The sequence below is a fragment of the Perognathus longimembris genome, chromosome 2 (assembly GCF_023159225.1).
Source record: "Perognathus longimembris pacificus isolate PPM17 chromosome 2, ASM2315922v1, whole genome shotgun sequence".
Lineage (NCBI taxonomy): Eukaryota > Metazoa > Chordata > Mammalia > Rodentia > Heteromyidae > Perognathus > Perognathus longimembris.
The window spans coordinates 68,446,988-68,591,166 of record NC_063162.1 but is presented as its reverse complement, the minus strand read 5'-3'; the positions used below and the strand labels follow the sequence as shown (position 1 = coordinate 68,591,166).

Sequence of the window (144,179 nt, the reverse complement as noted above, 5' to 3'; positions counted from 1 at the left end):
ACTTAACATGATTTGCTCTAGGTCCATCCATGCAGATGACGTAATGCTATTCTTCCTAAAGACTGTAAACTTCCATTGTGTATAGGTACCATATTTTTTGGATACACTTGTCTATTGTAGGGCATCTGGTCTGTTTCCACAACTTCTTCTAAGCCTTCTTTAGCATGTTTTACTAGTTCCTGCTGGTGAGCGGAGAGGAATTTCATGGGTTATTTTATTTTTGTTGGTTTTAGATGATTCTATTTTGTTGATACTCCAAAATTTTTTCAACTTCTCTCTGGAACAGTTCATTCTGTTTCTGAGATTTTTTCTTTATGTGCACATCTACAGTCAATATTGTTATGTTATATTGTTTTCTGTATTTATGCTTATATTTGCACAGAAGAGATGTACAGGAGTCAAAGGTGATATATATTTTTACTTTTAATGGGAGTTGTGAAATTGCTCTCCCCAACGATCTGACATACTTTCCAGCTGCAATGGGTGAAAATTCTCTTTTCTCCAACATTCCTGCTGGTCATAGCTACTATAACTTACTATTTTTTGCAGGTACAATGGTTTTAAGTGCTATCTGGTGATCCCTTTTATCTATGATTTCATTGGCTGTGTGAGAGAGCTATACCCGTGTTCATTTGCTTATTGCATTGGATAACTGGGTTTGTTTCTTCATGTGGATATACTCTTCTGTGACATTTCTATTCATATATATTTGTGTGTGTGTGTGTGTGTGTGTGTGTGTGTGTGTGTGTTGCTGAAGCAAGTATCACTCACTGAGCTATATTGCCCTGTCCTACCTATGTTTAATTTAGGTTTTGTAGTTCTCTTCATTCATTATCCTTTGGAAAACAGAGATTAACCTTTAGCGTGTCAATCACATCACAAATAACAACTGCACACTAATTTTCAGACTTCATGGACCATTTCTATCAACTTTTGCTTTTATTAGAAACATGACATGTGTACATACACATATATTTATATTTAATATTTACTTATTTTCTCCATTGGAATTTATTTTGTGTACAAGGTACAGGTGAGAAGTTCCACCATATTTTTATGAAGCAATGTTCTTTCTTAAAATATCATTCATTAATTCAGTTATTGTGTCAGTACCATTCACCCTTGCTCAGCTTTTTTTTCTCATAGTTGGTACTCTACCACTTAAGCCCCACCAACAGTATGGCATTTTGCTGGTTAACTGGAGATGGAGTATTGCATACTTTTCTGCCCAGGCTAGTTTCGAATGTGAATTCTTCAGTTCTCAGCCTCCTAGATAGTTAAGATTACAGGTATGAGTCAGCAGTGCCCAGAAGTACCATTTATTGATTCATCCTTTCTGTTTTCATTGGTTTATACTATCACTTTATTAGGTGCATTAGCTGTATTTTTATAATACTTGTGTGTGTGCTGGAACTGGGGTTTGCCCCAGGCATTCTGTCTCTCTTGGCCTTCTTGTCTATGGCTGGATCTCTACACCTCCACTTCTGGCTTTTTGCTCGTTAATAGGAGATATGAGCTTCTTGAATTTGTCTGCCCAGGCTGGCTTTGAACCTCAATCCTTAGATCTCATCACCCTGAGTAGTTAGGATTACAGGCATGAACAACAAGCACTCAGCACAAAATTTTTTTTTTTTTTTTTTTGGCCAGTCCTGGGCCTTGGACTCAGGGCCTGAGCACTGTCACTGGCTTCTTCCCGCTCAAGGCTAGCACTCTGGCACTTGAGCCACAGCGCCGCTTCTGGCCGTTTTCTGTATATGTGGTGCTGGGGAATCGAACCTAGGGCCTCGTGTATCCGAGGCAGGCACTCTTGCCACTAGGCTATATCCCCAGCCCCCAGCACAAATTTTGAATATTCAGATTTGACAAGACAATCAGTTCTTCTTATCTTCTCTAGTGTCATGTTTTAAGAAAAGATAGGGGAAATTTTCGCATGCATTTTTTTTTTTTGGCCAGTCCTGGGCCTGCAACTCCGGGCCTGAGCACTGTCCTTGGCTTCTTTTTGCTCAAGACTAGCACTCTACCACCTGAGCCACAGTGCCACTTCTGGCTGTTTTCTATATATGTGATGCTGAGGAATTGAACCCAGGCCTTTATGTATATGAGGCAAGCATTCTACCACTAGGGCATATTCCCAACCCTTAGCATGCAAATTTAAATAATTTTAGAATAACATTTTCAAATTCCACACTTCACTAGGGTTTTGGTCAGATTAACTATGCATAGCACAGTCACTAATTTGGACACCACCCTCATCTTTAGCCTTTAGTTCCACCTGTATTCAGATCTCAGTTATTCTTTTCCTTTTATTTCTTAACATAGGCACTCATATATTTGGTGGTATTTGTTGTCATTGTTAATCAGTCTCTTCACCGTGTAAAGTTTCCTGAGATACACTTTAAACTTCAGAATAATTTGAAAGGATTTCATGCTGTGAAGCTCGTGAAACTCCGGGAGGAAGGCTTTGGGAAAAACCTTTTTTTTTTTTTTTAAATGAAGATCTTTAGAAATCCTCATAAACGATTCCAGTGAGACATCCTTTGGAGCAGGGCGGCTGGCTAGCAGCCTCCTGTGACTGTGCCCTGGATCTCCCTAAAATATCTATGAAGACCCAGGAAAGGTTGACAGCACCCAGTGCAACTGCAGGCAAAGACAGGCAGCTGACCTCATGTTAGATTCAGAGAGGGGCTGACAGTAATTAGATGTCAGATGACATGGAGCTGGTGCAAAGCAACTGGGGCTTACCTTATGGAGCAGCTTGGCTTTTCTTAATAAGCAGAAGCCACCGGAGCAAAGAGAGAAGATATTGTGCCTCTCCCCCACTTTGGATATCAGAAAACAAGGGAAAAAAACCAAAATAATAAAAAATAAAATGACAAAAGAAATAGAATGATGAGTAGAAACAAAATGATAAAGTCAAATAATAAAAAAAAATCAAATCAAATGATTGTTTCTAAAAAAACCTCTAATGTGCTTGTGATGGGTGAACCTGTTATCAACCACTATAAAATAAAAAAATGACAAAAAAAACCTCAAAACCAAAAAACCCCCACTACAACAACCCAGCTGTTTCCAGGTGTTAGATAGCATTTAATACAGGGCTGTCGTCCTTAAAGAATGAGTGGCACAGGAAGTGAGCTCAGTCTTTATCGGGCTCTCCCAGACCATGCTTTCCAAACCCTAGCATAGGAAGTGGGAGCCCAAGCTCCAAGTGTGAAACTCACAGATGGGAAAGCAGAGATGGGAGCTTGGGGGTGCTCAAGTGGCTGAGATTTCAAGAGCAGAAGATGAAGCTGGAGTTGAAGGAAGATAAAAATGTCATGCTGTGCCTGTCCAAGCTTTAGAAGGCTGCCCTCAGCCTTGTTGCTTGGAAGGGCCTTGTTGAATACCTCAGAGATCTCACAAGACCCCTCCAGACCCCTGAGAATAAATCAAGCTGTGGAGATGAGGGTGAGGTGAGCAAGGAGCACTGGGGACAAATTCACATGACCTTAAAAGTGTGAGCCTTCTATACTAGCCTGCTCTGGGAGCCTTGCTCGTTCTATTCTCCTGTTGATCCTGCAGACAGGGGTGTCTGTGAGTTTTATGCTAAAGAAGATCTAGGGGCTGGGAATATGGCCTAATGGTAGAGTGCTTGCCTTGCATGCATGAAGCCCTGGGTTTGATTCCTCAGCACCACATATATAGAAAAGGCCAGAAGTGACGCTGTGGCTCAAGTGGCATAGTGCTAGCCTTGAGCAAAAAGAAACCAGGGACAGTGCTCAGGCCCTGAGTCTAAGCCCCAGGACTGGCCAAAAAAAAAAAAGATCTAAGAAGATGTAGGTCAAATGGTCGGGTAGGAGTAAAGGGAATGACAATTCCAAATGAAAACTGACATTTGAGGACTGAAATGTCTGATTAACCAAAGCGGGGAGAGGAAAGAAGAATAAGAAGTAAGAACAGAATGGAGAGACAGAGCAGAGGCGAGAATGAGTAAATTCAAAGACAGGTTGAGAGAAAATATCCAAATAGTAGCATAGAGAGGAAAACAAGACACTAAACCCCACACAAGGGGGTGGAGAGTCTCTGGTGCAGAAAAAATGTGTAACACAATTCTAAGTGAGGCAAACGAAGGGAAAATTCAAAATGCAGCAAAACTGAGCAACAAACACACACACACAAAGTCCCCCAAAACCTGTGATAGAAATCTCTAGGCCTTTTGTCACTCAAGAAAATTTTAGCTGGCTGGCTGCTAAAGGAAGCTGAGATCTGAGGATAGAGGTTCAGAGGCAGTTCCATCAGACAAATCTTACTAACCAGCAAAATGTCCTAAGTGGAGACATGGCTCAAATGCTAGAGCATTCGCCTTGTGAAAAAAAGCCCCGAGAGAGTAAAAGGCCATGAGCTCAAGTACTAGTACTGGCAAATAAAACAAAACAAAAACATTACGCCATATACTTAATGATTTTTCTAGTTCAAATAGTTTATCAAAAATAGAAAATAAGGGCTGGGGATATGGCCTAGTGGCAAGAGTGCTTACTTTATATACATGAAGCCCTGGGTTCAATTCCCCAGCACCACATACACAGAAAATGGCCAGAGGTGACGCTGTGGCTCAAGTGGCAGAGTGCTAGCCTTGAGCAAAAAGAAGCCAGGGACAGTGCTCAGGCCCTGAGTCTAAGGCCCAGCCAGGACTGGCCAAAACAACAACAACAACAACAACAACAACAACAACAACAAAACAACCAAAACAAAAGAAAACCAAAAGAACTTTAAAATAAAAAATACTTAGATTTTTCTAATTTTTACTGTAAAGCAATTCATGTTTAACAGTGTTCAACCTAAGTGTGATTTGTTTAAGAAAATATGTTGAACTCCATAGAAATACCTACAGAGGAAAAGATTTGGTCTTAGCCCCTGATTTCGCCTAAGATCTACATTCATAAATTTTGAGTAAAGAATTCATCAGTGACATTAGAAAAGGATTTCCCCCTGTTCCTAATTCATCAATATATTTTCTTACAATATCATCCAGGAAGATTTTTGGTTCTTCTTAGTTTAAGTCTTGTTGCATTCAAAATAATGGGTTACTCTGTGACTTTTTTGCACCTGCACACTATGTCCTTTGATCAGCTTTTCCTTGTTGCACCTTTCTTTCCCCTCTAGCCTACTGCTGCTCTACCCTGACTCCATTGCCCCCTTGTGCTTTCCTGCTTTGTTTTTTTTTTTTTTTTTTGCCAGTTCTGTGACTTGAACTCAGGGCCTGGGCACTGTCCCTAAGCTGTTTTTGCTCAAGGCTAGCACTCTACCTCTTGAGCCACAGCACCATTTCTGGCCTTTTCTGTTTATGTGGTGCTGAGGAATCGAACCCAGGGCGTCATGTGTGGTAGGCAAGCACTGTACCCCTAAGCCACATTCCCAGACCCCTGCTTTGTTTTAAAAAATACAGATTTCCCCATATAACATTTTACTTCTCTCTTTCATCTTAAGGTTTTTACTTTTATTTAACTAGAGGCTTCATGTACATGTTATTTTGGTTTAAAGTTCAATTTTATTTTCTTTGCATAACTGTCATTTTCTTTTTATCTTTCTGAATTTTCTTCATCTAGCCCACTAATTCCCATGGGTATATGGATTTGTCTATGATTTCCAATCATTTTGTTTTTGTGTGTTTTGTACCAGTTCTGGGGCTTGAACTCACAGCCTGGGTACTCTCCCTTAGCTTTTTTTTACTCAAGGCTAGTGGTCTACCACTTGCACCACAGGTCTACTTTGGACTTTTTGGTGATTAATTGGAGGTAAGAGTCTCATAGACTTCCTTGACCAGCAGGCTTCAAACTGAAATCCTCAAATCTCAGCCTCTTGAGTAGCTAGTATTACAGGATGGAGCCACCAGCTCCCCGCTCCCAACTGCTTTTATTTGTTGTCACTTCAGCCCTGTATGGAGGTGCTTTGTGGTTCTGTGTGTGTCTTCATTCCCCCAGGGAGAACAATTTCTCAACTTTAGAGTAATCTAGTTCAAAGTTAAATTAGTTCGTTGTAGATCTTTATGATCCAGTATGCATTTAAGACAGATCTACCAATTTCTTCATGTAATATCTAGCTTGGTTTTCAAGGGGAAATGCCATGGATAATGTTTATGATTTCAATTCCTGAATTATTTCATATTTTATATTTAATTTGGTTCCTTTTATGACTTCTTCCTGCTTCCTATTAGTGATATGCCTCCTTATGCCTTAGAGGTACTATTATGCTTGTTTTAAATTCATTGCTCAGTGATCTAATAATTCTCCTTTTTTTTTTTTTTCCTTTTTGCCAGTCCTGGAACTCAGGGCCTGGGCATGGTCCCTGGCTGCTTCTTCTCCTTCTTCTTCTCCTTCTTTTCCCTCAAAGCTAGCACTCTACCATTTGAGCCAGAGTTCCACTTCCAGCTTTTTCTATATATGTGGTGCTGAGGAATTGAACCCAGGGCTTCATATATACTTGGCAAGCGCTCTACCACTAGAGCACATTCTCATCCCCTAATTCTCCTTTTTGCAAATGTACTTTTGGTGTTTATTTTTTAAGTAATTACATTCTCCTTTGGCCTCCCACCTCTTTGCAGTTATGACATTAAGTTTCCCAGGGAGCATCAGCGACCTTATCTTGTCATGTGCATTGAGGGAGCCCCAAAATTCAGATGATGCTGGGCAGTGTAGGGGATCTTGAGTGGTGAACACTCAAGACCACAGTGATTGCCGTGACTCGGCTGACCCTGAGCACATTCAGGCCAGGAAGTGTCTACAAGCTCTCCACTGAAACCACACCCCATGGGCTTGGGAGTTGGGATGGGGAAGGTGGAGAATGGCAGATGCTGGGTCAAGGCTGTATCCACCCTAAGCTTCTTGGCTCTATAGGGCTTTTCTGCAGCCCTGATGTTTTTCTGAGAATATGGGCCATCTTATAGCAATAGAACTTGTGGCAGTCACCCATCAGAATCCAACAAGTGCCCACAGAATCCCAAGACCCCTTCATGTTGCCTGGTTTGTGAGAGGTGCACTTCATCTGGCTGCCAGGCTCTGTGCAGAAGCATATGGAAGTTACTCCTCATAACCATTATTACCTTATTTCATTATTGAAAGTCTATTAGGATAAGTTGTTAACCTAAATCAGCACTATAAATATTAGAAAGAAGTATTAAAAAATAGAGCTGAGTGCCAGTGGCTCATACCTGTAATCTTAGCCACTCAGGAGGCTGAGATCTGAGGACTGCGGTTCAAAGCCAGCCCGAGAAGAAAAGTCCATGAAATTCTTACTTCCAATTAATTGCCAAGAAGCCAGAAGTGGCACTGTGGCTCAAGTGGTAGAGCACTAGCCTCGAGCAAAGCTCAGGGACAGCACTCAGGCCCTGAGTTCAAGTGCCAGGACCAGTATACAAAAAATAAATTAGCAAAGATGTTATGTACTTGTTAGGTTATGACTTCCTGTGTATTGCCTGTAAACTCATTGGAAATAAATAGAAATCCTGACAGATTAGTGTGGTTGCCAGTTAATCAATAAACCCACAGTGATCAGTAACTGGGGTCAGAGTTCAAATGCTTCCCACAGTCTCACATAATGAAAATGGATGAAGGGCAAAGAAACCATTACAGAAGGTAATGCAAAATTTTCACTTTGTTCAATTTTTGGTTTAAACAAGTGATTCTGAAGGCAGTGATTTAAACTTAATGCAGAAAGTTACAAATTGATAAATCAGATTATTTCTACTTGACTATTTTTGTCACTAAGAGAGGCTGGTTGACACAATTTATATCACAATATCAATGTCAGATTTTTATCTTTCCATTATAATGTGAAGTACAGGTTTGAGTCTTGAACTCTTTGGGAGAGTATTTGATATTTTCTAGATTCCTATTTCATAATTGAAAACAGCAGCTCATGGATTTAGGAAATTCTAATTCTTAACCTGAGAGACTCTTTGGACAAGGTTTTTTTTTTTTTTTTCTCTTCATTGCAATCACACTCAGGATTTTTTTTTTGTAGAATTTCTGAATCATGATGGATTGATAAAGGCCTTCACTCCAGTATTGTGGTGAGCTCAGCTCACTAGTAGCTCACCACTCAGCCTTTTCTGATAAACATAAAGCTTGCACTGTTGGTTGTTTGTCTCAAAAAATGTTCACAACTGTAGGTCATATAGATTGTGGTTTGGAAAGGAAGAGAATTGATTGTGTGGACAGCCTGCCTTGCTTCTACCCTGGTTATGACCTTGGGACAAATGCTCATTAGCTTTGTGCCTGGGCTAGCCTCCAACTGGGGTCCTCCTGACCTCTGCCTTTTACACAGCTGGAATTACAGACATGAGTCACCACATTTGCCCTTCTCAGCCACGTGTGTGTATATGTGTGTGTGTGTGAGAGAGAGAGAGATAGAGAGAGAGATACAGAGAGACAGAGAAATAGAGAAACAGGAAGATACAGAGTCCTAAAGTTTAGACTCAAGGCCTCGGGTGCTGTTTCAGCTTCTTTGGTCAAGGCTAATCCACTTGAGCCATAACTCTACTACTGGCTTTTTGGTGGTTCCTTGGAGATAAGAGTCTCATAGACTTTCCTGCCCTGGCTGGCTTTGAAGTGCAGTCCTCAGATCTTAGCCTCTTGAGTAGCTAGGATTACAAGTATGAGCCACTGGTGCCTGGCTATGTCAGCATGTCAGCTGCGTGCGCGTGTGTGCGCGCGCGCACACACACGCACAAACATATTGAGAGTATTCAAGTAAAAATTAAGCATCTATAATAATGAGACCTTAATCTTTCATGCACTCATGTGGAAGCCTAAATCCTATCAAGTTTTTATACAAGACTTAACTTACCCACATGTTTAGGGCAGTATTCTGGGAATCTGATTATGGGAATAGAAATTGCTGAGGTACTAAGCCAGCTTTTTCTAGTGAATGATACAGGATTATTGCTCGTTCCTTCAGTTCATATTCTTTGCCTCCACACATCACATGGGTGTCAAGTTGACTGTCAGGGCTCATCTCTAAAACATAAAGATGTATAACAACACATACAAACTCATGTACCTATATGCACAGATGAATTAACTAAGGCATGGTGTATGAAGGGGAGAATTCCTTTGGTGTAACTGTTTTGAGCAGATAACTTAGTCTAACCAAACGAATACCAGGAAGCCGGAATGTGAGGTGTGTGTGGTGAGGTCAAGGGGAAAGGGGAGACAAATGAAGACTGTGAATGCAGCCATAATATTCAATATCTTTAAATGAAAACAGAACCAGGAAAATTAAGGGGCTGGGCGGGGTTGGGAGAGATGGGAAGAACCCTGGAGGGAGTCACATGGACCAAGATACACCGTACTCATAAACCAGTAGGTTGAATCAAAACCCCATTGTACAACTACTTAAAGGTAATAAAAACAATGTTAAAAAAGGAAGTGTGACACAAACAGCTTCTATTTAGTTTTCTTCCTCTAAGAGTTTACCTTATGTTGAACTCAGGAGGAATTTTGATGTTATCAATGATTATAAATTGTATAGCAAAATAAACACTGAAACTCATGCTAGCTCAGGAAAACTTGGTGAAATAGTTATAATAGCCAATGGTTTGTATCTCAAGATGGGAAAAGTTCTACTTCAATAGAGTAATAATAACCAACACCCTAGATTATGTCATTTAATAGTCATTCTGCAATAGGTACCAAAGTGAGGGCCATCACACAAATCATGAAGGGTAGTTTCTTCAATTTGTAGCTTTTCATCTAAAACTCCAGTCTATTTTGCTTGTTCAGACTCAGGGTGATTTACAGTAGTCAAAACTACATTTGGCAGCCAGTTCTGTGGAAGATGAGATAGGTAGGAAATATTTTCCTGATTAGATAATGGTTGGTTGAGATTTCTTCCAGCTCTTGTGAAACACAAGTTAGCAACTGAAAGCACATCACCCGGCACATCAATTTTCCACAAACAGGAGCTGGTGCAACCTACTTTATTGAAAAACCTTTATGCAGAGCTAGATTTAATCTCTCAATTTGAGAAGCAGTGCCATGAAATAAGATGTTTGCATGCAAAATCTGCAGATTTCCAATGGAAATATAAAACAAAGGAGTGCTTAGTCCCCTTGGGGAAAGGACCCTATCTTGGATTCATTTTTGCTCTGACGTTCTTGCATGGTTTTATCTGTGGCTTCAGGCTTGAGAACAAAGGCTTGGAGGATTTGAGAGAGAGAGAGAGATGGAGAGAGAGAGAGAGAGAGAGAGAGAGAGAGAGAGAGAGAGAGAGAGAGAGAGAGGATGTTAAAAGTACTTTCCCTACCAGTCCTTCTGTTTGTGAGGGATTTACTAAGGAGTAATCATTGTTTCAAATAATTAATTTCTTAAATAATTTTGATATTTAATTTGGCAGCTGAATATGACCTGAGTTTATACTTGGTCTTCTGCTTTCTTTTCTTTTTATTTCTCTCCTGCATCTCCCAAATATTTCATAAAGTAGGCAAACTGTAACTATGTAGAATTGGAAGAAAGTATGAATTTAAAATGTATAAAAGAATGGAATTGAAAGATAAAATGTATAAGGATTAAAAAAGAAAACAAACTATATATTTTTCATAAGCATAATAACTAGTTATGTGGCAAGAGAAAAATGGATTTTTAAAATGTATGTGACTATCTTGTGGCTTGAATTCAGGGCCATTTGCTTTTGCTTGCAGTTTGACATTTTACTAGTCAATTGGAGATGGAGTCTCTTAGACTGCTTGGGCTGCTTTTAACCCTCTGTCCTCTGGGTCTCATCCTCCTGAGTAACTAGGAGTACAGGCATGAGCCACCAGTGCCCAGCTTTAAATAAAATGTTGCTTATTAGTGTCTTTACATGTAGTGGGTAGTAACATTCTCAGCATGTGCTATGTGGTTGGTGAATGAATGACAAGCAATACTTGATCCTACGTCAAAGATCTAGCTACACATACCCAAATATGTGTGCTGGAGGGGTATACATCAAGAAGGCTGTACATCATGGAGAGGTATACGTTGTGGACAGGGCATACAAGGTTACAACATAGCCCTCCCTGCTCCCACGTGGTGGCTGAGATGGTCATTGTGATTGCTTCTTTAGTGGCTCTAAGAGGATAGTAATTTCACAGTCTGTTTTCGGTTGCCAAATACTAAAAAGGGTTACCTTTGAAAGTCAGACCGATACAGAAGCCAAGACTCAGGTTTATTTTCACCAAGCCATTTCTTTCCACACATATATTTGTGTTTCAACATTCAATCTTGGGTAAGGTCAACATATTTTCCTCAAGCAATATTTTGTTTTCAGTCTAATCAAGCAATTCATTAATTTAAAATTAAAAGAAATCTTTATAGAATGAATTATATTTAAGTAGTTGCAGAAAAGAGTATCAATTCAACATATCAATGTATGAATATAATGCTACTTGATTGATGTCACCCCTTCCATCATTCTTCCTCCTGTCTCCCCCAGCCCCATCCATCTGCTCAAGTGACCTGGTTCCATTTTCACATAGGCACATTGCGACTGATTTTTATGAAACTATAGTTCTGATCTGCTTGGTGGCTTTCACCAAACCTTATTTCCTCTATAATTGCTCAGTATTGGAGAAGCCACCTTCTCCAGGCCTGACTTCAGCGTTTAGGATGCCCCTCTAGAAATGGACCATCTTGCGATGAAGTCAAAAGGAGAGTCGGAAGGCAAAGAGACTCTCCTAGCTGCACATTGGATGATTTCAACATTTGAAATAATGGACTATAATGACTTGAAATATCCCAAGTATGTTAAAAGTATATGTGAGTTAAAATGGCATTAACAAACTTGATCCCTTTTGGAATTTTCTAGGGCATTAGGTCAGTATTTTGAACAGACTGGTAAATAGAAGTATAGAGAAGCAATCATTAATCCTCCGGGGAAGGTTTCATAATTTATTCTGGAATGACATTTGTAGATTTGCAGCTAATAATGCAGAAGGAATGAGAAAATTAGCTAATCATTTTCCAACAGTTTTCCCCATGAGAAACTGGATTTAGGTGACAATAAAAGATGCCTGCTAAACTCATCAAGTACAGGTCCTCTGGGACCAAGCCCAGCAAAGCATAATCTACTGACTCAGGCTAGCTGCCATGTCAAGCATCATACAAAATAGAATGCTAGCTCGATGGTTCTATGTGCTTGGTGAAGAATTAAGTCACCAAATTCTTCATCTGACTTTCAATGGCATGAAAGAACATGCGTGTAGAGGAGCCCGATCAAGACTAGGAGAGTCTTGGAATCATCAGACAAATCATTATATAACAAATGGAACTTACTTAGGTTTTAAAGTTCAGAAACTAGCTACATAATGTTTTTGAGAAAATCATGAGAATGAAAAAAAACCCCATATTAGGTAGCAGATAATATTAAGGAATTGTTTATTTTTCTAAGTGAAAGTGCTGGGTATATTAAGAACAGTACTTGTAGCTGGGTGCTGGGTACTGGGTGCTCAAGCCTGTGTTTCTAGCTACTCAGAAGGCTGAGGTATGGAGGACTGTGGTTTAAAGACAGCCCAGTCAGAAAAGTTTGAGAGACTCCATCTTCAAAATAACCAGTAAGGGGCTGGGGATATGGCCTAGTGGCAGGAGTGCTTGCCTCGTATACATGAGGCCCTGGGTTCAATTCCCCAGCACCACATATACAGAAAATGGCCAGAAGTGGCGCTGTGGCTCAAGTGGCAGAGTGCTAGCCTTGAGCAAAAAGAAGCCAGGGACAGTGCTCAGGCCCTGAGTCCAAGCCCCAGGACTGGCCAAAAACAAAAACAAAAACAAAACCAGTAAGAAGGCAGTGTTGAAGGAGTGACTCTAGTGATAGAGTGCCAGCAAGCAAGCAGAAGGCCCTGAGTTCAAATCCTAATACCACTGAAAAAAAGTTTAAAAATGATTCATACTTCCTTGCCAGGAATTCAGCTCAGTGATGGCGAGTTTGTCTAGGTTGCATAAGACCCCTTGGGTTCCATTCCTAGCAAACATAAATAATAACAATACTAATAATTTCACTGGAGAATAAGTCAAAGCATTTTGGGCAAAATAGTATAAAATATGGGTCTGTTTAAAGTATATCCTTTTCCTAATGAAGCATCTACATGGCAAGATGGTCTGGATCTGTGAAATTTATAACAATCAGAATCACCTCTGTACACTATTAGTGACAGCCAATTATTGTGTTAAAATGGTTATATTAAAATGAGTGAAAGACTGTTCTCACTAGGTACAGTGTCTCAAGCCTTTAACCCCAGCTACTCAGGAGGCCAGAGATCAGAGGACTGTGGTTTGAGACCAATCTGGGCAGAAACGCTCTCAAGACTACATCTCAACCAACAGCTGGGTGCAGTGGCTCACACCTGTTATTCATAGTGACATGGGGAGGCATAAATAGGAGGATGGTAGTCAAGGCTACCCTGGATATAAAGCAGGACCCAACCTGGAAAACAACCAAGCCAACAACACCTGCCTTATAAGTACAAGGTTCTGAATGCAATCCACCCTCTCCCCAACAGCAAAAACAAAGATTACCCTTTCTCTACACTCGATTGGATTTGATATGGTAGAACACAGAACTTTTTACTAACAGGGTTGAAGGAAACTTACAGGGAGCATGGCTTTAATTTCATCCTCAATTGTAAAAAGCGATGTGTGTGTGTGTGTGTGTGTGTGTATAAACGCACATGCTGATATTGGGGCTTGAACTTGGAGCCTCATGCTCCTACTTTCTCATTCAAGACTGATACTCTACCACTTGAAACACACCTCCAAGATCTCCTGGACTTTCCTGCCTGGGCTGGCTTTGAATCTTGATTCTCAGATCTCTGCCTTCTGAGTACCTAGGATTACAGGCGTGAGGTGCTTGACTTCTGGCTGGAGCAAAGGAATTTAATCTTCCAGCTTCACTGTTTTCATTGTAAACTGGGAAGTTTGGGTCAGATAGCTTCTAGTAGTGCATGCAGGTCTTTGATGCCCCTAGCTCCATATTTCTACAACCTAGACAAGGCTGTGTGGTCGTAAAGATGACTTGGAATTCCAAGGCTGTACTTCTATGATCTCCCTGAAACTGGCAGCTTGGGTTTCTTCTTATTTTCAACTCATTTTCTCTCTTGTCAGTCAGCTCTGGAAATGGGTTTAGATTAGCTTCACTTTCTTGTGGCCAAGTTGTGATATCATTCCTTCAAAGACTGCAATTAGTTGATTGAAGAAACCACCAAATAAAAGCATTGACTAATTACTGAGTGGAAAACTTGATTTCTGCAGTTCTGTCCACCAATGAGTTAATAATAGATGTAATAAGGCTTTCCAGTTAACCCATCATCCCAGCTAATTTAGGCATCTTCTAAGTAATGTTTTCAGAGGTTGCCAATTTTTCTTTTACTTCCAAGGTAAAGGCATAATGAGAAGATGGGAGTGAGCGAATGGAAAGAATCTTCTTTCTGAGCCAGAGAAACAGCCATTCAAGGAAGCAAAGTGCAGGCATTAGCGGAGGGCAGGGAAGGCCTCGTGGTTGTGGGGGGGTGTGGAAGTGGGAGTAAAAATCAAGGCTGTGGTCATCTCTGTACTGTTTACATCTCTTTAGCTCACCCATAGCACTTGCGAAGGCATGGCTAGGATGCATATGCAGTGAATGTATATGCTCTGTATTTGTACACTGTGGATGTATAAGTTATAAATGCTTATGCTATAGATTTTAATACCCCCAAAGGCCCATTTGTTAAAGGTCCAGGGTGGTTGGGCATTAGCAGAATGTTGGGAGGTGGGGCCTGGTGGGAGGTCTTTAGGTTATTGGGAGGGTGGCCTTCAAAAGCTAGAATCTTCCCCTTAGCTTCCTGACTTGGGAGGTAGGCGGTTTTGTTCTGTCACCTGCTCTGTCTTGATGGGCTTCTTTTGAATCTTTGGACTCAAAACTTCAAACCTTACCAAAAAAGCACATATTCTCTTTCTAATTCATGACCTCAAGTTTGTTTTTTTTTAAAAAAAATTTGTAACAATGCAAAGCTCAAATGCAGTATCCAATGTGTCTTTGTAATAATCCATTGCTCTGGAATTCACTTTCAATCTCCAAGATTATTTGGAGAGAGAGATGTGGCCATAGTAACAGAATGGGACACCCCATTCTTTTATTCCTTTTCATGAACTGCATTCACATCTATGTGTAAGACACCCTCATTCTGATGTCTCCCTCAAAGGAGGTGAAAATTGATGCATCATTTGTGAATGACATTTTCCCCTTATTTTTTTAGAAGTACAAAATAATGAAATCAGTAGAGTTTCAAGACACATATCTGAGGCTTCATGGTGCCACATGTGGATGAAGACTGTTGGGGTGGAGGTCTCAGCAGTCGCAGGACAGGAATAGGACCTCACCTATAGAGGGGGAGTCAAGTCCCTGTGGTGGCTGGAGAAAGAGATCAACCCTTGGGGAGAGCCAGAAAGTGTGGCCTGTGAACACAGCCCGGCCTTGCTGGATCCCCACACTTTGTGAGAATTACCTGAACACCCGCAGGAGAATGTCTAGACACCGTAAACAAAAGCCCATCCTTAGACATTCCCTGTGGGATTGTGATTCTTGCTTTCAGTGCTGGAAAGAATCAACTATTGAAAAGAGAAGATGGCTATGTAGTATTTTCATCCAAAAAGGTGCCCAGAAACATAACTCATTCTTCCCAAAGCTGCATACACATGGGGAGTCCGGGAGAGAAAGGACTAACCTTGAAGAAAGAACTCTTTTCAATGGGTTATTAAAGAATCTTATTTGGTTTACTTTTTATTTTTTTGGTGCCTGGACAAGCTTGTTTGCTCAAGGCGAGGGCTCTACCACTTTGAGCCACATCACCACTTCCAGTATTCTGGTGGTTAATTGGAGCTAAGAGCCTCACAGACTTTCCTGCTCAGTCTGACTTTGAACCATGATTCTCAGGTCTCAGTTTTCTGAGTAGCTAGGATTACAGGTGTGAGCCACTGGCACCTGGCTTGGTTTACTTTCTGATGCTTCCTCTAGCCAGCCAGAACTCAGAGCTTTCTCTTCTATTTGGAGGATCATTTTGCATCAAACCTCTTAAAACTCATCTGAAGTTCCAGAGCAGTTGAGACTCACATGTCTCAGAAAGCTTTAGGAGGCTGTCTCCCGTTTCCGTACTCCCTTCTTCCTCCTCCCTTCTATGAAGGACTTATCCCAATCTGGCTAAACCATGGGTTGATGTGACAGGAACATGTGTGCGTGGCAGCCATGTGTGGGCAAATCCATGTGCACAGATCTGTGTTTGCTGGATACTTCTGCATGTAATTGTAACAGAGATCAACTCTCAGGGCTGGTCAATTTCAGAAGTAGAATGTAGAATGCAGACACGTTAGGAAATTAGATCTGCAAAGAAGTAATGTGTTGCCAGGCACTGGTGGCTCACGCCTGTAATTCTAGTTACTCAGGAGGCTGAAGTCTGAGGATTGTGGTTCAAACTAGTCTGGCAAGCAAAGCTCCTTGAGACTCTTACCTCCAATTACTCACCAAAAAAATCCAGAGGTAGAACTGTGTCTCAAGTGGTAGAGCACCAGCCTTGAGTGAAAAAGCGCAGGGACAGCACCCAAGGCTCTGAATCCAACCCTAGGATTGGCGCACGCGTGCGCGCGTGCGGGCACACACACACACACACCACACACACAAATGCGTGTGTGCTCTTCTTGTGCCTTAAATTCCTTTTTAAGTTTAAAATCAATTACAAAATAAGAAGGTTGAGATGATGACTGACAGCTATAAAAAACATCCAACAATCATTAAAAACAGCAGGAGGAGGGGTTAGAAAGCGATTCGAAAAGCAAAGAGGTTTTGCAGAGAAATGTGTTTTGTTATGGTGTTTTTGATTTATAGTAGTACTACACTCTTACTTCCTAGGGCAAAACAAAACAACAGAAATTACTAATAGCAATATCAACCCCACATAGACTCACCCAACCCAACCCAATGCAACTAAAAACTAAAATATATGTGTCTCTATATGTGTGTATACATGTATGAGACATCCCTTTGTACATATGTGTGTATATACATACATATATGTATATATACACAGATATATGTACACATATATGTATATATGAATGTTAAATAAGATCTTTCCTGTTGGCAGGAACTGCTGGCAAGTCCTCAGAGTATGGCCAAGTAGAACTGCATTCCTGAGGTTGTAAGTTCAAAGCTGGAAGCGTCGCCTACAGTCAGGCCAGTCATCTGTGGAGAAGGCTTGCAGGATGAGGCGGGAAGGAAGCCTCTGCCTCTCTCCTGGCCTGTTCAGGGACAGCTTGGAGAACGTGGCTTGGCGGGTGATGCCCAGTTTGTGAAGAGAGACAGTCTTCTCCTCTCCACCTGGAGCTGGGAGCATGGCTTGGGGAGGGATAAGGGTAAGAACTACTCATCAAGAGGGTTCCTGAAAGACAGGGAGACAAGATGAGGCACAGGGCCTCAGAGAAATGAAGGGGAAATGAATGTCATTTTGATGGATTTCCAGGTGCAGAAGAGGCCAGAACTAGCCGAGTCCTGGGGATCCCAGGAAGTTGGGTCATATTGAAACAATACTAGAAGGTAAAGTGGGGACCCAGTGGATCCAGGGGATCCATCCCAGGTGTGTGCATCTTGCAGTAGCTCAGTCCAGGTGCCAAGGTGACCAGCGCACAGAAATGGTTTCTGTGTCATGGGAGACTGTGGGGGCCCTGGAGGACAAGTAGGGGAGGTGTCCTCCTCCTCTCCTTCCTCAGGCTGAGGAAGAGCCTGGTCCTCACCACCGCTGCACCTTCACCAGTAAGGAGCCCAGAATGTGGTCATTCAAGATCTGAGCATGGTTCCATTGGTTGAAAACAACTGGGGAAAATAAAGGAGTTGTTCAAAGGGTTGGAAAAATGGGAATTTGGTGGTGAGTCCTAAATAGCTCATTCAGTCTTGAAAAGGATGAAGGTGATCACAGGTTTGATTCCTCAGGGTACTTGTGAGAGCGAGATCGTCATCAAAGCTAAACTCTCAGAGCATATGAAAGCGACCCCTGTCCCAGCACAGCTCTGTGGTAATGAGGCTGAGCTTGAAGGCAGTTAACACGTGGCACGGCGTTCCACGCCTACTGGAGTTGAGGCTTGACAAGATGAAAAACCCCAAATAACGTATTTCCTTCTTTGGTTTTTATAGATATTTGAGGGTCACATCCAGGGGACAGTTCACGGGAAATAATGATGGAATTTACTTGTCATCAAAGTGTAGATATCCCCTTTGAGTTTGGACGTTTTTGTGTGTGGCTTTTAATAACTAAGTGCAATTAGTAATGTGTGTCATTTAAAATTCAGCATCCATTCAGCTCAGCTGGATCCTGTGGAAAATAAATGATTCTGCTAGTTTCACCTCTTTATTTACAATAATTAGAATAAAGATTGCTGTTTGAGGAGGTACACATAGTCTTCCAAATTAAAAACAATCATAAACAAAATTGAGGAACAATTTATCCCAGAAACAAACTGTTTGCAATTAGTCTGTATTAAAAACGTGCCAATTAGAAGTGATGCTTATTGTTTTAATTCAATATGTCTGAATAAACATTTACATAGAAATCAAAAAGTGTAGGATCAGTCATAATGGGCCTTGCTGTTAGAATACCGTGGTCGGCACCTGTCCAGGACTAAGGCATGGCACTTAGGATACCGGGGTGATGAGAGCTACCCTGCCCAGGTTCATTCCTCCTTCCTGTCTTCTTCCAGATCACAGTCCCCTCTATTTAGAGGTAATGGGTCCTTCTACTCAGGCCACTCTGCAGGGCCGTCCAGCTCAGGGGAATCCATGGGACAAACAGTGGCCTTGTTCCCAACATATCTCATTTCAACGTTTCCCTCTAATTCAGAGATTTAGCAACATACACCCCACTGGCTAGATCTGACTTGTGCATTTTTGCAAGGCTAGCGAGGCAAGAAGGATTTTTTTTTTGTTTTTCCATTTTAAAATGCTTACAAATAAATAAAAAGGTGATGATATTTTTGTGACACCCAAAAGTGGGATTTTAGTAATGCTTTCTTCCACTTAGCCAAGTAGGTGTTTGCCTGTGTTCTTGGGGCTGGTTTTCTGCTACCACAGGGCCTTTGGGTGGTTGTCATGGAAACCATCATAACCACAAAGCCAAGGCACTTACACAGGCACTTTAGGGACAAAGTTTGCTCATCCTTGTTTTGAGTCAGTGTGTTCCAAGTATGGTCTATAATTATTAAGATTTTTTTTAAAGATAGGATACTATATTATATAATCTTGGGCTCATTTACCACAAAGAATATGGAGTGATGATTTCCTGGCGTCTTTCAAAGACATAGAATTTGCTTAATAACAATGAAACAAAGCAATCCCTACTGTGCAATCACTACTATATAACTGCAGCATGTTTTAGAGTCCTGATCTTTCCCTGAAGGTAACACATGTTGACTTTTTCCCCCGGGCCTCCCAAGTCCTCATGCCAGGACTTGTTGAGTCTTGACAAGATGACAGCCTTAAAGAACTTATCTCTTTCTCCTTTAGTCTTCTATAGAGAATGGAGCATGATTTGTGGGTTATTTCCAGTGACTACACATGGGGAATGATGGGATATGTTATCAAATGGAAGTCATCCTGTGGAATCAGTTATAATAGGCATTATTGTTGGAATATCACCAGTCTGTACCCCACAGCTTAAGGACCAAGGCATGAAAATTCCAGTTGCAAATGAGGTGCAAACCTGCCTGGAGCATGTGCAGTGTGCACCTCACCTGGCTGGGTGATGTGAGCATGCCATTACTCCCTCAGCACCTGCAGTCCACCAAGGGCCATCACAAGGACAGCCAGGCTGGCAGCAATGCAGCCCAGAACTTTGCTCTTGGCGCTTTGACAAAGTGGAATCATTAAGCAGATGGGATTGAGCCTGAAGGTGCCATGGGCCCTTATTGATGAGGGTGTGAGAAGAGAGGGAAAAACATGGACCCCTGTGGGGGTCCTTCCAGCTCCCTTCTTGGGTATAATTGGCCGCACTTAGCTTTTGGCACTGTTGACTGGCAGCTCTTCCCAGAGGGGAGACTGCCTCCTCTCCCTAGTATTAATTGATCCCCACCATATTCTTCACAGCCAAGAACATGGAGGCTCAGGAGAGCCGACCTGCTGGTCCTGACGAATCAGGTGTGAATCCTCATGCTGAGATCTCTGTCCTGTTCTTTCTTATAGATGACCATTCAATGGTATAAATCAGCTGAGGACATGATCTGGGTAATTCACAACACACCCCAAAGGCAAAATGTCTTCATATAGCTGACCATTCATCTTGGTTTTCAGTGCAAACACAAAAACTATTTTAAGAAAAATCTTCAGGAGATTTCAACGATATCGGAGAACACAAAGGAAAGGACAATGTGAAGATTCAATACTCAGTGAGTTACAAAGATAGGGAACTAATCTTCTTTGAAGGTTCCCAGTCTCACAGCCTAAGTTAGAAAGTTCCTGGCTTCTGGAAGTTGTGTTTTGCGTCCCCATGTTTGAAAAGTCCAAGCAGCTGCCCCTGGCCTCCGGGTCCTTTCCAATTACAAATCTACTCAGGTTAGGGACTTAGTTGTTTGTCACAATTAAAGTGATGGCACTGATTTTCCCAGTGATCTAAAGAATGCATGCTGATGATTGTAAAACAAGGGACAGAATTGCAATTTGAAGAAGGAAGTAAACATGCTCAACATCTCTACCCTCCAATGGAAACAATATTTGGATGATATTTTTCAGACCCCAGAGCCCCTCGCTCCCTATTTGTACTGAGGAAAGAGCATCAGTCCATGGCACAAGCTATTCCAGGTGCAGCTATGAGCTTCAGCCCATCTCAGCACCCAGCTGTGTGCCTCTCTTCCCTTTTCCGTGTTCTCTTACAGATAAATCATGTCTCTACCACTTCATGTGTGTGTGTGCCTGCAGGCATGCTTTCTATTTCCAGCTAAGATGATAGAGGCCTTTGAGATATAAGGATCCCACCCCCACCCCCGATGTTTTGTTATTGTTGTTTTAATAAAACTCATGATAGTCCTGTGCTTCCCATGTCTTTTGAAATGTGGATCCCCTTTAGACATGAAAATGTCTCGCTGGTCTTCACCTGGTGCAAATATCCTTATCAGTAAACAGTGATTGAGGAAGTATTGTAAGTGCACTAATGAACTGTATAATTATTTTAAGAATCAATCAAAAGTCTCTCTATGTCTATTAGAATAGACAGGACTACGTGGAAGGATATGATTTATTCAGTCCTTAAAATATACAACTGCTCATTCATACAAATGCAGCTACTCAATAAAATATATGGTGTATTCCATGCAAAGCCCATTATCCATACTGCATATTTTACTGGATTTAAGTAAGAATGAAAATGATCATGTTTGTGTGATACAAATAGGAGAATTCTCTTCATTAATTCACAGATTCCTTAATGGCCCAAAGCCCCCATTTTGGGAAGAACTATTTTGAAGGCATTTATTTCTTGGTTTTAAAAAAAACCACAAAACTTCACTCCTTCCTTTCAACGTTAGTTCAGTTTCAGACTGGAGGGGAGAGTTTATACAAATGCGGCTTAAAAATGAAGTCATCAGGGGCTGGGAATATGGCCTAGTGGCAAGAGTGTTTGCCTCATATATATGAAGTCCTGGGTTTGATTCCCCAGCACCACATATATAGAAAATGGCCAGAAGTGGCACTGTGGCTCAAGTGGCAGAGTGCTAGCCTTGAGCAAAAAGAAGCCAGGGACAGTGCTCAGGCCCTGAGTTCAAGTGCCAGGACTGGCAAAAAAATAAATGAAGTCATCAACATGACATAAGTTTAGAATTTTAAAATTTCTAGAAAGTTCTCTAGACCCTACATGCTCTTTGTCTGAGGAGGGAATTATTATTTTTTTCTTTCTCAATTAAACTTATGATAAGGTACACCAATGCTTCTTGGAGTAGCCTATGTATGTTTTGACTATGAATTTAGAATAAAAAAGTGGTGGAATATAAACCAGATAGATGTGTTATGAAAACTTGTTCCCCCAGGGACCCAGGCCACCTTTTGTAAATTTTCCATCACTATCTTTGAGGTCAAGGCCAGGTTGCCCAAATTCAGGACCCCAGCTTCCCAATTTCTTGCTCCTAAATCAACTCATTGTATGAATGTTATAAAGCAGTTTATACTCAAGTTGTAATAATTTTAATGAATAGCTTAAAATTTAGTGGGATATAAATATTATGAAATGGCTCATTGTATTTGAACCAGGGCCTTCAACCACAAGCCTATGTAAACAGTTTTTTTTTCACTCTCTTAAGTGTAGGCCTTGGGCAAATCCAATGGAGTCTGGATCAATGTAAAGATCAATATAAACTTTTATAGGCACTCAGCTTTCAGCTTGGAGTCCTTTCTTTTTAGGGATATATTCTGAATTGTTTATAGTTCTCCATCTTCTGCTCTGTGGTCCTATTCTGCTCCTTCCTCCTGGGAAACCCAGACTTTCCTGATCAAGGAAGGCAAGCATGAGAATGGGTCCATCCCACTGCTCCTACAAGGCCTTCCTGGGGCCATCTTTTTTCTGTTTCCTTTCTGATGGAAGAGAAGGGAAGTTCACAGTACACAAAGACACATGGTCCTCCTTTATTCTGTCCTACTCAAATGGTAATGTTAGGGAGTGAACTTACCTTCACACCAGTATTCTGAAGTGGTAGCTACCTTAGGGTATGAATGTAAGTCCTAGGGCTGAATCAAAAGAACTGACTCCATTGCATCCCAAGGATATGAAAGACACACAGAGACCCTGAGGGACTCTGCCTTGTGATTCCAATTTGGGACTCTGGATTCTGTGGCCTGAAATTGTGTTTACTGAGTACCAAATATGCATCTATGAACTTCAGATTCCATTTCTGTGAAAGGCAGTAGTACCTTTCTCCTGAGGTTGCCATGGAGATTAATTGAGTTAATATATTTAAGAGCCTTGGAAACTGTGGTGCACCTATGGAAATGGGAATATAAATACCTCTTCGGGCCCTGGGAACATAAGGTATTATTATCACAGAGATGGTTTTGCTTAGCTAAATCAAGAGGAGATTTGAAAGTTAGTAAGATGTGTAATTTATAGGCTGTCTTTTGTGTAATTTATAGGCTGTCTTCATCCAACCATTTTATACCGTTCCTAGCTTCGACAGCATTTCTGTGGAGGAGAAATCTACTCACAGAAGGTAAGAGGCTTTGGGAAGAGGGCTGGCAAAATGGTGTTCTGTGATTTCCTTCCTATGTCAGGCTTCCTTTACTGCACAGGGAGCGTGAGCTGGCTCCTTGCTGGTGATCCTCTGAGAGCAGACTTCTCTCGGGGAGTGACAGGAAGTGGAATTCTCTCTGGAGCTTGCCCGTGACACTCCTTTAGCTGTGACAGGAACTCACACCTTTGTTTCCCTGTTTAGCATCACCTGGCACCGGCACGTCAGATGCTGTACAGTCCCTCCACATTTAATTAATCCGGGAGCTGTGATCTGGCCCACAGGCAGACTTACCATCACTAACACTGTCCCATTGCCCCTGACCCTGTCACTCCTAGTGGACATCTATTTCTGCTGAGAACATTATCATGACTCAGATCAAGAGATGCTTAGCCACCAACTTGTGAGAAGACAGACTGTAAATTATGCCAGCGCTTAATGAATTACAATGGTTGCCTACACAACAAGTAGATTTACTAGGTACGATACAAGATATCTAGATAAATAGAGATTTCAGATGAATGTGAATTCGTAGTCTATTTACACAAAAAAGGATTTGTTTTTCTGCAACTCAGACTTAACTGGGTGTGTTGGGTTGTTAGTGACTAGCTGTGGGAGCCCTAGCCAGTTCCAAAGGGGCACAGAACAATGTAAGGGGTTTGTTACAGCAGGTCCCAAACTTGTCAGAGGATCATGGCTGACATAGGGGCTCTGGTGCAAAGAAGCTGAAGGGCATTTATCAGTTATCTTTTTCAAAGATGGAAGTGACCTTCATATACAGCTCAGGAAAGACTTTGGACATAGCTCATCGCTTGTCCATTAGGCATCTTAGGTTGACAGTTGACTTTTCCAGATTCCCTATTACTAACCAGGGTGATTTATTGATTGCACCATGGAAAGGCTTTATGGGAAGTTTCCATGTGGAGCTATGAGCTCAAAGCAGGTGTAGGACCATGTTCCAAGAAAGCCAGGACCAGTGACCACAAAGCCTCTGCACACAAAGGAGGCCTTGAGAAAGAAAGAAATGCAATGTAGACATTCCATCTTCTCCAGGCGAGGCCTGGAAAATAGGAATGTAAAAGCCTGGCAGCACTGGCTTCCCTACCAGAGTGCTGGTTGTTAGTGTACTCCCCTCGCAGGCAGGCAGGAGGCAGGAGGGCCAGAGGCAGGAGGGCCTGAAGTGCAGACCAGCCCAGCAGAGGTGTTTGAGGGGGAAGCCCTTCCTCTGAGGTCCACAGCCCCTCCCCATCCTGCTGTTTCCCCCTCCAGGGACTTGCTCCATCTCCTGTGGTTCTCCTCTGCATTTTATCTGTCTCTTGTTTCTTTGACTTTCCTTTCCCTATAGCTGGTAAACAGAAAATTGAAGTACTCTTTGTCATTGATTTTTTTTTTAAAGAACTATTCCAACAACAAAGCCTGGAAATGAACTTATTTGGTACATCAGCGAGGCCTCTACTTTTACCTGTGTCATATTCTTCCTCAATAAGTGGTCCTCAGTGTTGCTTTCTTCTCACGATCAAGAAAGTTTAATGCAACAGAGTTGAAATCACAAGGGATAAAAAGAAAGGTTTTCAGACTAAGCCACAAAACTTTATTATGTATATAATAATATCCATATACTGTATGCTATTGTGTTTTGTGCAATAATATTTAATAATACATTATACCATATAGTATATTACATGTAACATATATTATATATAACATATATAATACCTTGAATATGTAATATATATACTACATAATATAGTGCACAACATATTACATAATAATATCATATTGTACACTATATTATATGGTATATATAAAATGTTTTATATACACAATATACTACATATAAATATGTGTATAACCCATATACAAGAATATACATAATATGTACAATACACACAAAATATACAATATTATACAAATGTACAAGATACAACACTATGTATTATATGCAATATATAGTAAATGCACAATTATAGGTATATATGTGTATGTATGCACACACATATTATATAGCATACATTGCATATATAGTGCATATTGTCCATATATGTAATGTACATGTTGTGTGTATGCTGTTTGTGCCTGTCCCCTTAGAACAGCAGCAGTCAGTGCTGTCGGAGACTTCGCTCGAGTCGCCAGTCTTTCTGGCTGCTCCTGATATTCTCGTTTTCCTTAGCACATATGCACACAGGACGGCATTTTCATGGTGAAGTTAAACAAAGCCACATATTGCATAGCAGACATGTAAATCCATCCATAAAGAGGTGAGCAGAGATGTAAATCAGCACCAATTTCATTTTTATAGTTATTTTTCATACAAATTCTGTTGTTTACATGAACATAGAACACATTCATTAGTGCTGTTTGTGAATGAGTTAATACACATTTAGTTTGTTTCAAGTTTAGTAGAATGCATTGAATTATGAGCTCTGTGGGGTTCTCAACCACTTGATGTTGTCTTGAGATTAAAATATTTATACAAGCCTGATGCCAGTGGCTAACACCTGTAATCCTAGGTATTCAGGAGACTGAGACCGGGAGGATCATAACTCAAAGTCAGCTCAGGCAGAAAAGTCTGTATGATTCTATCTTTAATTAGCCAGTGAAATGCTGGACTGGAGGCATGGCTCAAGTTGTAGAGCACCAACTGATAGCAAGAAAAGAAGAGTATGAAACCTGAGTATAGGTGTGTGCACACATACAGACACACACACACGCACACACACATAATTTGTAGAGTGGCATTGTGACACATTGCAAATGCAGACAGTAAGTGGGTGGGTCTAACCCCTTCACCTTAGGGACCACTGGAAATGGAGATTCTTTTGGAGTGGCATCATCTCATCATGCCTGCCAGGGTAGGGGGCTCTTCTGGTGGGAAGGGCACTCTTCTGCTGGCACAGTGCATCTCAATGACAGTGTGTGTTTGTGCAAAGGATGAGCAGAGCAGGTGTCTTCCATTATTTTCCCTGCTCTGGAGACACTGAAAATTATATTTTAGAAGTTTTGATTCTTGCATTTACTTCTTGAAGCTAAGCAGAGGTTGCATGGAATTTTTCTACAGGTGAGTCAACAGGTATTAACACAACCCTGAGTTTATTTGACTGTGACAGTTCATGGCTATATTTAACTGGCAGTTGAAAATAACCGTCCTTCGTCCTTCAGTGTTAACCACATACTTATGAGATTTCCAGAGCTGACCCAAACTTGCTTCTGAGTAACAGTGTTAGGGGAGGATGGCTGTAGTCACTCATGTCTTTGTATTTATGATTCCCCACCATGGCCAGGCATTGGATCAGCTCGGGGATTAACAGATGAGCAGATGCCTGGGCTCCTAGCTGAGTTCTTCCTTGAGGATTCTATTGGGATTCTGATTTGTTAGATCAAGATGGTGGACTGAACATTTCTCCTGTTAAAGTCTCCCGGGATGTTTGGTGACAGTCTGAAATGGATCAGAAAATCAAAAGACTTTAGGAAGATGAGTGAGTGGCATAAATGATCTAAGTGGACCACAAAGACTGTGGAAAATCCACCATTCAATGAGACACAAATGGACCACGAAGACTGTGGAAAATTCACTATTCACCAAGACACACCTGTACCTAGTGCCAACTGAAAATGACCACATGAGTTCAAGGGTGCCAGAGGTTAAGTCATTTTTCTTTTTTCAGTACTTGGGTTTGGCCTTGTGCTTGGTCAGCTTCCTTGCTAGTGGTTGGTGTTCTGCCACTTGATTTGTATCTCCAGCTCAGCAGTTTCCCAGGCTGGCTTTGAATCTCTGTCCTCTAAGTCTCAGCCTCCTGAATAGGTAGGATTATAGGGTTGAGCCACCAACACCTCACTTGTCAAATCTAAATTCTTTAAAGAAGGCCAAAATATCTGAATTTGGTCTACAATTGCCCATATTTTTATGTTACTTCCAATTAAATTCACACTATTGTGTATTTTTTATGTCCTGTTTTTAAACTGAACAATCTTCTCTTAGTGGGAACCACATTCCTGATTGCATTCAGCTGGCTTTTCATGGAACAGCTTTCTAGAATCATGATATACTCTTGTATTAGAAGTTACACAATGGCCCCACCCAAGTGAGTCACTACTCACTGTGAGCCTGCTGTGGGACGTTCTTGCTGTTGATGCTCCCTGCCTTTTTCTGATCACTCTGAGCAAATTCCTTTCTAGTATTCAATGTGAGGTCAAGCTGCAGTTTCTCTGAATGATTGGTTCTGTTCTAGGGACACTGTAGTGTTTTTAGAATTCCTGGAGCCAAGTGATACAGGGCTGTAAAATGGCATGACATATATTGTCCCACAGTGTATGAATTCCTGTTTTCACTTTATTACTTAACCCAATTTTCCCCCATGTCAGCACTCGTACTTTTGTCTTACTTTACTGTGTTTCCAGTCCCTTGATTAAATCTTGAGAATTTTATTATGGGAGAGGATAGAGAGCAAATGAAAAATAATAAATACCAAAGAAAAGTCTGCCTTTGTTTTGCTTTAACAGAATGAACATAACATTTGTGGATTAAAGAGGAGCCCATCAGAGGCATTACCTCGCTGTCCAGCAGAACTTAAACCATTTGACATTAATCCCAGAGTGAAAACAAGGGACTTGTAATGCTTACTCTTGGTTACACTGTCTACGCTCATTGCAGCCAGGGGAATGAATATGGATTTATGATGGTATGTGGAACTGCAAAACCTATTTGGAATCTAATTTTTTTAAACCCCATTATAAGCTGGGCACAAGTAGCTCATGCCTGCAATCTTAACTACTCAGGAGGCTGAGATCTGAAGATCATGGTTCAAAGCCAGCCTGGGAAGGAAAGTCCGTGAGACTATTATTTCCAATTAATCACAGAAAAAGCCAGAAGTGAAGCTGTGGCTCAAGTGGTAGAGCACAAGTCTTGAGCAAAAGGAGCTTATGGACAGCACCCAGGCCCTGAGTTCAAGCACTGGTTCCATGTGCCCTGGTTTTCTCCAACACTGAACAGTTTTAATGTTTCAAACTATTTTCTCACAGTGATGGAGACAATTTGTAAATGAACTTAAAATCTTGCCATAAATTTGTTGAACATTTTTATTTCATGTTCTTGGCTTTTATCCAGATATGTTCCAATTAAAAATATTTGGCCTTCTCAGTTTTAGGGGGCTCTTTCGTAATATGAAAGAAAATATGCAACTGATAATATGTTCTAAGTACATCTGTTTCTTAGGTGCTTATATTTTAATTTTATAGAACCAAAGATTTCATAAAGTTTTACTGTTATGTTAAAATATCCAATAACACTTTGATTCTGAATATTTTACCCAAGGAAAGTATCCCTAATAAAATGATAGTACAATTAGGATACTCTGTATTTCAAATTTTACTTACGGATACAAAATTACACATTTATAGTTACTTTTTTTTTCTTTTTCTTTTGTCAGTCATGGGGCTTGAACTCAGGGCCTGGGTGTTGTCTCTGAGCTTTTTCACTCAAGGCAAGAATTCTGCAATTTTGAGCCACAGCTCCACGTCTAGTTTTCTGGTAATTAATTAGAGGTAAGTATCTCACAGACTTTCCTGCTGTGAAACACGATCCTCATATCTTAGCCACCTGAGTATTTAGGATTATAGGCATGAGCCACTTCTCCCAGCTGTGTTTTTTATTTTATTTTATTTTATTTCTGCCAGTCCTGGGGCTTGGGCTCAGGGCCTGAGAACTGTCCCTGGCTTCTTTTGCTCATGGCTAACACTCTGCCACTTGAGCCACAGCGCCACTTCTGGCTTTTTCTATATATGTGGTGCTGAGGAATTATACCCAGGCCTTCATGTATACGAGGGAAGCACTTTACCACTGTGTTTAGTTTTGAAGTACATTTGTAATTTATTTTTGGCATAGTTGTGAATTAGGAATTTGTTTTATAACTCTGTATCTGTGTGTACCGACACATGCAGTACTAGGGAATGAACTCATGGCCTGGGCACCGTTCCTGAGCTTTTCTGCTCAAGGTTAGCACTCTATACCACTTGAACTACAGCTCCATTTCCAGCTTTTTGGTGATAAAATGGAGATAAGAGTTCCCGACTTTCCTGCCCAGGCTGGCTTTGAACTGTGATCCTCAGATCTCAGCCTCCTGAGTAGTTAGGATTATGGGTGTGAGCCACTGACCCCCAGCCCACTAATTATATCTGAGGATGTACCTGTAATGTCTAGCTCCTCTGTGCTATCATCAAAAATTATTGTTGCATTTCTGTAATCTATAAACTGTCTCCATGGCTAATGTTTTCCTATTAGAAACTGTTCGGATATTTCATACTCTTAAACTCTAGGCGGCATGCATCTTTCAGTACATTTTTTCATGCTTAACACAGGAATAATTATACTTATTTTCCCAAGAACAGACATGATAATTATGTTTCCTATGAGTACTTGCAAGAGGGAGGGTGGTGCCAAGAGGAGAGGGGTAGACAAATGGATGGAGTGGGGGAGGGGGAAAATACAGTCAAAATTCATTGTACATATGACAAAAATTAAGAAAAGTAAGGGAAGGAGTGGATTGAATGGGGAGATATGAAAATGTTGAAGGGGTGATGCAGATTAAGATACATTGTGTTCAAAACTGCTTTGTTAAATGGCAAAAAAAATTCAACACATAACCTAAAAATTAAGAAAAGTATGGTAAGAAGTGGGTTGTGGGGGTAGGTGAGAGTGATGAAAAAGGTGAACAGATCATGACATGCTGTATACATAAACTGCTTTTTTTTGAATGGCAACTCTTTTTGTACATCTACTTAAAGATAATAACAGTTAAAAGAAAAGGAAAAAATTAAAACCCAACTACAATAGTTTAATCAAAATGGCATGCTGGAAAATTCTCAAGTTACATTTAAGTTCACAAGGGAGGAAGCGGAGAGAGAGTGTGTGTGTGGTTATGGGCTCTCCTCCTTTTCCTCTTCCTCACTCCAGCTCCTCAGCCTGTAGGGTGAGGCTTCCATCCTGATCGAGTTGTCCTCACTTAATCCTCTGTGGAGCCCTGCCCCTCACTAATCTCCTGGGCATGTCTCCATTCAATCAAGTTGACAATCAAGATTAACCATCATATATTCTCACTCCCATTATCTCTCAGGAGAGCTCTGACAAGAAAGCTTGTCCTTTGGAAATGAGGGGAGATATTATTTATCAATATAAAAAAGGTGTTTTTTTCCCCAGGGCTTTCTTTTTTTAAATTTTTTTTATTTTTTTAAATGTAATTTATTTATTAATTGAACACAATTTTTTTTGACAAGGTGTTGTGCAGAAAGGGTACAGTTACATAGTAGGGCAGTGTGTACATTTCTTGTGATATCTTACGCCCTGTTTTTCTTTCCCTTTTCTAGGTCAGGTAGATGTATATACAATATACAATGTATCAAGAACATATACAGTAGCCACGTGGCCTACGCCAAAGAAAATTCGCCTAGGGCTTTAAATGTAATGTAGATATTAGACAATATGTTGACAGTAGTCTTATATGAACGTACATACATAGCTTTTGAGCTATTGTATTCCACTGAGAGGTCGATTTTTTTTTTTTTTTTTTTTTTTTTTGCCAGTCCTGGTGCTTGGACTCAGGGCCTGAGCACTGTCCCTGGCTTCTTCTTGCTCAAGGCTAGCACTCTGCCACCTGAGCCACAGCGCCACTTCTGGCCATTTTCTGTATATGTGGTGCTGGGGAATCGAACCTAGGGCCTCATGTATCCGAGGCAAGCACTCTAGCCACTAGGCCATATCCCCAGCCCGAGAGGTCGATTTTTGACCTTTATATGTTGCGTAGTTGTTTGGTTTTAGTTACATACTGTTGGGTCGCTGCCCCAATCCTGTGGGAAATACCATTTGACAAGCAGTTTTTGGTTTCACAGACCTGGTCTCTACTGTCTCTCCGTCTCCCTTTCTTAACAGTCATATATCAGGGAGATCATGCCCCTTTGTTTTCTGTGTTCTAGGCTTGTCTCGCTCAACATTATTTGTTCGAGTTCTGACCATTTCCCTGCGAATAACAATATTTCACCATTCCTAATCGCTATGTAGTATTCCATTGTGTAAAGATACCATATGTTTTGGATCCATTCATTTGTGGAGGGGCTTCTGGGTTGTTTCCATATTTTGGCTATTGTGAATTGTGCCACGATAAACATGGAAGTACAAATGTCTTTTTGATATCTTGGGACTTGCTGTTTAGGATAGATGCCTAGGAGTGGTATGGCTGGGTCATAGGGTAGGTCTATATTGAGCTTTTTGAGAAACCTCCATACTGTTCTCCAAAGTGGTTGTACTAATTTGCACTCCCACCAACAATGGAGAAGGGTTCCTCTTTCCCCGCACCCCCTCCAGCATTTGTTGTTGCCTGAGTTCAGAGTATAGGCCATTCTAACTGGGGTGAGGTGGTATCTCAGGGTTGTTTTTATTTGCATTTCCTTTACTATTCTAGGGCTCTCTTGATCATCCCAGGTATTCTTGTTTGAAATGTGTCCATTTTCTGGAACAACTGGACGAACGCAATGGTTCAATTTTCTTCTAAGTACTTCTTAGGATTTCAACAGTCAAGCAGTCCTGGCTATCTAGGTTGTTCCTGATTGTGTTTAGTTTGGAACTGAACAATAATGTTCACGGTTGGAAATTTGGGAGACAGAAGTAGCTGAACAACTTGAAAACTTCCTCTGTCTAGTGGCAATCAGGCAAATGTGCCAATTAAATTGAGATAAACTGGATTTTTCATTTTGTTTTTTAAGTAGAACTTTCTTGAGATACTTAAGAAGAAAGTCTTACCAAATTCTATTATTTTATTTTTACTTTCCTTCCTTTAGCTCTGAAATCCCTTGCCTTCTCAATAGCAGGAAATAGTAATTTTCACTAGTCACAGAATTAAACATAATATGATAATGGCTGAGATTATGATTCACTGTCTTAATGAATGGTTATTATATTGCTCATTATTATGGCAGTTGCTATGATGATTATTTTGGGATTATAAATAATCCAGAAATAGCAAGTTCTTCCCTAAGATAATTATTATAAATAATGACAAGGATGCTAATAATAATCTTAACAATGAGTTCTGTGTTTGGGGGCAGATGTAACTAATGCACAGGTGAGTCTCCTTGGAAAGTTCTACTAATACACCATAAGCAGTAGAAGTTTATAAATGGTGAACGAGAGTGTGATGATACAATCCCAAATATTAAGCAAATGGGTAGAAAGTTTTTAAATAATAGCATTAGTTATCAGGTATCTATATATAAGCTTGTCCTTGTGTTAAGTATAACATATCAGAGGCACAAAATTTCATGTTCCAGCTGATATGGTGATATGCATAAAATGTAAAAAGTTCAAACCAAAACAACTACAATAGTACTAAAAAGTCAACAGCCTGCAAAGAGCATAGCTTTTGAGAAGGTGTATACAGTTCTGTCTCCCAAGAGGAAATACCAATTACACCCAGAAAATGAGTCTCTTTAATATAACACTTACCCTTCCCTATCTGCTGGAAAGTTGTGCCTTTTCCTTTTGTCTTGGTATGGACTAACACAGACATTTAATTTAGTGTGTGTGTGCCTGCATTGAGACTTGAATTCAGGGCCTGGATGTTGTTCCTTGGCTTTTTTTTCTCAAGGCTGGTACTCTACCACTTGAACCACACTCCCACTTCTGGTTTTTTGTTTTTTTTTGTTTTTTTTTTTGTTGGTGGTTAATTAGAGATAAGAGTCTCCAGCTAGTGTGAAACTATGATCCTTATATCTCAATCTCTTTAGTAGCTGGGGTTACAGGAGTGAGCCACTGGTACCTGGCCAAGGATGAGTATTTTGTGACTATTAAACAACACCAAAATGTAAATGGTTTCATTTGAGAATATTCCTTAAAACGAGCAAGAAGAGAAGGACTCACCATTGAAGCTAGAATTCACCAGTAAATCTAATTAGTGGAAAGGAATAAATTGCTTCCAACAATTATGATGAATTGATGGTGTACCACGTGTTCATTCTGGTATATTTACACTACAAAGGAAAACCATAATTGTGCAGCACTTACTGGATCCCCGAGAATGGGGAAGCTATTACGTGGGATGAATCAAACTACAAGGAACCTGTGTTCAGAGGGGCCTCATGAATGTGTACCAAACTGAAGTTTTGCTGCTACAACTTTCATAATTTCTCTGTAACCCAAAATTTAATATTCACGAGTCTTACAGCTTTTTAAAATTAAACCAAAGCTATTTAGTTTAACTTAAAAATTATTTGTAAATAATTTCCGAAATACATCTTAGATAGATCTAAAAGGGAAAACAATGCCCTAGAATGCATTTTATATGTGATTCTACCTACCCCAGGTGCACTTCAGAACAATGATTCTCTCATAAAAACACACTTTTAGCAGTAAAATTATTTTTACAAAAACATACTTTTGGAATTATTAACAAAGATCTTAAATCCAGGAAAGATGGAAAGAAGAGCCCAACCATTGGAAGGAATATGCCAGTAAGACAAACATTTTTTTTTTTTTTTTTTTTTTTTTTTTTTTTTTGCCAGTCCTGGGCCTTGGACTCAGGGCCTGAGCACTGTCCCTGGCTTCTTCCCGCTCAAGGCTAGCACTCTGCCACTTGAGCCACAGCGCCGCTTCTGGCCGTTTTCTGTATATGTGGTGCTGGGGAATCGAACCTAGGGCCTCGTGTATCCGAGGCAGGCACTCTTGCCGCTAGGCTATATCCCCAGCCCCAGACAAACATTTTTTACCTAATCGTTACTATTGGTAGGAAAAGTATGTGATATTCACACTAGATGTGACCAGAAGGCAAATGCTTCATTGTTCTTCCCTAGCTCTCATTAGAGTTCACATCTGTAGTCTTTCAATAAGTCAAATTGATTGTCTTTTAGGGCTCATATTTGGGGTGCTTCTGTAGGTCAAATTGGTGTTTTGTGTTTTTTTTTTTTAATTACTCAAGACGTCCCCCTGCAGCTTGGTTGGAACTTCATAATGGGTTTAGTGAGATTTTGGCATTCCAGAAACTTCTGTACTACTGCTCCTTGTCCTCAAGGGGTGGGTTGTGTTATAGGAATCTATACTACAGTGGGGTGGCTGCTCAGAATACCATGTAGCTTTTCTCCTGCACAATGCCTCATGTCTTATTTGTTTCTTGTTACCTGGAGAAGCCAGAGCAAACTCTTGCAATGAAGTTTTCAAGTATTTGATGAAAATTTGACAGATCTTCCTTTCTTTGCTGTCACTGTCCATGGCAGCAGAAGAAAGGTGGGGCTCGACAGGAGAAGAATCATGTGGTCTAATGGCTATGGGCCCCAATTAAAGTTAAACAATTCATTCTCTGTCCCACAAAAATAAAAACATTCTAGAGCCAGAGAAAGAATGATGATTGCCTCTCTGTGAATTTGTGCTTCTGCACAGTCATTAGAATTGCAGCACAGCATTGTAGTTACAGCATCCATGGCGCACAGCTGTCACCAAGCCCATTAGAAATTTCCATATCCTCATTATAGCACCCACAGTACCACTGCTCCACACACAGTGACCTTCATACGATGATCCATTTCCCATGCAACGAAGCCTTGATCACTACCAATAAATTAACTATCAGATCTCATTTTATTTATTTTTGAATTATCTGTAAGTAGTTGCACAAAAGAGTTTTGATTAAACATGACAATTTATGAGCACAGGGCATCTTGATCAGTGTCATCTCTTCCATCATTCTTCTCCATGTCTCCCAACTCCAACCATCCCCTCAAGTTACCTGGTTCCATTCTCACACTGAATATTATGATCTGTTTTAAATTTAGTGCAAGTGGGAGATTGGCGCTGTCATTCCAGAAATGTTTCTCTTGGTTTGGAGTTGTCCTTCAGAAAAGTGTAAAGAGTCCCTGGAGTTCTTGAGTTTTAGTCATCTGAGCCCTTCCTCATCTTACTGTGCTTTGATGTGTACAGAGGTGTTTAGGAATGTGGGCTACTTGGTGTGCTTGTATGGCAAAAGATCTTTGGAGAACCCTCCATTAGCCACCCAATATCCTGTGTTTAGGGGTTGTTCCAGCTCTATTGACACCCAGCCCTGAAGTCAGGGCTTGGTGAGCCGTGGTTTCAGGTGAGTTGATGGTCAACAAGGTCCATCAGCCCTCCACTGATGGCTGACAGGGGCTGTGGGACACCAAGTCTCTGTCACACCCTCATCCTTTCTCATATCTAGCGGTACACTGGAGTGGGTCACCTCGGTCCCCAGATGCCAGGCAGGCTTCTGCATGCTATTGTGGAAGAGGAAACCATTCCTTCATCTAGGCTAGAAATGTACCATTTGACATGGGACTCAGCTTTGATCTTCAAGAGTCACAAGCAAATAATTGACAGACACAATGCCTCTAGCTGTCCTCCATATTACTCAAGCAGTCATTTTAGGTTCTCTAGGTTGAACTGGAAACAGAGGAAACTTGGGATACATAGCACTGCTCTGTCTCTCCCTCCCTCTTTCCTTTCCTCCCTCCCCTCCCTCTCTAGTTTCCTAACAACTCCAGGATAGAGATGAGGCATATACTCCTTGCCTACGCAGAAAGATCTGTAGTAGATTCGGTGATGCTGATGTAGTTCACATTTGAAAACAACTTACCAAGGTCATTGCCTCCACCATCTTTAATCCATCATGGCCAGGTTCCCAGGGAAGCTAGGAGAGACTCCATTTCTTCCCTGTGAAGAGTAATTGATGTCAAGAGTTCTCCATGGTTAACTCTTAGCATGTGAGAAGGTGAGGAGAACAGCCTATATGAAGTGATCTCTGTTTTTTTGATAGTTAGAGCTAAATTTTTGAATTGCTCTTGTACCACTTCTTACTCTTTCTCCATCTTCCCTTCTTCCCGAAGCCACAGAGTACGGAAGTTGTTGAACTAGAAATGTTTATTACTTCTCTAGCTGTTTAGCTTTCACAAGTTGTGCCAACCAGTTAGCATCCAACAACTGACTTGAAGTCATGATATTGAGACCTACTGGGAAATAATGTGAACAGGTACCATGAAGGTAGATATTTCTCTCCAATGCAGCATCCTCTGACTTATTGGCCTGTCTTCAACCTGACACTCTATGCTGTAATGATTCATATCATTGGAATTGTTTCCCCATTGGCTATCAGCTTTTATTGCTAACTACAATGGATCCCAGTTGCTCTGAATCTGGAGACATGTAATTCACATCCTCACAGAGGGCAGAAGTTGGGCCTCCTGGCTGTGCATCTCTGCAGAATATCAGCGGTCTCAGCTATTCTCCTAGTTCCGGTGTCCCTAGATCTCTTTCTACTGCACTGACATGGATGGAAGGGGCTCTCTGTACCTGGCATCTGGGGCATAGAGTCCAGGTTTCTTAATCCTTCTATCCATTGATATATGTCTTTACATGGTAAGGGTGAGTGAAGCTTGCTGATAGAATTAAGATTGCTAATGAGCTGACTTGGAAAGTAAGGAGATTATCCTGGATTATTCAAGTGGATTAAGTATAATAAAAAGATACTTAATATAGAATGAGGAAGCCAAAGAGGAGGTTGGAGTGATGTAATGTGAGAAGAATTTGACTCAGGGTTGTTGACTTTGAAAATGATGTGACTTGGCCAGGAGCCAAAGATGGAGGCGGCCTCAGGAGCCTCTAAAGAACAAGGGAATGAGCGCTCTCCTCTAGAGCCTTCAAATCATATCCAGCCCTGTGGACCCTTTCATGTTCAGCCAGAGAGACCCCTTCAAGATTTCTGACCTTGAGAACTTTAAAGTAATGTTTGTGCTTTTCCTTTCTTGCTGTTCTGGAGTTTGAGCTCAGGAAAGAACTTATTCTTCCTAGGCTGGTACTGCACAACTTGAACCTTCAAGATATTTTCACCTGGGCCTAGAACCATGATTCTCCCAATCTTAGCTTTCAAGCAGCCTTTTTAAAAATCCATCAAGTTTTTTGTTTTTTGTTACAGCAGCAGTGGATTGCTGATATAATGAGGTGGAATGAGGCTGAAGCTGATGATCTGTAGAGTACACTTGCACATCTTCCCCTCCGAGGCTGCTCATGTTCCTTGTATTACTCCCAGTCATTGAGCAAAGATGGAGCCAGGATCTCACTTCTAATCAACATCGTAAAAGTCGTGAGAGGATTGGGTCATACAAGGCCTGTACTGCTAACAGATTTGCTCTTTTTTTCCCTGCTGCCTTTGAAGAAACAGATTCCCTATTCTGAGAGGGCGCCTGGAGAGAGGGTCATAGAGCATGAGTACTGGGAGAGCTCTAGAAGTTTAGAGCAGCTTCTGGATACTAAAAGACAGTAAGTCATGGCCAGCAGTCTTACAGCAATAAGATAATGGCATCTACCGACACTGGGGGCTTGGAAGGGGATTCATTCCCACTCCAGCCTCCATATAAGAGCAGACACCAGCTGACACTTTGATCTGAGCCTCGTGAAACCCTAAACAGTCGGACCAGTTAAGCAGTGTCTCCCCTTTCTAGCTCATGTGGACTGCATATGGCATTCTAACTGACTAAGTGATCATTTGTTACACTCTCTAGAAGGCTCATACAATCATGCTTTCCGATTACTGGAATAGACACTCATAATTCTTGTAGAGGGAAATGCCAGGGGCTCCCTATGTAGATCTTCTCAATGTTGATAGGGCTTGGTCTGGGTGCTGGGCTTTGAAGCAGTCAGAAAGACTTTTTTATTCATTGCCTACTTGAGACCTTGAAGGGGTAGAAGCCCATTGCATGCACAGAGAAATGGAGGCCCTAGAGTGGGGTAATATCCTGGTATGGCAGCATTAGTATGAAGCAAAGCCAGGACTGAGGTAGTTTTATCCTGATCCCTGGTTCCAGAGGCTTCCATGGCATGGGCCACAAGTTCTGGAGGACCGAGGTGTGGAGGTGGTCCTGTACTCCTCAGTCCAGTACTGACTCCAGTCCAGGGATTCTGGTGACATTGGTGTTCCAGGGACAAGTGTGGCCCTTCCAGTGCAGAGAGCAGCCCATGGAGTGGCAGTAGGAAACAGGAAACCATAACAGCCACACCCAGAATTTGAGTTCATCCAGCCTGCATTCTTTTCTTGGGTCTTGCTAACTTTAGAGGACCTCACCTCCTTGGAGTTGTCTAAAGCCTGCACCTGGGACAGGAGCCGAAGCGGAAACACCTATCTTCCAAGTTTTTGTGTGCAGGGAAAGGAATAAGGCTTGCCAAATCCAACAATAAAAAACACTTGTCCAAAAAAAAAAAAAGAGAGAGAGAGAAAGAAACAAACCAAACCACCCAACATTTAAAATCTGGGAAAGGGAATGTTTGACTAAGCCATTTGTCTATATAACATATTTCCTCTAATTCTGCTTGTAATAGATGATTCCTGTACACTCATTATAGCAGGGGTGGGGGGAAGCACGCACTGACTTTAAACAGACTCACACAGTTGGGATCCCATTCATAACTGTCTCATTTATGAATCTCAGCACACCCATTGAGTTAATGAAGTAGAAAAATTAGGGGCTTGGAAGGTCGCTGAGCTCTATAACTCTGTGCAAATACAATTAAGGAACATCTCAATAATGAGTGTCCAGGAAGGAGGTCCTACCTAATATCCGATTCAAGACAACCTACAGGACGCACCCAGGGCTTTGTCTGAAGAGACATCTGAAATACATCAGGGAAATAAATGAACTGTCAAAAACTTCATTTATTCTGCCAAGTATGAAATGCAGCTGGAGGACTCATCTGAAAGATGGCCATGGGAGACCAGAGGGAGTTGTGGATAACATGGATTGTAGAAAGATATAGACAGTTTGATAAGGAAGTTGGTGTGGGTGGACTAAGGCAGAACTGGCATGACTATGGAGCACAAAATGGGTGAGTGACTCGAACACAGCAAATGAAGGGCAAGTCATGGCCCAGGCCGAATTAGCCATGCAACCAATGTGGTGGTGATAAATTCCTCTTCTCAGTTTATGGAGGAAATAAGTCATAGCCGGCTCAGCTCTTCTGAGATTGTCTGCTCTCATCTCCCCATCTCCTTTCCACCAAGCTTATTATTTTGTGGGTAGTATCCCAGAGGAAGCTAGAGATGGAGCAAAGGTGCTAGGTTAATGTTTTTCAAATATAAGAACTTCAGATGGCACTAGCCCATGGGTAAAACCAAATAATCAGAAAATGGAATGAATCACATGTGAAGGAAGAAACTAGTGAAGATTGAGCTCTTTCATTTAAAAAAAGGTATTCATTTGGTGGGGCTGAGGTTCGAACTCAGGGCTTTGTGCTTACAAGCCAGGCACTGTACTACTTGAGCCACACACCTAGCCCTTTATTCTCTGTTTCATTTGAGACAGTCTCACTCTCTACCCACCCTCAGCCCAGTGCTTGTCACCCTCCTATTTGTGTTTTCTGGGGTACCAGGTACCACCACCATCACACATGAACTTTCCTGCCTAGGCTGATCTGGAATGAAGATCCTTTACTCTCAGCCTTTTGTATAGCTTGGACGACATGCTTACTCTAGTGGAGCCCAGCTATCAACTGAGATGGTATTATATGGACTTTGCTTTGGCTGGCCTCAAACTGAAATCCTCCTGATTTCCACCTTCTGAGTAGCCAGGATTGCTGAAGAAGGAATCCTTAAAAAAATGTCTATAGTTTACAGCAAGCACTTACTCCTTCTTCCTCCAAGAGAAAGGCATCTGACCTCTTGACAATATTACAACCTTTCTCCCTTTTTCCCAACATCTCGCATCATGGAGCATACACCAGGTGAGCAGCTAACATGGCCACCAGCCAGTTCAGTTGCCATCTTCCTTTCTAATCTACTTAGTGAGTCGATGAAGATGCTGCATCCCCACATTGCAGACAAGAAAGGGAGGCTGGACAGGCGTAAGTGGGGTGCTACCTGACTCTCTCTGGAGTGTAAGAAATAAGCAACTTGCAAATGGAAAAGCTTAATTTTGGTCTCCAATCTGGGAAGTTTCAGTCCAGATCAGTTTTTGGTGTCAAGGCAGCAGCTCATGGGGGTGGGAGAGGCACAGCAAGGGTGCTTGCCTCAGGCCAGGAAGCCAAGATGAGGAAGAGGAAGAAGGGTCACAGTTCTCCCTCTCATACCATTTATGGGACATTCCCAAAGATGTAAAGACCCTCTAATAGGCCTACCTCTTAAAGGTTCTACTACTTTCTAATTGTCTTTACCACATGGACCTTTTGTTTTTGTTTTGTGTGTGTGTGTGTGTGGGCGTGCGCGTGTGCATGCGCCAGTTCTCAGGTTTGAACTCAGGGCTTAGGTTCTGTCCTTGAGTTTCCTTTGTTCAATGCTAGTACTCTACCACTTTAGCCACATCCCCGCTTTTGGCTCTTTCTTTCTTTTTGTGCTTCATTAGAGATAAGAGTGTCATGAACTTTCTCAGGCTGGCTTTGAACAGTGATTCTTAGATCTCGGCCTCCTGAGTAGCTGGGATTACCAATGAAAGCTACCAGCACCTGGAAGACATTTTTCTTGAGTGGTGGGTGGTGAGGTTTATGATCTAAACTTTAAGCTTACCTAGGTTCACCAAATTGGTAATGGTAGATCTATAGTTAGAAAGGTTATTATAAAGGAATAAATAAATTAAATTCAGCTGTCTGAATTCAGGAGATGGTTCTGGTGTGTAAGTAATTGTGAGGATCAACATTTGTAGTGAGTCTGTGGAGGAAAATAACAAGCATACCGAGATTTCCAGAAAATATAACAGATGAGCCAATTGCATGCAAATATGTATATAGGGAAAAGGAATGTTGTCTTTTTACATATATGTGAAGGAAACAACAATATTTCCCAGTATTTTCAAAGAAGATAATGTTTTTCTAAACACTGACTAGAAGTAGAGAAAAGTGAGAGAAAGAGGTGAGAATCTGAGAGGCTGTGTGGTTTTCTTTCTTTGCAACCTTGCCTTCTGACTTGGAGGGCGCGGGTGGCGGGGGGTGGGGGGGCTGAAGACAGACATCCAATAGAACTCTTCTTGAGGTCGCTCTGGTTCGACTGCAAGTAGGAAGTGCCAGAAATCTTTGCAAAGAAGCTGACTCTCTTGCTATTTCCTGACCTTGAGAGGAGTTCAGTCAGCCCTCTCTCTCTGAGGAGGCTTCCAGAAACTTGAGGAGGCTCGTTCACAAGCTCCAGCCAGAGCCCGCCAGGCTGACAGCCGCTCTCACCAGCAACAGGATTTATGTGCCACATTTCAAAGGACATGCATTTTAAGGATTTCTTGCTGTGTGAGAACCCATCGGAGCAAAATGGAATGGAAGAAAAGTCCACCTGATTGTAATTAATGCTGACAGTAATCTCCAGCTTTCATTCTGAAAACAGCCAGATGGGAAAGTCAGAACTGTTAATAATTGTGAGCGTTGCCATCCTCCGTCCTACAAGCCATAACTCTTTCCACTGTTTGGATTCCAGATCTCCACAGACCGGCCCTAGCCAGATGCTGCTCTGACTGCTGCCGTGGGCTGTGGTGGGCCCCATTACAGGGAAAGGAGGCAGAGAGAGGAAAACCCTGCTCTCAGACCCCTGGCCCTGGAGAGATAGCTACATGACAAAGGCTGGAGCCAGGGGAAAGAGAGGAAGGCAAGGAAACATCAATAAGATGGAAGGTCAGCTGTGGCTTTGAGACATCTTAACCAATAACCTCACTATACAGGCCTTGGCAAGCAAGGAGCCTCCTTGGCCAGGAATTGTGTGGGGTCCAAGGCTGAAAGAGGTTTATGGTGTGTGTGTGTGTGTGTGTGTGTGTGTGTGTGTGTGTGTGTGTAGGTGTGTGTATGTGTGCATGTGCACACACGCCCATCATACAGCTTGAACTCAGGGCCAATGCCGGACTATGTGCAGGGAACCTCATATATGATGGAAATGTGTGCTGTGGGGAAGAGGCAGGAGGGTGCACTGCCTAAGGTGGGATGGGGACCCAGTGGGTGGGACCAATCCCTTCCAACTTAACCTAGAGCAGATGTCAGCAGCTTTGCTGGACCACAAGGAAATGGTTCATGGAGGAGATGCCAACAAAACTCCCCTCAACCCAAACACAAGTTCTAAATCCACCAGATAGCTAGACTAAAAGTCATCCTTCTATTTTCTGTTTTTAAAATTTCTTTGTTGTCAAAGTGATGAACAGAGGGGTTACAGTTTTATATGTAAGGCAGTGAGTACCTTTCTCATCCAGCTTGGTACCTCCTCCCTCATTTTTTCTCCTGCCTCCCCCCTCCCCACTTCCCTCCCTCCCATAAGTTGTACAGTTGGTTTATGGCATATAGTTTTGTAAGTATTGATGTTGCATTAGTTTGTGTTTTACCCTTTGTCTCTCCATTTTGATGTTCCCCTTCCCGTTCCAATAAATGTATATACAATACTCAGGGTACCAAAATCAGTTACAGTTACATCAGGGGTAAAACCATGGGGAAGAAAGACAAAGAAAAAGGTATAATTTCACATGGTACATTGAAAATAACAACAACAATGATAAACCACTTATTTCCATAACTTGGAGTTCATTTATTTAGCATCATCTTATGTGTTCGTATGTACATAGCTATGGAGCTATTGTAATCTTCTACTAGGATTATCCTAGACATGTACTAATTATTTCTGATGAGGAAAACCATAGACTTGATGTTACTTTGGGTCTGGCTCACTTCACTTAGTATAATTTTTTTTCCAAGTCCTTCCATTTCCTTGTGAATAGGGCAATGTCATTCTTCTTCTCTTTTCTTTCTATAAATACAGGTGAGCTGGGCACTAGTGGAATGGCTCAGGCTTGGAATTCTAACTACTCAAGAGGCTGAGATTTGAGGATAATGGTTCAAAGCTAGCCCAGCCCCCCCACCCCACCCCCCGCCAAAAAAAAAAAAAAAAAGAAAAATTCTGTGAGACTCTTGTCTCTCATAAATTACCAAAAAACATGGGAAGTGGAGCTGTGGTTCAAGTGGTAGGGCACTAGCCTTGAGCCAAAGCTCAGAGATAGTGCCAGGCCTTGAGTTCAAGCCCCAGGACTGGCGTGTGTGTGTGTGGGCGTGCGTGTGCACACACGCGTGCAGGTGGTTAAATAGAAGAGAAACCAAGGGAGTAAAAAGCTAGGTTTGTGGTGAATAACTTGGTAACAAGCTAGAATGGGGATAAAAATACATGGAAAAACAGTAAAATGATCTTCCGTTTGTTTTAACCTGATCGTTTTTATACAGAAGAAATTTCTCCTTCGTAAACTCTTACTGGAAACTCGATATCCGTGATAGTAGAGTGGAGTTAATTGAATTGGGACCAGATGGCCATGACCCCCAGTGGGGTTCTGTTGACCTATAGGGCTGCCCCCAAAGGGTCCCCTTGAGCCCCTGAGCCCGAGAGAACCATCCTGGGCTCAGTGGATTTGATCGCCTATTTTTTTTTGCATATGAGTATCAAGATTTTAATTTTTTAATATCTTTGTGTGTACATCAATATTTTCAGGCTATGAAATTCAAAGATAACATTTACTTAAATATAATTAACACCTAAAGTTTAGGCAACTTTAACAAGTTGTACAAAACAACATACTTACAATAGAATTTGAATATTTAAAGCAAACTTCCTAAAATAGAATTCTCTGGAGTGAAAGCCTTCCAAGCAGTCTACATTGTAAAATACATATTTCGAAAGAACTAAGATTAAGTTCCCAAATGCTTATCTTCTATTTCAAATTTCTCTAGCCCTAAAAAATTACAAAAAGCAAAAAATTGCCAAAAGAATAGTTGACAGAAATAAGTGCACAGCTACAGAAAAATTGGCAAAGAGATGTTTTAAATAAAAATGTACTAGAAAATAAATACATCGGATCTTATAAATTTAGTGATGGTTTTTCATACTATGATATACACAAGAAAAAAAGACCTACAAAGTTGTATTATTACAGAAATTCTTTTAATAGTTTTCCATTATTGCCTGCCTGTTTTTGTTGACAACATTTACTGTGATTCATCTGTATACTCTCCTGATCTAACCACTAATCAATTGTGGATGTGATCTACAAAACAATAAGTGGAACTGAATAAATGGTCCATGCATACATGTGCTCAGCGTGTGACATTTGCAAGAAAGAAGCAAGACGACTCCTGTTGTTTCCTTTGGTCAACAGCATATAGAGCAATAGGTTGGAATTTTGGATTTGATGATTATAAGGCTAGCATTTCCACCATGCTGTTCCAGTTTCTGTAATGCGCTAGTGATGGGCAACTTGAACTTCTTATCCATTAGTCTCTTGGTTCATCAGCAGGTGCTTCAGATGGTCATTAAAAGAAGGACCAACTATGACACTTAACTGTACCAGGGCACTCAACTCTCTCCCAAACACTTCATCATCTGAATGGACCAGTGCCGCCTTTAGCACAGGAATCAGTCTAGGCAGCAAAGGTACAGCCTTTTCAGGAGCACCTTTAACTAAAAGTAACTCTCTAAAGCCCTCCTTGGACACAAAGGTGTAAGGATGCTTTGTTTCTCTCAGACCCTCAGCTAAAGTAATAAGAAGAGGGTCAAATGGAAGAATTTCAGGAAAGCATTCCCACTGTAATCTGCGCTTTACTGAACCATGGACCAATCTGCAAGGAATACCTCCCTTAGAATAAAAAGCTGCAAATGCAGAAGGGGCTCGTGACTGTTCACCAAAAGGATTGTTTTAGGGTTAAGTTTATCGCTTGGTGGAGGATGAACTTTTCGAGTGCACTCTGGAGAGCTGGTGGAGGAGGAGGATTTGCTTCGCTGAACTGTAGTCTTGTGTTTTATTTGTGTACCCCTGGATGTCCTTTGATCAAAATTACCTGTTACTCTGTTTTTCAACTGTACACCTGCTGGGCAATCTGATTTCTGCCTTTCTTCCCTTTCACTCCTCTCCCGGCGCGATGTGTGCACCGCGGCTACCGCCCGGTTCTCACTCCACCAACAGCCACAACTAAGCCCGCCAACACCTAAGTTGCCGGGCTTTATGGGGCCATTGATCGCCTATTTAGAAAATTAAGGAGTCGAAGCAGGTTTGCTAAGGGCCAATGACAAAAGTTACGACAGAAAACAACTTCAACCTCTCATGAGTGGGAATTCCTTCCTCCCCTCCCAGGTCGCCCATTAGGGCCTCCAACCCCATTTCGGCAAGGCAGACATGACTTCCTCTGCATTGGCACTTGGGCCACAGGGGGGGCGGGGAACTGGCTTGAACTTGCCAAATGGGTTTGTAGATTCTTCTATTAAAGTCGATTTCCACATACTAAAGAGCTGGTTGAAGTCTGCCCCCATCCCGAAGGTGGCCCCCCAGCAGATCTGCCTGAGTGAGCACTGGGGGAGCAGTGTGAAACCCTGTGGGGGCCATGTGGCTTCCTGAGCCTTCCATGCAGTCTCCTGAGCCAGCACCCTATAACCCAGGTAATTACAGAGCCCAGGCCCACTCAGGGGAATTAGATGAAGCAACAAGCTATTACTTCCCTTGTTTGCTGAAATAATAATATGTAGCACCACAGTATCACCTTTTATGGGGAACTTCAAGGCACTTTCAAGGCATTGTTTGTCTGTAAGGCCTTTACCACCAGTTCACCATAAAGAGAATGAAGAAGCAAAGAGAAATTACTTGTCCATGAGCAAGGCTTTGCTGGGGGCAGCCTTGGGGAGACCATACCCAGAGGCTCCCCCTGGACAGCCAGGACAGACCCAGGGCAGTGGTGACACAGACAGTGGGTGAAAAATTAGAAGAGCAGCACTGGAAAATTGCTGGTAAGATTTAACGTCTCCACAGGCTCGCAGGTCAGCTGCGCCAGGCTCTGGGCATATAGCAAGGGGCTACAGGAAACAGGAGAAGCCCAGGGGACATTTAAGTAAGTTCACAGAGTTCAGCAGAGGCCCCCAAGGAGCTGGATGACTAAGACCAATAAAACTATGATTTTATAAAGGAGCTCCTGGGACAAAGTAGGAAGCTGTAGGCCCATCATTTGACATGAATTGTAGACCACTTTGAACTTCTTTTAGGAGTCAAAGAGGAGAACATTTGGAATGATCCAGATTGACAGAGGGCGGGAGGGTGAGAGGGGTGTGATGGGGTGATTCAGGAAGGACATTGTATTTCACTAAACTGGGGATTCTGGCTCATTCCGGCTGGCTTGGTTGATGGAGTTGGGGTGGGGAGGGGAGAGTGCAAGGTCTACTGCTTAGAAAACTCACCTTTCCAAACCAGGCAAGAGAAAGCCACAACATGATTGGGCTGGAAACTGAACCCAAGCATAACAAACAGATAGAATAGCTAAGGTGGCCTTGCCATGCACAGGTGGTTAACCTCAGCTGTCAATCAAATCAGAGGGCGGGGCTCCCTGGTCTTTCTAAGAATGTGATCTTGAGATTCTTGGTCAAGCATGGATGGGCCTTGAAAATGGTTCACTCTTGGAAACGCATCAGAGTGCTTCAATTTTTCTCTTGAAGATGCACACACAAATAAAGCACATGAACTTATTAAAGGCCCTGAAAAGTCTGGCAGGATGGAAAGATTTCTATCTTCCCCCTTGTGTTTAGCCACCTTGCGTTTAACCCTGTGCTCTTTGCACGTGCCTTTCCACATTTCACAGAAAGAGCAGCCCTCAGAACACGGCCTGGGAGGCTCTGCTTCTCAGCGGTGCTGGAGCCCATCTTGTCTGTCACAGGGGCAGGGGGGCTGCTGCTGAGGCGGAAGGCAAGCAAAGAGCAGCACTGAGCAGTCAGGAGCACATCCCTGTCCAAGGGCTGGGTGCAGCCAGGACACCAGGATAACCAGCAAGACAACCCTTTGAAGGTGGAGTAAATCCTGGAAATACTGTGTGTGGCAGGGTGAGGGCTGGCACACAGAACTCTGTGGAAAGTGAAGATGGCATCAGTAACCATTTGCTAGCAAGTGTAGGAGGACACTGTCATTCTTTGAAAAAGAGTGGTCAGCTGTGGATTGTTTACTGCTCTCTTGCTTATGCCCTCTTCAGCCCTTTTTCTGTGGGGTTCTCATCTAAGCCTATGGGAGGATTATGCTGAGATATTACTGGTGTGATCAGAGAAGGTATGGGGTTTGTTCACGGCTGCATAGCCAGGCAGTGTGCAATTCCCCAACCCAGGGGATATATATATATATATATATATATATATATATATTATTTATTTATTTATTTATTTTTTGGCCAGTCCTGGGCCTTGGACTCAGGGCCTGAGCACTGTCCCTGGCTTCTTTTTGCTCAAGGCTAGCACTCTGCCACTTGAGCCACAGTGCCCCCTCTGGCCGTTTTCCATATATGTGGTGCTGGGGAATCGAACTGAGAGCTTCATGTGTAGGAGGCAAGTACTCTTGCCACTAGGCCATATTCCTAGCCCCAGGGGAGTTATATTATCAACCCTCATTCCAGATACACCTAGGGCCTTCTTTAGAACTTTTCCTCTTCACCTCTGTGCCAGGAGTTGGCCAACAAGAGCCCTAGGTCAAATCCAGACCACTGTCTATTTTGGCGATTAATGTTTGATACATGACAGCTCTATTTGTGTATTTACTTATGGTCTAAATCTGCTTGCGTTTGTCCCTAGAGTGCAACAGAAGACTGTGACACAGACTGTGTGGACTACAAAGCCAAGGATATTTATTTGCTCTCTGGCCTTTTAAAGATAGTTCCTAGATCCCTGCTTTAGTACTTTAGTTGTGGGCTAGAAGCACATGGAGTGAAAATCAAGTCCCAAGAGAACAGAAAGGCTGTCAAAGTCTTCAGGCAGAAGTCCATGGTTTAGGAAAAGCATCTGTGATCAAGAACCACAGATAACCTGCCAGCCACTGGGCAGGGGGAAGCAGACACCCCATGCTACACATTGGACAGTCATCACGGGGAGGTGTCTTTGATCTGGAGTGTATCAGTCTTCATGTACTGAATGATTGTTTGTGGATTATTTACAACTTTCCTGATGCATCCACGCCAGCCCTTCCAGCCAGTGGATCCTGGGTACGTGCAGGAGAATGTATCCTGAACCACACCATTCTGTGTTGGCTGCAGATAATTTTGCTGATGCTCTCAGGTCTTGCTGAGAATTGAAATTGTTCTGGGCTTGTAATTATTTTCTTAACCGAAGCCGTGCAGTCTGCAGTTGGGGCCTTGCAGCAACTCTGGCCCCAGGAAGCTGGGGCAACAGGGCTGTGGAGTCTAGGAGGGGCTTGGCACCATCCCCAGCCAAGCGAAAGCCCCTAAGCTTGTGATCTGGGTGAGCTGGAGCTCTCAGCCCATGTGGGAACAGACTAATGATGCAGGGCTCATTAGCACAGCGGGTGAGGACTTGGGGGTTAGTGTGGAGGGGTAATGAGCCTGATGCTAAGCTAAGTGGTTGCTGCTTGGGGGCTACTTGGGCCTGTGTACTCTAGGCCTCAGGAAATTGGACTTTGAAATGGTAGCCCAGGCAAAAGAGAGGCCCCGTCAGGTTTGGGCTAATCTTCTATTCCATTTCTGGAGATAGGTGGGCTGAATGAGGCCTGAGGGTGGACACAGGAATTTACTTTTCTAACATGTGACATGTGACTTGCTTGTTCATGCTTGCATCTTCCTGAGCCCTGCTCTGAAGCTGCATGGGTGAGAAAGGCCCATCAGTGCTTGTGCTGTGACATGCAAGACCCCTAACATAGTACCTGACACCCTCTGTCAGCCATTTTCTGAGTATATATCCTTGTTTTTGTCCCCAGTGATGTGAAAACTCATTACACACCCTGTAAGGATGGTGAAATTCAGGTGAATTGGGGTCCACAATTTCCTGAGCCTTCTCTTAGGTCTCCTGCTTGCCAGTCAGTGGTGAAATCGGAGCCATCTAGCCCCTCACCTTGAGGAATGGAGTACACCACACTCAGATGAAGGGGCAGGCCCTCCACTCCCTGCAGAGAAGTGGGGTGGAGTCCTGAAGAGCTAGAATGGATTCTCGGGCAATGGCAAGCTGTGTGTGTATTGCGGGGGGCGGGGGGGGGGGCACAATGACATGGTCACCTGTCTTCTGACAGTAGGCAGCACATGTCATAGGGAATGGTTTGGCCCAGCAGGCCATGGGACCAGATTTGGGAGGGGCCAGTAGAACCTTGTTATCCTTCACAGACTGTCCATTGTTACAAGATCTTCTTCAAGATCTTGCAGAGTTGAGCTATTGGCCTTTCTTTTTTGAGCCATCAGCCACAGGTTCAAGTTCATTGTCATGGTTATTTGGGAGATGGGAGGTATGATACTGTATGCATCATTGCAAAGTTCACTTCTTTTCCTTTTTCTCCTCTCCTCCTCCTCCTCTTCCTGCTCCTCTCCCTCCTCCTCCTTCTCCTTTTTATGGTCCTGGTTCTGGGCCTTGAACTCAGGGCTTGAACACTGTTGCTGAACTTTTGTGCTTATAGCTAGTGCTCTGCCACTTGAGCCACACCTCCATTTCTGGCTTTTTGATGGCTAATTGGAGATAGGAGTCATACTGTCTTTCCTGCCTGGACTGGCTTCAAATCATGATCCTTAGATTTCAGCCTCCTGAGCAGCTAAGATTACAGGAATGAGCCACCATGCCCAGCATATGTTTTCTTTTTAAGTATATGATTTATCCTTTGGAGTGAATTAGGATCATACAATAATAAGATGTCCTTTGCTGGGTCACCTGGAGTGACCCAGAAATGTCCAAATTCACTGATTTTCCTATGACTGTCATGGCAGCTGCTCTTTGGGATGCAGTTGTAGGCTAACAGAAAAGGTGACATATTTGGAATATTTGACAATTTCAGTTCCCAGAAACAACTATGATATGGTCAAAAGACTGTAAGTTTTGGCCCATTGGAAGATCCTGTATGAAATCTCTTATCATCTTTAGTTCTTCTTGTACTTGGTATAAATCTTTAGGAGCAGCTGCCTCAATGCCTCCATTTTCTTCTATTCTAGTGCTGTTTTCTGAGGAAGGCATATCCTTTGCAACACCCCTCCCCCCTGCCCAGGGAGGGCCTCTTGCTGGGATCAGGACACTTGGCTCTGGCTCTAAGACTTTGGGAGTGAACAAGATCGAAAAATAGAGTACATGTTTAAATTTCTGACTAGCCTAGGTTCAAAGTACCGTGCAAACACAGGGTAGTGGAGAAAGACTGAGTTACTTACCTCTTTGAATTCTCAGTTTCTTCTTATCACAAGTGAAATTTCTGGTGAGAATTGAAATAGAAGTAATAGATATAAAATGTTTCACTTGGGCCCTGCAAGGGGGAAAATTGAGAGCATAAATTGCTAGTTGGCAAGGCATCTAGTATGTACCATGACAGCTCCAGCAGCACACAATACATTATTGTTTTGGACCTGACATTGACTGTATACTCAGATCTCATCACTACCTCCATTTCATCTCTCATCTACTCTACTCAGCCTAGGTCTGTCTTAACTACTGCACTCAATTAACAAGTACTTATTAACTATCTGTGTCATATCTACCTATATCCACCACAGACATTTGTGTATATGTACATATACATGTATGTATGTATGTACACACAGTGATTTCCAGGAAAATAGCCAACATTCCATCCTCAGATAAGGGCTAGACCAATAACTTCTAGCCTAAGTTTTCCTCTCTCCAAAGACTCAACATTTCTCCTCTTCCCAAGCCTGATTTCCTGTCCCTTCCTGGGGACAGCCTTCCTGTCCCAGCCTTGGCTCATCAGAGCCACAAGGACAGTTTCAAACTCACAGCTCCTGTCTCTGTTCTCCATGTTGGTCATGGGTATGTGCACTCGCTATGCTCTCTTCAGCATGTATATGATGTCTCTCTAAGGTCCATGGATGAGGAACATAGAAGCTGACACTTCTTTAAGGCCATCTCTAGAGGATGAGTACTATTGTGAATACTTTGCATGTATAATTACTTATTTTCTTCATTATTACTCTTTGCCCTTCATACTACCTTTAAAACAAGGAACCTGGAACATGATACCTTGGGTAAGAACTATTGCAAATTTACTGGCAGAGTCCAGATTTGAAAACAAGCAGTGTGAAGCCAGAGCCTGTGTTCTAAGCTCTGTCTTGCTATGTCACATGGTGGTCCTCATTCTGAGACAGACTCCCTCCCAGCAAACCCCAGGCTTTCTACCAGCAGCTTGGATTTGTTAGCCCAATTGTGCCTTTGCATAACTGTTTATTAACATGTGCCTTAACCGAGACATGACTGCATCCCCAGGCAATCATCAGTGCCTATGTAGATAATCAGTACAAATGGGCAGATATACAGAACCATTGTCTTCCTTTTACCTATTATGATTACTATTGTTAAATTTCAATTTTACTTAGGCTGATACAACTATCAAGAAACACAAAGGGGTGGACTTTTCTTCCAACATGGTGTCAGTCTCCCATTCCCTCTGTGGGCTTCCTGTGATAATTTCCAGATAAGTCAGCAACTAGTTTAGAAGCGTGTTATATGCACTCCCAAATTCTCAATGAAATAATGATGTAAATGGAGTGGGAGATGAAAGCTTATGCAGTACTGGAAATTAGAAATACAGCTTAATGATGTACTGGAAGCCAGGAGGCATTTCTGCCAACTTAATCTTCGTTGAGGCCTGAGGTAGATGAGTTGGATCAAGAAGAAAGACACAGAGAAATTTCCACCCCATTTACTGAGCTAGTATTCTAGAATTCTGGAGCCTTCCACAATTAAATGATGAAGCAACTGCTTTTTGATTTGTCTTTTACTGTCACTTGTGTTTTAATTTTCACTTAGGGAGTCCTGTTTGGGTAATAGGTTGCAGTACTCAGAATGCAAGTGACAGGCCCTGACAATAAGAAGTGAGCAAGAACTGGAAGCTAGGGAGGAGATCATGCTATAGGGATTGCCATGCCAGCTTGCTGAGGAAAGGAAAGGTATATAGACTATCAAACAATCGCCAAATAAATGGTACTTCTAAGTATAAGAGAATCAGGCTGCGGATGGGCCATCTTTAAAGATGACAAACTCAGATAGTGCTTGCAAATGAAGCAGTGTTTTGTTTAGCACATGGCAGGAAGAGTCCAGTACTATCCATGTGGTTAATGGCTGGGGCCAAATGCTATCCTGTATTGTAAAATCAGCAAACTTTGTACATGGAGAACCCACTGATGGCTCCAGTATGGATCTAAAGGAAAAATAATTCCCTGTAAGGCCAAGGGAAACCTAAAAGAACTGGTCACTAATATCCACATGTAGAAGATTTAATGTAAGAAAGGCTCATCAGTCAACTGCTGTAAACAAGTGAAAATGAAATACCCAGGAGTGGAAAATAGATAAGAAACAAAGTTTAATTGTTGTCCCTGTGATTATATATTGTGAGACAGATCAACAGTGCACAGAACAATGATAATTGTGAGAGTCACTATAAAAGTCAGAACCTAGCCCTGGCAAAGCAAAAGGAACAAAGAAGAACCTATTCATGGATGCCCCTTTCCCAATCTTAAGAAGAGGGCACAAGTTCCAAATATCCTGCCTCCTTTGGAGAGCAAAATGTACCCTTGAACCAACTCTGAGTGTATGTAACTGTAAGCCTAATATTTTCAAAATTATTAGCATGGAAAAAAGCTTCTACCTCTCAAAAGACCCAAAAGTCATGAAGAATAAAACTCATAGTGAATAAAGCAACACAATAGAAGAAAGCCTAGCATTACTAACTAGTACAATAAGTGTAAATGGATCACATTCAAGTATGGACACCTGTATTGGATACACAGAAAAGGAATGAATGTATGTGAAATTAACAGTGAAGAAGGGAAATGGGTAACTATTGTTAACTGGAAGCCCTATGGGGGCATCATATTTACAAAATGTCTATTTATTCCACTAGCATAACAGAATGAGCATTTTCTTTCCTCATTCAATTAATAAGATGTCTTTAAAAAATAAAAATGAATATAATTTTCTTTGGTATCTACCACATTTTGTATGCCACAAATGAATCATATGAAATTTCTTGTAGGTAGGATTTCTAGTCTTCTCTGTGTCTCATCAACCAAAACCCAACTTTTATTGCCCTGACCAACAGTGAAGTGGGTTCTAATGATCTAATTCATCATTTTATAAGTCTTCTTTTGGTTAATGGTCTGGTGAATTGTTCAAGATCAAACCTCAGTGTTGTGACTGAAACGAAGCTCACATTAGAGCAATTACATGGTTATTTGCAGCTATGACGTAATCATTGGAGACAGAAAGGCCTATGCAAATCAAATGTCAGTCATCATTAATGTTCTTGTGGTGTGAAGTGAATTATGTGGTTAATATTTCATGTCTAATACATTCTACTTCTTATTTCTATTTTAACCTAATCCTTTTAGGCTAAACAGAAACTTATATGATCTGAATCTCACAATAGTTGTTGTATGCATGTGTGAAAGTCTTTATTGCTTTGTTTATTTGAGTACAGTTATTGAGTTTAATCAGTTTTATTACTTTAAAAATGCTTATGAAGCCAGGTGCTAGTGGCTCATGCCTGTAAATCCTAGTTATTCAGGAGGCTGAAATCTGAGGATCATGGTTTGAAGCCAACCTAGGCAGGAAAGTCCACAAGATTCTTCAAGTAACCACCTAAAATTCAGAAGTGGAGCTGAAGCTCAAAGTGGGAGTGTGCTAGCCTTGAGCAAACATGATTAGGGGCATGTCCAGGCACTGAATTCAAACCTCATGACCCACCCCCCCAAAAAAAACCCCTGAAAACAATAACAACCCAAAACAAAACAAAACCCTTATCAGTTCCCTGAATGAAGTATCTCTATGCAGCCTCTGTCTCTGCCTCTCTCTCTCTCTCTCTCTCTCTCTCTCTCTCTCTCTCTCTCTTTCTCTCTCTCTCTCTCTCTCTCTATCTATCTATGGTCCTGGATTTGAACAAAAGCCTCGGTGCTATCCCTGAGCTTTTTTTACTCAAGGCTAGCTCTCTGTCACTTGACCCACACCTCTACTTCCAGAATGTGGTTTATTGCAGATAAGAGTCTCAGGGACATTCTTGCCTAGGTTGGCTTTGAAACGAGGTCCTTAGATCTCAGTCTTCTGAGTAGCTAGTATTACAGACATAAGCCACCCGTACCTGGCTCTGTAATTAAAAAATATATATATATACCTTCCCCAAATCACAATGATCTAGTTCTGATACTCTTGAGAAAGTGTGAGTAATTCCTGGGCTTCTATTCATGGTCTTGGTATCACATCCAGGATCTGTATTAATCACTCTAGTGGAAGTAATGCTGGCATTTTCTACATATTGGGGAAGTACGAATTGGGGTTTCTGTTCAATTTTATCAGCACATGTAAGTCATTAGGGACACAGAAGGTTTGGGTAAATGAAGCAGAAGACATTTATTTCTCAGTAAGGCATTGAGTACCTGCTACATATTAGGCACAATGATGTATATTGTCAAATCTTGCCTGGTATATTCTAGCTCCTTCGGCCTCCTGATTCGTGGGCCACCAAAACCTAACATCATCCCAATTCTTTATAATGAACTCTAAAGTTATAAGGAAGAGTGTGCATACAGGCAGATGGGAGCAAGTACCCCAAAGAGATTTAAACACGTGACTATAAGAGCTGAGAATGAGTTCAGGACACTAGGGATGAGTTCAGACTCCCTCCCACGCCCAGTCTAAATGGTATTGGGTCCCTGATGCATATCCAAGCTAAGGTTCTTTCAAGGATCAAGTGGGCTGAACCTACCCGTTGAAGACTTCCATACATGCCATGGGCTAAGACTGGAGTGTCAAGGATTGTTTCTTACAATTGACTATTCCATTCTCCTCTATCAGTTCAAAGTCTCACACACACTTAGTGAATGAGTACCCACTGAGCAGTAGGCAGACAATAATGAAGTAGACTTGAGATCTGAAGATTGTGGTTTGAAGCCAGCCCAGGCAGAATAGTCTGGGAGACTTTTTTTCCCCCAATAAACAGGTAGATTTATTTTAAATAAGTTTGGTACATGATACAGGTTGGTTTGCAGTTTTTTTTTTTTTTTTTTTTTTTTTTTTTTGGCCAGTCCTGGGCCTTGGACTCAGGGCCTGAGCACTGTCCCTGGCTTCTTCCCGCTCAAGGCTAGCACTCTGCCACTTGAGCCACAGCGCCGCTTCTGGCCGTTTTCTGTATATATGGTGCTGGGGAATCGAACCTAGGGCCTCGTGTATCCGAGGCAGGCACTCTTGCCACTAGGCTATATCCCCAGCCCAGTTTGCAGTTTTTAATGAACCAAAATAGAAATTCCTAAGTGCAGTAGTATCTGCCTGTGCAACAAGTATCTGTAAGATAAAATAAGGTATTTGATAGAACTACATTTGCATGAACAAATCAGATGAAAAATCTGAAAACATTTCTATATATCTTCTGGATTAAAAAAAATCTGGGAGACTTTTATCTACAACTGACCACCAAAATTTTGGAAGTGGAGCTTTGAATCAGGTGACAGAGCACTAGCCTTGAGTAAAAAAACCAAAAACTCAGAGATAGTGCCCAGGCCCTGAGTTCAAGCCTCAGGAACAGGACAAAAAATAAATAAAAGAATTGATGGTGATCACTTCAAGTATTGTAAGTTATAATGTAAGACAGAAACATGGCAACAAATACTTTGAATTTATTTGTTATGTTTATGAATGTATAATTATATACACATAATGATATATATATACATGTATAATGATATGATAGGCCATGTAGTATGTACTGAATATCTATATCTACATATCTATATCTATATACATTAAGTAGCTCATATATAAGATAGATAGATGGATAAACACATACACATACAGATATATAACACTCAGGAGGGATAATTATATCAACCTAGCCATGAGGTATAGCCTCTGACAGCTTTAACTCTTTAAACTTATAGACAAATGATGAAAACAACATAGGAAGATGAAGAAGTCAATGCAGGGTTATGCAGACAGGAGGCATTTTCTTTGCAAGCTTGTTTAGACGTTCTTAGGCATCTGAACAGCTTCCCTCTAGAGTCGAAATATGCTTTTTAATATGTATCTGAAGATGGCCTCAGATCTTGACAAGGTTCTTGCTTTTGGTCCTGCCCTCTAAAGAAAGCCCACAGCAGAGTGGGGCCTCTCCCACAGTGGCTAAAAACTTGCTGAGTTCTGGCAAAAAAATTATTCATATAGATAACAAATTTATCCCTCAACAATGGGATTTTTCATTCTTTAGAAGATGTTAAACTTGCCCGGCACTGGTGGCTCATGCTTGTAATCCTAGCTACTTAAGAGGCTGAGATCTGAGGATTGCAGGTCAAAGCCTGGGCAGGAAAGTCCATAAGACTCTTATAGTGCCAACTAATGAGCAAAAAGCCAGAAGTGGAGGTATGGCTCAAGTGGTGAAGGACTAGCCTTGGGTCAGAAAACTTAGGGAAAGCATTCAGCCCTGGAATTCAAACTCCAGGACACACACACACACACACACACACACACACACACACACACACACACACACGATGCTAACCCTCATAAAGAATATTTCGATCTATGACTTCTAGATTCTCTTTCTGCAGTTACACACAGGGGTGGAATGACTGGAATAATGAGGATGAGTACTATAATGCTTAATTATAGCTCAATAAAAATATAAATAAGGTTGTCAGTCATTTATAATTACCTCTTGATCTGATCCTTCCGGAAAGGAAGGAGTGAATTACACTCCCTTTGGAAGTGAATTAACCCTTTCTGGCTCTTTATTGCGACAAAGCTATAATTTTCCAAGTGTAATGCTTGCAGCAAAACAGTTCAATTATAATCCAAACACAGGCAATTTACATCCTGGTAGGATGGGTGCCCTTGGTTCCCATTTACGAGGAGGCAGACATCAAATGGAGGCTGTCTCTGTGGTAGCGCACTGTGGTCACATTACTGGAGCAGAGTTGAGACTTGTTTAGGATTCAGTATCACTTGTCTGTGAGGGCTGATCCAGTCAACAAAGCAGCTTGGATGGAGCAGCCCACAGCTTGCCTGCTGATGACCTGGATGCTAAGAGGAGTCCGTGGGCCTCCATAGGCCTCTGTGGGCCTCCGTAGTCACAGCTGGGCTGATGTCTTGGGAAGCTGTCCCGATGTGTCCAGAGAGACGGGAGCTGTGACTCTATGTGACTGGCTGGGAGCACAGATGAGATGGCTTGATCCAAATGCCTTCTGGTACAGTGAGATGGGCGGCCCGGGTCTCCCAGGTTACCCAGCCAGCGTCTCCCTCACCTGACCGGAACACAGACGCATGAGGTCGCTGTCACAGAACCTGAGACCGTCAGGGCAGGCCACACTGGACATGGCCGGGGACAGCAAGGCACAGTCATCAGTCATTTCCCTTTTCCTTTGCTTATCACTAAGCAGCTGGAAATCTGGGTCACAGAGAATGGTGACAAAGCTGTGCCATCATGGGGCTGCAGAGCAGGGGATGGTGGCCATCTTTGGCCCCATGTGGGATTGCATGAGAGAGAGAGAGAGAGAGAGAGAGAGAGAGAGAGAGAGAGAGAGAGAGAGAGAGAGAGAGAGAGAGAGAGCCTTTTCCAAGTCTCCACTGAAGTAGAAGGAAAGTGAGTTGAGGAAGCAGTGGCTGGGGGCTTGGTGAGCAGCCTGGAGTCCCCCTCTTCTGCTCCTCATGTGTGGGTAGCACTCAGATGTGGGAGCAGTAGGACTTGGCAAGAGGCTGCCTTGGTGCACTGCCCTCTGCAGGCACCCTGGTCCTCTTGCGTCTGACCTCCAGGCCTCTCTTTTTCTGTTACATCCTGGACCTTGATTTTGCCTGCTAGAAACCTAGGCATCCATGTTATGCATGCATCTCAATGTTGCAAGCAAGGACAATAAAGTTTCAAACAAACAAACAAACCCAAAGGGCATGGATGGTTCATGCCTGTAATCCTAGCTACGCAGGGAACAGAAATCAGCCCCCCACCCCCCAAAAAATAGTGGGAGAAAATGAAAGGAGAGTAACAATGTGTGACAGAAATTGTGCTCATTTCCTTACTTATGTAACTGTAACCCTCTGTATATCACCTTTAGAATTTAAAGACAGAGCTCAGGAGCAGCACCTAGAAAAATTTTTTAAAAGTTTTCTTTAGCAAACTAATAACAGAACATTTTTTGTTTTCTTTTTCTTTTTCTTTTTTTTAAAATAATCATTCTAGTATCCTAGGCTAGCCTCAAACTTGCAATCCTCCTACTCTAAGTCCTAGGATTACCATACCTAGCAGGATATGTTCTTAATTTGGTAGAACGAATCTATAAAATATCTACGTTTAAAAAAAAGTGTGAGACCTCATCTCAGGAAAAAACTGTGTAAGAGTGTTATGCCTCTCATTTTAGCTATCTGGCCAGGATTAAAAAAGCAAAAAACAAAAGCGAGACTGTGTTAAGAATAACCAGTGCAAGGGCTGGGAATGTGGCCTACTGGTAGAGTGCTTGCCTAGCATGCATGAAGCCCTGAGTTCGATTCCTCAGGACCACATAGACAAAAAGCCAGAAATGGCTCTGTGGCTCAAGTGGTACAGTGCTAGCCTTCAGCAAAAGCTCAGGGACAGTGCCCAAACCCTGAGTTAAAGACCCAGGACTGGCAAAAAAAAAAAAAAGAAGAACCAGCACAAAAAGAGCTTGGTGGTATGGCTCAAGTGGTAGAGCACCTGCCTAGCAAGTATGAAGCCTTGAGTACAAGTCCTAGTACTGTATAAATGCATATATGAATGCTAAGACAATATTTAATACATATTAAATTAATATTTACTAATAAAACATTAAAATTATGAGTACATACATTTTAAAGTATACATCAATGCATCTGACAATGATAGTCCATTCCTATAGCAATGAGAATTTTATCTACACTGTTTTATTTAATGATTTTCAACTTCATGGGCTAACCAGTTTCTTTCTCTAGCCTGGCCTTGTAGCCTGGGAGAAGCCATGGATAGTATGTAAGTGGGTTCTCCTGCCAATAAAACTTTATTGACCAAGGCAGGTGACAGGACTAAATTTAGGTTGTGGTGGGCCCTGCAGCCCCTGAGCGAATGGAGCAGCTCTGAAGCCCGGGGAATGCTTGGGGTGACTGGGTGAGGAGGCAGGGAGGCCGTGAGGCTAAGGATGGAGGGTGACCACTTGGAATGGCCGCGGGCACAGGCTCCGCTCATGCAGGGGAAATAGAGACATACAAACGAGCTGGTGCAAGGCAGGGCTGAATGAGATGGGATGACCAGAGTGGATTGCCACTGCCTGGACAGCCCAGCAGACATGTTCTGTGTGAAGGGCACAGCAGTGGTGGTCTCTGTGGCACCCATGACACACACCGAGGCAAGAGGCCCAGAGAGCACTGGAACGTAAGAGGCAGACGTGGAGTCTGGCTGGAAGACATCGCGGTCATTGTTGGCAACAGACAAATCAGGGGATTGCTACTCAGTTGGGAGGCAGAGGCTGGAGCTGGCCCAGAGACACACAGAGCTTTCTGTTTACTTAGGATCATTCTTGCCATGTTCCTCGGTACACAATGTGGAGCACAATTAGGGGAGAAAGAACTGGACCTTGGACACAATGATTTATCCCTAGGCTGATTCATTACAATTACATCAGTAAGCTGCCTCTGCCACCTCCTCCTCTTCCTCCTTCTCTTCCTTCTTCTTTCCCTCCCCTCCCCCTCCCCTTCCTCCTTCTCCTCTCCCTTCCCTCCCCCTCCCCCTTCCTCCTTCCTCTTTCCCTCACCTCCCCCTCCCCTTCCTCCTTCTCCTCTTTCTTCCACTCCCCTCCTCTCTTCTCCCCCTTCCTCTTCCTCCTTCTTCTTCTTTCCCCTCCCTCCTCCTTCTTCCTCTTCCTCCTCCTCTTCTCCTCCTCTATTTTTTTTAGATTTTTTAATTTCATTGTTAAGATGATGTACAGAGCAGTTACAGTTACATAAGTCAGATGACCAGTTCATTTCCTTTTGAACAGTGCCAACCCCTCCCTCATTCTTTCTCAGCTTTTCCCCTCCTGACTTCTCTCCTCACCAAGTTGTATAGTTCATAGCCAACATCGTGTCTAGTGGGTTTCACTGCTGAATTGATTCACCCTTTGTCCCACCATTTCTAGGCTTCCCCTTCCCAAATCAGATAAATTACTTCTTCCTCCTCTTTCTCTTTCCTCCTCCTCCTCCTCCTCCTCCTCCTCCTCCTCCTCCTCCTCCTCCTCCTCCTCCTCCTCCTCCTCCTCCTCCTCCTCTTCCTCCTCTTCCTCCTCCTCCTCCTCCCTTTTCTACTTCCTCCTCCTCTTTCTCTTCTTCCCCTTTCTTCTTTCTCTTCCTTCTTCTTTTTATCAGTATCAAGGATTGAACTCAGGACTGGTGCTTTACTATTTGAGTCACACTTCCATCTCAGTGATATACCACAAAGCCTGGCTATGTGTTGAAATGGGGTCTTGCAAACCATTTTTCCTTGGCTGGTCTCAAATGGTGATTCTCCCAGTAATGACATCCTGAACATTTAGTATTGCAGGTGTGCGCCATCAGTGCCCAGCCTGTCTTGTATTTACGTTTTTTTTTTTGTTGTTGTTGTTGTTTTTTGCCAGTCCTGGGCCTTGGACTCAGGGCCTGAGCATTGTCCCTGGCTTCTTTTTGCTCAAGGATAGCACTCTGCCACTTGAGCCACAGCGCCACTTCTGGCCATTTTCTGTATATGTGGTGCCAGGGAATTGAACCCAGGGCCTCATGTATACAAGGCAAGCACTCTTGCCACTAGGCCATATCCCCAGCCCCGTATTTACGTTTTTTGCTCTATGAATATTAGGGATTTCTATGGGGTTGTATTGGGCTAAGAGGATCTCACTTCAAGATATTTATCTGGCAAAGGAGTTAAGATTTACACAGGGAAAAATATGCAAAAAAGTATTTAACCAAGAGGAAAAACCATATCTGCTCTGAGGTCTGAAGACACCTTCTCCATTTTATTTTCAAATGGTCTACCTTTCTCTTCCTGCAGCGTTCCTCAGGCATGGGTTTGCTTCTCAAATCCAGAAGCAGTACAAAATATTTCTGTCAAACTGGGTGCTGGTTTTTAGTAGTGAAATATGGACTTGATTAAGAAGAGAAGCGATGGGGATTGGCTGAAGTTATAGGAATGTCTCTGCGGCCGAAGCTGGGCTTAGATTTAGGGGGTGTTAGGCCTGGAAGAAGCTTCAGAAGCCCTGTAGCCCAACTCCTTTTTTTTTCCCACAGGCAGGGGAGATGAATGGACAGGTCCAGGCGTAATTCTTAGGTATGGCGGGGCCAGGGACGGAAGGCTGGCCTCCTGGCTCCCGGACAGGGCTTTCACTCTTCCTGAAGGTGGAGGTGTCGGCCTCGGGCTGGGCTGCTGTCATTCATCAAAACATGGATGTGTGTCCACTGTCCCCGCAGCAGGGGGAGGGGGGTGAAGGGCTTTGTTGTAACTCATGACGTGTGTGTTGGTGCTTGTTAAAGGATGAAGTGGGTCAAGGGATAGGGCACTGCTGGGCTGGAGACTGAGTAGGAAAGAGTTGCAGGGGGTGGGGGGGGCGCGGTCACTGGGAAAGATGCTTCCCATGGAGGGACTGGAACGCAGGACTGGAAGCTGGGCTGTCACTGAGGCACGGATGGCAGGCAGGTGAGCACGGGTAATGCAGATCATCGGCTGAAATCCTGCTGCCTGCGTCTTGCCGCTCCCTGAAAATGGGCTTAATAATGAAGGTGAGAAACATCCACCCCCTGGCTTGGGAAGAAATGTCTAAAAAGGACCTTGTCCACCTGGTTGAAAAGAGTTTCCATAATTGATAGAAACAAGCATAGCCAGGTGCTGGTGGCCTGTATCCCAACTAGTCAAGTGGCTGAGAGTTGAGGATTGAGGTTTGAAGCCAGCCAGGGCAGGAAAGCCCATGGACTCTTAGCTCCAATGAGCCAGCAAACCCACAAGTGGAGATGTGGTCCAAGCAGTAGAGCACCATACGTGAATGAAAAAGCTAAGCCAGAGCAAGAGTGACTAAGTTCACGTCCTAGTACCAGCATGAAACAGATCAGAGCAGGAAACAAAAGCACAGAACAGACCAAAATAAAACAGGAAAGAAAAGAAAGAAAAAGAAAAGAAATAAAGAACGAAGATCTGATGAACCTGTAAGTTCGGCAGTGGGGACCCTGACCTTCTTTTGCTCAAGGCTAGCACCCTACTTTGTGCCACAGTACGACTCTGGCTTTTTCTGAGTAGTTTATTGGGGATAAGAGTCTCAAGGACTTTCCTGCCTGGGCTGGTTTTGAACCATGATCCTCAGATCTCAGTCTCCTGAGCTAGGATTACAGATGTGAGCCGACAGCACCCAGCTCTGGGAGGGGTGAGTTCTTATGAAGGAATTAATGTTATTGTTTGAGTAGGGGAATTAGATGTCAAGAGAGTGAGCTTATTATTGCAGAGAATGATTAGTTTTAAGACCAACTTTGGACCCTTTGAGGTGGGGCCAGGAAGAGGCTCATGGGGCCACTGTCCAGATATTTAATAATTCAGTCGACTTCCCAGGCCTGGAATGTTCCCCATCACCATCTTTCAAGGGAAAACCGTGTTCTGAGTTCAAACAATTAATATGCAAATAAAATGTGTGTATCCCAATTAATGCAAAAACACACAAGACAACAAGACAGACAGGAAACAAAGTCTGATGCAACAACTCTTCAATTAGAGTAATAGCATACTCAGAGGGTGACGTGGGATTCAGTATGGCGGTGCTAAGATCAGGCAGTATCAAGTTAGTCCTGGCGACCAAATGTAGCATAGTTTTGTCAGGCACAGTGTCTCATGCCTGTAGTCCTAGCTACTCAAGAGCCTGCCATCTGAGAATTGTGGTTCTAAACCAGCCTGTGTAGACACATCTGAGAGAATCTTATTTTCAATTAATCAGCAAGAAGCTGAAGGTGGTAGAGCAAGTGGTAGAGCACCAGTTCTGAGTGAAAAAGGCAGAGTAAGAGCAAGAGGTCCTGAGTTCCATAAATACAGAAGTAAAATCGTAGCCTAGTTTTTGTACATAATGAGCTCAATGAAAATAAATTGTTGTTTGCTCATAGCTATAATAGAAGTTGTGTTAAATCAAATTGAAAATAGATTGGCCAGTGAAAATGGCTTTTTTTGTTTATACCACAAAAATAGGTCAGAAACTTTATGTTCCTTTTTCTTTGGATAGCGCTGCCTTCTCACAAAATTGTGACCATCATAGATGATTTACATATAATAATGCTTTTACTTGATCCAAACTTCTCACTTCCAAAAATCATTAAGGAGAGACTTTTGGTGATTGGTTTCCAACACATGAATTCCAGTAGACACAGTTGAAGCACAGCAAGAACTAACTGTGTGGACTAGCCTAAGGGAGAATGACAACAGTTGTGAAGGAAACACTGAGGTTGCTTCGGCTCACACCTGCAATCTGAACCATGTGGGAAGCTGAGATCAGAAAGATAGAGGCTTGAGGCCAGCTGGGCAAAAAAGTTAGCAAGACTCCATCTTGAAAAATAAGCTTTGCATGGTTGTGTGTGCCTGGAACCCCAGCCACATAGGAGATAAAAGTAAGAGGATTACAGCCTGAGGCCCTCATCTAAACAATAAAGTGAAAAAGGGCTAACTTAGCAAGGGTGAGGTTCTGAGTTCAATCCCAGAACTGTATATGTTTGGTGAAACACTATTAGTAACATTAGTGAGGTGGGTGTTGATGGGTGGGGAGAGAGGAGAAAGGGAGAGAAAATGATGGAAAGGGTGAAATGGAGGCATTGCACACACAAACAAACCCATAAATTGCAATCCTTTTGCACAACTATTTGATGATATTTAAAAAAAATATATACTGAGAAATGAGCTAAGCTGAAGGACTGCAGAGCAATCCAGGTAGGGTAAATGACAGGTGCAAAGGCCCTGAGGCATGAGTACCTCTGAAGCACTAAAGGAAAACTAAAGGAACTGTTCAGGCCCATGTGTCTAAATATAATAAGCAGGGAAGAGAGGCATGGTCTTGTGGGGGGGAGGTGTTCCTGTCTTATAGCATTAATTTGACCATTGAGAGGACTCTAGTCTTTGCTCTATGAAACACAGGCAGTCTTAACTTGCATTCTAAAAAGCTTTCTGACCAAGAATGGATGAGTGTGGGGATGGTAGATGTGGGGAAGGGTTCTGGAGGCAGCTTCAGTAATCTAGGGAGGAAAGGCAAGAAGAAGGTATTTTTCCCTCCTGATTCTCTCTGCATCTGTCCCCTTCCCTCCCCTGCCCCAAGGTGAGGTGTGTGTGTGTGTGTGTGTGTGTGTGTATGCAGAACCCTAAGATTTTAAATTCCCTGCGAGGTTAACACTTCTTAGAATGTTCATGTAAGGTAACGGAGAAGCTTACAGATTAAAGAAAACTCATCCAGCCCTCCAGTGGCTCATGCCTGTAAGCCTAGCTATGCAGGAGGCTGAGATCTGAAGATTGAGGTTTGAATCCAGCCTGGGCAGGGAAGGCTGTGTGACTTTTACCTCCAATTACCTACCTAAAACCTGGAAGTGGGGCTGTGGCTCAAAGTAGTAGAATATTAGCCTTGAGCAAAAGAAGCTCAAGGACAGCGCCCAGGTCCTGAGTTCAAGCTCCATGATCGACAAAAAACAAAACAAAATCAACAGCCAAACAACCAACAAACTAAAACTCATCTAACTCTCTAACAAATGGCAAAATTGGTTCTGACCCCATCTCCCATTCCCAAACGTCCCACTCAGTGGTCTTAGGAAAGCTATTTACTAGTCCCAGGCCTCATTCGCCAGTGGCCCGGGCCCTAATTACTGACCAGCAGCAGGGCAGAGCCGAGTGAACGGACCCACAGCCGTATCTGTGCTGTGTTTGGCACAGAAAGCCCATTTTTCTTCTCTCATTCCAAGATGTTGAACAAACTAGATGCGAGAGACTTCAGAAACTATATACCAGCAAATTATTGAGTTGGGAAGCAATAATTAGAAAGGAAATGAAGAAAATGGCTGTTGGGGGTTTTAATGTGAAATCTGACATTGACAAATCAGAGGAAGCCTTGAATTAGAAATGTGGGTATTTCTACTGATTATCCAAGATAACTCATATCCTCCATTAGCCTCGTCCATCTTGTTGTGAAGAGGATTAGAGAGCAGAGAGCTGCCTCTTGCAAATCACCAGGCCCCGAGATGCTGGGTCCCAAATGTTTATTCAAAAAGGAGGGCAATTGGGAGAAAGGGGGTGAAGCAGTGGAAGTGATCAGTGTTTGCCAAGCCATCGAGAGAAAAGTTCATCTCCCCACTAAGTTGGGAGCATTTAGGGGAAACAGAGTCAGACAGAAGCAGGTGGGTCTGACAGCCAGGCAAACTGCAGCAATCAATCCAGACTAAGGAAAGTTAGATTCACAAACCACCTCACACGCCTGTCCAGGGATAAAGGAGAGCCCCACAAGACTGTGCCCTCAAGAGGTAGAAGCTGCCCCACTGCCTTCATGAGCCCAAAGCAAATGTGTTTGTTCAGGGGATCTGTTTTTGTTTTTGTTTTTCTGAGAAAGATGCCACTGGGAACACAGTCACTGCATGTCATGTTTGTTTGGATCCATGCCAGGGTGGGACAGAAGCACAAAGAGAGCTCAGCAGCAGGACTGGAGGAGGCACTGCAGGAGTGTGTTCCTCCTGTGGAGTCCCTCCACCCATCCTGCCTGGCCTGTCTGGGAGTCTTCCCAAGTGACAGGAGTTAGAACTGAAATCAGGAGATAACACGCACCTCCCTGCAGGCACACGACAGGGTACACTAGTCTTGGTGTGAGTCTAGCTGGTTCCCTAAGGGCCTGGCACTTGTGGAGGAAAGGTGGCCTTGTCTGAGACCCACAGGGCCCCAAAGACTCTGTGTTCAGTATAGTCAGAGCCTTGGTTAGGCAGAACAAAGGCTCCAATCGCTGCTGGTTCAAAAGGTGAACGGTGCTCAGGTCCCAGGAGCTCCCTCCAAAGCCCCAGCTGATGGAGCACAAGAAAGGGTCCTGGGAGTGGAGAAAGGCCGTCCAAGTGGGGCAAGGCAGTGTGTGTCCTTCTGCACCTGACTTATATCACTTCAGATAATGCTCTGCAATTTCATCCACATTGTCACAAAGGCCAAGGTTTTCTTCTTTGTGATTGAATAGTACTCCACTGTGGCTATAGACCACCCTTCTTTCTTTCCTTCCTTCCTTCCTTCCTTCCTTCCTTCCTTCCTTCCTTCCTTCCTTCCTTCCTTCCTTCCTTCCTTCCTTCCCTTCCCTCCCTCCCTCCCTCCCTCCCTCCCTCCCTCCCTCCCTTCTTTCTTTCTTTCTTTCTTTCTTTCTTTCTTTCTTTCTTTCTTTCTTTCTTTCTTTCTTTCTTTCTTTCCTTCCTTCCTTCCTTCCTTCTTTCTTTCTGGACAGTCAAGGGGCTTGAACTCAGAGTCTGGGTAATGACCCTGAGCACTTTTGCTCAAGGGTAGCATTCTACCACTTCAAGCTGCAGTGGCACATCCAGTTTTCCAGTGGTTAATTGGAGATAAGACTCCTGCCAGGGCTGGCTTCAAACCATAATCCTCAGAAGTCATCCCTCTGAGTAGCTAGGATTGTAGGTGTGAACCACCAGCGCCTGGCTAGACCACATTTTCTTTTACACTTGTCCACTGATGGGGCATTAGGCTGGTTCCTGATCTTAGCTACTGTGAATAATGCTGCAATAAACAAATGACTGCAGAGATCTCTTCAGCACATGGAGTGCATTTCCTTCAGACATATCTCTGAGAGTGGGATTGCTAGGACCCACAGGACTCCTAGTTTTCATCATTTCAGGAACCTCTGTGCTGTTTTCATAATGGCAGTACTAACTTACATTCCTTCCAATAATGCATTCCAGTTTCCTTTTCTCTCCATCTTTATCAGTTTTATATCTATTTTTATATATAGCCATTCTAACTGGAGTGGGGTGACCTCTCATTATGATGTTCATAATTTGCATTTCTTGGAATCATACACACACACACACACACACACACACACACATCTTCCCTGATGTCTTTTGTGTCTATTAAAGTATTTTGCCTATTTCCTAATTGGATACTTGCTTTCCTGTAGTTTCTTGCACAAGTCTCACAAGTGTGAGCCTCTTCTTGGAAGTCAGCCTTGCAAACACGTGCCATCTCTTCACTTTGTTGATTACTTCCTCTAGTGTCTTTAGTTTCATGCAACCCATTTACATACACTTGAACACCACCTAGTGTATTTACTGATATGTTTATAAGCTACATCTAGCTTCCACATACAAGGGAAAACATGCAGCCTCTGGGTCTGACTTCCTTCACTTAATATAATTTTTCCAGGTCTCTCCATTTCTTTACAAATGGTACAATACCATTCTTTCGAGTGGATGAGTAAAATTTTCTTGGTCCATTCGTCCACTGAGGGGCATCTGGGCTGATTCCATTCCTCAGCTGTGGTGAGGAGCCATCGCAGCACATGCGCCCCCAGCCCATCTCACTTAGTCTTGGCTTGTGATGTGCCTTGGCCTATGCCCCTGAAGGTTGAGTCTGGTTACTTCTAAGCTTCTTGCTCTTGGAAGGTGGAATATCTCTCCAGACTTGGGAAAGTCTCAGCAACTATTTCCTCAACTATACTTTCTAGCTTGTTTTCTTTCTGTTCTTCAGATACTCAGTTATGCAAAGTTTCTTTTACTTGCTGATGTCCTATAGGCACCCTTGGCTTTCTTCATTCTCTTTTGTTCTGATTGGCTAATTGTACTCATTCTGTCACCTCACTCTCAGGTTCTTCTCCTTGATGTGGTCAGTGGGGGAAGATCTTCACTGCCCCCTGCTTTAGATATTGTCTTCTTTTCCTCTAATTCTTCTAATTGGTTTTTGTTTTCAACTTCTTTGTCAAAATTCTCTTTCTATTCATGCATTGGTTTACAAATTTAATTTTCTCTGCTTGTTTTCTTGCAGCTCCCTGAACTATGAAAAGCCGACTATGGATTCATTGCTGGTCATTTCACAAAACTCCATTTTTCTTGGGCCTGTTACTGGATCTTTTATGGTCTTCTTGGTTAGTGCACACTTTCCTGATTTGTTTTCTTTTTTATAATCCAGTGTCAGATGTTAATGCCTGGATATTTGATGATGTATGCACCTCTTCTGACTTTGCAAGTATTCACCGGTGAGTAAAGGTTTAATACTGGTAGTTAATCATTGACCTGGAGTTCTTCCTATTCTGGGGAAGGTATATCATGAGCACCAGAAATTGATCATCACACTAAACTCCGGGTCTGGCTGGCTAGCATGTGCTGTGGCAAGAGCTCACAAGCCCTCCATATTCGTGGCATGTTGACTCATGTCGGACAGGGCCACAGTGGTCAGGTAATGACAAGGGACAAGCACCTTTAAACAAATGCAATTTTTATATTTTATCAGCTTATTAAAAATAAGACGCAGGCCAGGTGCCAGAGGTTCATACCCGTGGTGCTTGCTAAGCAGGAAGCTGAGATCCAGAAGAGAACAGTTCAAGGCCAGCTTGAGGGGGAAGAAAAGGTCGGTGTGATGCCATCTCCAAAAATAACCATCAAAAAGCTAGGTTGGAGGTGTGACTTAGGTGGTTGAGAGCCAAGTGAGCAAATGCTAGACCCTGAGTTCAAATTTCATTAAGGAGAGGAATTAGAAAAAAAAAATCACATATAATCTTGGAGAAAAAAAAAACCTTACTGTTAAAACTGGCAGATGTTTTATCTTCATTTCTTCTTCCATGTTAAGACTGGCTGAGATCACGCTGCCTGCACACATTGCAGAACGTTCCAATTTGCTTAGCATTACCACCTAAACATCTTGCCAAGCTTTAAAAACTCTTTGTAAACATTAGATTTAATAGCTGCATGACTGTCTATCAAATGGCATTTCACCACTTGCAAAATGCCTAATAATTCTACACTTTCGCACATTTGTTTACGACGTTCGGCTGATATAAATAATTGTGTAATGGATATTCCGCCTGTGTTTGGGCTGATTCTTTTCAGATGGAGTGTTGGATGCACAACGGCTGGGGGAAGTGTGTGTTCGTATTTATCTGGTCATTTAAGACCTTACCAGGCTTTGGTGCTATGAGATCATATGGCTTGTCCACTGGTGGCTTCCCATCCATGACGAGCACTGGACAGCTAGGTAGACATCCAGAAGCTGGAATATTAGGTGTTTGCTAACTAAGCCTATGTCTACTCTTACCCAAACTTGGTGGCTTAGAAATGTCATCCAGTAATAACCAGATTTTTTGCCTTCTATAAGGCTCAGTAAGTACTCTTGGCTCACCAGGAACTGGAGTCTGCTGAGCTCCCCATAGCTGTGCTGGGTCCTGAGCAACCCCAAAGAACTGCAATCTGCCAAGAGACTCTTGGGCTTTGTGGGGCAGCATTCACTGTACCTAGGTGGGTTAGACTTTCATTACTGTGGAAAAGAACTGAAGCTGTGGGAGGAGCAAAGGCATATTCGTCTTGTGGGTTCAGAGGTCTCAGTCCATGGTAGACAGGGTCCATGCTTCCTGAGGGGACATGGAGCCTTGTGATGGAGATGCCATGAAGGTGGAGACACTGTGAAGATGATGAGGTGCTCCTTTCATGGCAGCCAGGAAATGGAAAAGAGGAGGGAGCAAAGGCTAAAACACACCTTCATCCACGACACACTCCCAGGGACCCACTTCTGCCACTTTGCTTCCAGCAACATTGCAAAATAGTACCACCAGCTGAGGACTGGCCTTTGGGCTTGAGCCTATTAGGGATACTTCATATCTAAACCAAAGTATTATGATGTGGAGTCAACCTCAGTGTTCATCAACAGATGGACCACAGTCCTATTGATGCTGGAATGATAGGCATGTTCCACCATGCCCAGCTTTGTCCCTTGAAATGAGATCTTGTGAACTGTAGCCTTGGATTGTGATCCCCTTTTCTCCCAGGCCCGGCTTCTGGGGCATCTAGAATGACAGACACCAGCTATTGGTTGAAAAGGGGTCTCATAAATTTTTTTCATCCAGTATGGCCTCCTTATAACCACTATCCTCCTTATAAGCACCACCCTCCCTAGCTCCACCTCCTGTGTAGCTAGAGTGACAGGCATGACCCATGCCACCTTGCCCAAATGCAACTTGAACTCGGGGCCTGGGTGCTGGACCTAGTGCTCTACTGCTTTGAGCCACAGGTCCACTTCTGGTTTCTAGGTGGTTAATTGGAGATAAGAGTGTCAGGGACTTTCCCTCCCAGGATGACTTTAATCCTCAGTCATCAGATCTCAACCCTCTAGACAGCTAGGATAATAGGCAGGAGCCACCAACGCTCAGCCCAGAGGCAACTGTTAATAAGCCTCCTGTGCTGTGCTTCCTGGTTCCCCCAAATTCCTGGCTTTCCTGACCCAGGTGTGATGCTTGCATGTCATTGGAATGGAAGGTCACCCAGCTGGAATCTCCAGCTTTTGGTTTCCCTCTACCAACTTCACTCACCATGCCTGAGCCAGACACTAACTTTCCTTTTGTGTCCTATTTATCCCTCATAGTCAAACCAGCCATTTTTAAGTCAGTTCTTCAAGAGCTATGAGATGTTTCTTGATTTCATACTTGGACATTCTCTGTAAAAAAGTCCTTTATGAAGTCTCCACCAAAGACAGGTTGGGACTAAGCACAGGACAGTGGAGCTCCGTGGGCGTGTTGGGGTGGGAGTGTGGGTAAAGCAGTGACGACTTTCCCTCCCAGTCCCCATTACTCCACCATCTGAGTTCTCCTGAGTTTCTCTGATGGGCTCTGTAGATGTATATCCTGTGCTAGCCATTTCTGAAGCCCAGATGCATCTCCAAATGGTTTGTTTTGAAGCATCATCTGGCCTTTTCACACTTTGTACACAGACAGACACAAGTTTATACAACATGCTCATAGATAGGTATAGAGTATTGCAGCTATCCTTAATTATTTTCCCACCGACTTAACTGTTAACACCATGAAGAAATGATGCAAACACTTTCATCAAGCACAGATGTGAGTGGAAAAGGTGAAAAGGAAAGACAGCACAGGAAAACCCTGGCCAGGCCTTGGGTAGCAGGTGTCTGGTATCTATCTGCCTGGATAGGGTACAAGTTCTGTCTGCTTAAAGATGGTTTGTGTAACTTGTGTGCTAGGAAGGAATGCAAGACAAGATCTTGTGTCTTCATTTGGACAAGCTTCCTGTCTGTGGATGGAGCTAGGCTAAGGAGTTGCTGGAGAGTGGGCGGGCATGCAGGAGGCTTTGGGGCCAAGCAGTGGGAGCGGGCTGAGGAGGAGGTTGGGGTTTTGACAAAGGGAGGATTCACAGGACGTGCCAGGCCAGGCCTGGCTAGGGCCACAGCCAGAGGTCATGTGAGGGGCATGTGGTTCACTGCATTTAGATCAATAAGAAGGCTATGCTCTCTTGACAATTACTCACCCTAAGAGAAAAGTGAGCTCAAGACTGGCTCTGGAGAAGTGGCATCATCTCTGAATTCTTGTTTGCTCCTGGCTGGCGCTATGCCACTCGAGCCACACTTCCAGCCCCCATGTCTTCGTCCTTTCTAGGTTCAAAATCTAAAGCACAAAAACAAGATCCATTCAGGTTTTCTTTAGTTTGTATTTTTTTAATCCAATTGTAACTGTTGTCAGCTATTGATTCTGGCAGCTGAATCCACACCTGAGATGGCCAGTCCTCAGGATGAGGCACCATGCTCCCCTGTGTGCATTTTGTTCTCAGACATGTGCAGAAAACTACTCTTGTTTAACCCTATAACTGTCCACTGTGTCTTACTAAACTTGTTTCTAGTATCTTGTGCACATTTATCCAATTAAGAAGAATACTCAATTGTCTCAAAAAGAATCTATGTCCTATTTTGACTAAAGAGTCAGATGAGCTGTCTTTGTAGACTTTATTAATGCAAGTAAACCAGCTGAGTGCTGGTGGCTCAGCCCTGTAATCCTAGCTACTCAGAAGGCTGAGATCTGAGGATCTGGATTCAAAGCCAGTAAGAATCTGATCTCCAATAAACTACTGGGAAAGCCAGAAGTGGAGCTGTGGGCCAAGTGGTAGAGCACTATCCTTAAGCAAAAAAGCTCAGAGATAAGTGACTAAGGCCTGAGTTCTAGGCTTCAGCACCAGCTTAAAGAAATAGAAAAAAGATCAGTAGTAAATTGGCCAACAGGTGTCCCATACCTAACCTCCCAAGTAGCTGGGATTATAGGCATAAGGTGCTGGTGTCTGGTTCTGTATTCTTGTAATGCTTAAATAATTGATATAAAGAAACTCAATGGATAGATATGTGTTTAGTGTGCATTAGCAAGCTTTGGTAATATAAAGGTAAAGCAAACATATTCTCTGCTCACAGGGAGCTACCTTAGTGTATGTGTGTGTGTGTGTGTTTGTGTATGTGTGTGTGTGTGTGTGTAATAGCAATAGGCAAGTCAATATAGCCCCACAAGAAGACCTTGTGATAGAAGCACAGAAGGGATGGTGCTAGCCATTCACACCCACCTACTGGTTAAGCATGAGTCTAGCCATTTTTTTTCTGCCTAGGCTGGCTTTAAATTTTAATTCTCCAATCTCAGCCTCCTGATTAGTAGGGGCACAAGTATGAGCCACCATGCATAGATAGTGGTTTAAGGGATGTTGTGCAAACCATTTCTGCTCCAATAGACCTTGAACTGTAAGTTTCCTGTTCTTAGCCTCCCTGTAGCTGGGATTGTAGGGGTGAGCCTCCAGTGCCAGGTGAGGGTTCAGATCCTATAAATTAGGTACTGAGAATCACCTTATTTCCTCCATGAAAAAATGGAGGCATGGATATTAAGTGGTGCCCGGCGTTGGGTCCACTTGGAGTGGACACTAAAGGGCATGTAGTGCCTGTCTCTACACGGGTGGATGTGGCCTCTTCCCTTTTGTGGGATGCTCTCTTCCCTTTCCCTAGTGAGAAGTTCACATTGGCCTGAGTTCAAGTGGGCAGTGAGATTGACACAGAATAAATGTAGGCAAAGAATGGGCACCACCTCTTCCTATCCATGAGAATAGGAAAAAAAAAAATCTGACATCACAAATGATTAGCATGACACCTTGTGCTTCTAGCACGTGCTTTTTTTTCTTTTAAAGGGAAGGTGGTAGCTTTAAGTAGACAGATGGAGATGGGGACAGAATCACAGAAATCTGCCCCACCTGGCGGCCAATTACTGCCTTTGGGTCCTGGGGCTGCTGGTGCAGTGTCCTGCAAGGAAGGAGTGCCGTTTGCACCATTTTTCTAGGAATGTCAACCTTTAGCAAGCCAGGGCCCCAAGTGCTCTGAGAATGAGTCATGTCCCCTTCCCCCGCCCCCAACAAAACAAAACAAAACAACAAAGGCTGTACTTCCCTTCTGACTGACTTCTCCCTTCTGGTTCTGAGCGCAGCAAGTGGGAGGGGGCGCTTTGTGCCAGCAGGCCATTCTCCCTCCTGCCTCAGCCCCTGAGGCCCCTTAATCCCCACTCAAGGGCTTAAACTGCTGCTTATCAAAAGGCCCACATCAGTAGTCCCTCTTCCATCCGTCTCCTTCCCACACTGCCCTGCGGCTGGCGGACAGCAAGGACTCCCTCGGAGAAACATTCTCCACGCTGCTCACTGAGATGAATGCAGAGCTTGAAGAAAAATGGTGATGTCTCCGCTGATGAATGCATCAGGATGTGGAAAGGTTTACCTGGATTTTCCCAAATACTTGGGATATTTCAGGCTCTTGGAGAGACAGGTGAACTGCAAAGCTCACTTTTGTCATTATGCACCTGGGGCCAACTCCAGAAAGCCAGGCCGGTGACCCTTCCCTTCAGACAAGACTGTCTCCAATCACCATTTGAAAACATCCCCAAGGCTATTGTACTCAACCTTTACTTAAAGATCATTTCCACGAAGCATCCAATTTCTGCCGCTCCCTTGGGCTGTGGTTTAAGACAGGCTTCGCGGTATTTACTGTTTATACTTGGGAGCTGACAGCTATTTAAGGGCAAGAGACTTCAGCTGCCACCGCCTAGCACAGCGCTTGCTACTGATGCATTTACCAGACAGAATAAGCCGGAATATCATGAAAGCAAGGAAGCCACGTTTAATATAGTATAGGGATAAAAGGTGAAAATTTGGTGTTATTTTTCTCTCAAGGGATTCTGTATCCACCGTCACATTAAGTGAATGTGAGAGTAGAAAAGATGCCTGGCTGGATGGACAATCAGGACACAAGCCCCTCCCACAGAGGTTCTGCATCCCTCACCATGACCCTGAGCAGCCCTGTGTGCAGACCCCTGAGCAGTCATCCATACCAACCACTGAGCATCACACCAAGTGTCCCTGGAAGACTGTGAAAAGCAAGCTGATTGGACCCTAGAGGTGTGTGTTGGTATGGGCAGCCAATCAGAGGTGCTAAAGGATGCATGAGCACTGCTGCAGGCTGTGTGGAGCCTGTGATGGGATCAGCCTGCAGACTGACATAACCCATGGGCTGATCAGTGATCTCAGGGGTCACATAGCTCTCTCCTGGAGACATCTTAGTCACCCCTGCAGGCTGCACCCCAGGCCATGCCCTCTCTTGACACGCTTCTGTTTAGTGGGAGCTGTTTATCTTTTTCTTCAATGAATCTTTGACATTTTTACTTCTTCCTATGTGTCTGCAGCCTCATCCTTCAAGACTGTGGAGATGAAGGGCCCAATGCTGAGGATGGAGGTAGAGCACCAGAGACGCCTCTATGACCCAGAGCCACAGACTCGTCACGCATCCAGGGTGGTCATCACTGCTGATCTGCCCTGAGATACTCTACATTCATGTTGAGTGACTTGGTCTGGGCTCCCCAGGCCCCCCACTCTCCCACAGGCTAGCCTAGGGGGGACTGTGATTGAAGCAAAGACAAAAGCACAGGAGAAGCACTTTGGTTTCATGAGGCCTAGGTGCAGAACTGGCACACTGTCCCATCCAGGGAGATCTAGATGCTACGCAAAAATACCTCAGAACGATCAGCCCACTTTTAAGGCATGGGGGAGCAAGGTTTGGAAAGAATGTAACAAGAGGGAGGTGGTGGAATCTCCCATGAATGCAGCCCACTACATTTCCACTATCTTTCTGTCCACGTTCCTCAGATGATATTTGGCCTGCAGTCCATATTCAGCAAGCTACTCTGCATCTGTTTGAGCATGGTTTTAGGTAGAATGGGTTCCGATCTTACAAGAGTACTTCTAAGGTTTTGTTGTAACAAGCACCAACTAGCATCTCTTAAGATACCTCCCTGCCCTCCCCCCACACCATCTTCTAGCAATTTCTCTTTATATTGTTGCAGGATGAATCTAGGTCTGGATTTGTTGTATTGTTTTATTCAGTATCTGCACTGATTTCATATCTGTTCTCAGATTTGGAAAGAGTTAACCATTTTCTCTTTTCCCCTGTCCCTTCATTCCACTCTTCCTCCCCTCCCCTCCCTCCTTCTCTCCCTTTCTTCCTTCTTCCCTTCCTCCTTCCCTCCCTCTCCCCCTCTTTTCCTCCCCATCTGTTCCAGAGCATGAACACAGAGCCTAGAGCCCCACACTTTTGCTTGGCTTTCTTGCTCACAGCTGGCTGTCCACCACATAAGCCACACCTCCAGTCTGTTTTTTGCTGATTAGTTGGAGATAAATTCTGGCAGACATTTCTTTCCACCAGGATGACTGCAAACTGCAATTCTCTAGGGCTCAGCTTCTCCAGTAGATAGGATTACAGGGGTGAGCCAAAGGTTCTTTCTTTAGCAAAATTCAAACCTGATTTGCATCTCTTCTGACAATGCTATGATCTTCTACTCCATAAACGGTGAAATTCCTACACTGGTTGGATCTGTGGATGATGGATGATCGTGGTATGAAGTTTCACAAAGTTTGAGGTGGTTGACTGTGGATTCGTGTGTGCCCTGTGCTTGACTTGTGAGAGCCAGTGAGGTCTTCTCAGACTTGCCTATGTCTGCTCCTGTGATTTTTCTCTTCTCTGTCTGTGTGTGTTGTTAGGGTTTGTTCTACATGCTCAGCCCCAAACTAAGCGATATGTCAATTCCCACTCGGTGTTGTGCCCTGAGCTCAAGCCAGTAAGTAGCTCATCTCACATGCACCCCTATTCAGAATGCTTACAGCTAGAACTGCTTTTGATTTTGCATTATTATTGTTGTTGCTGCTCCTGCTATTATTATTAATTATTATTATTATTTGACTTTGGGAGTATCTGTCTATACACAATGAGCTATCGCTAAGATGGAAGCCAAGTTGGAAGAAATGTTTGTTTCATAGGCAGCTTACATAGATGTACACAAAGGGACCTTTAGACACGCGAGTATGCCTTGCCTGCACGTCACCTGCCACTTCTCACCCACTTGAGATCACCTATGGAATTTTCTACTTGGAGAGTCAGGTTGACATCCATTTTCAGATTTTGGAACATTTAGATTCTGCATTACTGGATTTACGGGTGCTCAAGCTGGACCTAGAGTCTTGGCTAGTTTCCAGTATAAAGGCTCTATTTATTGGTCATGTAGCCAATGATCGGTATGCAATAAACAAAACATTCTGTTTCATAAATCCTTTTCTTTTCTTGAATGATTGAACATAGCACCATGTTCTTAAAACCCTTTCTCTGTGTCCCTCACTCAGTGTACTCAATTGCTGAGTTGCTGCTTCTATCAAGCCAGGCAGTCACCCATACTTTCACTAATTTTGCACTAATTTCTTATACTGAACTTTTTGAAGATTTGGCATTATCACTGCATAGACCTAGAAAGGTCTCCTTCTCCTCCATTTCCTGAGGAACTGGAAAATACTCCTTTTCTACCTATCATGAGGGATCTGCCTCCATCTGGAGCCTTGAAGTCTCATCTTCTATCACCAAGTGTGTGTGCTTTAGGAAAATGATTTCTTTCCTAAAGAAATGGTGGCATGTCTTTTCTACTTGGTGTTATATCTCATCTAATGAGGAGACCATGGAATTCAGATGTCTGACGTGCCACAGTCCTCCACTGAGGAGCCTGCTCACCGAGCTAATCATATGAACAGAGGGACCCGCTGTTCCAGCTACTCACACCAGCACATGCGGGACTTGCACCTTTCCCTTCCAGTGTTCAAATCTGCGCTTGAGACACCAAGCAGCGTCCTCTAGAAGACATCCAGGGAAAGTGAGTGGCAGAGAGAAGACAGGAAGTGCAAGCTACAGGAAGCAGAAGTCCTATGTGGGTAGAAATTGGTTTATGAATGCTGGCCAGCAGGGGGTCAGTGCTGAAATACAAGAACAGAGTGGCACTGATTGGCAGCTTCTAAGTAGGTAACTGGAGGTCCAGGTTGCTGGACTCCGGTGAAATTCTTCCTGGTGTTCCATTGCACTCCAAGGCCAGGTCAGCCAATTCTCTGCAGGACACAGCTGTAAATCTCCTGTATATAATAGCACCTGCCTTCTTTTTGGGAATTGGTTTTAAGGCCTGCAGTGGGTGTGTCTTGTACCGAAGGCTATTTACACTGTGATTTTTCTATACATCCTCTCTACAAAAGAGTTTACTTTGTGAATTGAGCCCAGGAAGAGATTAGCAAGAATAACTAATGCTGAAAGCACACAATGCCACATAACAAGAGATTGTAAGGAAAGTTATTTAAAACCTGGAATGGTAAATGTCTGGAATCTTCCATTAAATGGCTCCAGATCCTTGTTGAGCACAAATAAGCGAAACCTCGGATGGGGTCTGGCTGTGTTCATTTTTGAACTCAACTAACTACCCTGCAATCCTCCAACTAACCTCTTTATCTTCCGCAACAAGAAAAGACCAGATTAAGGCAGGTACAGAAAAGTGACTGAGATTTAGAAATTCTGAGTAGTCTGTCCTAGTAATTATGGTTTATCTAAGTAGAGGAAAGTCTCTCTTTTTACTCCCCTTCCTTCCTCTCTCCTCCTCTCCATGCCTCTTCCCTACCCTCTCTTGTTCCCTTCGTTCTTTCCCTTCCTCCTCCTCTTTTCTCCTCTCCTCCCCTCCCCTCTCCTTATGACATCCCTTTCCCTCCCTCTTTTCTTCTCCCTTCTGCTCTCTTCTCCCTCTTCTCTGTGGTCAGATATGATCAACACCGACATATCCCATTAACCCAGGGCAAAATCTTTTCCATCATTTGCTGGATCATTTATTCTGCAATTGTTCAAGTTCAAGGAGGCCAGGGGCCAGCACCAACTCTGACTCCTTAGAGCACACCTTCTCCCCTGGTGCTCCCCACAGAGCTGTGGTGAGTCTTCACTTCTTCTCCCCACAGAGCTGTACTAATGAAGTGCCAGACTTTGAAGTCAGGCCCCACTTTACCACGTGAACCTGAGATAAGCAGGCCCTGTGAGCAGACCCAGGACAAGCCCATTAGGGCCCAGTCGGTCTAGAACTCTAACTGCTGGGAATGCTTAACTCTGACCACCCCTGGGGTGCCTCGAACCCTGATCCAATCAGATTTGTACCTGTGTCCTAATCTTGCTTGCTTGAACACCTGATTGTTGTAACTTTGTTTTTTGGCCTTTATAAGCTCTGTATAATCAATCGCAGCTCGAGGCTGCCTCCTAACCTCCGCTGTGTCGGTGGGTAGGACAAGGCCCGGGCCACAGCCTCGCTTGAATAAAGTCTTGCCTTGCTATTGCATTTCAGAATGTCTGAGTCTCAGTGGTCTTCTTGGTGGTGGTCTTGCGACTTGGCACAACATTTGGGGTTTCGTCCGGGATGGCCCCAGAGACCCCCGAGACCCCAAACTCCGAAGGTAAGAAAACAGCGCTGTTCATTCTGTGTGTCTGTGTCTGTGTGATTTGTAGTTTTGTTTTCTGTTTTGGCCAGCTGCCTGAATCTGAACCCTGTAGGTAGTGAAGGACCAGCCGGAGTGGACACGCTCGTATGGGCAGTTCTGGAGGACTTGGGGGACGCCTCAAGCCCTCCACAGGAGGCTCAGGCTTCCCACTACCACCCTGAACCTGAAGGACTGGACCGGGAGGCCCTTCTAATGGGTGCCTGTCCAGTTCACTCTATATTCGGGGTTGTCTGGTCCGCTCCTACACAGGAACGGGAGAGAGAGAGCCTCAAGACTATGTGGTCTGCCCCCTCACAGGGGCAGGAGAGACACAGTGAGACTATGTGGTCTGCCCCCTCACAGGGGCAGGAGAGACACAGTGAGACTGTGTGGTCTGCCCCCTCACAGGGGCAGGAGAGACACAGTCGAACCTGTAAGCCGCGGGGCTTCCTAAGTCTGTAAGTGTTGTCTGGTCTTTGTGCCTGTGATTATTTTTGTGTGTTTCTTTCTTGCACTGTGCCTGACTGACAAACGGATGATGGGGAACGTTCCTTCCACTCCCCTGGATTTGACTTTAGCTCACCGGAAAGATGTACAGGTAACAGCTCACAGAGTGTGAGTGTCCGCAAGAAGAACTCTGGGGGACCCCCACCCAGCCTTCTTAAGCAGAAAATTATTTGGTGTGCTAAAATGTTTACTAAGACTATCAAGCCCTGGAAAATGAGGCTGGAGAATGCTAAAATCATTTTGTTAAAGGTTTTTGTCTTAAAATGTACGGCCGATGCTTATTCTGCGCACTTTAAGATCTTTTGAAAATGTATGTGTGTGTGCATGTGTGAGTGTGAACATGTTCAAGACTGCAGTATGATGTAAAACTAAGTTTAAGTTTAAATTCAAATGGTCATCAAGTTTGGGCATTACCAAATGCTTTAAAGGATTTCTCAGGGTTCTTCAATTAAAATTTAAAAAATCAGAGCTAAGTGTCAGAAATTTGGATTTAAAAGGAGATATATATATATATATATATATATATATATATATATATATATACTAAACTAATGGGGATAGAAGTAAACTCTCATTAACTATGTATGTAGGAAGAAATGGCAAAATGGGCCAATGTTTCTCACTAATATATTGGAAAGCTGAATGGATAAGTATTTCTAATTGTAATTCTTGCATTAAGGAAAAATTGTCATTTGAGTTCAAAAGTCTTCATGCCATGCAGTAACTGGGACTGAAGAAAAAAAAAAAGAGGCTCTTTTAAAACAAGCAGCTCGTAGGCAAAGGGCGGCACCTGGTTTCAGAATGCCTGTGAGCTTCAGTTTTTCCGATGCAGATAAAAGCTAAAGTGTGTTAGTGTTAAAAAGGCTTTGGAAATCAAGAATACATTTCTAGATAAGAAATTTGGAAGTAAAATTGTCCTAAATAATTATTGCAAAGTGAGAAAAGGAGAATTATGGCTACCAAAATGTTTAATTGCCATTCCAGCTTCTTTGTAGGTTTTTTGTAACAGTTTCCAGCAGGCCCACAGAGAAGCACAGGTGATTACTGCAAGTTTGTCAAGATCTAAAACTGGCCCTTAATAAGTTCCAGGTAAGAGAGCATGCTTAAAAACTACTTCTGTGTGGACCACCTCGTTGCTTTTAATTAGAGTAAAGTGGCCTCTTGTAAGACTCACTGATCTGAAATCTGCGGTTCGAAGCCAGCCTGGGCAGAGAAAGGTCCCTGTGAGAGACTTGTCTCTAATCAGCCAGCAGAGTGCTGGGAACAGAGTTGTGTGGAGCTCAAAGTGGTAGGGTGCTAGTCTTGAGCTGGAGAGCTGGGGGACAGCGCTCAGGCCCTGAGTCAAAGTCCAGTGGAAAGTCACTCCTCCTGGGACAAAAGTGATGGAGCATCCAGAGGCAGTAAGCCACTGCTTGGATGGCAGAGATGGTGTCAGATCCTAGAGTCACTCCTGTTTGGCCTTTCAAAAGTTAATCAAAGCCGGGAAATCCTAGAAGAATAGTTCATAAGCATGCCTTTCCAATGCCCATGTCTGTCTACTGGGCAGGAACTTGCCACTCATCTGTGATAGTGGTTAGTAAGGGTAAGTTTGTCAAATGAGAGGATAGATTAAAATCTCATTCCCCCGCATTTACTCAAAGCTCGGACTGGCAGTGAGAATTTTAAGCTGATACATCTGTTTAGGAAAGAAAGCTTGTAGACCTGAGGTTGTGTCCTTATTGAGATCTGTTAAAGGCCTGCAAAGGTAACTTTTTAGGTCATCAGAGATCAGTTCCCCAGCCAGTCAGGAAAATGCTTTTACAAACTAGAATGTTAAAAGACACAAATTTGTAAACCTGAAGTCACCCATCTGGGCTTCATATTAAAAGAGGGCAAGCATTGGCTGTCAGATGCACGTAGACTGTGCTGAAAATCCCTGTGCCTAAATCAGCCAGACAAGTCAGAGTTCCTGGGAACAGACTTTAGTAGACCCAGGGCCATGAGCTTTGCCTCCTCTGCCCCAGTATTCCCAAGAAGACTTGGGGTGGATAAAGAAAAATCCCATGGCCCACAAAACCCTGAACAGAGAAGGAAACAATGACTGGTGAAAAACTTGTGAAGGGAAACTTATCTTGCCATAAGGGCTGGGTAAGGGGATCCTTAAGAGAATCCACTGAGCTTCTCACATGGGAACCCGAAAAATGCAGGACTTGCTCCGACACTCCAAAGTGAAAATTAGACAAGGAGATCAACTTATTGTTAAAAATTGCAAGGCCTGTCAGCTTGCCAATGCCCCCAATCAACAAATTACTAAAGGAGCTCGCCTCTGTGGGGATAGGCCAGGTGTGTATTGGGAAGTAGATTTAAACCTGGAAAATGTGGATACAAATATTTGCTAGTTTTTGTAGACACCTTTTCAGGATGGGTTGAAGCCTATCCAACAAAGCATGAGACGGCGAATGTAGTGGCTAAGAAGATCCTGGAAGAAATCCTACCCAGGTATGGCTTCCCATCCACCACTGGGTCAGACAACGGACCGGCCTTCGTCTCAGAAGTAAGTCAGGGAATAGCCACCGCACTGGGGACGGATTGGAAATTGCATTGTGCTTATAGATCCCAGAGTTCAGGACAGGTAGAGAAAATGAATCGGACTCTAAAAGAAACCTTAACTAAACTGGCCTTAGAGACTGGCGCAGACTGGGTGTCACTCCTTCCTTTTGCTCTGCTTAGAGTAAGAAATTCTCCCTATCAGCTTGGCTTTACTCCTTTTGAAATAATGTTTGGGTACCCCCCGCCCATTATCCCTAGCCTTCAGACTGAATTGCTTGCTGATTTGGATGATGCTGAATTTTTGTGTAAACTCGATTATTTGCAGCTCATGCACAAGAATATGTGACCCCAACTTAAGGCATTATATGATTCTGCTTCTGTCCCTACCCCCCCATTTATTCAGACCAGGGGACTGACTGTTTGTCTGGAGGCATAACCCCAAATTCTTAGAACCACAGTGGAAGGGACCCTAGACGGCATTGCCACTTGGGTTCATTGCTTCCACGCCAGGCCAGCTGACCCCTTTGCCCTGGACGACGACTACCGTGGTGGAACATGGGAGGTCTCCAAGCACCCGACTCAGCCGCTTCACCTTTGCCTCAAGAAAAGAAAGTTAGACTGAATATTGTTATAATTTTCTTTTTGCCTTATTTCCTTGCTACCCTGGCTAATGTTGACGCTAACCCTCACCAGCCTTTCCAATTATTTTGGCAGCTCACTCCAAAGTGGGGTGACCCCCTTATTTTAGCAACTAAGGAAGCCCCCTTAAGAACCTGGTGGCCAGACTTACTTACTTATGTGATCTGGCCACAGGCAACTGGGATGTGCCAGATCACTTGGACCTGAACCTGAATAAGTGACTTTCCGAGTGTGATGAGCAGGAGTCCTGTCCAGTTTAATGTGTGCAGTCCCTTGGTAAAGTAGACTAAGGTTATAGGTTTCTGGCTAGGTAAGGTCAACGCCCCTGAGTCAGCCTGAAGAAGTTACAGAAGATGGATGATCTTCACCCATCAGCCCCCCTTTAAAACCGAGGGACCAGAGTTATTTTTGGTTACTACTTTGGGCCCTACTGGCCCATGCCTTACCTCTATATCATCCCCTGGACATGCAAGCCATTGAAATGGACAGAATGGAGCCGTGATTGGCTCCCAAGGTACCAAAAAGAAAAAGGGGGAAATGAAGTGCCAGACTTTGAAGTCAGGCCCCACTTTACCACGTGAACCCCACTTTACCACGTGAACCTGAGATAAGCAGGCCCTGTGAGCAGACCCAGGATAAGCCCATTAGGGCCCAGTCGGTCTAGAACCCTAACCGCTGGGAATGCTTAACTCTGACCACCCCTGGGGTGCCTCGAACCCTGATCCAATCAGTTTTGTACCTGTGTCCTAATCTTGCTTGCTTGAACTCCTGATTGTTGTAACTTTGTTTTTTGCCTTTATAAGCCCTGTGTAATCGTAGCTTGAGGCTGCCTCCTAACCTCCGCTGTGTCGGTGGGTAGGACAAGGCCCGGGCCGCGGCCCCGCTTGAATAAAGTCTTGCCTTGCTATTGCATTTCGGAATGTCTGAGTCTCGGTGGTCTTCTTGGTGGTGGTCTTGCGACTTGGCACGATACTAAGTCTTCACTTTTACCCTGATGCTCCGCACAGAGCTGTGGTGAGTCTTCACTTATCCCCTGATGCTCCCCACAGAGCTGCAATGAATCTTCATTTCTTCTCCTCTGGTGCTCCCCGCAAAGCCGTGGTGAGTCTTCACTTCTGCTCCAGGCTGAGGCCTCAGCCACCTGTTGGAATTCTAGATGCGCCTGCAGACGTGGTGTGCAGGGGCCAGTGCTTACAGCAGCCATTGGAGTCCTCACCTTTCTCCCCAGTGCCACTGTCCTTTTGGCTCCTTGTTCTTGGGTCTCTGCAGTGACTTTGGTCCTGCATGGCACTGCTCAAGTCCTGCATCTGACTCGGGCTGGTCCCATCCATTCCCTGGGACTCGCTCCTCCTGACTTGCTAACTCCAGTTGTGTTCAGGCTCATTCAGAGGTTGTCCTGGCTCAGTGGTAACTGGGCTTCATTGTGGAGTAACACTTGATGGAGACAAATAAAGTCCCTCATTGATGTAAGGTGTCTCCACTTGGGGTCTGCTCTCTGCCACTGAAACGTCCCACAAGTGTCTCCTCACAGGACTTTCTGTTCTCCCTGGGAAGTGCCGCCCTGCCCCTGTGCCAGGGCCAGCTGCAGGCCCACCTCCACAGGCACACTGGCCAAGCAGCTGAAGTCCTTTGGGCTTTTGTTCTAGAAAATCTGCCACAGCTCTTCTCTGTAAAGGAACCGAGGTGTCTGATTCTGCCCTTGCTCTGCCCTTTACTCTGAACGGCTGGTATATTTTATCCAGTCAAGAATTGTTTATTCATGATCTTGTACCAAGATTCCACACAAAGATGGATTTCATATGATTCTCTAGCACAAGCTCCTAAACAGAACATACAAACCTTATGAGTTCCCTCATATTTTTTTTTGTATAGTGCGTAAAAAAAAAATGGTAGAAAACTTGTACAAGGGAAAAAAAGGTGAAGATCAAAATCAATGAAACGTGGCTCGAAAAGTTTCTGTAATGCAACAGGAAAATCACAGCTCTTTCTCCTCCCACTCTAATTATTACCTTCCAAATTATTGTTGTCACACAGCAGGACATCCAATTATCATTGGCAGCTGGCCAGCTCCTTCCAGGCTGGATTCTGGCTGAAGCACCAAGTGGGCTCTTCCTCTGGCTTGGGGGGAGGAGAGGGGAGCAGTGAACTGAAGCTCAGGCGTGTTTATTTTCACAGGCTAGAGGGAGATGCCATATATGGGTTCTTCTCACTGAGCAATGCCAGCCAAGAGGCAGACTTGTGGGATTGCATAAACCAACTGCTTTCAATAAATCACTTAATAAATGTCTTCTACTGTCTCACTGCTTTTGCAGAATGCTGACCTGCACACTAAGTGAATGAAGGAAGCAGAGTAGCTAAAGTAACTTACCCAAGATGATAGGAATCACATAGGTGAAGGACATTTTCAACTCTGAGTCTGAGTGCAAAGTCTCTATGTGGACCTGCTTGTTTGCAGGTGTCTGCTAGAAATGTGGGTGCAAAAGAGGTCCAAAGGAGGCAATTATTGGAGCTGGAGTAGGGTGTAACATGACCTATTCTGGTAAGATTAGAGGTGTGGGAAGGGCTTGCACTGGATTACCAGTGTGTTGGTGATTCCAACACACCAGCCAAGAAAGCTAGGAGTCCAGCTGTGGCTCAGCAGGACATGAAAACATGCCTGCATGCATGAAGAGGGCTTTTCATATCAGCATCTGGGACTTTCCTCTCATCCATGGGCAGCTGGGTGAGGTGAGCTCTAAAGGCTGCTGTGAAGAAGTGAAGAACATGTAGACATCGTAAAAGCTTCCTGGTGTGAATCAGTATTATGCAGTATTTCCCTTTTCTACTGCATCAACATCCCTCTTCCCTCTAAAGTTCCCAGTGAATGTTCTGTGTTCTGATCCCAATGATAAATTAATTTCACATTTCATTATAGACAACTCCTCTCTATGCAATTAAACAGAATAAACCCACTGAGTGCTAAGAGCTAGCCTGGGCACAGATTACCTAACAATGAAGAACTCATGCTTGATCGTGAACCTCAAATTGCTCACAATCTGATCTGCAGGGTATAATTTTAAAAGGGTCACAATAGCTGATATGAAGCAAAAACATAATACATGGGACTCAGACAGCAAACAGGAAGAGAGCTAACTCAGGCAGAAGGGCTGGCTAACTAGAACCAAAAAAATGAATAGCAACCAACAGAATAACAGGCAGGCTAGTCAGTAGGAAAAGTCATGGAGGTCTAAATTGCCTGTGGACTCGTCAGTTGGTGTGAGGCCTGGTTACCCTTCTGTGAAATCCTTAGGGCAGGCTGTCAGGAAAGGCAGGGTGGAATGCTGAGGAGAATGCAAACCCTGGGACTAAGTTAGAGTCTCTTCTTCAGAGAAAGTTCAGGTTCCCTTCGGAGACCTCTCAGCAGATTGAAACAGGCCCATATATATGTTCTTGCTAGTCCTGGGGCTTGAACTCAGGGTCTGGGTGCTGTCTCTGAGCTTTTGTGCTCAAGGCTAGTGAGTTATCATTTGAGACACAGCTCTACTTCCATCCTTTCTTTGTAGTTTAGTAGAGATGACAGTATTGCAGACTTTCCTTCCTGATTGTTTTTTTTTTTTTTTTTTTTTTGGCCATTCCTGGGGCTTGGACTCAGGCCTGAGCACTGTCCCTGGTTTCCTTTTGCTCAAGGCTAGCACTCTGCCACTTGAGCCACAGCGCCACTTCTGGCCGTTTTCTATATATGTGGTGCTGGAGAATTGAACCTAGGGCTTCATGTATACAAGGCAAGCGCTCTTGCCACTAGGCCACATCCCCAGCCCTCCTGATTGGTTTTGAGCAGTGATCTCATATCTCAGCCTCCTCAGGATTACAGGCAGGTGTCTAGCTAGGCAATGGTTATTTTACAGTGTCTCCGTTCCTGCCTAAGCAGGAACTGAACTGAAATCGATCTCTTTTAGGCTTCATATGGGAACTGTGATGACAAGTTCACAACACCACAGTCAGTTGGAGTCCTGTGAACTCTTCTGCCTAGAAATGTAACTAGGATGGCAGACATGAACTACTCTGAGCTGTGGGTTGAGAAGGGGACCTTGTGTGTCTGCTCAGGTGGGCCTTGAACTGTAGTTCTTCTGGCCTCAGCTTCACAAATAGCTAGGGTGGCAAATGTGAACTACTGGCCACCCCTCCCCCACGCTTCCTGCTTTTAAAGCCTTCTGATTATGGACTGTAAACATCTTCACAAAATCCCACCAGGGCAACACACACACACATTTGTGTTTGATCGAATAACTGGAAGCAGTAGCATAGTAAAGATGCGATATCCCAAATCCATCAAACTTACTTATGGAGGAGGGACAATAATGATCCTTATTTACAGAGATGAAATGAGTTTATCTATGTTGTGAATTTCAGTGATAAGCCCTAAATCAATGTTGATTCTCAGTATAGCACAACGTATAGCATGTAATGTTTACTTCTACATATACTTTCCCTATGAGACTTTGACATCTATTATTCAGGCATGTACCAGACCCTACAGTATAGATTAAATTCTTCAAATGAATAGTTTTCTTTCGATTTTGAAATGGCTCAGGGACAACCTAGAAAAATGACAAATGAGAGCCCTATTGATGAAAATTATCCTTTTCTCATGGAGGGCTATGGAAACATAGTGATCTGAGCCATTTTCCGAGAATAGAAGGAACATAGATGGTATTCCAGCTGGGCCCCACACCTTCTATGAACTCAGGGCCCCACACCTTCTTTCCTCATGGTGTCACTGAGATGTGATGCTGTAGTTTGACAACAGTGCCAATATAGCACTGAGTTCCCTAGGGATTTGAAGATGTTTTAAACCTAAGAGAGCAAATCCTTCTCTCTCTCTTTTTGCAGTTCCTATGTAGAAAATATGAAAAGATATTTGCCAAAAAGTGTTTTACTTCTTTCTTTTTTAGTGCCAGTTCTGGGGCTTGAACTCAGAGCCTGGGTCCTGTCCCTGAGCTTTTGGGCTCAAAACTGCATTTTACCACTTGAGCCATAGTTCCACTTTTTTATGGCTAATTAGAGATGAGTTGCACAGACTTTCCTGTCCAGGCTGGCTTTGAAACATGATCCTCAGGTATCAGTCTCCTGTACCTTACTGTGACAGGCATGAGCCAAGCCACTGGTGCCAGGCTATTTTACTTTAAAAAATATTCCAGGAAGGAGTTTATTTTGCCTATATATTCCTACAACGAAAGGCTTTTTTCCCCCCAAATGATTGAAATAAGGACTGAGGTCTAAGTTCACACGTCCTCAAGATGACAGAAGTGAGCTTGAACCCAAACCTGGACAAATATCACATCCTGTAACCCCTCTGTCTACATCCTGACTGTGCACTTATTTGACACCACATAATCCCATATGGCAGGCACAGAAGCTCATTGCCCATCTCGGTTTCTGCATTGCAATGTCTATGACCCAAAAATACGTGTGTGGTGTTGGGGATTCAACTCTGTGCTTTGATCTTTCTTTGCATTTTATTTTTTATGTGTAGGACATCCTTAGCCTGATTTCTTGTGTGCAAACACCAGCCTTAAGTGCAGGAAAGAAAGCTCCCTGGGATGGCTTTAGAATGATCCTGGGTACAAAGCAAAATGTAAGCAATGCTGAAGGTTTGAAAAATGAGGATCAAATCCAGCTGCTGATAAACAGTTGGTATGCCTTCTTTGAGCTAGAAGATCAGAGGAAGTTCATTGTTAACTTTTCTGTTTTGTTGCTAAGCACTAGTTCAGACAGACTGCAACATGCTTTGTCACCTAAGGCTGAAAATAAGCATCAATTGCATTTATTCAATTTCATGTATAAACTCCATTTCTCACAAAATCTTTGAACATTGTACAGATATAAATAAGCTAAATACCTAGAGGAATTGTGTAATTTCCTTTCTTCCTTCCTTCCTTCCTTCCTTCCTTCCTTCCTTCCTTCCTTCCTTCCTCCCTTCCTTTCTTCCTTTCTTCCTTCCCTTTCTTATTTTGTGCAAATACTACAATCTTGCTTGGCTTTTCAGCTAAAGGCTGGAGCACTACACTTGAGCCACACTTCCACTCCTAGCCATATGCTCTTAATTGGAGAAAGAATCTCAGGAAATTTTCTGCTTGTGCTGACTGTAAACTGTGATCCTAGATCTCAGCCTCCTGAGTAGCTAGGATTACAGGTGTGAACCACCAGTACCTGACTGAATTCCTAATTTCTTTGTCTTAAGTTAAATTGCTTTTATATGAAACATTTTATTTAAAAATATTAACTAATAATTAGTTAATAATTATTAAGCTATCAAACATTTTAGAGTGGTTTTATTAAAGCTTTTTAAAGAAATAATGTTAAGGAGGACTTAGATTTGGTACTAACTCATGGACCAATTAATCATCCACTTATTTACTAGAATTTATCAGGTGCTTACAAGAGCCAAGGAAGGTAGCTGGTATCAGTCACAGAAAGATACTGGAGAAACTACTGTTTAGTAGGGTAAGTCTTTTTTTTTTTTTGCCAGTCCTGGGGCTTGAACTCAGGGCCTGAGCACTGTCTCTGGCTTCTTTTTGCTCAAAGCTAGCACTCTACCACTTGAGCCACAGTGCCACTTCTGGCTTTTTCTATATGTGTGGTGCTGAGGAATTGAACTCAGGGTTTCAAGTATATGAGGCGAGCACTTTACCATTAGGCCACATTCCCAGCTGACTTGGGTAAGTCTTTCAAAGGCTTCTGTGGAGTTGTTTGGGTAGATGAGGTGCCCAGAAATAGCAGTGCTGAGGGGCCCAGGTTCTAGGTCTCCATGGAAAGTTTCCTGGAAGGCCTGACATCCACACAGAGACTGGAAGGAACCCATGAGGTGAGGTCTACGTGAGGAAATGGATCACAGGCAGGGGCAAACAGCTGCAGACAGAAAGCAGCTGAGGATTCAGACATTGTGAGTCCATTCACAATAGGACACAAGCCAGCGCTCCTTTGATGGACAACCAAGATGTCAAATGTTTCTGGTGTGCTTCTGACAGGGATGAGGGGCAGACAAGAATGGTAAGAAGCCCGAAGAGTAAGTCAGTACCCAGAAAGCAGAATAGTGGAAGGACCTAAGAGATCCTTCAGGGGTCAGTGAGTGGTCAGAATTTTCTGGAAGATAACACTTCAGTGGTGAGGGAGGCCATGGATTAAGGATGGCACCTTGCATTCTGTTGGGATCAAGTAGGTATAGATGGCATGGTGTTATTTTTTTAATGAATGCAAGAGCGGGTGAGCTTTTCAGGTGAAGATGGCTCCTTTAGAGGTTAAATGTCTGTGGCGTATCAGGCACAATGGTCCACTCCAGAAACAGATGTGGGATTCATTACCATAGAGACCAAGTTCCTCAAGCATGGCATCACTGACATGGGGCTATGGATGTGTTATGGAATGTAGGATGTGTGTTACCCCTGGACTTTTGTGTCACCCTCAAGTTGCTATCATGAAGGAAGTATCTACAGATATCATCAAATATCCAGGGAAGACAAAATGTATCTGATAACCACTGGTATAGACAGTCCCCAGTCCTTAAGCCTGGTGGAGTGTAACAGTAGAGAGAAGAGAGAATGAAGGATACAACCCCAGAGCACAACACTTAAGGCCAAGGACAGAAGGGAGGGTGGGGGAGGGAAGAAGGAGAGAAAAAGACAGAAAAACAGAGAGAAGGGAAAGAGACAGAGTAGGGAAGGGGAGAGGAAGGGAATAGAGGAGAGCTAGAAAGAGAGACAGAGAGAGGAAGGAAGGAGGGAGATAAACACACACAGACAGGAGGGAGGGAGGAAGAGAAGAGAGATAAGGGAGAGATGGGGAGGGAGGGACATATATAGTGACAGAAAGACAGTGAGAGTGACAGAGACCTTAAAAGAGAGTGAGAGGAATGAATAATCAGTGAAATAAAGAGAAAATACAGAAGCTAAGTTAAAATGTTTCTATACCAAAAATTTGATCACACTAAAGGTAAATGTAGCTCAGGATGAGTTAAAATGAAGTCTAAAAAGTAACTTCTGTGTTTTTTTTTTAATTTTTATTGTCAAACTGATTACAGAGAGGTTATAGTTTCATACATTAGGCTTTGGATACATTTCTTGTACTGTTTGTTATCTCCTCCCTCCCCCCTCCCCCTTTTCCTTTCCCCCCATGAGTTGTTCAGTTGATTTACACCAAACAGTTTTGCAAGTATTGCTTTTATAGTCATTTGTCTTTTTACCCTGTGTCTCTCGATTTTGGTATTCCCTTTCAGTTTCCTAGTTCTAATACCAGTATATATGGTTTCCAATGTACTCAGATAAAATACAGAGATAGTGCAGGTACAACCACAGGAAGGGGATACAAGAAGGTAATCAATAATAGAAGCTATGGTTTCATATCACATGTTGAAAGCACTTACAACAGTGATATAACAGTCATTTCCATAACATGGAGTTCATTTCACTTAGCATCATCTTATGTGTTCATAAGGGTATAGCTACTGGGCTCTTGTGATCCTCTGCTGTGACTAGCCTAAACCTGTGCTAATTATTCCCTATGAGGGAGACCATAGAGTCCATGTTTCTTTGGGTCTGGCTCACTTCACTTAGTATAATTTTTTCCAAGTGCTTCCATTTCCTTACAAATGGGGCAATGCCATTCTTTCTGATAGAGGCATAGAATTCCATTGTGTATATGTACCACATTTTCCTGATCCATTCATCTACTGAGGGGCATCTGGGTTGGTTCCATATTCTAGCTATGACAAATTGTGCTGCGATGAACATTGTTGTACTGGTGGCTTTAGTGTGTTCTTGTTTGTGGTCTTTGGGGTAAATGCTCAAAAGTGGGGCTGCTGGGTCACAGGGGAGCTCTATGTTTAGCCTTCTGAGGAATCTCCATACTGCTTTCCAGAGTTGCTGAATCAGTTTTCATTCCCACCAACAATGAAGTAGGGTTCATTTGGCCTATCCCCTCCAACAGTTGTTATTGTTAGTTTTCTTGATATAGGACATTCTTACTGGGGTGAGATGGAATCTCAATGTTGTTTTGATTTGCATTTCTTTTATGGCCAGTGATGTAGAGCACTTTTTCATATGGCTCTTGGCCATTCTCATTTCCTCATCAGAGAAGTCTCTTTTTAAGTCTTTAGCCCACTTGTTGAGAGGGCTATTGGTTCTTTGCAGTTTTGTTTTGGAGGAATGTAATTTTTTTAGTTCTGCATATATTTTAGATATGAGGCCTTTGTCTGTTGTATGGCCGGTAAAGAGCTTTTCCCAATCTGTGGGCTTTCCTTTGCCCTGCAGAAGCTCTGCAGTTTGAGGCAGTCTCATTTGTCCATCCTTTCTTTGATTTGTAGCATTTCTGCGTCTTTGTTAAGGAAGTTTCGTCCTGTGCCAAGGAGCTCAAGTGTTTCTCCTACTCCTTCCTTTAGTGTTTTCAGGGTATCTGTTTTGATTTCGAGGTCTTTAATCCATTTGGAATTGATTTTGGTGCAGGGTGATATATAAGGATCTAGTTTTAGTTTGGTAACTTCTGTTTTTGCAGCAAGAATGTCATCAGTAACTACAGTTTTACAAAGAAAAGCAAAAAGGAAAACAGCAAAGAAGATTTTGATTCCATGGATGAGGGCAGGCGGTGAGCAGTGAATGTGTTTGCTTTTCCCTTATATGATTTTCCTCTATCCAGCCATGGCAGCTCAGCTAGAAAAATGCCTACAGTTGAAAGGTTGTTGGGTTGAGGCTTGGAGAGAATTCAGCAGACCATACGGGGGCCAAGGAGGCGGACGGCATTGGCAGAACAGCTACGGATGTGGAAGTGGAGGACCATGGAATAAAAACTGGCTAGTGAGAAAAGTGAAATGAACTCCATGTTATGGAAACAAGTGATATATTACAGTTGTAACTATTTTCAACGTCCTATGTGTATGTGTAGTTTCTATTATTGATGATGTTTTGTATCACCTTCCTATGTTTGTACCTACACTATCTCTGTAATCTTACCTGAGTATATTGGAAACCGTGTTTACTGGTATTGGAAGTAGGAAATTCAAAGGGAATACCAAATTCGAGAGACACAGGGTAAAAAAAGAGAAATAACTACAAAAGCAATACTTGCAAAACTGTTTGGTGTAAGTGAACTGAACACCTGGGGGGGGGAGGGAAAGGGGGGGAGGGAGGGGGGCATGAGGGACAAGGCAACAAACAGTACAAGAAATGTATCCAATGCCCAACGTATGATACTGTAACCTCTCTGTACGTCAGTTTGATAATAAAAATTTGAGAAAAAAATAAAATAAAATAAAAATAAAAAAAAAATTTAAAAAAAAAAAGAAAAAAAGAAAATGAACACAAGAGTGAACTCAAGGATGGGTGCTTCCCAAAACAGAGAGCTTAGGCTTCTGGCATTGAGGAAGACACGCAGGGAGTGATACAAGAACCAATGAGGGGAAAGGGAAACATGTTTACACATCCAAATTGAGTCTTGATTTATTGTAAATTCAAGGAGTTCACCTTTGACAACCTTTTAAACAATCGAGCAAGGCTACAAGTTGTAAGACTATTTTTTTCTGGAGCTTGTGTGACAGCAATGTCGTTCTCAGTCTGGACATGGTATATGCCTTCATGCCTACAAATGCTCTTTGATGCAAAATGCTCTTTGATGGGCTTCTCCTTTGATTTTCAAATCATTGTGATTTTGACATACTAAGTTCACTTGAAGGTATTTTGTTCCCAACAGTTAGGGTATAATCAGATTATGGACCCTAGATTAGAAAGAGGAAACCTTGGTGATTCAGATGGAGAGAAGGATATGTGTGTGTGTGTGTGTGTGTGTGTGTGTGTGTGTGTGTGTTGTGTGTGTGTGTGTGTGTGTTTGAAATGACAAGGCTATAAGGCAAGGTCTAAAGACATGAGAGGCAGACATCACTAATGGACTTCAGCACTCCATCCTAAGATTCAGACCTGTGATCACAGCCCAGATCCTTCTCCCTCTGCTTGGGTGTCAGAATCACTCAAAGAGAGTGAGAAATAACAGTTGCCAGGGTTCATCGCAGGTTTGCCCAGTTGGCTTCTTGACATGCTTTGTCTAGGACTAGTTTTCAACACGTAGTAGCTCCAGGCAGATGGGAGCTGGCAGCTGGGGGAAGGGTGCCTCAGCTGGAGAAGAGCTGCCAGCTCTCACTCTCTTCCCTGTGTTTCCACTCTGCAAAGGACATGTGTGTTTCCCTTCCCAAAGCAAACTGATTGGGAATTCGACCCAGACTTTCTCATAGGCAAAGGCTGGGGCTTACTCTACTCCAGTCTATTAGTCTCCTGAGGATACCATGAAGATTATTCAGCTGGGAGTTGGAGCATGGATTTGTGTATTCCAGAAATATTAATGAAGGGTTGACAAGTTCAAAACTTAGCATACATTTCAGATTGTAGGCAGACTACATGATAATACCATGTCTTGAAAAAGCTAATCAGATTTTTCTTACATATACTTTGGTTTCCAACAAAAATGTAACTCAAAGCCAGTTGTGCTTGTGGCTCATCCTTGTTATAGCCTAGCTGCTCACAAGATTGAGATCTAAGGATTGCAGTTTGAAGCCAGCCAGAGCAGGAAAGTCTGTGAGACGCTTATCTTTAATTAAGTACTAAAAAACCAGTGGAGATATGGCTCAAGTGGTAGATTGCTAGCCTTGAGTAAAGAAAGTGCTCAGGGACAGTGCCACTGCACTGAGTTCAAGTCTCAGGGCCAACACACACACATACACACACACACACACACACACACACACACTAACTTAAATGCCGATCATTAGGTTTTCTCTTAATGAACTGGGCAACATATGCAGAGCAGAAGCAGAGGCCTGGGAAAATCCACTCACCTTGTGTTAGTACCAAAGACTGCACCCACACTGTTGGTACCACAAGACTGTAGCTCCCTGGTCAGTCCTTTGTTTCCATGGCCTCGAAGAATTAGTCTGTGGACACAGAGGGAGAAATAAAATGCCAAAGATTTATTGAAAAAAAGATAGGTAGATCTCCCACTAGACAAGAAGGGTCCTAAGGAAGGGCACCACCTGGAGTGCATTGTGTACGGGTTAATAGGGATCTCTAGGAGAGAGCTACATGGCTCTCCAGATCATTGGGCAGCCTGTGGGCCATAGCAGTCCCTGAACCCAATCAGAGGCTCCACACAGCCTGCACAAGCTCCCCATGTGTGCACATGCATGTATGTATATATGTATATGCTCCTATTTCTCTAAGTAACTCACCTGTTAATCAAAAGTTATTTACAAGCTGGGCACCAAGGGTTCACCCCTGTAATCCTAGCTACTCAGGAGGCTGAGATCTGAGGATGACAGTTCAAAGTCAGCCGGAGCAAGAAAGTCCTTGAGACTCTTATTTCCAATGAATCACTCAAAAACCAGAAATGGTGCTGTGGCTTAAAGTGATGGAGCACCAGCTTTGAGCAAAAGAGCTCAGGGACAGTGTCCAGGCCTCCCTCGAGTTCAAGCCCCACAACTAACAAAAGAAGGCATTTACAGTTTTAAGATGAGATGCCTGTGTGTTCTTGTATTCGAGTATGTCAAAAGCGAATCTGAACTCCCAATTTCCTTTGAAAACTCCTTCATTGTACAGAAAACTACCCTGGATGACAGGGCCACCTGGCACAGCTCTGCAGGGACCCTGCCCCCATTCCACAGATGTCTCCTTCCTTCCCCATCTCCTCGGACTCTTTCCAGGAAGATGGACACTCACTGCAGTCTTAAGCCTTAGGAATTTGTGGAAGCATCTTGGAATTGGTGCAAAGGATCCTTTAGGCGCCTGTTTTCCTGCTGCTATGTGAGAAACAATACTTACTGTCTATACTAAAATAAGGTTTTCTAAGTGCAGTGTTAATACAGCCTCATTTTCAGGAACCTGACATCACTGGAAATTTATATGAACTATGGCATTCTACATGGAAACGTGTAGCTTCTTCTCCCCCCACCCCTCGCCCCGCATTAGAAACCTTGAGTCATTGATGATTTAATCTTCCATTCAGACTCTAAAGGAAACTGCAGTGACTTCTGCTTATCTTCCAGTGCTGACTACTTCCTGAATATATACATATACATCTATCTATCTATCTATCTATCTATTTAATGAATCTGTGTTAGGATGGCTGGAAAAACAAACATTTAAAATTCATAGACTCTTTGGAACGTCTGTTGCTGCCTTTGACTCTGTGATATTTGTCAAAATTCTTGGGAGACAAGTCGCAACCCCTGGATGTTTCAGAGAAGGGATTTTCACTAAAACCAATATTCTCCTTGCACGGTCATCAGGGTGAGGAGCGACCTTGTCCCCCGAGATCCTGCAATATTCACAATCATTTCACAATGTAATTGAGTCACTTTCCCTAAATTCAAAGGCACCAAGTCCCATAGAACTTCCTTTGTTTAACAAAGAAGGCTTTCTTCCCTCAAATCCCTCTGGCTTTAGTGACTTGGAAAATCTTATTAGCCAGATTGGAAAAAAAAAAAATGCTAACAACAACAACAACAACAACAAATCCACCAGCAATTCTAGGACTCAAACAGCTATTTGGGAGCGACTGAGCAGGAGCCCAATTAGACAGGGCAGCTGCACAGGTTTCAATACCGGTCGGCAAGGCAGGCCCGCAGCTCCTGCGGCGGCCGGCTGAGCGGCCATTAAGCTTTCGGTTCACATGGGCCCCAAGCTTGAGAGATTCATTTCCCAAGTTGAAGACTCGAGCGGAGGGGAAGGTTAATGCCGGCTGAGAGTTAGCTGGATAAGGGAGAAGGGACTTTAATATCTTACATGAGGATTTGAAAGGGGCAGACGCAGGCTTAAACCACTTTCTTGTAACAGACTAGAACAGCTAGCTAACCCGGGCTGCAAAACATTTTCTCTGACCCTTTTGTTCTTAGCTTCAAGAACAAATACATTCGCCTTCATTCACTTGACCTCTGAGCTAAGAGGAAGAGTGGGGAGAAATGCCTTATGAGTCTGTCTGGTCGTGTATTTGAAAGAAAAAGTGAAGCGGTGGTGAGGGCTGACTGTGTGGGGGAGTCTGGGGATTTCAGGGTGTCCTGACGTGGAGGATCCGTGAGAAAGGGAGCAAGATGGAGATCCTCACAGGATAACTGAACACTGACCCCCGGAGGGGTGGCAGCCTGACAATGTGCACGACAGGTTTCCAAGAGATTCTTATATGAGAGTCTTGACACATTCTCTGAGCTTGTTTTCAGTCACTGTAACAGGATACTGGGGGTCAGGCCAGTTTATAAAGAAAAGAGGTTTATTTTGGCTTAGGGTCCTAGAAGGTCAAATGATGGCACCAGCAGGTGCTGGGTTTCTGGCAAGGGTGCTTGAAGACACAGTGCGGAAGGGGGCCTGGCATCCCAGCAGACCTCTCCTGAGTGCTGTGCTTGGTTCCTCAAGAGCAAGACACTCATTGGATAGGGTGACTCCATTCATAAGGAACTGCCCCATCTCTCCCTGTCTCTCTGTCTCTCTCTCTCTCTCTCCCTCCCTACCCCCACCCCCACAGCACTGATGCACTAAACCCCAAGATGAATTTGAGGTGGGGACAGATCTTTTTGGAGCAGGACCACAGCACGCTTTGTTACAATTTCCATCATCCTAACCCAAGTGAGAGTAAGACTTCTGACCATTTAATGGAAATCAAACCCAACTTTTCACCCAGACCAAGCTTCTCAGTACAACCAAAATGAGCAATCTTTAATATGTAAAGAGGGGAAATGAATGATATTTATACATGCCAATATAATAACACAGTATTTCCATATATATATATATCTATCATTCTTTAATCCCTTTAAAAACCTAAATAGATATTTACATAGGCAAAGAAAATATTTAACTGAAAGTATTGCTGATCCACATTGCTATTATTTGGCTGGTCTTACTGATACTGCAAAGAAAGAAATAGGAATTTAGGGCTAGGAACATGGCCTAGTGGCAAGAGTGCTTGACTCGTATACATGAGGCCCTGGGTTCGATTCCCCGGCACCACATATATAGAAAATGGCCAGAAGTGGCGCTGTGGCTCAAGGGGTAGAGTGCTAGCCTTGAGCAAAAAGAAGCCAGGGACAGTGCTCAGGCCCTGAGTCCAAGGCCCAGGACTGGCAAAAAAAAAAAAAAAAAAAAAAAAAGGAATTTAATGTCTTTTGTGTAGCAGCACTGGGATCTGAACTCAGAGCCTCACAATGACTATACAGTCATTCTAACCACTTGTGCCATGACACTAGCTCAGTTCTTTGGTGGTTATTTTTGAGATAGAGTCTTGCTTTTTGGCTCAGGCCAGTTTGGAATACAGTCCTCCGTTCCCACTCTCTTCTGTCGCTGGGATGACAGGTGTGTGGCACCACACACAGCTTTTGGTTGGCATGAGAGAGTTGAGGACTTTTTGCCTAGGCTGGCTTTGAACTATGATCTTCCCAAGTAGGTAAAATTATAGGTGAGAGCCACATCACCCACTTTGGAATTCAAATATTTATTCTGTTCTTCAAAATATTTTCTTTTTTAAAATTTAATTTTATTGTAAAGATGAGGTACAAAGGGATTAAGAGTGTTTTGTGGGGGGAGGGGCAGTCCTGGAGCTTGAATTCAGGGCCTGAGCACTGTCCCTGGCTTCTTTTTGCTCAAGGCTAGCACTCTGCCACTTGAACTACAGCCCCACTTCTGGCCATTTTCTATCTATGTGGTGCTGAAGAATCAAACCCAGGGCTTCATGTATTCGAGGCAAGCACTCTTGCCACTAGGCCATCTTCCCAGTCCCTCAAAATCTTTTCTTTATAATGTTATAGGAAGGCATGAAGCTTTTAGACTGCTTTAGCATTATTAATTAATTACTCTGCTAGTATTGAGGCTTGAAGTCTGGGCCTTGCATTCTCAATTGTGTTTTTTGTTCTATCACTCGAACCATATCTCTACTTCTGGCTTCTGACTAGTTAATTGAAATAAGAAGCTCTGAGATTTGTCTATCTGGGATAGCTTTGAACTGTAATTCTCAGATCTCAGCCTCCTGAGTAGCTAGGAGTACAGGCATAAGCTATCAACATCTGGCTAAACAAATATTTATGGAGTTGCTCTGCATGCTAGACACCCACTGAACTTTATAGGCATAGAGTTTAGATAATTATCATCAGATCATACCTGGCTCAGGGCTGACGATATGAACAATATAATTATTAAAAAATAGTCATTTTTTTGTTTTGTTTTGTTTTTGTTGCCAGTCCTGGGGCGTGGACTCAGGGCCTGAGCACTATCCCTGGCTTCTTTTTGCTCAAGGCTAGCACTCTACCACTTGAGCCACAGTGCCACTTCCGGCTTTTTTCTATATATGTGGTGCTGAGGAATCGAACCCAGGACTTCATGTATACGAGGGAAGCACTTTACCACTAGGCCATATTCCCAGCCCGTCATTTTTCAAGGTGATAAATAATGAGAAAGAAAACAAGCCTATAGTGATATATCACCATAACCTTTATTGTTCCTTTTAGTACCCGATGAAATGAGAATATTTGGCAGCAAGCTAGAACAAGTGATTGAATTTCAGGAAGGGAGTGTGTGTGTGTGTGTGTGTGTGTGTGTGTATTTGTGTGTGTGCATATATATATATATCTTACTTGGAAATTCTTCCTATGGTCTCTAGAATTTGTTTTAAAGCAGCTACTATGGAGCATGAGTTATTATTCTTTTGAATATTTTTATTGTATTCAAGTAGCTATACAAAGGAGTTGTCATTCAACAGAATAGTTTATGAACACAGTGCCTCTTGATCAATGTCACTACTTTTAGCATTCTCATCTGCCCCCCCCACCCCATGGCTTCCTTTACTTTTTCTTAATTTTTCAGTTATGTGTCCAATTTGTTTTTGCCATTTAACAAAGCATTTTATGTAGACAATGCATCTTGATATGTGTCACTCTGTCAACATCTTCATGCACTTTCCACCCACCCCTTCCTTTATTTTTCTCAATTTTGTTTTCTATACAATGCATTCTTGCTTGCATTCTACTCCTATCCCCCATTCATTCTTCTGCTCCTCTTCCCTTCCCTCCCTTTCAAGTATCCATCTCCTGGTTCTTGTTTTGTTGGGCTTTCATGTAGTCTTTCTAAAGAACTACAATCTTTGCCCTCTCCATGGAATTGACTATACTTCAGTTAATTCATTTATAACCACTTGGATACCACCCAATGTGTTTACTTATAGATTTATAGGCACATTCTAGCTCCCACAAATGAGGGAAACCACAAAAAATGAATAATTATTTGTCTATCAGACTACCTTGTATTCTGTGTGGATTCAGTTTCTCTAGTTGAGAATTTACCCACTAGTTGGGCTGGCCGGGGCTGATTAATGTCCCATGTGTGACTTCTCTAGGGTTGTAGAGTATATATGTGTATGTGTGCGTGCACGCTCACACACCAGTACTGGGGCTTGAACTCAGGGCCCAGGCACCATCCCTTAGCTTCACTTGAGCTATAGTTTCACTTCCAGCTTTTTTCTGGTTAATTGGAATTAAGAGTCTCACAGACTTTTCTGGCTGGATTAGCTTTGAACCTCAATCCTCAGTAGCTAGGATCACATGTGTGAGCCAGCAGTGTCCAGGAGTATTAAAACTACTTTTATTTTAGTTCATCACCAGGGTTCACTAAGTAGCAAAATAAATGGTAACATGTAGATTTTCCCCATTGAGCTTCATAGAAAATTGGGCAGCATCTGAGCCTCAGTGGTAGTTTCTCCTGGGAAATCAGGTAGTTATGATAGGAGCTAGCTAGCATGTTTTGGAAGTACTCATCATCTGTGTAGGAAATGGATATAAAAATTCCAGGGAAGTCTCTGTAATCAGCTTGAAAAAAAAATCAGATTTTTAAAAATTCTGGGAACACTGGATGAGTACAATGATAAGTCATGATCTGCTTGTTCCTGAAAAAACAGGGTGCTCATTCAGAGCAAATCTGTCCAGGGGTTCCTGTGAAACCCTAATGTTCGACTGAATATCTCAGTCAAAATAATATTCACTTATCTTTTTTGCTCAAGTCTCAAAAAATATGTTAGCAAATGTTTATTGAACAATGTGTTTGGGGTATTCTGGAAAGAAGACAGGGTTTACTAAACAGTAGTCCATAGGCCAAATCTGGTCCACTGCCCATTAAAAAAATAGATTGGCATGCAGCCACCCTCATTCATGCACGCACGGTCTTCGTCTGCTTCCACTCTGCTCTGAGTCGAGTCGCTGGAAGAGCCCACACTGCCCACATGCAAGAGAGGTCTCCCCTGTTCTTTACAGATGGCTCTTTGCCAACCTCTGCTTTAAAAAAATATGCCCACTGGACAGGGGAAGATCTAGGGGGAAGGAGTGTGGCAGGAGGGGGGGGCTGGGGAGATGCAGTAAGGCAGGTAACACCTGGCCACAGCTGGGCAGCTGTGTGGGAGAGAGAACTGTTGTTCATAAACAGTTTATCTCAGGAAAGAAAAGGAATAGTGACCAACAACTGCTCAGCCGCAAATAAGCTTGGCTTCTGCACTGAAGTTGGTTGAGGCAGACTCCGTATAAATCACGTGGCGATGCCTGACAGAAAAAGACCTGCAAAGGAACAAGAGTTATACTGCAGCAAGAGAAAAATGGTGAGCAGATGAGAGAACCAGAAATGCCTCATTTTTCTTAAGCTGGGGAGAAGTGTAGGTTGTTGGCAGCGAAGAGAGGGAGAAAGTTGAGGCTTCTTGCTTCCCTGCCAGGCTGTGTAGTACTGTCTGCATGCAAAGTTCAATGCCAATGTGGGTGTTTACACTGGTTCACTTTTTTTGAGGGGGGGCTAACAATTGGCATGGTGTTTATTTCTGGGCAGAAAGAGGTGCTATTGAGAAATATCCCTCTCAGTTACACATGGTCACACGTGTCAGGCATACACACTATTCAAACAGCAACATGGAAAAGACCAAAGTCAGAGTGGGGTGGGGCTAACACAGCAGGAACCACATACACTCCAGTAGGTTTTATGTGCAATTGCCCAACATCTCACATTCCAATGACCTTTCTTTGTTTAGTTCAACTGCAGGGAAAGAAAACCAGAATTTGCAGAAGATACCAACTGCACTGCCACCCCCGCCCTTTACCCTCACCAGCTCGTCACAAGTGACAAAGGAGTGGGCCAATAATGTCCCAATCCTCATATTCCTTATGGGATAATGTCAAGGCATGCGTCCTATACTGACCTTGCAGAGTTCCAATCAACCATAGTTACCAGTGACTGAAATCAGGAGAGTTCTCTTTACTGAGAGGAGCGGTAGCCTAAGATAGGATACTATCTTAGTATCCTAAAAAAGAGTTGAAATTTGATTTAAAGAGTAAGATAAAGACCTAAACACTAAAACTCAGCAACCCAAAGTACTTGGGTTGGTACAGATGAGCAGTGGTTCAGGATGAAGAGCATAAGCCACAGAAATCAGTTCATCAAAGAGCTGCCATTTCTTCATCCTCAAAGTAAGATCCTCTGAATCAGAAGCAACCAAGGATAGACATCTATTACATGTGAATTCAATTCAAACCTTTTGTGTTGTCTTATCTGGTAACAGCCAGATAGATCCAGATAAACCATGTTGGGTACAATGTTGGGCCAATTAAATTTCCTGCCCCTAAGTGACTTTAGCAATCCATTAGATTTTAGAGTTTTCAGAGTTCTTCTATGGGCATCAGCATGTTTTCTCATTACTGAATTTCCAAGGTATTTGGGGTGCATATTATTACTTTCATCCCCAAAAGAGGACTAGAGAGAGGTCAAGAGGCCAAGGTTTCTATTTACAAGAATCGTAAGCACCTAGAACTTCTGAGAAGTGGCCGGACTCTTGATACTGTTATGCCTCTTCTCACTGCTTTGCTCCTTTGCTGTTAGAGTAGTCTTTCATTATCTGTGGTTTTCCTTTCCTTGGTTTCTGTTATGTGCTGCCAGTATGTTCCAAAAATATAAACTGGAAAATTCCAGAAACAGACAGCTCAGACTTTTTTTCAGTTGTGGGCTGTTCTGATGAGAGCTCCTGCCGTTCCACTCTCTCCCTCCCAGGACCCGAATAATTCTTGACACAGCATTTCCACATGGTATACACTACCTGCTTCAGCTCAGGTCCCAGCACTGATTGCCAAAGCCAGTGCGGGGGCATTGTGATGCTATGTCACCATGCCTGTGTCCTTCACCCAGTTTCATGTCATCACGCACGCGCGCACAGTGTCGCCTCACAAAATTCACAGGAGAGTGAGGGTAATCCACTAAAGACATTTGGGGAGAAAGAAAGTGAGAGGAGGCATGGAACTAGGAATCACCTTCCAAGTGCTTTTGTTGGCTTTTTTACCTTTTGATATATAGGCTCTCTCTCTCTCTTTTTTTGGTATACTCACTTTTTTTTTAGGTTTTATTTTATTTCATTTTTTGTCACTTTTTCCATTTCATTTTGAGCACTTTCATATTTCTGTGGAGATTTCTCTTCTGACTATGAGTTGTTGCAGCAAGCAGAGAAACAGGCCTTTAAAGATGCCTCCCTCTTAATTATTACAACCTAAGAATGCATTTTATTATGTTATATGGATGTGATAAAATCACCTGAAAATAGGAAGAATACCCTGGGTCAACATGGTACCCCAGTGTATCCCCAGGGTGATTAAGGGAAGAAGAGGTTAGAAGACGAGAGATATGATGATGGAGCAGAGGTGAGGAGGAAGGCCTATTTATGAGCCCAGGCATGCAGGTAACCCCTAGAAGGTGGGAGGGTCAAGCCATATGGCCCCTAGAAGATGGGAGGGACGAGCCATAAGCTCTCTGATGTGGCACCTAGAAGGTGGGAGGGACGAGCCACGGGCTCTCTTCTACAGCCCTTAGGGAGGGATGAGCCACAGGCTCTCTGCTATGTCCTTTAGAAGGTGGGAGGGATGAGATTCTCTGATGTGGCCCCTACAAGTCAGAGCCTTTTGGGATCTTGATTTAATCCAGTGAAATTCACTTTGGAGTTCTGATGTCTGAAACTCTGAAGACAATAAATTTGTGTTGTTTACAGTCACTATGTTTATGGTGATTTTCTATGGCAGTAATAGAAGACAAGTGAGGTTTTGTTATTCTGGAATAAGAATATTGACTGGAAAACTTTCAACTTTTTTTTACATAAACACACATGAACACAAACACACAAGCACACACACATTCATGCATACATGATGGGTTTTCAGTGTACTCGTGTAAGCACCACTGGATAAAAATACAGAATGTGCCTTATTACGCAGAAGAGTGTATTGGATATATTTTCAAATGCCCTGACTAAAAACATGTCTTTAAGTCTGTATTTTAACTTGTACTTCAATGTCTGTTTCCATTTATATAGAGAGAAATGCTTGAGCAAATTATCACCAAGTTGTTATGGAATTTAAATATATAGTGGGAAATCAGGTGATTCCATTTTCAAGTTGTCACTCTGTGACAACTGAAATAATTTCAATGTTCCCAATAATGTCAACAATTTCAAAGATCCAAAATATATTAAGTAAATATTTGACTATAATGAATCTTTGCATGGTAAAACTATGTTAACAATATGTATCATCATCATCATCACCACTATTATTACAATTATGTGCAGTCAGGAGATATTTAGTACAAAAGCCTGGCGTTTGATCTTCTCATCTTGAGTTTTTATTTAATGTTTATCCTGATAGTTGTAGCTTTCTTTTTCTGAAAAATGTTCAATATTCTTAATTTTAAAGGTCTACCATGTGGATAATTCTGATGCTCTGGACTAAAGAAAACACTGATAAAGGCTGGAAAGACATAGACCCACAAAAAGCACTAACAAGATGTATAAAGCTTTTTGTAGCTCAGGTGGCAGCGTGTGTACCAATGGAAGTTTTACATCAAGTTGAAGACCGTATGAAAGAAACTGGTGGAATTTTAAAGAGGAAGAGAGACAAGTTTCACAGTCCAGAAAACCCTATGCTATTGAAAGGAACATAATTCGGGATTGTAGGATACTTGACAATTCTGGTGTCTTGTTTGAAGTTGTCAGCAATACATTTGAAATGAGACCACTAACTATGGCCATTTTTTTCCCTCTAGCTAGATGTTCCGTTCTAGGTGTGAGGGTGCAGTGTGAGGGGAGAGATAGAGAAAGAGCAGACAGAGAGACAGACAGAACTTATTAAGGGATGAGGCAAGTACAATGTGAGAGGAGCGAGTGAAGGGAGAGGAAATGTTTGTAAAATCCAGCTTTTAATTATGGGCAAGAAGGAAAGTGTGGGCTGGAAAAGCCATGAAAGATAGTCTCAAAAAGTGATAGGGGGGTTGGGGATTGAGCTCAGTGGAAGAGCACTTGCCTGACAAGTGCAAGGCTCTGAGTTTGGTCCTCAGCTCTGGGGAAGAATACAAGCTATAAAAAGTGGTAGGAATGATGATGTTGGAAGGTCAAAGTTTTGTTGAGCAAATCTTGGTTCCCACTTCTGTAATTCTCCATCAGAACATTCAGTGGACTCTAGCTTCCAAGCGTGCTCAGAGCAGAATATTTCTCACCCTTTTTTTGTTGCTGATGTTGGTTGTAGAGCTTGAACTCTAGGCCTGAAAGCTGTCCCTGAGCTTCTTTGTACTCAAGACGAGTGCTCTACCACTGGAGCCACAGCACCACTTCTGGTTTGAGTGGTTAATTGGAGGTAAGAGTCTCACAGGGACTTTTCTGCCCTAGCTGGCTTTGAACCATGATTCTCAGATCTCAGTCTCCTGAGTAGCCAGGATTACAGGTGTGAGCCACCAGGGCCCACCTCTCATTGTTCTTTAGAGCATCATTTTGGTCCCAGCCATTGCCATTTCTAAGCTTAACTTCATAGCTGAACACCCTAGGCTCACTGGCCATGTTTGTCTGCTCACTGTCCTCCCATCTGCCCTCACATCCCTTCCTCAGGGCCTGTGCCCTGGCCCTTTCTTCTTCTCAGAGTACTTTTTCTTTTCTTTTATATATTTTTTATTAATTACATTTTGTTGACAAGGTGTTGTGCAAAAGGGGTACAGTTACATGATAGGGCAGTGAGTACATATCTTGTGATATATTACACCCTTGTTTTTCTTTCCCTTCCCTAGATCAGGTAGGCATATATACAATACCTGTGTACCAAAATCATATACAGTAGCCATGTGGCGTACGCCAAAGGAAATTCACCTAGAACTTTAAATATAACATCAACAATAGAGTTTGCTTATCCTTGTCTTATATGATCATATGTACATAGCTGTTGAGCTATTGTGATCCACTGATAGGTCTATTTTAGACCTTTTTATGTTTAGTAGTTGTTTGGTTTTAGATACATATGTAAGGTTGCTGATCCAAACCTGTGGAAATAACATTTGACAACAAGTTTTTGTTTCGCAGACCTGGTCTCTACTGTCCCAGAGTACTTTTTATCAGCAACCTTATTTACTTAGGTCATATTCTACTTAATTGGTGAAACTCTTTCTTACCACCTTGTTTAAAATGGCGCTTTAGAGAAGTTCAGTTATGACATTGAACTTAGTCAAAATACTTTCTGTGATTGTGTCAGTCCTGGATCTTCAACTCGGAGCCTGGGCACTGTCCCTGAGCTTTTTCTTAACTCAAGGTTAGCACTCTACCACTTGAGATATGGCTGTACTTCTGGCTTTTCAGTTAATCAGAGATGAGAGTCTCATGAACTTTTCTGCCAAGGCTGCTTTTGAACCTCAATCCTCAGATCTCAGCCTCCTGATTAGCTATGGGTGTGAGCCACTAGTGCCCAGTTCATGAAGCTTTTTAATTTCATTGAAAGCATTGAAGGACAAGATTCTTTCTATTTTCTAATAAATATTTGATGCAAGCTAGTAAGCTGCAAAAAAAAAAAAAAAAAAGGAATTTTTAAATCAAGACTGCAGCCAGCACTGTCTTGTTCTCCTTTCTTCTTTCCTCTCCACGGGTACAATCTGCATCCAACACTGTGGACAGAAAGCACAGATATTGGTGTAACTGGCTTAACCTCGCGTTGTAATCTGTAAAACCCATCTGTTTCCCATAAGAAGGAAAAGAATGTCATTTCATGGTCATGTTAGCGGGTGTTAGTGTTTTTCCAAGGGTCAATCATAAAATCCATGTTTAAGTTCTCAGATTTCTTTCCATTTTTTCCTTAAATATTTGTAGAATTGCTCCTTTGTCTTCAGATGAGTTTTAGAGTAAAAGGAAATGAGAATTCAGTTTTATTTATTTATTTTTCTCCTTGTGTATGGGTTTTACTTATTCTAAGTTTTCTTATTATAATTTAGAAAAAATGTAGAATTTATTTAGCCATGATTATATTTGCATTCATCTCACTTTCATCTCCATTTTTAAATTTGTATCTTTTTATGAGGGTTGTGTATGATTTTCAGTTCACAAGTATTTTCTTCAATTGTATTTTCAGTCTGAAGCCTTCCTTAGGAATGAATACCTCCAGTTTCTTTAGTTATGTATCAGACCTGTATTCTTATTACCTACTATTCTCTTTATTTTTATTTTTGTTTCTTTCCTCTTGACTCTGGCTTTGACATCACTGTCATAATTTTTCTCTTTCAGTACATCTAAGTCATTCCTAGATAATTTCTAGTTTTTATTTTTCATACAAATAATGAGTGCTACAACACATATTTTTGTTTTACATTCTTTAGGGAATTTCCACTTTTTTGCTGGGTATTGTTTCTTTGCAAGATTCTACGTTGCTGAATATGTGTGAGCTCAATAAGTTTTCTGACTTACATTCTCATCAACAGTATCTAAAAGTGTTTGCAAGATAGATATATGGGTGTTTTGAGACTTTAATTTTCTTTTCCATAATGATAAGTGAAATAGAGTATAGGTATATATTATTTACATATTTTCTTTTGTGATGAGATTGCCTAAGTCCTTTTGCCCTTTTTGCTTCCTAAAAGGCCTTTAATTGTACTCTTACTACTGGTTTGTGGGATTCTTCATACATTTTGGCAATCTGTCCTTTCTCATCTTCAAGTTTTACAAGTACATTCTTCAGTTTGGGGTTTCTATTTTTATCTCTAATTTCAGCAAAGTCCAATCTACCAATCATTTCCTTTATAAATTAATATTTGTATCTTACTTAAGAAATCTCTCCACATACAGTCACTAAGATATGCTTGTATTTCTCCTAGCATCTTTATTCCTTAATTTCCACAGTTCAGCCTATAATTCATGGAAAAAAGTTTTATGTGGCATGAAATGAGACTTAGTATTTTTCTTATGGATAGCCAAAAGATCTAGTGTTATTTATTGAATGGCAATGTCTTGCATGTGCAATGAATCAAATGACCTTATATGCAGCCTGTTTGTGGACTCTCTTGTTTACTTGAACACTGTCCTTAACTAATTAGCTAATTATATGAAATCTTGCTATTTGCTAATAAGTGTTCCAATCTTGTCCTCCAACTTCCCATTTTTAATCATTTGTGATCCCTTTCAGTTTCACGCAGATGTTAAGAACCCATTTCTTTCCCGGTTGAGGAGGCTCACAATGTAGCCCAGGCCAGTCGCACACTCCCTCCCCTCCTGCCCCACCCAGTCTTTAGTGTGCTGGGATTACAGATGTGCATCTGGTGCTACTTTTCAATTCCAGATTTTAAAAAACACATCAAAATGCTTGCATGGAGTCAACATATTTCATTTGGAGAGAACTGAAGTGGTAACTGGATGCTATAAATGGTTTATCTTTTCTGAAATTCATCTTGAAGTAGGATTCCCAATTGGAGTATTGAGAGAGGGTATCTCAATGGGTTGAGAAGCGGTGGTGCCATCAAGAATTCATCAGGTCATAGAGATGAATTAGTGCCTTTCTCAAGGGAGCCAGTTAATGACTGAGGAAATAGTGAGGACAGAGTAAGAATAAAATGCTGCACTTGCCTCTTGACAGCGGAGTGGTCACCGCAAGTGGAAGCCATTTGAAAAGTTCGCCTGCTTAGAGCACCCTCATGTGCCCTGTTGTTTTTCACCACAAGAGGGCGCCCTCACTAGATGCTGACCAGATGCGGGTACCATGCTTTTGGACTTCCAAGTCTCCAGAATCACCAGCCTCTATAAACCTCCTTTCCTTATAAATCACCCAGACTCACGTGTGCTGATACAGTATATAGGACACCTGGTGTCACTCCAACAACAATAAAAGACAAAGTACCAACAGACATTTCCTAGGTGTCTGTAGATGATAATTCTGACCAGGCTGTTCTGTCCATTGCACAGCTACCTTGAGCATTGTAAATTAGTTTTCTAGAGAGGTCATGAAAAATGAACACTTCCAGGGAAGAGGACGTGGCTCACGTGGTAGAGTGCCTGCTTCAACACGAGGCAGTCCTGAATTCAATCCTTGGTGTGCAAGGCTCCAGGATGCCTTTCCCCAGAGAAATCTTCCCTCCTTTGCAATTGCTTTATTTACTTGCAGATGGTCTAAATGGGCAAAAATCTCATGTGAACACTCAAACAGTATCATAATACTCTATTTGTGTCAACTGGGTTTAGTCTGTTATTTGGGTTCTCCAATCTTTATCCTTCCTGGTATGTTTTTCAGAATTAACCTATGGGCTAAAGACAGAGGTACGGTCAAATCCCCAACTACATGGTGGATTTGTCTGCTTCTCCACTTAGTCGTCTTGGTTTTCTTTCACATACAATGAGTGGGTTTAATAAAAGTTGCCAGAGTTCATTGTTCTGGATGAAGCTCCTATATTGGGTCCCGACAGACCAAGCTGAATAACCAAGATCGAGTCCCTCACACTCAAGCTCCATGTCACCCAACAGAAACCACTTTAATGTTAGATGATCTTCCAAGAGTGAGGAGAGAAAGATGAGCTCCACATTCTCCAAACAGGCCACTTCCCATAATAACAAATAATAAAATTACCACTGCTTTAATCCTTATCTTTGCTTTGTCTCTCTCTTTCAAAAGAAAAAGTAACCTGAAATAAGCTGTTGTTAACCAGCCAGTTATTTCACAATTGTTCTGTGTCTCTCTTCCTGCCTTACATGGAAAATACTTAGGGATAACAAACTTGCTTTTAATTCTTTATTTTTGATTTCTTTAGCCCTTCTATGTCTCTATATGCTCTTTTAGTCAGAAAACAGATTCTATTTTATAGAATAAAAGCATCACCTGATTCTAGAATCACAAATAAAGCCAGTTAGGATCTTTAAACTGAATTGTTGTAATTTTGTCTTTTGACAAGACTAGTTATTATAGGTATTCAGATTTAGGATTGAAATACCTTTATTCTAAATTGGCCATTCAATCAAATACTTTTTTTGCCTTAAAAGTCTATGCTGTGCAATCTGAGAATAAGTTACACCAGTTCTCTATCATTATTATTTGTATATGATTCCTTTTTACCTTCTTTTACTTTAAATCCTTTCATTTAAAGTGTAGCTATTGGGTGGGACTTCCAGATTCAGGTTGGTTGCATCAGACAATGAAAAAACAGAAGCTTCGATCTTGTGAAGAATAAAAGCCATGCAGACAGTAAACTAACTTTTTTTTTATATCTCTGTGAAATGAGGACCCAGGAAAAATGACTCCAAAAAGAAAGTTGTTTTCTTTCTACCCTTATGGGTCCTTAGCTGGGGCTCCTATGATAAAAAGCCATGTTATCAAGATAAAAACAAACCCTTGCACAGCTCATAGGTGCATAGGAGAATGTCAGGGAGTAGTAAGTCCTAGAGCTGACTAGAACTTAAGTTTAAATATCATTTTCAGCTAAAAGAAAGGAGGGAGGATGGGAAGGTATGGTATAGGAAGGTGGTCAGGAAAAGAAAGTTGAGCCAAAGTAAGATCTGCAATACAGAGGAAGTGCCTTCTCTCACCCTCAGTCTCCCATAGTTATGAACAGCCCAGCCCTGAGGTATTGGAATCAGCCTGGGGCAAACAGTTAATAAGTATCTGTCTTAATCAATAGGCCAGGTGTGCTGTCACAGTAACATGGGCGGCCTCAGGCAACATGGGAGGGTGAGAATCTGAAGTAGGTCTGAAACACAAATGTTGAGATTCTACAGAGAGATAACCAAAAGCAAAAATAAAGAAAGACTGGGAGGTATGGTTAAAGTGGTGGAGCATCAGCATAGTAGGAGCAGTGCTGCCAAATACAGATATAAATATTTATAATATAAGTATATAAATATTTATACATATGTATATATACAAAGAGAGAGAAAGGGAATGATTCACAGTAAATATTATCATTCCCTTTATTTTTTTAAATTTCTTAAATATTTAAGGCAGTAACAGTAATAAAGTGTAAGATATTTGTGTCACATACACAAGTGAAATATAGGACACTTGTACAAGTGGCATGAGGAAAGAACTAGAGGCATTCTGGTATTAAACAAACCTATTATTTTATCCAGTATGCATATATGAATTGGCAGAACTGGGGCCTGGGACTTACTAGGAAGGCCTCACACCATGATCCTCCTTCATACATGGGACTGCAGATGAATGACAGCATACCTGGCCTATTAGTTGGTAAAAGGTCTTGATGGCATTTTGCCCAAGCTTGAATCACGATCTTACTGATTGCTGCCTTCCAGAGCAGCTGGGATTACAGGTATGAGCCTCTGTGTTTGGTTTATCTTTGTGTTTTAATGACACTTTTTTGAAAATTTGAGAGCAGTAGTTATTTTCCTTCACTATATTGGATTCATTTTCAATAATAAAGCTGCATCAATGAGCCAGGTTTCTAAAACAAGAGAAATCTACGAACTCACAGTTCTGCAGGGTAGGGTCAGGGAGCTTGCAGGTTCTTTGTCAAGATGGTGAAATGAAACTCATTCCATTCCCTTTGCTCTATGTGTGTTTATCTCCAGAGTTCCCCCTTTTTATTGGGACAGCATCCAGTAGAGCCCACTCAACCTTAGTTCAGCTTGTCCACATCACTAAAGGCTCTGTTGTTGAATAAAAATCAAGAACACAAACTGGAGGTATTCAAATAAGAGCTAGGACTTCAGCCTAGGAATCATGGATGTTGTTGCTGAACCAACATATAACTTAATGTTCATCTTCCTTATTTTTCTCCATTTGTTTTATTTCTATTGGAGTTTTCCTCATTAGATTCCTTTTTCCTTTCAAGGTCAAATGTAATTTCTATTGGAGGCTACTGTCAACTTCCTGTCTCCTTTAGCCTTTTGGGATTTGATGGAGTCCATTTTTGTTTTTAGTTCCACATTAAACCTTTCCCTGCATGACCACCTCTGTCTTTCAAGCTCTTCCCACCTGTGCACCATCTAGAGATTTCCTACTTACATGCTATCCAATCTGCCAAGTGTGCCTCCTACTGTGTTTGGTTAGTTAGCCAACTCATCTTTCCAATTTTTATTTGAAAGGTTTTTTGTCAGCTATTTACATGACATTATACACAATGTCTCGGTGCTGGTGGCTCACACCTGTAATCCTAGCAACTCAGGAGGCTGAGATCCGAAGCTACCCAGCCCAAGTAGAAAAGTTCAGAGACTCTTATCTCCAATAAACTACTAAAAAGAAAGAAAAAAGCTAGAAATGGAGTTGTGGATCAAGTTGTAGAGCACTAGCGTTGAGGAAAAAAACAGCTCAAAGCCAGTGCCCATACCCCAGGCAAACATACATACGTATAAATATATGTACTATTATACTATGATTGTCTCAAATGAGTCCAATTGATGATGTGTGGTATTTTCTGCTTCTTATTCTTTGCATGTTTACTTCCTTTCCCCAGTACTATGAAAGAACTCAGGGCTTTGTACTTGCTAAGCAAGTGCTGTACCATTCCAGCCAAACTCCGAGTCTTTTTAGTTTATACTTCAGATAGGATCTTTTCTTTTAATTTTTCATCATTTTTAAAAATTAAATTTTATTGACAAGGTAATGTGCAAAGGGGGTACAGTTACATAATAAGGCAGTGAAAACATTTCTTGTGATATCATACACCTTCATTTTTCTTTCCCTTCCCTAGATCAGGTAGGCATATATACAATATCTAGTGTACCAAAACCATATCAGTAACCATGTAGGGCACGCCACAGGAAATTCATCTAGAACTTTAAAGATAACAACAATAGAATCCTCCTGTGTCCTCCTTCTCTTGGAATTTTTCATCATTTTAAAAAAGATTATTTTATTGTTCTTGTAAAGGTGATGTGCAGAGGAGTTACAGTTACATAAGTCAGGTAATGAGTACATTTCTTTTTGAGCAGTGTCACCTCTTCCCTCACTCTCTCCCAGTTATTCCCCCCCACCCCTCTGACAAGCATCTAATGAGTGCCACTGCTGTATCTGTTTACCCATTCTCCCACTACTTCTGTGCTCACCTTTAACCTTCCCAAAACAGATGAACTTACATATAGGACAAAAGGTACAGAAATTAAAAATAGTGACAAAGGAGAAAAATAAGAAGCAGAATAGCAAAAAATTTCTTGTTTCCATTTCTTGGAGTTCATTTCAATAAGTATCACTTAGTCTGATCATATGCCCATAGCTCTTGAGCCTTTGTGATCCTCTCCTAAGAGTATCCTCTGTTTGTCTCACTGTGTGAATGTCTAGACTCCTGCATAATTTATCATGTCCAAGTGTATTTTTTTGTCTTTTACCATCCATTGTGTTTACTTGTAGATTTATAGGAACTTTCTAGTTACAACAAATGAGGGAAACCATGCAATATATGTTTCTTTGGGTCTGGCTTACTTTCCTTAATATATTTTTTTCAAGCAACGCCCATCAAAATTCCAACAGCATTCTTCAATGATTTAGAGAAATAAACCCCAAATTAATATGGAATAATAAAAGACCCCAAATAGCAAAAACAATCCTAAGTAAGATGAACAGTGTTGGAAGAATATCATACCAGTCTCTATTACAAAGCTATAGTAATAAACAAAACAAACAAACAATAGCTTGGTATGGGCACAAGAATAGGCCTGAAAACCAATGGAACAGAATAGAAGACCCAGAAACAAACCCAAAGACCTATAGCCACCAAATATTTGATAATGGAGTCCAAACACAGGATAGAAGAAAGACAGCCTCTACAACAAATGGTACTGCAGAATTGGCTGCACACATGCATAAAACTGAAGCTGGATCCAGATTTTAAAGTTGAATTGCAAAAAAGTAAAATATCTCATTAATACTTGTAAGTCAAATATGCATTACAATTATAGTATAAGCCTCCAACATCAAATACTATATATTATTAACATTACTTTTGCCTTTTTTAAAGCCTTCTTTAATGTTGTTCCAAGACTATTTATGGTGAGTGCCAGCAGTTCTACTGGAAAGCACTACTCACCACTGTTTCTGTCCCACTGCTGTGTCCCACTGTGTCCATAGAATGGCTGGCAGCTGTCCCATCCGGTAAGATGACTTCAGACAGAGGTTCTATGTGCTCAAGGACTTCAGCCCTTCCAGCCCTGGTCACCCGGGCTGCTCTCCAATGTCTTACACGTTTAGTCCTTCCTTCCTTCTCCCTCCTTTCTCCCCCGTCTTCTCCTTCTCTCCTTCCCTCCCTCCTTTCCCTTGTCCCTCCGTTCTTTCTTCCTCCATTTCCTCCCTCCTTCCTTTTGTCTTGCTTCTTCCCTCCCGTTCTTCCCTCCCCCCTTTCTTCCCTCCTTCCCTCCCTTACCTGTTTTATTTAGCCTTCCTTTCCTGTAGTCTTTCAGGGCAGCAGGCAGTTTCATACCCTTCTCCATAGGTGAGCCTGAAGCTCACCTTCTCCATTTGTTTATTTAAACAAGGCCTTGAGCAGATGCCATCAATGTCCCCAAGTCTCCCTTGGGTGTAACTTAGTGTGGCATAAGTTCCTTCTCTGTGCTGAGGGGCTGTGCATCAAAGCACAGACTTCCTTTCTTGCTCATATGCCTGGTATGTATGTCAGGAAGTGATGAGCTCACCCCAATACTTTGGAGTCCAGGGCAGGAGGTGCTGCATGGTCCTTCCCCTGGAGAGGGGTGCTCAAAGTTGTGCTCAAGCTGTGGTTGTCCAATATGGAATCTGTTTTCAAACACACACACACACTGGCATGGATTTTCTAAATTCTCTGAACTGGCCTTGTATAGTGCATGACGGAGTCACTGCCTCAAATACACGTTTCTGTTGGACACAAGTGAACACAAGTAGCAGGTGTTCTTTAAAAATTAATCTTCTTGTCTCTTCTTTTCTTGATTAATAACTTCATAATTTTACTTAATTTTCTAAATTACTGTTATAACTGGCCCTGGAGCGTGAATACGTTCACATTTAAAAAAAAAACAAAAACAAAAACTTGGAGTTTTCCAAAGAAATTTATGAGCTTTGTATTTATTGCACATCTTCACTGATGTTCAGTGTTGTCATTCTTTTTAATATTAACCATTCCAGAGGATTTGGAATGGTAGTTTATGTGGTTTTAATTTGCATTTCCCCGATGACTAATGAGCTCCTTTTCAAGGGTGGCAATTTACATATTTTGTCTTGGGAAGTGTGCTCAAGGTTTTGCTCATTTATCAATTGATTTGTTGGTATTTTGATTACTGAGTTGTATGTTCTTTGGTTCTTTTTATGTTCTATGCAGAAACCCATCTATATATCTATCTCTCTGTATATATTCAGACACATCCATGTTATTATAAATAACACATATATAGCTCATATATGTGTATATGTGTGTGTGTACATGTGAGTGGTTTATTCAGTCTCCAGCTTGCTGTTTTTGTGTTTTTTTTTTGTGTTTTTTTGTGTTTTTTTGTGTTGTTTTGTGTTTTTTTTTGTGTTTTTTTTTTTTTTTTTTGCCAGTCCTCGGACTTGAACTCAGGGCCTGGACACTGCCCCTGGCTTCTTTTTGCTCAAGGCTAGCACTCTACCATTTGAGCCATAGCACCACTTCTGGCTTTTTCTGTTTATGTGGTGCTGAGGAATCGAACCCAGGGCTTCATGCATGCTAGGCAAGCACTCTACCACTAGGCCACCTTCCTAGCCCTTGGTTTTGCTTTTTTTGAGGTAGAGTTTTGCTAGCCTCAAACATTAGATCTTTCTCCCTCAGCTTCTCATGTGCTGGGATTACAAGAATGTCCCATCACACAAGAACCTTTTGACAATTTAAAAAGTGACTTTTGATATCAAAAGTTTCTGTTTCATAAAATTTAATTCATTCTTTTTCTTTTCCTGTTTTAAAATTTGCTGGTCCTGGGGCTTGAACTCAGGGCATGGGCTGAGGTTTTGGCTCAAAGCTAGCATTCTACTACTTGAGACAGCTCCACTGCTGGCCTTTTTTTTTTTTTTTTTTTTTTTTGGCCAGTCCTGGGCCTTGGACTCAGGGCCTGAGCACTGTCCCTGGCTTCTTCCCGCTCAAGGCTAGCACTCTGCCACTTGAGCCACAGCGCCGCTTCTGGCCGTTTTCTGTATATGTGGTGCTGGGGAATCGAACCTAGGGCCTCATGTATCCGAGGCAGGCACTCTTGCCTCTAGGCTATATCCCCAGCCCCACTGCTGGCCTTTTTGTGCTTAATTGGAGATAAGGGTCTCACAGACTTTTCTGCTTGGACTGGCTTGGAAGCATTATCCTCAGATCTCAGTCTCCTGGGTAGCTAGGATTGCAGACATGAACCACCGGCACCCAGCTAGGTTTCTTCACTTCTCAGTGGCCTGTGTGGCTTAAGACAGGATGGTCTCCTTTTCTTATTATTTACAGTCGTGGAGCTCAGTGCCTAACACACCCCACCTGGCTGGTGGCTCTTAAGTTCCCCTCCCATCCATCTGGTTATCTCATCCTGTAACTGGCAGAAATATCCCCCAGTCTCTGGCAAGTGGGGGTTTGTAAGTTCTCATTTTCTCTGTAGTTGTGAATGTTTAGGTAATTTAATAGGAAGTTGGGAAACGAGATGTTTTTGAGAAATATATATTATCAATCAATATTGTTGATATAAAAATGAAAGAAAATGATTAGATGAAAAGAAATGGGCAATTGGAAACCAAATTACAGTACAGTTTAATCGAAAAAATGTCAGGCTCTTACAATGAGGATTTTCCAGCAGTAAGTGATTTACTCCAAGTCATAATTGAAATAGGCAATTATCTCCACTTGTTTAGGAAAAAATGGTCACTGCTGGAGAGCAAATACCTTGCTATTTTCTAGGTTGCGGTGAGGCGGGCTCTGTGGTTTCCATCTTTAAGGTAATATGCTGCAGAGTCTGGGGCTGAATGGCGCACTGGACGCCAGGAGTCTGAATGCCAATCCAGGATGGCGTCTGTGATCTGTGTGAAGCAACTTAGTACAGTCCTAGTGCCTTTCAAGTAGGAAGCGAGGCTCAAGACTCCATACACAAAAGATGGATCGGTCTGTCAGCGAAGGGGAGAGGGACAGCTCGGCACACCACATTCCCAGGCAGGTTTTCAAGCAGGTCAGCCATGGCCAGAACTTGACTTCAGCCATTCGCAAGGTCACTTCTCCTGTCATTTACCAAATCGTGTCTCTTCTAACCCATCAGGATGGGTATTTGAGAAGTGCAGGCATTTCTTGGGAAATAAATAATTCAGATTTAAAGTGTTTTTCAGTGGGGGCATTTCTAATTGGTGGCAGGTAATTTATAGTAAGCCACTTTCTTTCCTTTTACTTTATTTTATTTTACTTTACTGTGTCTTATTTGTGCCACTTCTGAGTTTTGAACTCACAGTCAATCTCTTATTTGGATTTTTTTTTTTTTTTGCTTAAGGCTGGTGTCCTACCACTTGAGCCACAGCTTCTCTTCTGGCATTTTGCTAGATAATTAGAGATAAGAGTCTCATGGACTTTCTTGCCCAGGCTAACTCTGAACCTCAATCCTTGGACCTCAGCCTTTCAAGTAGCTAGAATTACAGTTGTGAGCAATCTACTGGTGCCCAGCTGTTTGGGCAAATTCTAGCAGCATTTCTGGTAGCAAAATCCCTTTGAGAGGGAGAAGCAGACAGACAAGACCTGTACAGCAGGATTACAAAGCTGTGGAGTGGAGGTCTGGAATGTTTGTGAGGGACCCTCAATCTAAAGGTAGCCCCTTTCTACCCACCTCTACCTCCATCTCTAGACTTGAATCTTCTGGAACTGAATTTTCTGTGTGCAAACTTCCTAATGATTGGGACCGGAAATTAGAATAGCATTCAGCATGAATGGTTTCCTCAAAAATTTAATATCTCCCAAAGATTTGACATGATGCCTGAAATTAATATATTGCTCAATATCCTGATAAAGGCAGTGACGATCTCATCAGAATGAAAATATTTCCTGAGAGCAGAGAATAAATTGTGGTGAGCATGAATAGTCTAATGAAATGATTCCCCCTCCCCCCAGAAATTAGATAATGATTTGTTTAGCAAGGCCCCAGGGAGAGGAGAATACAAGCAATTCAGATAATAGAGATCCAACTAAGACCTCAAATATAGAGGCCAGAAGAAAAATAATGTTGCCAGATACAGAATTGATTTACTTCTGATTTTTCTAAATTGGCAGTCTTTTTCTGTCCCCCTTTTCTTCTTGTGTAATGGAGCTTGAATGGGGACCTTTTGCCCTCACTAAGCTTGCATGCTTATGGCTGCTACTCTACCACTTGAACCGTTCCCCCAGCTCAGCTTTTTGCTGGTTAATTGGAGACAGAGTCTTGAAGCTTTTCCTCTTCACCTACCCCATTGGCTTTCAACTGTGACCCTCCAGATCTCAGAGTCCTGAGTAGCTAGGATTACAGGTATTAGCCACCAGTACCTGGCTTCTTAATTTGTGTGTGTGTGTGTGTGTGTGTGTGTGTGTGTGTGTGTGTGTACTTTTATCTAAACAAGAAGCTCTAGGATGGGATGTAAACTAAAGCATAAAGGAGAAAGAAATCAAGAACAGTTTGTTATTGTTGGAGGTTGATACACAGGATAGTTGTTCTGTTGGTGCCAGTGTTCGACAGTGGAGCCCTTAGGAAATGAGGCCTTGTGGTAAGTAATTGGGTCAGGAGAGCTCTCTCTTCCTGTATGAATCCTAATCAGACCCAGAGTTGTTATGAAAGACTGTGCCTGCCCTGCTCCCTTCTCCCTTGCTCCTGCTCCCCACCCTTCCTCACAGGGCTGGGTCCCCCTGTTTCTTCACCATCCGGTGACACCAGATGGTGCTTGGATACCATGCTGTTTGGACTTTGTGGCTTCCCCAAATTTTAAGCCAAAGAAACATCTGTTTTTCATATGTGCCTCAGCATTAGGCATTTTGTCATAGTGACGCAAAATGAAACGAGCCAATGGGCGTTTATGAATGTGCATATGCATCTCCATCTCTGAAAGCTGTGTCCACAAACAGGCCTCTTGGAGACCCGAACCCCATGGCACTTAACACTGGCAACACACCCGTTGGCTTGGGCACACTAGTCAGGGGACTGGCTCCAGATGAGGCTTCCTGAGAAAGAACGTGAGCCTGGAAGATGAGGTAGGGACAGAACTTGGACAGGAAAGGGGGACCAATAATGAACTTAGCAGCTTTGTAGTCTCAACCCCTCCCAGGTAACTAGGATTATAGGCATGAGTTACTGTCCTCCTGTTTAGGCATTTTAAATGGTCTATAATGGTCTTCAAGAAAATGATTTCCAAGCTGGGAGCTGTTGGCTCACACCTAAAATCCCAGCTTCTACTCTACTCTAAAATCAATCAGCAAAAAGTTGGAAGTGGAGGTCTGGCTCAGGTGGTAGAGAGACAGGTCTCTGAACAAATCACAGACAAGGGACACAGGTGTTAACAGGAAGAACCAGTAAGATTGAGCCTGATGCAGGGGCCCTGGTGATGTTGGATCCACAGAGTTGAAAAGCAGTGGGGAGTCATTCTAAGAGGCAGGGTTATGGCATAAGATTTGCAAATAAGGAAATGGCCTCTTTGTTAGGCTATCATTGTTTATACATGATTTGAAGTGGGGAAGAAGGAAGATAGAGGAAGAGGGACAGGAAGGAGAGATGACCAGGAGGTCCAGGGAAGGGGCGTGAGGTAGTCCATGACTGAGACTCTTCCAAAGTCTAAGAAAGATGCATGCACAAATTAAAAAGAATTGGGCCTCCACTCAGGAGGCTGAGATGGGGAGGACCTCAGCTGGAGGCCAGCTGAGGGGAAAGTTCTCAACATGCCCTTTCAAGCAACAAGAAGCTGTCATCTCAACAACACTGGAAATGGAAATAGAAGGATCTTGATCCAGGCTGGCCTGGGCAAAAAAAAAAAAGTGAGATCCTACTTTTAAAAAGTCACACACACACACACACACACACACACACACACACACTAACTCCAGGGTTGAGGTATGGTATAAGTGGCAAAATGTTTGCCTAACAAGAATACAAAGCCTTGAGTCCAAACTCCTGCACTTCAAAAAGAAATGAAAGAGACACTGGCTAAGCGGGCCACAGCGAGAGACAGCTGCTCCTGCAGCGTCTCCTCCGGTGCCTGGTGCCCCTTGCTCGTGCTGCAGGACCAGCCCAGCCCATGTGCAGGCCTGGCCTTGACCACTGGCCTCTGCTGCTACAGTCCCCTCCCATTGTCTTTCCATGCCAGGGTGTGTAAGCAACTTCTTGCTACTGTCTTTTTTGAAGGCCTCATTCCTCTTGTTTGACCTCTCGTCTCTTCTTTGAGTTGTGGACCCAAGTTCATGAGCTCATGAGTTAAATCCTCTGTGGGCGAAAGACCACATCTGCTCTCCTTTCCTGATGGATGCTGACGGACAGGGACCAACACACATGGCATTTCTCTTTCTTCCATTGCCTCCCATCCTTCAAATTCTGAAGAACAGTTATTCATTTTGTTTTCAGATGTCTTACCTATTCTAGGTAGGGGCAAGAACTTCTAGAAACCTACCAGGAAGATCTAATTACAACAAAAAGTTAAGATCCAGCGTTTCAGGAGGACCATGGTTATGAGAACAGCCACCTACATTTGGCCCTTGTAAGTTCAGTGTTCTGGATCACCATGCTCAATTTCAACAATGCAGTCTGCATTTTATCCTCACCTCTGTGGCTCATCTTATTCCCTGCTTGGCTCCGCAGTTCTGTAGGACTGAAGAATCAAATGAGAGGTCACAGCCTGTGTCTACTTCATTGTCTTTACAACTTCATGTCTTGGAAAGTTCTTGGCAAGTATTTCTCCTGGCTGATCTGTGTGTTGACTTCAGGAGAGCAAGAAGGAAGGGTCATTTTTCTCCTGACACAGTCAACATCTAGAAGGAAGTAAAGTTGGTGTTGGCATAGCCAGTTCCACTGTTAAACGTGAGCTCTTAGGAAGCTCACAGAAGGATACTTTTCCCCCATTACTTTTTGTTCAGTGCTTAGCCAGTACATGGACCTGAACTTGAAAGTAGGGCCTCCTTCATCTCTCTCTCTCATTCTCTCTGGCTTTTTCATTCAAGAATGGCACACTACCACTTCTGGCTCATTATGCTTAATTGGAGATAAGAACCCATGTTTGTCCACTTAGACTTGCTTTGAACCATAACCCTCAGATCCCAGACTCCTGAGCAGCTAGGATTGCAGGTGTGAGTCACTGGCATCTGGAATTCTCTTTTAGGAAGCAATATGGAATGGAGGATAGTCACTCAGTGCATTGGCAGTAAAAACCTAAAGACCTGTTTATTATGTTGTGGTCTAGAAAGAATTTGCTTCTGGGGCCTGATCCCAACTAAGATATCTTAACTAATGAAGGAAGATAATTTTCAAAATCAAAGCTCCTTCTCTTCATTATTACCATCAGGAGCATTTTTTTATATATAGTCTCTCCAGTGTGTCAGAAGTTGAGTTGGGGTTCTTCTCCCTGTTCCCCTTCTCTCTCCTTGCTTGCTTTCTCTCTCTCCCTCTGCATTCTACCTACTTCCCTTCTTCCATTCCTACCACATTCAATGGTTTGTTTATTCTTTGTTCTTTTCCTCTTCTTTTTGGCTTTTCATCTCCTTGTTCTCTTTCAATTTGTCAAAAAGTGAACATCAGGGCTGGGGATATGGCCTAGTGGCAAGAGAGCTTGCCTCATATACATGAGGCCCTGGGTTCGATTCCCCAGCACCACATATATAGAAAATGGCCAGAAGTGGCGCTGTGGCTCAAGTGGCAGAGTGCTAGCCTTGAGCAAAAAGAAGCCAGGGACAGTGCTCAGGCCCTGAGTCCAAGGCCCAGGACTGGCAAAAAAAAAAAAGTGAACATCAGTCTCAGGAACCAGTCATGACTTAATGGCTCCATCTTCTTTCAGGAACTCCCAATAGCAAAGTTTCCTCCTTGTGATCCATAGTTCTTTCTCTTTACCATTAGGACAGAACTCTTCTCCCTGCTGTGATGATACATTCAGCCTCTCCTGAGCATCCCATGACTCATAGCCGAGGAGGAAACAGAGACCTTCTGGGACCTGTTTCTCTGGGTTTCATAACTGGAGTTGGTGGGTTTCCATAGAGGAGATGACTGGGCAGATTGTTATGCTCATGGTCTCCTGTGTATTTCTGCTCTGTTGTTTTCAGACCACTTTGCATTGTGACTTTGCTGCCTCTCTCAGATGGGAGAGGATCTGGTTTTCTATGCCTAGGATGGCGACTTTTCTTGGTAAATGCAGTAAGTGTAAAAGTAACATAAGTAGGCTTGAAAGTGTTTGAACATGGGGCTTGATCTATTACGGGAAGAACCGATCTCATGAAGCAGGCAAGGCAGGCTGGCCAGCTAACAGCAGAAGGACTTCTTGGCAAGATCAAACCAGCCTTCCTAGCCGAAGTGCTGGGCAAGAAATACCTGGAATAGTTGATGCAAGCTCTTTGTCTAAATGACTATTTAATTCTTCTCTTCTTTCAAATGGATCTTTAGGAAAAATAAAAAACTTAAAAAGTATTGTTTGATATAATTTTTCTCTATGAAGTCACATTTTTAAACTTTCTTGTTGATAGATTTGACTTTAAAATTTAGTGTTTATTTTAGTGTTTTTGAGACAAGATCTTACTATGTAGCCCAGGGTAGCCTTGAACTTTTGAAATTCTTGCTTGAACCTCCTAAGTTCTGGTATTACAGGTGTGCATCATCTAGCCTGACTTTAGATTTCATTTTTTTAAAACTCTATTTTTATTCTTTCTAAGTAGGTCTGCAAAGGAGTTACCTTTCAACTAATCAGTTTATAAGTATAAGGCATCTTGATCAATGTCACTTTTCAGTCTCCCTGTGGTTCTAGTAGCAGAGCAGCTGGGGTGGGGGTGGGGGATTGGTATTTTAAGCCATTTGCCTTATAATAGTGTATGAAATTTTGCCAGTCATGTTCATTGTTTTAATTTACTAGCTATGGAATGGATCACTGGTCAGCACAATCTATTAGTTCTATAAAAATGTAAGCAATAGTGGTGAACACACATACATGTTCCATGAATGTGATTAACTCACTTTACAAACAGAAGACGAACTATTTCTCCAACCCTGGCCTGACATACTTACCCATGAAACTATTGTGTACTGGCATTTACTTCTTATCTTATTCTCAACCAACCGAAGTTAGTTTTGCATATACATAGATTTTTTTAGGCACTCTTCAGGAGATAATTATGAGCAACTGGACTTGGGAATGGAAAAGAAAATGAACCAGGGTAGAAGGCAAACATGGAAGCTTTTATGATGCAGTCTTAGTTCAGCACTGAGAAGCAGATGCATAATCAACGTAGCCTTAAAACTATGCTCAGAAACTAGCTGGAGCTGAGAGGCACTTGGTATGCTCTGCAAGCAGGCGAGACCAATGTTATCTCTCCATTGTGCACATGAGGTGAAGTGAAGGTTGTGTTTAGCTTCTGTGTTTGGGAGAGCAGTTGAGAAACACCTACTTAGCTTTGGCAGTATGACTGAGTTAAATAAACATCTCCCAGCTTGTTCATATCTCAAGCTTTCACTCTAACTGCAATGTGAGACCTTAAAGGCGAGTTCCAACAGCTCCTAATTATAAAAAATTGGCAATTTGAATGTAAGAATAAGAACCATAGCAATATAAGAAAATGATTTTCTTTTTGCAGTAAGTGTACCAGCAAAGTGAATTGTAAGCTTTCCACTTATATATTAAAAAAAAAAAGGAAGATCTTGAGTTATTTCTATCATCTGGAACAAGAGCTGAGCACACCAAAAGCAGCAGATCGAAGCTGGGCGGCTGTTTGCTTGTTTGATTTTTTCATTAATAAAGTTTTATTAGGACAGAGACATGACTACTCATTTGCATATTGTCTACAGCTGCTTGGAGACTACAGCAACAGAACTGAGTGGTCTGACACAGGCCAGATGGCCTACAAAGCCCAAATATTTACAATATGTTTTTTACAGAATATATTTTTCTAGCTTCTGACAAGAAGAAGAGAAGTGATAACTGTATGCATACATGTCTACGACTATTTGTCACTCAAAATGTGTGCAGTATCCCTGGTTTTCCCTTTGCTGACCTTGTGGTGTCATCTAGATGATGCGATAGTGGTGGCCCCAGCTTGAGATGTAGCCAAGGAAACCACTAGGCAGGAGAAGTGAGAGACCCAGGAATCCACATTCATAGCAATGGGAAAGCATCTTTGCAAGATTCAACTTGCAAGAAGATAGAAAGAAGCAGGACAATGGCTCTCCCTGTGAGATAGTGCTGACGGCCATCCAGGGCCATTCCTGAGGACAAATCAGGTTTGGTTACTTGTTTTCCAGCTACAACTTCTTGTGACTCACCTCATTCATCCTCATAAAACCAGAGGCAACATTGTTCAGAATTTTCTGGCTAACTACTTTAAGAGTCAGAAGGATCGCTCTGAGATCCCAGAGTAGAAGGGTAAAAACACACAGATAGAAGGAACAGGAGGACCTCTCCCATGGTGCTGGCAACCAGGACAGTTTTGACCATGGAGGTTGACTCTGATATGGTGTCAGGGAGGAGGAGGCTGCTCAGGTGGTAGGAGGCAGTAGAGACAGAGATTCCTTGTCCATGAATAGAAAGTTGAACAAAAGCACCAATCCTTGGAATGTGGGAGAATGTAGACGTGGAGGAAATCTCAGAGCAGCTCCCAAGGAGGAGAGATTTTTGTCGAGCTAAGTTGTATGGATACAGATTTCTTCTGCTGTTCCTAGTGGGCAGAACCTTTTTGTATCACAGCCCTTCTTACACTGACGCTGGTGGGGATGGCTAGGGTTATAGCTCCATGGCTGGCAAAGTCTGTGTTCCAACTCAGCAGCAGGCAAAGCCTGCCAGTGTTGCAGCTCCACTGCTGGCTGCTCCTGCTCTTGCACTGCTCGAGGATGAAGTGCTACCACTTGAGCTACAGCTCCACTTTCACCATTTTGCTGGTTAACTGGAGATAAGAGACTCTCCTCGATTTGTCTGCCTGGGTTGGCTTTAAATTGTGAAATCTCAGATCTTGGTCTCCCATGTTGCTAGAATTGCAGATGTGAGTTACTCACATCCAGTCCCTCTGTTTCTTGTGAAGCTTTTTGTTGTTGTTGTTTTGGTTTTTTTTTTTTTTTTTTTGCCAGTCCTGGGGCTTGAACTCAGGGCCTGAGCACTGTCCCTGGTTTCTTCTTGCTCAAGGCTAGCACTCTACCACTTGAGCCACAGCACCATTCCGGCTTTCCCTATATATGTGGTATTGATGAATCGAACCTAGGCTTCATGTATACGAGGTGAGAACTTTACCACTAGGCCATATTCCCAGCCCTCTCTGTTTATTAAATATATTAGTATGTAAAATGCAATTCCATGAGAAAGATATACTTCAAAGTATTATTTAGTATCTGATTCATGGGATCTCCCATGTACCACAGTATTACACAAAGTACCTTCTTTATTTTTGGTAAATTTTAACATCAAGAATTACTCTAGGAGAGTAGAAATCTGAGAGTATTCTTTGTATTAGTTACATGGCTACTGTTTGGGTTGGTGGTGATAAGAAAATTTAATGCAAAGTAGCCTGAGTGGAAATGCTGGCCATGTAGCTGATAAGACGGTATTTTAGAAGAGCGTCCTGTGTGATTCAGCGGGAGCTCAGGGAGAGGGGTTTGGTGTGAGCCTTCTTGCCACATCTTCCCCAGTGACCATTCACCTCTGCTTTTCTGTTATTGTTTCTATTTGATTTAGCTTAGAGTTTTGTTTTATTTTGTTACTTTCTCACAGATTCTTCCTACAGGTTGATAACTCCTGATTCAGAAGGAAAGAATACTTCTTTTTCTGAGAATCCCAAGATAGAACTTAGTGGCCAGCTTGGGCAGTCTAGCTCTCCTTTAGTCAAACATAATGGCAAGAGAAATGTAGAAACATTCCCAGTCAAGCCTCAGTCATGTGTTCACTGGCTGAAGAAAGTAAAGGGAGAGCAAATTTCCACTCACACTACATGGACTCGGGTCTCGAGAAGAGAATTCATTGACCAGAAGACAGAAGATGGTATACTTGGCAGGCCAAAAATCAACAGATGTCCATTAGGATTTTTTCAGGCATGTATAATGGCTGGCAGGTTGTCACCTCCCATAGGCTTTTGACTAATTAATCCTGTGTCACAGCCATCATTTTTAGTTCTCTATTAGTCATCAAACTGGCTGGGTGAATTCACAAAGAATGAAACATCTCTTGAACACCTACGTTCTCTATTACCTTGTACAAATTGTAAACAGCATAAGCCAGTATGGCCATGCTGGAAAGAGGGTTTTCCTCCAAGTGTGGGCCTTCAGCAGCAGAAAGGAAAATACTTGGGCCCACCCCAGACCCACTCAATCTAGTCTCTGATGTGAGGAGATCCAGTACTCTGTTTTACTCTAGTTCTCAGAGGATGCTGGAGCCCATGGAAGCTTGAAATTCACATCCATCACCTCAAAATCTGAGCTAGAAGGTGCTGTTAGTACAGTCTACACTCAGTGGTTTCCTCTGATCCTCAGGCTTCAGCTGCGACGTTCACCAATAACACACAAAAGTGTAAGCACCACTATTTCAAAAGAACAAAATGACTAAGGGAAGGCTAGTGGCTAAATTTCCACAGTTTGCAGGTGTACACCATAATTCAAGACAGCTCATTTGTGGGAACACATTATAAAATGAATGACTGCAAGTTTTAAAAGCAATTCTTGCAAGAAGGAGCCAAGGCAGTCAGTGGCCCACACCTTAATCCTAACTACTTAGGGGGCTGAGATCTGAGGATAAAGGCTCAAAGCCAGCCTGGGCAGGAAAAGTCCATGAGACTCTTATCTCTAATTAACCACAAAATGTTGGAAGTGGAGATGTGCTTTAAATTGTAGAGTGCTAGCCTTGAGAAAAAAGAACCGAGGGACAGCCCCCAGACCTTGAGTTCAAGCCTCAGTACCAACACCAAAAAATATGGAAGGCAGTCAGGATAATGGAACGGGACGTGTCATAAACAAATAATACTCAGAAACCCAAGAAGAGAGTTGTTCCTACAACTCAGAACATTAGAGAGGTTTGGAGGGGCAGAGGAGAGAAGGCAACAGGGTGAAATCATTAGGTAAGCATTAGGTAATCTTGCAAGATCTAGAGACAGAACTCTAAGCAGCAACCATTCCTGTGGTCCAGTTGCAGACACTATGCATGCAGACATTTTTCAATGACAGATCTCTTATTTGTACCTTATAGCCCACACAGAATACAACTTACTGGCATTGCCCTCTTGCAGTGTGGACGGCAAAGACCCCTTCATTAAGAATCTTGGCAACCCCAAGAAGCCCAATATGTATTAAGATGACCAGCCACCAGAGCTGGATTCCCTAAATGGTGATGACACCAACAAGGTTGCCCAGCTGTCTCCCCTCTCTCAGAGGATATAGGCTTAAGTCCAGCACCGGGAGTGCAGGTTGGTATGAGGAAATCCTATTTGACAGGAGAGTCTTGAGATGCAGACACCAGAATGGATTACCACAGGAGGCTGAGTAAGGCCTTTCTTAGAGAGAGCTGCCTGTCAGGGATGAGGAGGGGTGCTGCTCTGAGATAGCCCTAAAGATCTCTGCAAACTCCATCCAAGGCAACAGATGTACAACCGTCTCTAGCTTATGGATTGCCAAGCTTCAAGGCCTTGGAAAACGAAGCCAATAGAGCTTTGTTTGGGTTTCAATAATCCTCTGAGGGTCCCTCTGGGACCTCCCTGACATTCCAAATTAGAGCACCCAATCAGTCTGCTCTTGATTGCTTAATAAGCCACGTTCCACTTGGTGGAGTTCAGTGGCTGTTCGCTTCTTTTTTTACTTACTATTAATCATCTTACTGCTTCTTACAACTGCCACTACTGCTGATGGTAGACGGGAAAACTCAACTCAATCTTGCTCTAGGGCAGTCGCTCTCCTGAAACTTCAAGGAACCAGAACCTATTTCATACGCTGCAGAGAGGAGACTGCCATCTACTGAGGTTTCCCCCAGAAACAGTATAGTATAAAAAAGATGGCTCCGGAGTAAGAGGTGGCCAGCCTGCAGCCTGTTCTCTGCAGATGGAGCCTCAGGGCATCAAGGGCAAGACTGAGACAACATGGCATCCTACATGGCTCCAGGTGAAACCAAACGGACTGGTGTGCCCTCAAGAACTATCTGCTCTCTCCTCATCCTGTTGGAACCCTGGCTCATCCCCCCCCCCCCCCGCCCCCCGGCTCCCAATCACTGACTGACAATCCCCATCCAAGGTCTGAAGAAAAGAAGAGGGAATATAGAAACAGAAGTCTAGAAAGTGGCAACCACACAGGTTACCTGGGTGGCTGCCATGTCAGCTGCCATTGGCTATGACTCCATCATTACCGGACCTATTATCTTCTATTTCCTGAAGACCTATTATATGCTAAGGGCTCATGTTCATTTTCTCTAAACATCTAAGAGGTAGGGATTTCTTGGCCTGCTCGCCAAAAAAGCGCTCAGAATCATCTGGTATGTGACAGAAAAGACACAGATGCTTCCTGTATGTGTCTCCTTGACTGTCTATGGGTGTCTACCTTTACTGATAATTTCATATGGCCATTGGGTGATGTCACAAATAAATAAACTCTGGCAGGAAAAAAGTTTCCCCGCCCAAGATTCCTGGATCTGAATGAAAATAGGCCAAAATCTAAAGCCTAGGAATTTGTTATAATATCCCCAGTGACAGTAAACAAAATCCAGTTCCCCACAAAGCAAGGCTTTTGACCAACAATTTTTTTTATTGATGTTTGCTTTTTTTCTTTTTGCATTTCCCATTTAGACTCAGGCTTGATGGTGTTTCCTAAGCTTATCCATATTCTAGAAACCTAACAGAGCCTGACTCACAATGTAAATTCCTGGAGTTTTGCCTTGTTCTGTATTTCCTGTGCAGTTTTGTAATAAACTCTTAGGAGGGGAAGCTTGCCAAGCTCCTCACTGCCCCCAGAGGCCTCATAGAGCCCTGGTTCTTCTACTCCAGATGGCTTCAACCTAGTAGAGCAAACTTGCAGGTAGAAACTGGCTTCCTGTTATGTCTGTCCCAGCCAGGTCATTTGTCCCTTCACCTTGTGGCTGACAACTCAATCTCTCTTCCTTCTTGCTCTGCATTGCTCTCCTGTGGTTTATTTCAAGTTGTTCATACGTCTTTTGTTTCTAGCTATAAGCTTATAAAGGGTCCAAGTGCAGATTTCTTTGGATTTAGCTTTTTTTGAGATATTATGTACTCTTGTAATTACAAATTTAGGTCCCCTCTCCTTTTTGGGGGGGAACAATTTAAGAAAGGCTCAGCCATTGTGATACTTGGACACAGCAATGACTGAATAGAGTCCTTGGTCTCCATGATCTAAAAGAAAGAGTTTACAGACACAAAAGTAAAATGGCAAAGATTTATTGAAGAAAAGGATAAACAGAGCTCCTGCTAGACAGGAGGGGTCTCAAAGGAGGGCACTGCCTGGCTACAGTTTTTCAGGGTTAATAATAAGGTATCTGTAGGTGAGAGATACATGACTCAAGACCACTGGATAAGCTGTGGGCCTTATCAGTCCACAGTCCCAATCAAAGACTCCATGCAGCCTGCACAAGCTCTTCCTGCATCTTTCTGCTGCTCTGATTGGGTGCTTCTTCAGGAACACACCTCTGGGGCCCAATCTGTCTACTGTTTGAGTACAAGTCTTCCTGGAGTGATGGGCCACAATTGATGCTCAGGTGCCCAAATTTGTGACTGCTCAAGGCCACAATAACATTATGTTTAGGGGCCTGCACACAGGACTGCTAAAGACCTGTTCCTCAATTGCCCAGCCGGGATCTTTTTCTGCTCTTAATTGTTTCTCCAACAAATTTTCTGGGACATTCTTTTTTGTCCTTTTGAAATGATGGTATATTGTATCTTTACCTTTTTCCAGAGGCCTCCATTTCTTTTAATCTCTCATCTCCCTCCATCCTTCCTTCCCTCCCTCCCTCCTTCTCTTTCTCTGCTCTTTATGTAATTTTTCTTTAAATCCATTGATTCTCCTTCTGTCATTATCACACTACTTTTGATCCCACCTATGAATATTTATATCACTCTGTTGTCAAATTTCCACTTAGCACTTCTTTAACTTTTCTATTCCTTTTGCTGAGATTGTCTTTCACTTTGATTCAAGAAAGTTTAGTATTACTTCTTAGAGCATGGCCCAAAGAGTTACTTTTATTTATTTGGAGTTGAGATTTACCTAGACCTTCCTTGGTTGAGGAATTTTGGATTGTATATGAATATTTTGAACATTATATCATGAGATTATGAACTTCATTTACATGTGAGTAAATTATTTACATTTATTTGTTTGTTTGCTTGTATATTGCCAATACTGGCACTAGGGTTTGAACTAAGGACCTCATGAACTAAGGACCTTGCTCAGTGCTTGCTTAGCACTCTATCCCCTGGACCACATTTTCAGCCTTGCTTTTTGCTGGTTATTTCATTTTATTTTATTTTTGCCAGTCCTGGGGCTTGGACTCAGGGCCTGAACACTGTCCTTGGCTTCTTTTTACTTAAGGCTAGTACTCTGCCTCTTGAGCCACAGCACCACTTCCAGCTTTTACTGTTTATGGGGTGCTGAGGAATCGAACCCAGGACTTCATGCATGGTAGGCAAACACTCTACCACTAAGTTACATTCCCAGCCCTTTTGCTGGTTGTTTTAGAGCATGGATCTTGTGGCATTTTCTGCCAGGCTGACTCCAAACATGTGATCCTCCAGATCTCAGCCTTCTGAGTAGCTCGCCTTCTGGGAATGAGCCACTAAAGCCTGTCTTGACTTTTCTTTTTTAAAACAGGCAATTTACATGGTTACTTCTACTCTACAACTTCTGACCTACAAATTATCTTTTCCGGTCCTGTGCAGTACATCATAAGTCTATTCCATAAATACATTCTCCTTGTGGAAGTTTTCAAAGCCTACAGCCTGCTGCTGAAGATTAGATACACTCAGGCACAGTTCTCAGGTGAGTCCAGCAGTACATAAACAGCATGACAGGATGGATTTCTTCATTTCTCTGTTCAGCCTCTTGGATGTTTTCATAACCTAGACCCCTCCTAGGCTTCTCAATACTTGGTCAGAAAGACAGGGCTTTATCTTCTCCAGTCAGCTTTAGGATTTCCATGACTCTCCCTGTATGTAAGCATGACACATGAGGACAGGGAAGAAGGCAACAATGGGAATTGCTAGCCACTTTTGTAACTACAGCTCTTCTGGTGAGAATAAATTCTTCTCACTTAGCGTGGTTTCCTTCCAGCCACTGCTGTTGTCCTCTCTACCCATGCCACGCCATCTCAGTATTTTGTGAGGATGTAGTAGAAAAGAATAGAAGAAGGGAGCTCCCTTTTTCCATCTCCACTTATTGTGGGCTTCTGGGTTCTGGCTGCTTTTGAGTTCAGGCAGAGGATCCTGGAGGGAAAGAAAGAAGGAGAAAGTTACTTCTCAGTGTCATTTCAAATTGGAGTCTTTCCCAATCTGTTTCTCAGAACCTTCAGATAGCTACTCCATCACTGTGTTCGTAGTTTGCAATTGCATGCAGTGACAGGACACATTCATGCCATCCAGCCTGGAGACAGAACCTGATGGATTGGGTGGCTGTTACAGGTAAAGTTTCAGACTATTGCGCTTGCGCTGTCTGTGGAGAGAGAGAGAGAGAGAGAGAGAGAGAGAGAGAGAGAGAGAGAGAGAGAGAGAGAGAGAGAGAGAGAGAGAGAGAGAGACAGAGAGAGAGAGAGAGCTCAGACTACCGCACCTGTGCTGACATGACCTAATTTACTTTGCATCCTTATGTCTATATGATACTTAAAATTTGTTGTGCTTATAGGACAGTCTGGTATGTCTACCTTTTAGCTGCTTAGAATATTTTCCTACAAACACTTTATATGGTAGACCTTGTTTTGATGATTTTCTTTAATTGAAATTGTAACTTTCCCCTCTACCCACCATTAAGATGACCTTTCTGACAGACTGAGCATCAAGACACATGCATTAACAACTGCTTTGGAATGCGAAGGGTTTATAGAAAATATTAGGTCAAACAAATGATTATGAATTTTATTTTCTCTCCCCAAAAGAGTTAGCAGATGTAATATGACAATGCCATCATTTATATAGGACCAGATTGAATGGAAAGAGGAGAGGGAAAGTAGCCTCAATTTCTGTAGAAGCTCACAGTAAGATGTGGCCATTAGAAGTTTCCACATGCTGAAAATGGAGATCATGAGCTACCTCACCAAAATTCATGATGAAAGGTTATTAATAAGGTAGAAAATCAATCCAGCTACGAGAGTTGGAGGTGGGACCTTTGGGAAGCAATTAAGACTCAATGACACTATGAAGGGCAAGGAAAGTTCTAAGGCAACTGAACTGTGGAGAGATAAGAGAGAGGACCTCCTGTTTCACCACGTGCCACCCAGAGCCATCTTCAACACTTCATCTAGAAGGACCTCCCTACAGGTAGCTGACCTGACATGAGTTGTTCAGCCTTCAGAACTATGAGAGCCAAACAGGCCTTTGTTCTTTATAAATTACTCAATTTGAGGTCTTTGGTTATAGGCAACAGAAAATGGACTAAGATAGTCCATATTGCAAAGAACTGGCAAAAACTACTGAGAGAAGACAAGAATATCTTTTAGTTTATCTTCCAGTACCACAAAATGAAATAGTAGAACTTCCATCAGATTAATATTTATAAAAGATACCTAAATTATTAAGTAAAATAATAACCAATCCATAAATGTCAGAATTCTGTTTGATACATAGACAGAATGTCTCATTTATACTCAAGATTTTGAGCTCATTCCCATTCCCTCCTAAATACCAGAATTTAAAAATATAAGCACAATTAAAGTTTTCAAAAACATGGTCCCAGTTTTTATTTGTGTCAGTAGTATTTGATTGCTTTGATTTTTTTCTTCTTGAGTCATTGTACACTTTAATAAGAATACGAACAACCTTTCAAGTTCAAAATTTGCCTCAGAAATCATGTGTATGTTTACAAAGCAAAAGTCATACCCTTTCCTCATGATAAGCTTTTTGGCAAAGACAGCATATGCTATGCATCAAAGATTTCTGCATACTCAAAGGCTGAGAGTGTATGATTTCATATAACAAGGGAGACTGTTTCTATATGTATGTATCCACACACACACACACACACACACACACACACACACATATGTTAAAGCTATTGCTCTGGAAATACACACACACACATATTTGAACTATTGATCTATAACTGGGGAGATTATCTAGGAACAGCAAGGCAGAGCCTATGTAATCCTAAGTTTCTTCATGTGAAATGTGTGTTGGCTCTCTCATCATTGCACTAGAATGCCTGACACAGACATAGACAACTTCAAAGGAGCAAGTATTTATTTTAGCTCATGGTTTCAGAGGTTTCATGGCATTGTGGGTAGGATGTGGCAAAGTAAAGCAGCTCACATCATGGCAAACAGGAAGTAGAGAAGTAATAAGAAGGGGCTATGGATATAAATAGTCTCCAAAAATATACTCCCAGTGACTTCCCACCTGACCCCACTTCCACAGTCACAATATCTCCTAAATGCCTATTCAAAATTTGAACCTACCAATGGGTTAACATATTCTTAGGTCATAGCCTTCAGGATCTAATCATCTCTAGAAAGGTCCTAGCAGACATACCCAGAAGTGAGTTTCACTAATCTCCTAGGTGTTCTCCATCCTCCATCCAATCAGATTGACAGGAGAGAGAGAGAGAGAGAGAGAGAGAGAGAGAGAGAGAGAGAGAGAGAGAGAGAGAGAGAGAGGAGAGTCTGGGATGGTATAATGACAGAAATGGAGGGATGTGTCTAGAAGTAAAGGAATGGAGGCATCTTGAGAAAAATAGAAAAAAAAACACAAGAACATATTCTTTCTTACACTGCCCCCCCCGCAAGCCCCAAAATAATGTAGCCCTTGGTTTTAGTCTTTTAACACCCCACTGGTAGCTTATGAGCTTCAGAACTGTAAGATCACTAATTTGTATTGGTTTAAGCCATGGTGTTTGTGGAAATGTGTACTAGAATCAATAGGAAATGAATGCACAACCACATAAATCCAAATGAGTTTATCTGGACTGGATGCTCTTTGGGAAACTACGGGCGGGAACCAGGAAAGGAAGATAAAAGAAAGAAAAGATCAATCATGGGCTGGGGATATGGCCTAGTGGCAAGTGCGCTTGCCTTGTATACATGAAACCCTCGGTTCAATTCCCCAGCACCACATATACAGAAAATGGCCAGAAGTGGTGCTGCGGCTCAAGTGGCAGAGTGCTAGCCTTGAGCAAAAATAAGCCAGGGACAGTGCTCAGGCCCTGAGTCCAAGGCCCAGGACTGGCAAAAAAAAAAAGAAAAAAGAAAAAAGAAAAGAAAGGATCAATCATTTTGTGAAATCCCAGCTTGAGCTTCAGGTCCTCTTAGTATGATTCTATTTTTGCAGCTTGAATGATGTCCTCTCCTACACTTCCTTTCTACTGTGCTTGGCCTGTCCCTCACAGGTCAGAAATGAAATGTTTGAATTAGAAAACCCTCCTCAAATGACTCAAGTGTCCAGAGAACCACAGGGAAAGACTTCCTATGAAACTTCTTTGGCTAATTACAAAATAGATCAAATTTTCCTCCATAGGAATGAGTTTTGAAAGTTTGGTTTACAAATTTTTGCCTTTTCCTCTGTAATGATGCTTTGAAATAAACACAAACATCCAGAGAGACACAGCAAAGTCAGCACAAACACATAGCATCTCCAATTTTCCATCTATGAAATTTCAATGATGAAATGAAAATGAAGTTAAGCCTGCTTGAAGTTTGTAAATGGCACCCACCTAATAGGAAGGTGGGGCTGTGTAGGTGGGGCTGTGGGGACGATTTCACCAATTCAATTCCTTCCTCAGAAGGCAACATTGCAAAAGATCCTGGTGAAATGTCTCTAGGGCTTCATAATTCAGAAACGGAGAGCCACAGGTACTGAAAGACCAAAGGACGTTTGTAGTTACTGGAAGCCAATGGATTCCTGGAAGGCCACAGGTGTGTGTGTGGGTGGGGGGCAGAACAAAAGGAACTTGGGCTCTTGCTATGACTTGCTCCTGGTTTGGGGGATGCTTGGAGAAAATCAGGAGCACTTTTTTGTTTTTGCAAACTCAGTGAAGAAACATTGTTGGAGCTCTGTAAACTCATTCTCTATACAGTAAATGGCATCTTTTTATTCTAAACCCAAAACATTCAGGAAGGTGTTTAACCCTTGGAATCACTATAACTAATGATTCTCATAATTAATTATGAACGAATCTGTAATGATGATCAGATTGAGAGAGATCTTCAGCTCTGTACAAATGTAGTATAGAACGGAAGAAAAGTTTGCTAAGAAACCAAGGAAACAATTCTAGGAGCAAGGGGGAAATGTAGAGAATTTCTTGTTTTTAATTCTAAGTGATTGAAGAGGACATTTTTATCTTTGAAGCAAGTTTTCAAAGTTATGAATGGGGCTCAAGGGAGGCTGCATAAAGAATGAAAATATAATAGCTAGGTGAAGGATGATAAACAATACACGTGGAGTATGATGAATGAACTTTTGTGAGAATCCTGTTGGAAAAAGAATAGACATATGAGAAATTTCAAAGTTACATGGAAAAGATAAGGAACAGAAAATTAAAAAGGGAAGTTTTTTTGTCCCAGTGGTTGTATGTACTACAGTTGGCTGACATAAGTGGATCGATGTCTTACATGTCACAGCCCTGTTAAATAATCCAATATCTCATTCCATAGTGAAAGAACAGAAGAGACAAATGCAGTCCAACTACAGACAGAATTCTCTGGAACACATCCCGAGCAGCAAGCACTTGGCAATGGTAAGGATCTGGAGAATATGGATTAATATCCTTGGTCTGACCTTGATCAAGAGTGAGAAAGAGTTTAGCCACAGATCATATATCCAATTTGATGACAAATTCATGGGTAAAAACAAATTGAGTCATAACTCCACTTTTCAATTCATAATCAAATTGGTCAGAGACTGGCTACCATGACAAAGGTTTAACAAAATTAATGGAAGCATTCTGTGAGAACTAATGAAAGCATTCTGTGGGAATCAATTGTCTACAAAGCATCTATTTAATTTATTTATTGGAAATTCTGTACTAGAGTGCAATCCTTTGTGTGTGTTAGAACTGGAGCTTGAACTCAGGGCATCACACTCTCACTTGGCTTTTTCTGCTCAAGCTTGGTACTTTATCATTTGAGCCATACCCCCATGTTCAGGTTTTTGCTGATTAATTAGAGATTAAAGTCTCATGGATTTTTCTAGTCAGCTTTATTTTGAACCTTGATCCTCAAATCCCAGTCTCTTGAACAGCAAGGATTACAAGAGTGAGCTACCAGTGCACAGCTTGTGCTACCATCCTTTATATCAGAAAAATTTACAGTAAACCCAGGCACATAAAAATTTATTATTTTTTATTTCTGACTTATTTTTATGTAAATATAATTTTATAAGAATTTATAATAAACCTTGTATTTGCATATATATACACAAATATAGATACATACACATATATGTGCATATATGTATATGCACACACACGGCTAGGAATGTGGCTTACTGGTATACTGTTTGTCTAGCTTGCATGAAGCCCTGGGTTTAGTTCCTCAGTACCACATAAACAAAAAAGGACAGAAGTGGTGCTGTGGCTCAAGTGTTAGAGTGCTAGCTTTGAGCAAAAGAAGCCCAGGGAGAGGGCCCAGGCCCTGAGTTCAAGCCCCAGGACTGGCAAAACACACACACACACACACACACACACACACACACACACAAACATATATATATATATACAAATATATATATTTACATATGTTTTTCTCAAATTATTATTACACATTTGCTATATATTGCTGTTTGTAAATAATGATTATTTCTTGCAAATCACTTAGAATTAGCTGCAACTATTATTGTTGTACAAAAATACTAATGATTATACAAATCTATAAAAGAAACCACAAATCAATATGTTGACCTACACAAACTCTTCAGTACATCAAAAAGCATTGTACTGCTAGGTATATACAGCTATAATCATAGCACTTGGGAGGCAGACGTAGGAGAATCTTGAGTTTGAGGCCAGCATGGATTAAATATTGAGAAACTATTTCAAGAGAAAATAAAAGCATTATAAAATTTAAAATGACATAAGAAAGAAGAAAGCTTGTAACATAAATGACTTCTATCTGTAATATATAAATATAATACTTTTGAAAAATCACCAAAAGACAATATAAAGCCATAAATCACATATGTAAGGAATTCATTGTATAAAAATGTTTCCAGCTGGGTGCCAATGGTTCATACCTGTAATCCTAGCTACTTGGAAGGCTGAGATCTGAGGATCGCAGTTCAAAAGCGGCCCAGGCAGAAAAATCTGTGACATTCTTATCTCCAAATAGTCACCAAAAAACAGGACATGGAGCTGTAGCTCAAGTGGTAGAGCACTAGCTTGGAGCAAAAAAGCTCAGAGACAGGGGCTGGAAATATGGCCTAGTGGTAAAGTGCTCGCCTTGTATAAATGAAGCCCTGGGTTTGATTCCTCAGCACCACATATATAGAAAAAGCCAGAAGTGGCGCTGTGGCTCAAGTGGTAGAGTGCTAGCCTTGAGTGAAAAAGAAGCCAGGGACAGTGCTCAGGCCCTGAATTCAAGCCCCAGGACTGGCAAAAACAAAAAACAAAAACAAAAAGCTCAAAGCCATAGCAGAGCATCACAAGGCCCAATAGCTATACCCTTAGAAACACATAAGATGATGCTAATTGAAATGAACTCCATGTTATGGAAACAAGTGATATATCACAGTTGTAACTACTTTCAACGTCCTATGTGTATGTGTAGTTTCTATTATTGATAATGTTTTGTATCACCTTCCTATGTTTGTACCTACACTATCTCTGTAATCTTATCTGAGTATATTGGAAACCGTGTTTACTGGTATTGGAAGTAGGAAATTCAAAGGGAATACCAAATTCGAGAGACACAGGGTAAAAAAAGAGAAATAACTACAAAAGCAATACTTGCAAAACTGTTTGGTGTAAGTGAACTGAACACCTGGGGGGGGGGAAGGGGGGGAGGGAGGGGGGCATGAGGGACAAGGCAACAAACAGTACAAGAAATGTATCCAATGCCCAACGTATGATACTGTAACCTCTCTGTACGTCAGTTTGATAATAAAAATTTGAGAAAAAAAAAAAAAGCTCAGAGACAGTGCCCAAGCCCAGAGTTCAAGCTCCAGGAAGAGCATACACACACAAGAAAGGTTTTCATGCATGAATAATAAAAGTACAAATTCACAGGTCATGAGATTTTTAAAAACATTTTGATAAAAGTTTAAAAATCATTATTTTTATCAAGGGAAAGTAAAAGAAAGATTCTTGAGAAATCTTACTTTGTCTACAAATGTGTACAACTATTTCAGAGAAATTATCTTAAAGAACAAATGATTTTCAAATTGAAATTAAAAAGGCCTCAAGATTATTTTATTTATATTTAGTAAGAATAACTAAGTAAGGAAATTTAATGGCGCAAACAAGGTATATAATCAACAAATTATGTTACACCCAAATGACTGAAGATTATATAATCACTAACAATTATAATTGTAAGGAATTTAACTCTGTGTAAAAATATCCCAAGTGAAATTTCATGGACAAATTCAATGGACATTACTGGAAAACAATATACGATACAAAAATATTTATGATAAGTATCTATCATAAATTATGTAGTCACTAACAATTATAGTTTTAAAGACTTTAACTGTGTAAAAATATCCCTTAATGAAGCTCCAAATTCAATATACATTACTAGAAAACAATATATGATACCAAAATATGTATGATAGTTATCTCTGGTTAATTCTATCATCAACAATGTCTATTTTCTCACATGACCTTTAAGGCTTTAATTTTTCTACAATAAACCTATAACTTTTAGGAAGTAGAAACTAGGATATTAAAATTAAAATATAGCAAGTTTTAGATAGGCAACATTCATAGAGTAAAAAACATAATATAGTAATATTTGATCAACAAATATTTGCTGGCTATTTACTGTGTCCCAAGCACAACTTTTGAGGACTAAGTTTTCTGCTCTCTGGGACTTTATATTAATAAGCCTTAGATATTGCTGCCGAAGACACCATTTAATGTCTTAAAGGAATGGACACAGAATGGGGCGTCACCAGCCACTTGTTCCTAGTTTAATCCCACAGACTAGAAAGAGGTACTGGGAAGAGCATTGGTTAGCGGTGGACCTCTCACAGGTAAGCCACAAATCCATGTCTGATGCATATCAGAAAGTAATGATCAGCTTCCATCCATCTGTTGTCATCTGTCTTTCCATAGGTTTCCATGCCAAGGATCTATATTGTTCTAAAAGATTCACAGCTTTCCTGCCACATGAGTTTGTGCAAATTTCTTAGTAGTCTTAGGCCCACAAAACCACGTGTATTTACAGCCAATCGTGGGGGACAATATGTGTTCTATCATCTCAGTCATTTAAACAAGTTCAACTACGTCCACCTTTGACCATCCACAGTAGCTCCTAACTTTCTAGAGGCTAGGGACACTACAGGCTATGCAAAAAAGCATGGAGACACCAACTTAGACACAGTAATTCTTAGTGAAGACTAGAATGACTCACAATGATGAGCACTGAGTTTCTCTGAGCACTGAGTTTCTCAGGACAGAGCAGAGGACTGCACACATTATCTGATTAATAACTTACCTGGGGTGCAGTATAAATAAATACATGCTCATTAGCCTGTCCATACATGCTTTGCTAACCAAGCTGAAAAATCAAGCTTCTATACAATTTACACAAGATAAAGCTGGCACTAACAAAAAACAAGTTATTCTTGGTTAAGAGAATGTATATCCTTCCATGTGAGTCTTCAATACCAGAGGGGCACAAAATTACAATATGTAAAAAAAAAACTTTAGCCAAACCTTGCCATTAAAATGTACTTAGGTAGTTCTGATGTGAACATTGAGTCACCATCTGAACTAACTGCTCAGTGATTCTTAGAGTTATGTCAGAAGATGAAGATTTCATATGATGAAGTTTTCTACATAGACCTGTCAATTCATTAAATTCTATTATTCTTTCTGAAGTATCTACTATGTGGAGAACACCTTGGCTTGCTTGGAGAAGACAATGATATGCTTAAAAACAAACAAAATTATTGTGTAAAGACATGAATAATCAAACTCAGAGGGAGAATCCAACAGACAAAACAGATGCTATCTTCATGGTGCCATTTGTAACCCGAGGGAGGGAGAGGCAAACCCTGGAGAGCGAGGGGCTGATGGGACTTGGAGAAGCTGAAGTTTCAGGGCAGGATGCAATGGGACACAGGAGAAGTAGGCAAAGGAAAAATGTGTAACAAATTGGCCAGAGCTGAATAGAAAAAAAAAAAAAAAGTAAAATGGGAAAGTTCTTTTGGCATATTAATTCCATAGGCAAAATCTTTACCATCAAAGAATTTAATAAAACCATTTTCCAAGAAAGCTTGGGAATGACGGAATGGTAAAAAGGACAGAATATCACAGTTGAAATGTAATTATGACAATAAGGTTTTAGACATATGGGTTATCATAGAAGGGAAGTATAAAATATTAAAATATTTAGATGAATGATGCCATATTTTATGATATCAAACTTGTCATCAATTGAAAGATATATACTCGTATTTTATATACCACTTAGAAAGGAAGAGCCTGGGGCCAATAGCACCATGATATAATAGTATCTCATTTCTCAGGGATTTTTACACTTCCCCAAGGAGATCTGTGTGTGTGTGTGTGTGTGTGTGACTTAACTCCCAAGCCTTGCACCTTTGTTTGGCTTCTTCCCTCAAGGCTGATACTCTACAACTTGAGCCACACCTCCATTTCTGGCTTTTATTTGGAGAAGAGTCTCATAAACGTTTCTATATGGGTTGGCTCTGCAGGAAGATCATCAGATGCCAGCCTCCTGAGTAGCTAGGATTACAGATGGGAACCACCAGTGCCAGGTCCCAAATAGCATTTTCCCTATTTAAAAAAAAAATGTCCAATGGCTTCTCAATTTCTTTCTAGGTGAAATAAAAAGACATTTGCATGACACTCAAAACTTCATTTACACTGCTCAGGCTCTGAGTCCAAGGTGCAGGACTGGCAAAAAAAAAACAACTTCATTTATTTCCTCACTTTGCATGGTTCTTACTCTCTTTTCTATGCCCCTTCTAATCACAGTGAAGGGCTTCTACTTGTGCACCCCAAGGCCTAAGCGAAGGACAGCTTCCATGCCACTGAATTCCTCCTCTGTGGGGCACTCACTGGGAGTGGCAAGCCTGGTGCCATTGCTCAGCCAGCCATCAAACCGTCCCTTTCTGTCCACAGCAAGATGCGTTAGTCAGTGGCAAACCCTCAAACAAGTGATGACAGGCAGATCTGAAGGTCAAGTCCCTTAAAATGGCAGCATTTCTTGGGCTGATGAGCATCACTGAAAATCCCTTGGGAGAGAAAAAACATCCTGGAAGAGTTTCAGAATCACACGGTGAAGTTGTTTTCCAGTAGAGACTTCAGGGGAGAGAAAAACAAAACAAAAAAGCAACCAAAACAGTGAAGCCTCCCTTCTTTCTCCATGTGAACTGTTAGGATGGCAACCTACAGTGCAGATTAAAACAGGGCTTTATGAGTAAAAGCTTAATTTATAATCTCATATTCACAAGGGTGATCAATATAAATAATGAAGCTGTTTAGAAACACTAAGTCTGGGTACCTAACAGGGGAATGTATTTTTAAATCATAATTTCATTAAAAGTTTTAAATGTCTTTTTATATTTTTTACATCACTCCAACATTTGCAGACTCTGAAGCCATTCTTGCAGTTGGCTTGAAAATTAACAGACCAGAAAATGCACTGGAGGAGTGGGGAGCAGAGGCCCCAGTGACGCTCATGTCTGCAAAGCACTCACTCCTGCGAGGTGTGCCGGGCATGGTCCAGCAACCTTCCAGAAAAATGCATTTGGTGAAGCCACAATTCACTGTGGCTTGGGCAATTTCAAGGGCAGGCATCTGATTCTGAGCAATTGCTTTCAGGGACAGTCAGCTCCAGGTGAATCCATGAGGGTCTTTTGTCTATGTGGATGCAGATAGCTTCTAAATGAGGTGGTTGTGTGCCAGCTTAGAGGAAACCTGAGCTACCACTAAACCACAAGAGAATAATCACCACACACACACACACACACACACACACACACACACACACACTGCAGGCTTCAGCTTGGCTAGAAAGAGAGGGAGGGTTGCATGCTATATTAAATTCACTAAATTTTACAGCTCACATCTGGCCTCAAGGACAGCTGTGGTTAGGTTTAGTGAAAAACTTTAGTGAATGCACGGTGAAGTCAAATATTTGAGCCTCTCCATTTGCACTAGAGCAATTTGTTAAGCAATCTGCATTGCCATGTAATATTTACTCATTTTGTTTTACTTGAGGTAAGACTATATTTCTTAGAGAAGGATGAATATGATCCTGCTTAGCACAAAGCTGGTGCTCTACCACTTGAGCTATACCTTCACTTCTAGCTTTTTGCTGGTTAACTGGAGATAATATTCTTGAGGATTTATTTTCCCCAGGCTGGCTTTGAACACCGGTTCTCCAGTCTCAGCTTTCTGAGTAGCTAGGGCCTACTGGCAAATGGCTTCATATATTTTTATTTTTGAGAAATTAAGAATGTTTCTCTTAATATCCCTTGAGTTTGCTTACACTGGTAATCATTGGAATGTGATGATGAATGGGGGTGGGGGGAGAGAGAGAGAGAGTTTCAAATGTTCTACACATAAACCAGCTTCCATACAGCTCCAAGATTCTGAATAAAATGTAATTTAGCATAAACAACAACTCCTCTATTGTAAGCATGTGAACAACACTGTGTGTGTGTGTATGTGTGTAGAAATATTGCTATGCAGAATCTGTTGAGTCTACTTTGCAATCTGGTTCTAATCGCTCCAAAAACACAACATGGCTTTAATGTGACCCTGAAGAGTGTAAGGAAAACGGGGCTTGCTCTCTGATCCCCATTTGAAGCTTGTTGGCTTCACTCACCCACATTTGAAATGAATCAAGATGGTTAACAGTTGCCTCCCTTTATTAGAAAATTCTCTTTTTATTAATAAATAAGAACTATGTCCAGGAAAGCGTGCGATTCCATTTATCCAGAGGCCTCGTCTTCCTGAGCCACTGACTACTAGGCCAGATTCACAGCGTGCACCCTCATTCTCCCTGGAAGCCACCAGGGGACACAGAAAAAGAAAAACAATTGGCTCATAGGTTGCAGGACCAGCCCCAGCCCAGGCCTAGGACCCGGGTCTGGATCTCTTGCCACCTTCTCCACCGCTCCCTTCTGGTCTTCTCTCCAGCTTCCTGGCTGTGGATGTCCACTGCACCAGGGGCATCAAGTGAAACCCTGAAGAGGCCACTCGTGGACCCCCGAGGAGGCCTCCACGGAGAAGCTGGGCCCCTGCACCCACCGGCTCCGCCTTATCCCCAGGCCCCCCCCCACCTCCTCCCCCCAAGGCTGTGTGCCTGTGCGCAGCGCCCGCTGTGGCCGCCACGGACACGGCTGCTCCTCGTGGATCAGGGAGCCGTCAGCACGGGCAGGGTGGAGAGCAGGCTGGATGGGGAAGTCTGTTTCATGCAAGCGCTGTTTGTGGGTGATGGAGAAGGTGAGCAACCCGATTCCGGTGTCTCCTACAGAACACCGGAGGAAGGCAGGGGCACGAGGGCTCAGCCTCCGTTGCGTGGCTCAGACCTTCTCTAGGACGTGGAGTGAGTGGGAGGAGCGAACAGGAACGACAAGGGCTGATCTTAGAGAGATGAGGGATTGAGACCTGCTAGAGTTTTGGGCAGGGATGTGTACACGTGCGAGTTTTAGGCATCTGTAGGCAAGGCACCGCACGTGCGCATGCGCATGATGCCCTGCTGGGAGCTGGCTGAACGGAGGCTGGCCAAAGATGCCAGAATGCCTAGTATGCAGGTCAAGGACGCAGAACACCCCAGTGCGCAGGCCCAGGACGCAGGAGGCCCCCGTGCCCA

General features: G+C 42.5%; 1 protein-coding gene across 1 annotated transcript; it reads right to left on the bottom strand.

Moving 5' to 3' along the window:
• Positions 1–43,636: 43,636 nt before the first annotated feature.
• Positions 43,637–105,535, bottom strand: LOC125344642. The gene is given in 9 exon segments (XM_048337074.1): positions 43,637–44,486; positions 44,488–44,893; positions 44,896–45,217; positions 46,802–46,972; positions 57,433–57,575; positions 85,017–85,110; positions 89,319–89,499; positions 94,500–94,595; positions 105,444–105,535. Coding segments are annotated over 9 exon segments (1,641 nt in total). The 3' UTR covers positions 43,637–44,350.
• Between the last annotated feature and the right edge of the window lie 38,644 nt (positions 105,536–144,179).